Below are 144,179 nucleotides of genomic sequence, written 5' to 3' on the forward strand. Positions count from 1 at the left end.
AAGGGTTGGCTCTAGACTAGAGTAACTGGCAGGGCATGTAAGGGTTGGCTCTAGACTAGAGTAAACTGGCAGGGCATGTAAGGTTTGGCTCTAGACTAGAGTAAACTGGCAGGGCATGTAAGGGTTGGCTCTAGACTAGAGTAACTGGCAGGGCATGTAAGGGTTGGCTCTAGACTAGAGTAACTGGCAGGGCATGTAAGGTTTGGCTCTAGACTAGAGTAAACTGGCAGGGCATGTAAGGTTTGGCTCTAGACTAGAGTAACTGGCAGGGCATGTAAGGGTTGGCTCTAGACTAGAGTAAACTGGCAGGGCATGTAAGGGTTGGCTCTAGAGTAAACTGGCAGGGCATGTAAGGGTTGGCTCTAGACTAGAGTAACTGGCAGGGCATGTAAGGGTTGGCTCTAGACTAGAGTAAACTGGCAGGGCATGTAAGGTTTGGCTCTAGACTAGAGTAACCTGGCAGGGCATGTAAGGGTTGGCTCTAGACTAGAGTAAACTGGCAGGGCATGTAAGGTTTGGCTCTAGACTAGAGTAAACTGGCAGGGCATGTAAGGTTTGGCTCTAGACTAGAGTAAACTGGCAGGGCATGTAAGGGTTGGCTCTAGACTAGAGTAACTGGCAGGGCATGTAACGTTTGGCTCTAGACTAGAGTAAACTGGCAGGGCATGTAAGGTTTGGCTCTAGACTAGAGCAGGGCATGTAAGGGTTGGCTCTAGACTAGAGTAAACTGGCAGGGCATGTAAGGGTTGGCTCTAGAGTAAACTGGCAGGGCATGTAAGGGTTGGCTCTAGAGTAAACTGGCAGGGCATGTAAGGGTTGGCTCTAGAGTAACCTGGCAGGGCATGTAAGGGTTGGCTCTAGACTAGAGTAAACTGGCAGGGCATGTAAGGTTTGGCTCTAGACTAGAGTAACCTGGCAGGGCATGTAAGGGTTGGCTCTAGACTAGAGTAAACTGGCAGGGCATGTAAGGTTTGGCTCTAGACTAGAGTAAACTGGCAGGGCATGTAAGGTTTGGCTCTAGACTAGAGTAAACTGGCAGGGCATGTAAGGGTTGGCTCTAGACTAGAGTAACTGGCAGGGCATGTAACGTTTGGCTCTAGACTAGAGTAAACTGGCAGGGCATGTAAGGTTTGGCTCTAGACTAGAGCAGGGCATGTAAGGGTTGGCTCTAGACTAGAGTAAACTGGCAGGGCATGTAAGGGTTGGCTCTAGAGTAAACTGGCAGGGCATGTAAGGGTTGGCTCTAGACTAGAGTAACTGGCAGGGCATGTAAGGGTTGGCTCTAGACTAGAGTAACCTGGCAGGGCATGTAAGGGTTGGCTCTAGACTAGAGTAAACTGGCAGGGCATGTAAGGGTTGGCTCTAGACTAGAGTAACTGGCAGGGCATGTAAGGTTTGGCTCTAGACTAGAGTAACTGGCAGGGCATGTAAGGTTTGGCTCTAGACTAGAGTAAACTGGCAGGGCATGTAAGGTTTGGCTCTAGACTAGAGTAACTGGCAGGGCATGTAAGGGTTGGCTCTAGACTAGAGTAAACTGGCAGGGCATGTAAGGGTTGGCTCTAGACTAGAGTAAACTGGCAGGGCATGTAAGGTTTGGCTCTAGACTAGAGTAAACTGGCAGGGCATGTAAGGGTTGGCTCTAGACTAGAGTAACTGGCAGGGCATGTAAGGGTTGGCTCTAGACTAGAGTAACTGGCAGGGCATGTAAGGTTTGGCTCTAGACTAGAGTAAACTGGCAGGGCATGTAAGGTTTGGCTCTAGACTAGAGTAAACTGGCAGGGCATGTAAGGGTTGGCTCTAGAGTAAACTGGCAGGGCATGTAAGGGTTGGCTCTAGAGTAAACTGGCAGGGCATGTAAGGTTTGGCTCTAGACTAGAGTAACTGGCAGGGCATGTAAGGTTTGGCTCTAGACTAGAGTAAACTGGCAGGGCATGTAAGGGTTGGCTCTAGACTAGAGTAACTGGCAGGGCATGTAAGGTTTGGCTCTAGACTAGAGTAACTGGCAGGGCATGTAAGGTTTGGCTCTAGACTAGAGTAACTGGCAGGGCATGTAAGGGTTGGCTCTAGACTAGAGTAACTGGCAGGGCATGTAAGGGTTGGCTCTAGACTAGAGCAGGGCATGTAAGGTTTGGCTCTAGACTAGAGTAAACTGGCAGGGCATGTAAGGTTTGGCTCTAGACTAGAGTAAACTGGCAGGGCATGTAAGGGTTGGCTCTAGACTAGAGTAACTGGCAGGGCATGTAAGGGTTGGCTCTAGACTAGAGAAACCTGGCAGGGCATGTAAGGGTTGGCTCTAGACTAGAGCAGGGCATGTAAGGGTTGGCTCTAGACTAGAGTAACTGGCAGGGCATGTAAGGTTTGGCTCTAGACTAGAGTAAACTGGCAGGGCATGTAAGGTTTGGCTCTAGACTAGAGTAAACTGGCAGGGCATGTAAGGTTTGGCTCTAGACTAGAGTAACTGGCAGGGCATGTAAGGTTTGGCTCTAGACTAGAGTAAACTGGCAGGGCATGTAAGGGTTGGCTCTAGACTAGAGTAAACTGGCAGGGCATGTAAGGTTTGGCTCTAGACTAGAGTAAACTGGCAGGGCATGTAAGGTTTGGCTCTAGACTAGAGTAAACTGGCAGGGCATGTAAGGTTTGGCTCTAGACTAGAGTAAACTGGCAGGGCATGTAAGGTTTGGCTCTAGACTAGAGTAAACTGGCAGGGCATGTAAGGTTTGGCTCTAGACTAGAGTAAACTGGCAGGGCATGTAAGGGTTGGCTCTAGACTAGAGTAAACTGGCAGGGCATGTAAGGTTTGGCTCTAGACTAGAGTAACTGGCAGGGCATGTAAGGTTTGGCTCTAGACTAGAGTAACTGGCAGGGCATGTAAGGGTTGGCTCTAGACTAGAGTAAACTGGCAGGGCATGTAAGGGTTGGCTCTAGACTAGAGTAAACTGGCAGGGCATGTAAGGGTTGGCTCTAGACTAGAGTAACTGGCAGGGCATGTAAGGGTTGGCTCTAGACTAGAGTAACTGGCAGGGCATGTAAGGGTTGGCTCTAGACTAGAGTAAACTGGCAGGGCATGTAAGGGTTGGCTCTAGACTAGAGTAAACTGGCAGGGCATGTAAGGGTTGGCTCTAGACTAGAGTAAACTGGCAGGGCATGTAAGGGTTGGCTCTAGACTAGAGTAACTGGCAGGGCATGTAAGGGTTGGCTCTAGACTAGAGTAACTGGCAGGGCATGTAAGGGTTGGCTCTAGACTAGAGCAGGGCATGTAAGGGTTGGCTCTAGACTAGAGTAAACTGGCAGGGCATGTAAGGGTTGGCTCTAGACTAGAGTAAACTGGCAGGGCATGTAAGGTTTGGCTCTAGACTAGAGTAAACTGGCAGGGCATGTAAGGTTTGGCTCTAGACTAGAGTAACTGGCAGGGCATGTAAGGTTTGGCTCTAGACTAGAGTAACTGGCAGGGCATGTAAGGTTTGGCTCTAGACTAGAGTAAACTGGCAGGGCATGTAAGGGTTGGCTCTAGACTAGAGTAACTGGCAGGGCATGTAAGGGTTGGCTCTAGACTAGAGTAAACTGGCAGGGCATGTAAGGGTTGGCTCTAGACTAGAGTAAACTGGCAGGGCATGTAAGGGTTGGCTCTAGACTAGAGTAACTGGCAGGGCATGTAAGGGTTGGCTCTAGACTAGAGCAGGGCATGTAAGGGTTGGCTCTAGACTAGAGTAAACTGGCAGGGCATGTAAGGGTTGGCTCTAGACTAGAGTAAACTGGCAGGGCATGTAAGGGTTGGCTCTAGACTAGAGTAAACTGGCAGGGCATGTAAGGGTTGGCTCTAGACTAGAGTAACTGGCAGGGCATGTAAGGGTTGGCTCTAGACTAGAGTAACTGGCAGGGCATGTAAGGGTTGGCTCTAGACTAGAGTAAACTGGCAGGGCATGTAAGGGTTGGCTCTAGACTAGAGTAACTGGCAGGGCATGTAAGGTTTGGCTCTAGACTAGAGTAACTGGCAGGGCATGTAAGGGTTGGCTCTAGACTAGAGTAAACTGGCAGGGCATGTAAGGGTTGGCTCTAGACTAGAGTAACTGGCAGGGCATGTAAGGTTTGGCTCTAGACTAGAGTAACTGGCAGGGCATGTAAGGGTTGGCTCTAGACTAGAGTAAACTGGCAGGGCATGTAAGGGTTGGCTCTAGACTAGAGTAAAACTGGCAGGGCATGTAAGGGTTGGCTCTAGACTAGAGTAACTGGCAGGGCATGTAAGGGTTGGCTCTAGACTAGAGTAAACTGGCAGGGCATGTAAGGGTTGGCTCTAGACTAGAGTAAACTGGCAGGGCATGTAAGGGTTGGCTCTAGACTAGAGTAAAACAAAATCAACCATACTTCTGAAGTCTGAATTCTTGTCTTGCCTCAGGGTTCCTACACATTTGGAATTACAAAATTCCATACTTTTTCCAGACTCTAATTTCAGGCCTGTGTCGCTCCTCACTGTCCCCATGAGGCAAGTTGCGAAAAACCGAGGTGTCAGAGTTCAGTGTCAGAGGGACCTCTCGTGGCCGCCAGGTGGCGCTCTTCCCAGGGCAGGGGACTCAGGGGCAGGCCCCTGGTCCCTGCCCTGCCGGTGATTCCGGCCTCGTTTTAGGTGATAAGTGACCACCGAAAACTACAACATGACGCAGAGACGTGCTGGCCATTGGGAAATTCGGGACAACTCCCAAAAAAACCCAAAACATATTTAATTAAAAAAAAAAAATCCCTTTTGTGTAAAACAATGCACCGTCTTCTGTGGCAGGTATAAACATGACATCCATGGACAATGATTTTAGGTCACTGTACGACCTAAAGTGACCTTAAATGTGCTCGCACGCCCTTGATTCGTCAAGGGCCTTTGGCCGCGCGCCATCAGTTCACCGGCATGCAGCCTTTGGCCTCGCGCCTAGAGTGCCTCCGCAACTCCACTTCCCGGGCTGAATTAGGGGCCCACCACGTCCCTGGTCAAGCGAGCGATAAGCGACTCACCTCTCACCAAAAAACATCTCTACTAACCACCGTTTCGGTGGTCACATGAATAGGCCTTAAGGCTCATACATAGTCTGGATTTTCGGTGGTGAGGTGACCACCGAACTACAACATGACGTCATGAGCCGCGGTGAAGAGCAAACCACCGCTCCAGCCCTTCTGTTTTTACTCACCACCGCTCAACGTTATTTCAGCTCCAGTGGTAACCTCACCACCGAAAATCCAGACTATGAATAGGCCTTTAAAGGCGACAGCACAAGCTGTTATCACCGACCGGGCAGGTTTTATGATGTTTCAAGCATCCACAACAGATTCTGCATTCACAACGAACCTGTCAGCGGGGAGTGTTGGGCAGGAGGAGTAGGATGAAGGCCCTATGTCCTCCCGGTGGGGGCTCCTTCTGGCAGGTAAATCAGCAGGATATGACAGCAGTGACAACACAGAAATGTGTGGGGGGGGGAGCAGGCCCGGATTGCACAGTCTGGCAATTCTGGCAGATGTCAGAAGGGCTTGGGCAGTCATGGAGCCAAAACAATAAGAAAAAGTAATACAAAAAAAGACATAGTAGCGTCTTGAAGCCCACAGATGCCGGGCCGGTTTTCTGTGCCAGTCCGTGTCTGGGGGGGGGGGGGGGGGGGGGGGGGGGGGGGGGGAGGAATTAATTGGCATAACGACGACTAAATTGGGGAGAAAATGGGGGGTTAAAAAAAAAATCAGTGTGAAGTGAGGGGCTCTAGACACTGCCGGGAGGGAGACATTACTCAACTGACCAAGTAGAGTTTAGTTTTATAGAAAGGTGAGACGTTTCTTCACTTCTTTCAGGGTCGAGAGGACTTCATGACCACCTGTGATTGTGTAATTACTACTTAAACGGATTAATAATCCGTCTGTCAAGTCTGTCGTTTACATGATTTCAAGGCTTCAAGGGGTGTGTAATTATTGTACTCACCCCATGAAGCCTGGAAATCATGGATTATTTTATTTATAATTATTTATTTGTGAACCATAAATGACATTTGGTCATCAGTCAACAGGAGACTCGGTACTAGCCTGGCATGGCCAGCCTAATAACACTGCGTAGATATTAGTATGGAACTTCGGTGTTGAAACGGTATTTCCAAGGGGGAGGTTATACAGATTGTTGTGACGAAAAGAGAGTTGAGCCAGAAGGCAATGCTCTGTCTACCGAGCACTCTGGTGGAGCTGTTGCCCCCGCGACCCGACTACGGATAAGCGGTTGAAGATGGATGGAGGTTCCAACGTCACAGCAAAAGTGTCTCACTTTCAACACTGGTCACCCACAACTCTGGGGTGAGTGAAAGGTAATTCAAACTGATCAGTGCCAGAGCAATCTCCCCAGGGACATTTTATTTTCCTGTGGCAGATTACAAAAAAACAAAAAACAGGACTAACATTCCAAGAACTGGGAGCAGCGATGGCCGACAGGACCCGATGGAAAGACCTGGCATCTAGGATCTCGACGAGTCGAACGATGATGATAGAAAATGAGTCACCGTTTGGGTGAACTACTCCTTAAAAGGTAGAATAATGATTTCATAACACAAATCCAATCAAATATTGTCACTGGTCATGGTCGAAATAGAGAACCAGTGTCAATTCAAACTAATCCGTGTGTGTACCCTACAGTATATCCATACTGCGAGCGCACACCACACCACACCGCACCACACCACATCAAACCACACCACACCACACCACACCACACCACACCACACCGCACCGCACCACACCACATCAAACCACACCACGCCACATCAAACCACACCACACCACATCAAACCACACCACGCCACATCAAACCACACCACGCCACATCAAACCACACCACACCACATCAAACCACACCACACCACACCACACCACACCACACCACACATCAAACCACACCACACCACATCAAACCACACCACACCACATCAAACCACACCACATCAAACCACACCACACCACACCACATCAAACCACACCACACCACATCAAACCACACCACACCACACCACACCACATCAAATCAAATCAAACCACACCACACCACACAATAAAGCAACACTAAAATGAGAACAATTACAAAAAGTCAATTTATTTTTTACATATTAAAATCTTTACACATTATCAAACAGGCTACGGAGCAGGAGTCTGAGGAGAGATTCAGCTCTAATATACAAAACAAACATGTTCTCAAAACTATAAAACAAACAAAACACACTCATAAATAAAGGAAGTACATTTCAAACTAAATAAATAACCAAAAGACAAATGGGGGGGGACAAAAAGAAAAATAATATAAGAAACATTGGTTTCCAGTGTAGTGTTGCACTGGACAGAAACATGAGTTGTTGTGCATGTTCTATTTGGTGTCAGATCTCACAGCCCTCAGAAACTAAAGAAGTCTGCTGTTTGATTTCCGCGGAGAGGGGAAGACGCCATATTAGTGCCGAAACTCGAGCACGTGAAAATATGAAATATACACAGAATTAAACCAACGTTTTACCCACTAAAACCTGCAACGCAGCAGCAAACGGAACAGAACTGAAACATGGAGGCTGGAACAGCCGTTTCTAGCAGTAGTACTTTGGATCGTAGTAGTCAGACAATGCACCGCCATCACTTTTCTTTTAAATAATAATCAAATTATAATTTTAGCTCCCTGAGCGAAACGCAGCGGACAGTTTGGATTAAATGTTTCAGTGCAAAAGTTAGTGGTCATTCGTTTCCGAGTGGTTAATAATGGAATGATTCGACGGCCATTTTGTTATCCCAGGAATGTTTTGAAAAATATCCATCCAGATAGTTTCAGATCGGCTCTGTATATTAGAAAGAAAAGAAAAAAGCCTTTTGGACGATGCTGATTCTAGCTGTCGTGTTCCTGCTGTGGTTCAAACGGAATCACCCCAAAAGCTCTCTCGCCTGAATGGCACAAACAACGCCAGGACACTGTAGAAAGGAGGACTTCAACCCACACGCTTTGTATATTTAATATTTGAGAAATGCGACTGTTAGGATGTTCATCATATATAAGTTCCAGACCCAACGTAGCTACCTTAATATCAACATAGTTATTACTTCTATATGAATATCAACATGACTAACAGCTGTATATGACTTGGTCAGTGTGCAATGTGCTACATACTAGACCCATGTTGCCATGACGACATTACCTTCAGCATCAGCTAGGTTTGGGAGACGACGCGCAGCTGCCTAAAACAACAACAACTTCATCAGAGTAAAGGTCCTTTGAGACGCGGAGCGGGTGACGCAGGCGTCGTCGCCTGGATCAACGACAGCTCTGCTCATGAGGGAGCGTAAAAAACCCACTCGCCACAATCCAGGTCTAGTCAGCCGCGGGCGTGTGCACGAAACAATCAAAATGTCTCGGGGCCGCGCCCGTGAACGTACTTTTGCGTGATCGCCACCTCAATTTCTCCCTGCGTCCGAAAATAACGAAAATTTATGAATAGGCGCGTTAGTCGCTGCCCGTCTGAAAAGGCCTTAAACTGACCAATGATGACCGAGTACCACTTTCTAAACGGACGCTATCAGAAGCCGGTGCGATTTCCGCAGGTGAACAGCTGCACCCGTTGTCTACGAATATACGCGTAGATAGCACCAGTAGGTACCATTAGCCTAGCTACGTTTATAAACGTAGATGGCACAGAAAAGGTTAAAGGACCACTTTACCACTTTTCAACATCTCTTCATATAATTGGTCCTCACTAATGTTCATGATAAAACACCACCATTCTTTTCTGCTAGGTCTGTGTCTCATAGAAGGGCTGTGGGCAGTTCAGACATCCGTCCACCAGTGACATCGTTAGGCAGATTTTTTTTTAAACAAGATTTGTTTTAAAATATATTTAGATTTTTATTATCGTGAGAACGATGGCTTCCATTTTTGCATTGCAATTTTTCAGGAAAAGAAAGCCTGAAGTTTCTATTGGCTTGAAATCCCCATCGATGATGTCACTGGTGGACGGTTTCTGAACTGCCCACAGCCCTCCTATGAGACACAGATTGAGTAGGAAAAAAATTGCGGTATTTTATCATGATCATTAGTGAGGACCAATTATAGGAAGAGAAGTTGAAAAGTGGTCATTTAAGATGAACATAACATTATGAAAGTTATGAAATCAGAACATTTGATCAAAGACAGAAGTCGCAGGTGTTGAGGTTCACAGAGACAGCAGTGATTACCATCACCACCAGACATCGGTCACCATCACACAGGGTCTCTTATCTGTAGCATTTAGGTCTCTCTGTAGGGCTGGGGGTCTATCAGTAGCTTCTGGGTCCATCTCCGGCTTTGACAGCCCTTTGACCACCATTCTTCTAGTCCGCTGGCAGTTTGTCTGCGCTGCGAGGCCTTTGGTTGTCCAGGAGTCTAGTACAGAATGTCCTACTCTCTTCTAGTCCGCTGGCAGTTTGTCTGCGCTGCGAGGCCTTTGGTTGTCTAGTACAGAATGTCCTACTCTCTACTAGCAGTTTGTCTGCGCTGCGAGGCCTTTGGTTGTCTAGTACAGAATGTCCTACTCTCTACTGGCAGTTTGTCTGCGCTGCGAGGCCTTTGGTTGTCTAGTACAGAATGTCCTACTCTTTACTAGCGTGAAAACCTAGTTTACTATAATTGGTGACACAGTCAGAGCTCAAGGAGGGAAATATGGTTGACCAACCCAAAAAAAATAACAAACAAACAAACAGAAGAAGCCCAAACAGTAGCAGGAACATATTCTTCTCTAAACGAGGAGGACGTTGTCAAGATCTACAGACCAAAAGGTTTAATGGCAGTGGTCACCAAGCCTGGTCTCTTCTCTAAACGAGGAGGACGTTGTCCAGATCTACAGACCAAAAGGTTGAATGGCAGTGGTCACCAAGCCTGGTCTTTTGGGACCCCTTAAACTAGTGGTTCCCAAACCTTTCCATGTCAAGGACCCCCAAATTGACACTCATCAGCCCCCCTGACCCCCATTTGAAGAGATACGGCAGGGACCCCCATAAGAGAAGATCTTTACGGCTCTAGCAGTGATTCTCAACCCATTTCATTTCAAGGACCCCCGGTTTGACATGCATATTAGTCTACAGACCCCCATTTAATGGCGTTTCTATCTCTGGGACCCCCAATTTATATTGTAAAATCAATGTAAAGTTAACTCTGAGAGTGTACAAATGGAACCAAATGGACCCACTAGGGTCCATTTGGTTCCATTTGTACACTCTCAGAGTTACAGGCCCATAAGGGTCCATTTGGTTCCAAACTATCATTTAGCTGCTGGAACTCCCTAAAGGACCCCTGGGGGTTCCCACTTTGGGAACCACTACCTTAAACGGTATATTATATCATATCAGAAGTCATATGATATAAAACAAGCAGTACCAGAGGTCCTGGTAGGTAAAAAATAATAATAACAGTACTAGCGGTCCTGGAAGGATAGAAAACCAGCACTAGAGGTCCTGAGAAATGCCAGTTAACTTTTTTAGTTTTATGTTGCTTTATGGTGGACAGCCCATTGGTAATTCAACATGATGATCCAAGGTGAGAACACGTCAATGATTTTCCATGTTTCGACAAAGTATAATTTACTAGAGCAATGTTGGGTGTCACTAGACCACTAATTTAGATATAGACCACCGTGCTCCATCGCGAAGAGCTACTTGCTTAAGAGCAGTTTTAGAGCAGAGATTCTCAACCTTTTGAATTTCAAGGACCACCAGTTCGATATGGACTAGGCATCCGACACCATTTCTTACCTCTGGGACCCCCAATATACACTGCAATATCCTCAGTTAATTTAACTCAAGAGTTACAGATCGGTTAACGGGTCCATTTGTACCTCTTTGGTGGTCCCCGGTTCTGACGTTGAGAACCAGTGTTTGTCCTTTTTTTAAGAGGACCAGGGTTGGTGACCACGGAGGGGGATGCATGTGTGCGTTATATTCTGGAGCGCTTGGAAGGGGGGGTGTTATCCTCCTGGGAGAGGAGGCCCAGCTTGGTGAGCTCGGACTGGAAGAAGGACTGGAGACGCTGGCCGGCCTTGGCCTCGTTGGTGTGGCGAGGATTGTACTGGAAACAGTTTGCGAACATGAGAGCCATGTCCTCTATGTACCTCGCTAGAGAGAGACAGAGAGAAGTGGTGATGGTTACGTTAAAGTATGTGAAATGTGTTGTTCATTTGTGTTGTTCACATTACAGAAAGACACCGCCGCTACTGTTGAGATGGTAGGTTATTTTGTATAGTATGTTTTACCCGAGACCTTTTATTCAATGCTTTGTAAAGTTCAGTCAGATTACTCACAAATAGATTGAACTAAATATTGAATAAATAAGTGTGCATGATATAATATTTTATCTTGGCGTTCGGCTTTGCTACATTTTTCTCCCTTCTCGGCGAAATTAGATAGACATCATTAAACATTAGAAGAATAAACCCCTCAAGTATATCTGACTGAACTAACTCCGCAAGTTTCATGTTCAGTTGGTGTTGTAGGGTGTTATGTATAGGTGTTACCTGGGGTTCTGTGTTCTGTAGTGTTGTAGGGTGTTATGTGTATAGTTGTTACCTGGAGTTCTGTGTTCTGTAGTGTTGTAGGGTGTTATGTGTATAGTTGTTACCTGGGGTTCTGTGTTCTGTAGTGTTGTAGGGTGTTAAGCCCCATCCACACCAAAGGGTCACCATGCAACTCCTTGGGTCCAAACGGTGGCAAGGAGTTAACGCTAAAACCGTCTTGACCCTTTGGTATGGTTTGAGCCATTGAATTCCATGCGTTGAATCACTTGGGTCAATGTGGGTCAACGTGCAACAAGACATATCACACCGCAGGGACAACGCTAAAACCATCTTGACCCTTTGGTGTGGTTAGGGCTTTACGTGTATAGTTGTTACCTGGGGTTCTGTGTTCAGTAGTGTTGTAGGGTGTTACACGTATAGTTGTTACCTGGGGTTCTGTGTTCAGTAGTGTTGTAGGGTGTTATGTGTATAGTTGTTACCTGGGGTTCTGTGTTCTGTAGTGTTGTAGGGTGTTACACGTATAGTTGTTACCTGGGGTTCTGTGTTCAGTAGTGTTGTAGGGTGTTATGTGTATAGTTGTTACCTGGGGTTCTGTGTTCTGTAGTGTTGTAGGGTGTTATGTGTATAGTTGTTACCTGGGGTTCTGTGTTCTGTAGTGTTGTAGGGTGTTATGTGTATAGGTGTTACCTGGGGTTCTGTGTTCTGTAGTGTTGGAGGGTGTTATGTGTATAGGTGTTACCTGGGGTTCTGTGTTCAGTAGTGTTGTAGGGTGTTATGTGTATAGGTGTTACCTGGGGTTCTGTGTTCTGTAGTGTTGTAGGGTGTTATGTGTATAGTTGTTACCTGGGGTTCTGTGTTCTGTAGTGTTGTAGGGTGTTACACGTATAGTTGTTACCTGGGGTTCTGTGTTCTGTAGTGTTGTAGGGTGTTATGTGTATAGTTGTTACCTGGGGTTCTGTGTTCTGTAGTGTTGTAGGGTGTTATGTGTATAGTTGTTACCTGGGGTTCTGTGTTCAGTAGTGTTGTAGGGTGTTATGTGTATAGGTGTTACCTGGGGTTCTGTGTTCTGTAGTGTTGTAGGGTGTTATGTGTATAGGTGTTACCTGGGGTTCTGTGTTCTGTAGTGTTGTAGGGTGTTACACGTATAGTTGTTACCTGAGGTTTTGTATTCACAGTTGTTGAGTCTCTCTCTGATGGTGCTCAAAGCGATGGGTGCCTTGATGATGTCATAGTAGTCAGGAACCTGAACACAAGACATTTACATGTATCTATCCATGGACCACCATGTCTCTCAATGACCCGCTTAGAGCAAATTTTGTCTATTCTCAGCAAAGAGAGTTGATTGGTGTACAGGGGGAAAAAAGAGCAGACAAAGTACAGAGCCTTACGTGTCTGTGGAGTCTTCAGCCTGGCACATTTTTTTGTTAGTGGATGTGCATGCTTTATTATTCTTTTCTGAAACTGCACTATTTTCTTTTCATGTATTTCTTGGGCTTTTTTTCCCTTCATTGATAGGTTGAAAGTAGACCGACAGGAAATGGGGAGAGAGATGGGGGGGGGGGGGGAGACACGCGGCAAAGGCCGCCTGGATCGGGAGTCGAAACCGCGGCATGCCGTCAGGCTGGCTCAGCAGCCTAGGTGCCCGGACGGTTGAGCTAAACGTCCGGGCCTGAAACCGCACTTTTAAAATTAATCCAATTAGTCCAGTAATTAAATGGCAGAGGTTGGACAAAATTGCTTTATTTTATTTCTCAACTGATTCTGACAGGTCACTAGCCAGGATAAAAAAAAATCTCCCCTGATCTGCTCACTACAAATACCCCAAATTCGCCCTGATCCAAGATGGCCGCCACTGTCCTGGCTAGTAGACCTAATTTCCAGTGGTGTGCACAGACATTTAGAGGGGCAGGTGCTCAAGTGAAAAAAAGGGCACCTTGTGCAGCACGTGGAACCGGCCGGTTGCCTTAATAGTGTGACATTTATAGATTGTGGGGCCTAAATAATATATTAGAAGCTTTTTTATCAAGAATTGATCAATGTCACCATGGTCCACATACGGTAAAAAAAAAGAAAAACCTTTTTTTTCTTCTTTTTTTCAAAAGGGCATGGTGCTCTAGCACCCCCTAGTGTCTATCTGTGCACACCACTGCTAATCTGTCAGAATCAGTTGAGAAACAAAATAAAGCAATTTGGTCCAAACTGAGTGGATTTTTTTATTTACTTTATTTACTGGACTAAATTTGTAGTGGCGGTCCCTGCTTCAAATCTCTCTCAGGCCTCTCTCTCTCTTGGCCTGAATCTTCCTTCATGTACCTGTGGTTGTCCACGGCAGGTATACGGTACATGCTATACCCTTCATGTACCTGTGGTTGTCCACGGCAGGTATACGGTACATGCTATACCCTTCATGTGTGCACCTGTGTCTTCCAGGCTGGTATACAGTACATGTTAAATCCTTCATGGGTGTACCTGTGGTTGTCCACGGCAGGTATACGGTACATGCTATACCCTTCATGTGTGTACCTGTGTCTTCCAGGCTGGTATACAGTACATGTTAAATCCTTCATGGGTGTACCTGTGTTTTGGACACCAGCTTAATGAAGGGCCAGCTGTCGGGATGTCGGACCAGTTCTACCGTCAGCTGCTCGCACGCCGACAGCTCGTGGACGCCATGGTTACGACCCGAACTCCGACGAGAGGAGGACGACGTGCCGGACAGGAGCACCGGTTTGGGTGGCTTAGAAGACGGAGAGACATCTGGAGACGGAGAGAGAGACAGAGACAGAGACAGAGACAGAGACAGAGACAGAGACAGAGACAGAGACAGAGACAGAGAGAGAGAGAGAGAGAGAGACTTCCTGTCAGACATCCATTTCAGTAGTTGTTTTGGCACTGCAATTCCCAGAATTCAGTTTGAAACTAAATGTACAACTACAAAACAAATGCTGTCCTAACACAGAAACAATATTAACCCATTTTGGGGCGGGAACCCCTTTTGGTGTTAGCATTATGTTATGCTTTAGCTATTGAAAAATAGCAGATCTAAAAGCTCATAGCTTGTAGGTCTGCTATTTTTTTTAAAATCGAAGAACATAGAAACATAGCTTTTTCAGAAAACTGTCAGGATGGAGAAGACATTTTTAGAATCTGATCTCAGGTCAAAATGGGTTAAGCCAAGGCCATTGTGTACACTACAGCCAGTTTAAAGATGGGGTTTCACACATTATAATAAATAATACATGATAATTTTGGAAAATAAGATATTCTACATTTTGCCAGTATAACAGAAAAGCAGAAACCACAGACACTGAATAACTAAAAGTGAAGTACAGAGATATGCCATTTACTGGCAGTAGGGCGCCCTCTCCTGGCCATAGTGATGAATTAAAATAAGAACAGTGGAAATGTTCATGAACAGATCATCTGGGCACTGCTGTGTGCAGGCAGAGGCATAGAAATCACACCTGTGTGAAGTGAGGGGCGCTCTTATCATCATACATCACCTCATTCTGGCCAATCTCAATTTACGTCCTCACTTTTGTCATCAATGTTTGTGTTTACACAAACGCTCAAAAGTAGTCATACAAAACGGTACCAAAACAATGTTTGTGTTTACACAAACCTAGTCTCTGGAGACAGACGAACCCTTGTTGCAGAGTGCCAAGTAAGGAGGCACGGGGTCCCATATTTTTCTCTAGTCTTTGGTATGACCTGGCGCGACCTCCCAATCTCATGGCGGACACCGAGTAGCTGGTGCCCCCATATTTGGAGGGGACCAAGTACAGAACCGACCCCGGTCATCAAAGCATTTGTTCGGTTTAAGTGGTGAAGGAATTACCAGTAGCTGTTCTCTTGTGTGCGGAGGACGGGTTGCTGGTGGGAGCGGCCAGGATCTCTGTGCTCAGACGGCTGCTGGTTCGAACCCCGGGGCGGGGAGGAGCTCTGCCATTGGACACCGGGGTCCCCTTGGAGGACGAGGAGGGCGTGGCCTTTTTGGCTGAAGACCTGCCATGTATGGATGAGAAGTCCATTAGAAATTGTTGAATTAAATGCTATACAACCAATGCTTTTAACACTAATCATGCTAATAATGATGTTTCTTTAGAATAAAAAAAACATTAAAGCCTTGGATGTGTATAGAGCGTCGCAGTCCCGCCCCCTACCAGGGCCCAGGAAATTATTCTCCGTTCATTTTCCTCAGACATTTCAAAAAGTATTTATTTAAAGACCTTTTAAGTGTCGTACAAAGCCAACTCTTATCGTGACAAATCATGACAACAAACACAATGTTTTGGGCCGAACAAATAATTAGAAAGACGAAAAAAACGGCAGGTTACAACACTTTCTTTGTTGTTCTTCTTCTTTGTAATTATTTGTTTGGTCCAAAATATTGTGTTTATTGTCATGATTTATCACGACTCGAGTTGGCTTTGTCCGCGGCGTAACCGTCTTTAAATAAATACTTTTTGAAATGTCTATGGGAAAAATGCATTGGGAATCATTTCCTGGGCGGGACTGCGACGCTCTATAGACGTCTTTGGGTCCTTTTTTGGCCTTTCCTTCTTCAGCGATCCTAGACCGGTTTCGCCGATACGCACTGCCGTTCACTTCCTTGTTTACGGGCCGACAGAAGTTGCTCAGAACTCTAAATCTATGGCGTTCTCCATGGTTTTGATCATAATGCTGATGTTCTGTTGGTCATTTCTGACTTCAGCAACCAGCTCGTTTGGAATATTAACGCTTCTAGAGGGGGGGTAATGGACGGCAGGGCTTTTCAGAGTAAAATCTGCCTCATCCGCGTGGCACTCTAGCGCCTTTATTATGAAAAAATCCCTGGGCAAAAAATAACTGTTAAATAGTAATATCAATTGCGATTGAAGGGAGACCATGGGAGATTTCGAGCGTGTCAATTAGCCAGATGAGAAGCGGCCAACACTTGAGGCCATGTGTGCGGCGCTCCAACAGAATACATGGAGCTCTTAGTCAGAGGAAATGCATGCTTTATTAACAGTAACACAATTGATGCCCATGGAATTCTTTCAGAATAGAGACGTAGAGTGCCCGCGTTTTTGGACGATTCTTTTTAACACAAAATATACCAACTCTCCATCATTTAGCTGGGGACCACCTGGAACCCCCTCAAGGACCACTGGTTGAAAACCACTGCCCTACTCGCTTTCCCCCAGAGAGTCAAAGTACAATTATAATTTATGTTTTTAGGTCCATTTCAAAGTGGATGGGGAATCGAGAAGATTCAAGGCTGCTGCTACAGCTAGGGCATTCCACATTTTGCCCCCCCCCCCCCCCCCCCCCCCTATGTTTGAGCCGAATCTAGGGGGAACAAGGTCAGACCCGCCTCTGGAGTTGTGCCCATGGGCGTCTGTCACTCTATAGAAGAGAATCCTCCAAGTATTTTAAAGAGCAGACCCATTGCAAGTTGCTCTACTGTGTCTGGCAGCTCGAGCCTTCCCAGCCCCAGACAAGTGAGCTGAGGTTAGGCCAGTCCCTGGGTGGAGGTCTTATCAGTTTGTTATGTGTGTAAAGACAGATACTAACTGTTATGTCTGTAAAGATATAGAAATACTAACTTGGAAGCTGAGGAGTTCTTTCCAGCAGAGTTGCTGTTTCTGGACGACACCTGTTGACCTTTGGGCGTGCTCTGGTTGGAGCCTCCCTGTTTGGACACCTGTTGACCTTTGGGCGTGCTCTGGTTGGAGCCTCCCTGTTTGGACACCTGTTGACCTTTGGGCGTGCTCTGGTTGGAGCCTCCCTGTTTGGACACCTGTTGACCTTTGGGCGTGCTCTGGTTGGAGCCTCCCTGTTTGGCAGACTTGGAGCCCTTCGTGGAAGGAGGCAACTTCACCGACACCTTCTTGCTGCTGAGACAAGAGAGAGAGAGAGAGAGAGAGAGAGAAGGGTGGGGTGGGGTAGAGAGAGAGAGAGAGAGAGAGAGAGAGAGAGAGAGAGAGAGAGAGAGAGAGAGAGAGAGAGAGAGAGAGAGAGAGAGAGAGAGAGAAGGGTGGGGTAGGGTTTAGAACCAACAGAGGTCTACCTGCTTCAGTTAGTAGTTTAACTGAAGCAGGTAGGCTATATTTATAATAGAAAAGGAAAAATGTAAAGCAATGACACTGCTAACCCGTAGCACTTGCCCTAGCCTCGACGACCTTACAGGCGTATGGAAAGGCTCAACTTATGTAACTTGGATAGCATTTTATGTAAACATATCACTCTATAGTGGAATATCTATATAATGAAGCTACCTATGCGTATACACTGTTAGGTTCTTAGCTTACGTACAGTCATGATAACTATATTTATGAAATTTATGTATTACCATGTTTTTGTTCTTGCTTACTGTAAATCGCCCTGGATTAACCACCTTATGGCTATTGACGTAATTGACGTAATGAATGAAAAAAGCCATCATAACGTTTTATTCCCTATAATCGGGGGCATAATGTAGCAAAATGTAGCAACTGTTGGCTGGTTTGGCTAACGGCCGATGTAATCTACCTAAAACCGGCCAAAATCCTCGCGTGGACGCTCTCGCAGGCACACGTGGTCTTTATGTGCATAGCTGCGTAATATGCGATATTTGGGGCTTGATTAGAGCTTAATTTGACTTAGTTATTAAAATAAACGATGATAGCTTAGCATCCTTAGCATCCCGGACATCTGACTTTGTAACACAGTGAAGAAAACTAGCGGATGTTGTGATCCGTAGAACCGGAAATGACATCGCCAGATTCGCTCTATTTGGTCAAAATCGGCATAATGGTGAAGTTACCGCCACCATCAGGACTGGGTATAATACTATAGGATTACCGTGTTAAAATGAGATATAGTGTGTATGTCACGGATTTTTCTATTGGCATTAAAATGATGAATTAAACATATGAATAGTGCAGGTAGAAGGCACAATCCACTGTTAATTAAACATATGAATAGTGCAGGTAGAAGGCACAATCCACTGTTAATTAAACATGAATAGTGCCGGTAGAAGGACCAATCCACTGTTAATTAAACATATGAATAGTGCAGGTAGAAGGCTCAATCCACTGTTAATTAAACATATGAATAGTGCAGGTAGAAGGCACAATACACTGTTCATTAAACATATGAATAGTGCAGGTAGAAGGCTCAATCCACTGTTAACTAAACATATGAATAGTGCAGGTAGAAGGACCAATCCACTGTTAATTAAACATATGAATAGTGCCGGTAGAAGGCACAATCCACTGTTAATTAAACATATGAATAGTGCAGGTAGAAGGACCAATCCACTGTTAATTAAACATATGAATAGTGCAGGTAGAAGGACCAATCCACTGTTAATTAAACATATGAATAGTGCAGGTAGAAGGACCAATCCACTGTTAATTAAACATATGAATAGTGCCGGTAGAAGGCACAATCCACTGTTAATTAAACATATGAATAGTGCAGGTAGAAGGCACAATCCACTGTTAATTAAACATATGAATAGTGCAGGTAGAAGGACCAATCCACTGTTAATTAAACATATGAATAGTGCAGGTAGAAGGACCAATCCACTGTTAATTAAACATATGAATAGTGCAGGTAGAAGGACCAATCCACTGTTAATTAAACATATGAATAGTGCCGGTAGAAGGACCAATCCACTGTTCATTAAACATATGAATAGTGCCGGTAGAAGGACCAATCCACTGTTAATTAAACATATGAATAGTGCCGGTAGAAGGCTCAATCCACTGTTAATTAAACATATGAATAGTGCAGGTAGAAGGACCAATCCACTGTTAATTAAACATATGAATAGTGCAGGTAGAAGGACCAATCCACTGTTAATTAAACATATGAATAGTGCAGGTAGAAGGACCAATCCACTGTTAATTAAACATATGAATAGTGCAGGTAGAAGGACCAATCCACTGTTAATTAAACATATGAATAGTGCAGGTAGAAGGACCAATCCTCTGTTAATTAAACATATGAATAGTGCAGGTAGAAGGACCAATCCACTGTTAATTAAACATATGAATAGTGCAGGTAGAAGGACCAATCCACTGTTAATTAAACATATGAATAGTGCAGGTAGAAGGACCAATCCACTGTTAATTAAACATATGAATAGTGCCGGTAGAAGGACCAATCCACTGTTAATTAAACATATGAATAGTGCAGGTAGAAGGACCAATCCACTGTTAATTAAACATATGAATAGTGCCGGTAGAAGGCTCAATCCACTGTTAATTAGGGTGGCCATAAGAGGGTTAAGAGAGTCTGCTAAATGCCTAATTTGTATATTGTTAGGGATGGGCAATTCATATCGGTAGATGTTGGCCTAAAAAATGCAATATCGGTATCGAACCGATATCAAAAGAATACATTGGTTTCAAGGTGGTTGCACATTCGTTCACGTGTCATGGACCCAATAACATGAACGTGCGCAAAGATAGTCAACGGACCAGCGCTGGCTCGAGCTGCAATGACAAATTCGGCCACTATGTCCATTTTGCCTCAGGGTTTCCTCCGGGTGCCGTCTCTATTAATATATACTCTAAGGTACACACACACGGAAATTACATCGCCAGATTCGCTCTATTTGGTCAAAATCGGCATAATGGTGAAGTTGCCGCCACCATCAGGACTGGGTATAATACTATAGGATTACCGTGTTAAAATGAGATATAGTGTGTATGTCACGGATTTTTCTATTGGCATTAAAATGATGAATTAAACATATGAATAGTGCAGGTAGAAGGCACAATCCACTGTTAATTAAACATATGAATAGTGCCGGTAGAAGGACCAATCCACTGTTAATTAAACATATGAATAGTGCAGGTAGAAGGACCAATCCACTGTTAATTAAACATATGAATAGTGCAGGTAGAAGGACCAATCCACTGTTAATTAAACATATGAATAGTGCCGGTAGAAGGCACAATCCACTGTTAATTAAACATATGAATAGTGCCGGTAGAAGGCTCAATCCACTGTTAATTAAACATATGAATAGTGCCGGTAGAAGGCACAATCCACTGTTAATTAAACATATGAATAGTGCCGGTAGAAGGCACAATCCACTGTTAATTAAACATATGAATAGTGCCGGTAGAAGGCACAATACACTGTTAATTAAACATATGAATAGTGCAGGTAGAAGGCACAATACACTGTTAATGAAACATATGAATAGTGCAGGTAGAAGGCTCAATCCACTGTTAATTAAACATATGAATAGTGCAGGTAGAAGGACCAATCCACTGTTAATTAAACATATGAATAGTGCCGGTAGAAGGACCAATCCACTGTTAATTAAACATATGAATAGTGCCGGTAGAAGGACCAATCCACTGTTAATTAAACATATGAATAGTGCCGGTAGAAGGCACAATCCACTGTTAATTAAACATATGAATAGTGCAGGTAGAAGGACCAATCCACTGTTAATTAAACATATGAATAGTGCAGGTAGAAGGCTCAATCCACTGTTAATTAAACATATGAATAGTGCAGGTAGAAGGCTCAATCCACTGTTAATTAAACATATGAATAGTGCAGGTAGAAGGACCAATCCACTGTTAATTAAACATATGAATAGTGCCGGTAGAAGGCTCAATCCACTGTTAATTAAACATATGAATAGTGCAGGTAGAAGGCACAATCCACTGTTAATTAAACACATGAATAGTGCCGGTAGAAGGCACAATCCACTGTTAATTAAACATATGAATAGTGCCGGTAGAAGGACCAATCCACTGTTAATTAAACGTATGAATAGTGCAGGTAGAAGGACCAATCCACTGTTAATTAAACGTATGAATAGTGCAGGTAGAAGGACCAATCCACTGTTAATTAAACATATGAATAGTGCAGGTAGAAGGACCAATCCACTGTTAATTAAACATATGAATAGTGCAGGTAGAAGGCTCAATCCACTGTTAATTAAACATATGAATAGTGCAGGTAGAAGGCTCAATCCACTGTTAATTAAACACATGAATAGTGCAGGCAGAAGGCTCAATCCACTGTTAATTAAACATATGAATAGTGCCGGTAGAAGGACCAATCCACTGTTAATTAAACATATGAATAGTGCAGGTAGAAGGACCAATCCACTGTTAATTAAACATATGAATAGTGCAGGTAGAAGGACCAATCCACTGTTAATTAAACATATGAATAGTGCAGGTAGAAGGACCAATCCACTGTTAATTAAACATATGAATAGTGCAGGTAGAAGACTCAATCCACTGTTAATTAAACATATGAATAGTGCAGGTAGAAGGACCAATCCACTGTTAATTAAACATATGAATAGTGCAGGTAGAAGGACCAATCCACTGTTAATTAAACATATGAATAGTGCAGGTAGAAGGCACAATCCACTGTTAATTAAACATATGAATAGTGCAGGTAGAAGGACCAATCCACTGTTAATTAAACATATGAATAGTGCAGGTAGAAGGCACAATCCACTGTTAATTAAACATATGAATAGTGCAGGTAGAAGGACCAATCCACTGTTAATTAAACATATGAATAGTGCAGGTAGAAGGACCAATCCACTGTTAATTAAACATATGAATAGTGCAGGTAGAAGGACCAATCCACTGTTAATTAAACATATGAATAGTGCAGGTAGAAGACTCAATCCACTGTTAATTAAACATATGAATAGTGCAGGTAGAAGGACCAATCCACTGTTAATTAAACATATGAATAGTGCAGGTAGAAGGACCAATCCACTGTTAATTAAACATATGAATAGTGCAGGTAGAAGGCACAATCCACTGTTAATTAAACATATGAATAGTGCAGGTAGAAGGCACAATCCACTGTTAATTAAACATATGAATAGTGCCGGTAGAAGGACCAATCCACTGTTAATTAAACATATGAATAGTGCCGGTAGAAGGCACAATCCACTGTTAATTAAACATATGAATAGTGCAGGTAGAAGGACCAATCCACTGTTAATTAAACATATGAATAGTGCAGGTAGAAGGCTCAATCCACTGTTAATTAAACATATGAATAGTGCAGGTAGAAGGACCAATCCACTGTTAATTAAACATATGAATAGTGCAGGTAGAAGGCACAATCCACTGTTAATTAAACATATGAATAGTGCAGGTAGAAGGACCAATCCACTGTTAATTAAACATATGAATAGTGCAGGTAGAAGGACCAATCCACTGTTAATTAAACATATGAATAGTGCAGGTAGAAGGACCAATCCACTGTTAATTAAACATATGAATAGTGCCGGTAGAAGGACCAATCCACTGTTAATTAAACATATGAATAGTGCAGGTAGAAGGACCAATCCACTGTTAATTAAACATATGAATAGTGCAGGTAGAAGGACCAATCCACTGTTAATTAAACATATGAATAGTGCAGGTAGAAGGACCAATCCACTGTTAATTAAACATATGAATAGTGCCGGTAGAAGGCTCAATCCACTGTTAATTAAACATATGAATAGTGCAGGTAGAAGGACCAATCCACTGTTAATTAAACATATGAATAGTGCAGGTAGAAGGACCAATCCACTGTTAATTAAACATATGAATAGTGCAGGTAGAAGGACCAATCCACTGTTAATTAAACATATGAATAGTGCAGGTAGAAGGACCAATCCACTGTTAATTAAACATATGAATAGTGCAGGTAGAAGGCACAATACACTGTTAATGAAACATATGAATAGTGCAGGTAGAAGGACCAATCCACTGTTAATTAAACATATGAATAGTGCAGGTAGAAGGACCAATCCACTGTTAATTAAACATATGAATAGTGCAGGTAGAAGGACCAATCCACTGTTAATTAAACATATGAATAGTGCAGGTAGAAGGACCAATCCACTGTTAATTAAACATATGAATAGTGCAGGTAGAAGGACCAATCCACTGTTAATTAAACATATGAATAGTGCAGGTAGAAGGACCAATCCACTGTTAATTAAACATATGAATAGTGCCGGTAGAAGGCTCAATCCACTGTTAATTAAACATATGAATAGTGCAGGTAGAAGGACCAATCCACTGTTAATTAGGGTGGCCATAAGAGGGTTAAGAGAGTCTGCTAAATGCCTAATTTGTATATTGTTAGGGATGGGCAATTCATATCGGTATTGGTGGATGTTGGCCTAAAAAATGCAATATCGGTATCGAACCGATATCAAAAGAATACATTGGTTTCAAGGTGGTTGCACATTCGTTCACGTGTCATGGACCCAATAACATGAACGTGCGCAAAGATAGTCAACGGACCAGCGCTGGCTCGAGCTGCAATGACAAATTCGGCCACTATGTCCATTTCGCCTCAGGGTTTCCTCCGGGTGCCGTCTCTATTAATATATACTCTAAGGTACACACACACACAGACACACAACGCTGGGCATAGGAGGGGCTGGCGCCCCTCAAAAATACGTTGGTCTAGGACAGTGGTTCCCAAAGTGGGGTCCGGGGACCCCCAGGGGTCCTTGAGGGAGTTCCAGGGGGTTCCCAATAATAGTTTGGAACCAAATGGACCCCAACAGGTCCATTTGGTTCCATTTGTACACTCTCAGAGATCAGAGTTAAATTAACATTGATTTTAAAATATAAATTGGGGTCCCAGAGATAGAAATGCCATTAAGTGGGGGTCTGTGTAGACTAATATGCATGTCAAACAAATTAAACGGGTTGAGAATTACTGCTAGAGCTGTACAAATCTTCTCTTATGGGGGTCTCTGGCAAATCTCTTCAAATGGGGGCCCGTGGGCTAATTAGGGTTAATTTGGGGGTCCTTGACATGGAAAAGGTTTGAGAACCACTGGTCTAGGATCACACCTCACTGGCTCCTCCTCCTCCTCAGCCGACGATTGATCATCCTCGGACTCCTCCTCCTCTTCCTCCTCGGACTCCTCCTCCTCCTCAGACTCCTCCTCATCCTCGTCCTCCTCCTCCTCATCGATGGAGGAGCGCTGGCGCGACGGCAGGCGGACGGAACGCTGCTTGGGACGACAGTCTGGACAGAACCAGTCTCCTCCTGGGACAGACTGCAGAGAGAGAGACAAAACCAGTCAAAACCAGTCTCCTCCTGGGACAGACTGCAGAGAGAGAGACAAAACCAGTCAAAACCAGTCTCCTCCTGGGACAGACTGCAGAGAGAGAGACAAAACCAGTCAAAACCAGTCTCCTCCTGGGACAGACTGCAGAGAGAGAGAGAAAACCAATCAAAACCAGTCAAAACCAGTCTCCTCCTGGGACAGACTGCAGAGAGAGAGACAAAACCAATCAAAACCAGTCTCCTCCTGGGACAGACTGCAGAGAGAGAGACAAAACCAGTCAAAACCGATCTCCTCCTGGGACAGACTGCAGAGAGAGAGACAAAACCAGTCAAAACCAGTCTCCTCCTGGGACAGACTGCAGAGAGAGAGACAAAACCAATCAAAACCAGTCTCCTCCTGGGACAGACTGCAGAGAGAGAGAGAGAGAGACAAAACCAATCAAAACCAGTCTCCTCCTGGGACAGACTGCAGAGAGAGAGACAAAACCAGTCAAAACCAGTCTCCTCCTGGGACAGACTGCAGAGAGAGAGAGAGAGACAAAACCAGTCTCCTCCTGGGACAGACTGCAGAGAGAGAGACAAAACCAGTCAAAACCAGTCTCCTCCTGGGACAGACTGCAGAGAGACAAAACCAATCAAAACCAGTCTCCTCCTGGGACAGACTGCAGAGAGAGAGACAAAACCAGTCAAAACCAGTCTCCTCCTGGGACAGACTGCAGAGAGAGAGACAAAACCAGTCAAAACCAGTCTCCTCCTGGGACAGACTGCAGAGAGAGAGACAAAACCAGTCAAAACCAGTCTCCTCCTGGGACAGACTGCAGAGAGAGAGACAAAACCAGTCAAAACCAGTCTCCTCCTGGGACAGACTGCAGAGAGACAAAACCAATCAAAACCAGTCTCCTCCTGGGACAGACTGCAGAGAGAGAGACAAAACCAGTCAAAACCAGTCTCCTCCTGGGACAGACTGCAGAGAGAGACAAAACCAGTCAAAACCAGTCTCCTCCTGGGACAGACTGCAGAGAGAGAGACAAAACCAGTCAAAACCAGTCTCCTCCTGGGACAGACTGCAGAGAGAGAGACAAAACCAGTCAAAACCAGTCTCCTCCTGGGACAGACTGCAGAGAGAGAGACAAAACCAGTCAAAACCGATCTCCTCCTGGGACAGACTGCAGAGAGAGAGACAAAACCAGTCAAAACCAGTCTCCTCCTGGGACAGACTGCAGAGAGAGAGACAAAACCAGTCAAAACCAGTCTCCTCCTGGGACAGACTGCAGAGAGAGAGACAAAACCAGTCAAAACCAGTCTCCTCCTGGGACAGACTGCAGAGAGAGAGACAAAACCAGTCAAAACCAGTCTCCTCCTGGGACAGACTGCAGAGAGAGAGACAAAACCAGTCAAAACCAGTCTCCTCCTGGGACAGACTGCAGAGAGAGAGACAAAACCAGTCAAAACCGATCTCCTCCTGGGACAGACTGCAGAGAGAGAGACAAAACCAGTCAAAACCAGTCTCCTCCTGGGACAGACTGCAGAGAGAGAGACAAAACCAGTCAAAACCAGTCTCCTCCTGGGACAGACTGCAGAGAGAGAGAGAGAGAGACAAAACCAGTCAAAACCAGTCTCCTCCTGGGACAGACTGCAGAGAGAGAGACAAACCAGTCTCCTCCAGACAGACTGCACACACAGAGACAAACCAGTCTCCTCCAGACAGACTGCACACACAGAGACAAACCAGTCTCCTCCAGACAGACTGCACACACAGAGACAAAACCAGTCTCCTCCTGACAGACTGCACACACAGAGACAAACCAGTCTCCTCCAGACAGACTGCACACACAGAGACAAACCAGTCTCCTCCAGACAGACTGCACACACAGAGACAAACCAGTCTCCTCCAGACAGACTGCACACACAGAGACAAAACCAGTCTCCTCCAGACAGACTGCACACACAGAGACAAAACCAGTCTCCTCCTGACAGACTGCACACACAGAGACAAAACCAGTCTCCTCCAGACAGACTGCACACACAGAGACAAAACCAGTCTCCTCCTGACAGACTGCAGAGAGAGAGAGACAAAACCAGTCTCCTCCTGACAGACTGCACACACAGAGACAAAACCAGTCTCCTCCAGACAGACTGCACACACAGAGACAAAACCAGTCTCCTCCTGACAGACTGCAGAGAGAGAGAGACAAAACCAGTCTCCTCCAGACAGACTGCACACACAGAGACAAAACCAGTCTCCTCCAGACAGACTGCACACACAGAGACAAAACCAGTCTCCTCCAGACAGACTGCACACACAGAGACAAAACCAGTCTCCTCCAGACAGACTGCACACACAGAGACAAAACCAGTCTCCTCCTGACAGACACAGAGACAAAACCAGTCTCCTCCAGACAGACTGCACACACAGAGACAAAACCAGTCTCCTCCTGACAGACACAGAGACAAAACCAGTCTCCTCCTGACAGACACACACAGACAAAACCAGTCTCCTCCTGACAGACACAGAGACAAAACCAGTCTCCTCCAGACAGACTGCACACACAGAGACAAAACCAGTCTCCTCCAGACAGACTGCACACACAGAGACAAAACCAGTCTCCTCCAGACAGACTGCACACACAGAGACAAAACCAGTCTCCTCCAGACAGACTGCACACACAGAGACAAAACCAGTCTCCTCCAGACAGACTGCACACACAGAGACAAAACCAGTCTCCTCCAGACAGACTGCACACACAGAGACAAAACCAGTCTCCTCCTGACAGACTGCACACACAGAGACAAAACCAGTCTCCTCCTGACAGACTGCACACACAGAGACAAAACCAGTCTCCTCCAGACAGACTGCACACACAGAGACAAAACCAGTCTCCTCCTGACAGACTGCACACACAGAGACAAAACCAGTCTCCTCCAGACAGACTGCACACACAGAGACAAAACCAGTCTCCTCCAGACAGACTGCACACACAGAGACAAAACCAGTCTCCTCCTGACAGACTGCACACACAGAGACAAAACCAGTCTCCTCCAGACAGACTGCACACACAGACAAAACCAGTCTCCTCCTGACAGACTGCACACACAGAGACAAAACCAGTCTCCTCCTGACAGACTGCACACACAGAGACAAAACCAGTCTCCTCCAGACAGACTGCACACACAGAGACAAAACCAGTCTCCTCCTGACAGACTGCACACACAGAGACAAAACCAGTCTCCTCCTGACAGACTGCACACACAGAGACAAAACCAGTCTCCTCCAGACAGACTGCACACACAGAGACAAAACCAGTCTCCTCCAGACAGACTGCACACACAGAGACAAAACCAGTCTCCTCCAGACAGACTGCACACACAGAGACAAAACCAGTCTCCTCCTGACAGACTGCACACACAGAGACAAAACCAGTCTCCTCCTGACAGACTGCACACACAGAGACAAAACCAGTCTCCTCCAGACAGACTGCACACACAGAGACAAAACCAGTCTCCTCCAGACAGACTGCACACACAGAGACAAAACCAGTCTCCTCCTGACAGACTGCACACACAGAGACAAAACCAGTCTCCTCCAGACAGACTGCACACACAGAGACAAAACCAGTCTCCTCCAGACAGACTGCACACACAGAGACAAAACCAGTCTCCTCCTGACAGACTGCACACAGAGACAAAACCAGTCTCCTCCTGACAGACTGCAGAGAGAGAGAGACAAAACCAGTCTCCTCCTGACAGACTGCAGAGAGAGAGAGACAAAACCAGTCTCCTCCAGACAGACTGCACACACAGAGACAAAACCAGTCTCCTCCAGACAGACTGCACACACAGAGACAAAACCAGTCTCCTCCTGACAGACTGCACACAGAGACAAAACCAGTCTCCTCCTGACAGACTGCAGAGAGAGAGAGACAAAACCAGTCTCCTCCTGACAGACTGCAGAGAGAGAGAGACAAAACCAGTCTCCTCCAGACAGACTGCACACACAGAGACAAAACCAGTCTCCTCCAGACAGACTGCACACACAGAGACAAAACCAGTCTCCTCCTGACAGACTGCACACACAGAGACAAAACCAGTCTCCTCCAGACAGACTGCACACACAGAGACAAAACCAGTCTCCTCCAGACAGACTGCACACACAGAGACAAAACCAGTCTCCTCCTGACAGACTGCACACAGAGACAAAACCAGTCTCCTCCTGACAGACTGCAGAGAGAGAGAGACAAAACCAGTCTCCTCCTGACAGACTGCAGAGAGAGAGAGACAAAACCAGTCTCCTCCAGACAGACTGCACACACAGAGACAAAACCAGTCTCCTCCAGACAGACTGCACACACAGAGACAAAACCAGTCTCCTCCTGACAGACTGCACACAGAGACAAAACCAGTCTCCTCCTGACAGACTGCAGAGAGAGAGAGACAAAACCAGTCTCCTCCTGACAGACTGCAGAGAGAGAGAGACAAAACCAGTCTCCTCCAGACAGACTGCACACACAGAGACAAAACCAGTCTCCTCCAGACAGACTGCACACACAGAGACAAAACCAGTCCAGAACTAGCCTCGCTCCCAGCCATCACAACTTAAGGCAGAGAGTGTATTGGCGGAAGTGTCGGGCCGGAACATCCGTCAGATGCATTTCCTCCGGATTCTATATATTTTCGACCAATCACAAATCTTGTTTCATTCACGGAGAATGTAAACTGATTTGTAAAGCGTCAACGTCATTATCTTGAGCTGTACTTTCGCCCAAAATCCTGCTACTTCCGCCCCCAGCGTGGTTAAAACCAGTCTCTGTATGTGTGTGTGTGTGTGTGCCTACCTTCAGTTTAGGCCTGAGACAGTGCAGGTGGTGTCCTGTGAGTGTGTGTGTGTGTGTGTGTGTGTGTGTGCGTGCCTACCTTCATTTTGGGCCTGAGACAGTGCAGGTGGTGTCCTGTGTGTGTGTGCCCCTACCTTCAGTTTGGGCCTGAGACAGTGCAGGTGGTGTCCTGTGTGTGTGTGTGTGTGTGTGTGTGTGTGTGTGCCCCTACCTTCAGTTTGGGCCTGAGACAGTGCAGGTGGTGTCCTCGGTCACAGCCGTCACACAGCAACATGTTCTCTGCGTCTCCTTTCCTTCGGCACAGTTTACAGCGAGTGTTGAGGAGAGACTTGGCCCAAATAACACTCCTGTCCAACGTGGACAGATGGACAAACACCTGGACACAATAACAATTTGTTAAAGTCGTCGTACATTTGCATATACCTGGATTTAATCCGCGTCATGTAGTCATCCCGACCATTAGGAGCAGTGGCTGAACGTATCCTGACTAATAAATGGTAAATGGTGCATTTATATAGCGCCTTTATCCAAGGCGCTTTACATAGATTGTGCATTACATTCACCCATTCACACACACATTCATACACCGATGGCGGCGGAAGCCATGCAAGGTACCAACCAGCACATCGGGAGCAATTTGGGGTTCAGTGTCTTGCCCAAGGACACTTCGACATGTAGACAGGAGGAGCCGGGATTCGAACCGCCGACCCATGGATCATTGGACAACCTGCTCTACCTCCTGAGCCACAGCCACCCAATGGGAGCAGAGAATTCAAGGCCTATTCATAGTCCAGTTTTCGGTGAAGAGGTAGGTGACCACCGTCCGAAACGGTGGTCAGTAAAAACAGAGAAATGTGTTGTGTGAGCGGTGACCACCGCGGAAGTGACGTCTGGTCTGGCACTGCACTGGCACAGGTGGTGCACTGGCCGTGATCACCGGAGCTTTGCGCTGCAACTCAAAGCGTGGGAGCTGACATTTTAGCACATTTTTCTGTTTAACACTTTGACTTCTATTCACGAGTTGCCCGAGTTATGTTTTCATTGTTTAATCCACGTTTTAATCAGTTTTAAGTCATACGGGTAATCCACCGGACAGAATGGGATATGAGACGCGTTTTGATGACGTCATCGCAAAAAGGTCCGTCGCTCCGGCATGCAAAGGGTTCTGGGAAATTGAGTCCCCGTTGTTTACAATGGAGAATCTGCTGGAGGAAGAAGCCGTGCGCTGCCCGGTCTGTTGTTGTGATCGCCGCTATGGAATACTTTTCTACACTACAACAAGCGATTACACCATTTTAAAGTGGATTTTCATGACAAGCAACTCAGCGGTCGGTGCAGTGGCTGTTCAAAGGTAACTTTAACCAACTCAGCGGGCGGTGCAGTGGCTGTTCAAAGGTAACTTTAACCAACTCAGCGGTCGGTGCACTGGCTGTTCAAAGGTAACTTTAACCAACTCAGCGGTCGGTGCACTGGCTGTTCAAAGGTAACTTTAACCAACTCAGCGGGCGGTGCAGTGGCTGTTCAAAGGTAACTTTAACCAACTCAGCGGGCGGTGCAGTGGCTGTTCAAAGGTAACTTTAACCAACTCAGCGGGCGGTGCAGTGGCTGTTCAAAGGTAACTTTAAAAATAGGCAGTCGGCGTCTAGCCTGAAAGACGGCCGTAAATGGTCGGCATTAAACCTGTTAAATCCTCAACATCCACGTGAGTATGATAGTTAGTCTTGTGAATGATTCCAACTGGTTCTAACCGGTATTGAACTGGTTCTAACCGGTACTGACCTGAGAAAGACTGGAGCAGAATTGCAGCGAGTCTCTCCAACGTTCCAAAATCGTCTTACACACCCGGCCACTGTCACTGCCATCTGACACACAGAAAGAGAGAGAGAGAGAGAGAGACACACAGGTCAGACTCATTACCATCCGACTAGAGCTCTTCATGGGTAAAAAAAATAAAAAAGGTCCCGAACCCGAAACGGATCTGTGATATTTGATCCGTTACCGACCCGTTCTGAAAACATTTTCAAATAAGTAAACCAAACCTGAACGGACCCGTGACAATTTGGCCTGATGCCGACCTGTTCCGAGGCACCGAGCCCGAGTGGACCCGCGGCAATTTGGCCTGATGCCGACCTGTTCAGAGGCACCGAGCCCGAGTGGACCCGCGGCAATTTGTTTCCGAGATCCGAATTATTTCCAATATTTTAAAGACCCGACGACGAGGAATCAATGATTGTACGGCGGTGTTTTCAGACAGTGGCAGCTGGGTTGCCTTGAGGTATGGTAGCCTACGCTACGCATTCATTGCGTAGCTCAACTTTATTTTGTTGCGCTGCAGTAATCTTATCCTAAACGAGCCTAAACATTGCACAAGTTAAACAGCACGGTCGTGCCTGCACACGTGGTCACTGTACACAGTAGGGCTGGGGTGTTATTTAGTCCGGTGGAACACCGTGTATGGAGATGTTAGAGCAGGTCTGCAAAATCCGGTAAAACACCGTATACGGAGATGTATAGAGCAGCTGTGTGTCTTTAGTGCAGTTCCAGTGTCATTCCTCCATGCGCGGCCTCCCCTCACAGCTCACACACACACACACACACACACACAGTGGCACCGTTACAGAGACAACAGACAAGACGACTCATATAGCTTTTCCACGTGTTTCTGTTGTTATCCAGTTTACCAAAATTAAATCCACAACAGCGCTAATGTGAAGACCCTTGCGCAGCGCGAGGCAATTAACCCCAGCTGCAAACGATCCGGACTTTGATTGTGTGATTATAATATATATAAATCCTTTTGGGCCAAATAACCATTCAACCATGCAAGATTGGCATGTCAATGCCGCAACACGTGTTCGGGTGTCAATCAAATCAACTGCGTCAGACATCTCCCGCAGCCCGCTGTTAAAAAAAGAAATAAAAAAGCGAACGGATTTCACATCATTTCAGATCAAGACAAGTTGTGTTGAGCGTCTTTTTCCTGCGATCCCATTGATGTCACAACAGACAACATTTATAGGTGGGTCTGGTTTGGAGTAGCCTAATTTAAAACATTGTCCGACTTTGTTTTGAGATAATATTAATACCTCGCGCTATTGTAACAGCCAGGTGCATCGTGCATTGCTCAGACCGTCAGAGAGAGAGAGAGAAAGATTAGGCTAAACGTGTAGCCTATGGATAAGGGCGCATCGTAGGTAACAGGTTTCAACTTTGTATTGATGTCTGTCAGCGAGAGACGAGAAGAGAAAGGGAGAGAGAGAGAGAGAGAGAGAGAGACATTAGGCTGTAGCCTATGGATAAGGGCGCATCGTAACGGTTTCAACTTTGTATTGATGTCTGTCAGCGAGAGAAGAGAAAGGGGGAGAGGGAGGGAGAGAGAGAGAGAGAGAGAGAGAGGGGGAGCTGTACAGACAGGACGGACAGAACTGTTTTTATCTTTTGACTGACTATAAGAAAAAGTCCTTCTGCACACCTACAATGGACAGGTGCGTCGGATAACTGGAACTGAGAAGTAGAGAAAAAAAGAATCCCGCACACTGTCTCACTTGGAATCGCAATGGCAACCATTCTCACTCCAATGAAATGCCCGCTCAGCAGCGCATCGCATGAAACAAACACCACCATTCAAAAACGTCCCCTCATCATGGAACCTAAAATCTTAAACATATTAAACAAATTCCAAGTTAACTGATAGATTTAATATATGATGAATTGAAAGGTTCAACTTCCATCCGCTCCACACCACGCAGCAACTGCGCGCCTCCCCAGTCCCCAAGCCATGAGTTAACATTATTGCTTGATTGATTGATTTAAGTTTGTATTAACAGTTTACAGTACATTTGCACAACTCAATACAAAAACTGTTAACTGTTACTCTGTGAGTGGACGACACCATAAAGCATTACACTTGTTTACAAGAGGGTCCACCTTGTTCAATTCATCATAACATTTTGTACACTATACACTTCTATAAAGCCAAAAACAGGAAATCATCATAAAGGAGGTAAAAAGGGGGAAAAACATATACAGTGAGGGGGAAAAGGGGTGGGTGGGGGTGGGTGGAGTCAAGGGATTTACATGTCTTAATGACAGTTGGTAGGGCGTTCCACATTTTTGTGGCATAGGAGTGAAATTAATTTAGGTGGACCCTCTTGTAAACAAGTGTAATGCTTTATTGGGTCGTCCACTCGCAGTTAACAGTCTTTGTATTGAGTTGTGCTTGAAATGTAGGCTACTGTAATTCTGCAAACTGTTAATAAATAGTTCAATCAATCAATCAATACTTGTTTGTGCCGAATCTGGGTTGCACATGGTTTGTTGAACTCCCTCTGGTGTTGCTGGCATATGATTAGACTGACTGAGCCTCACTGTTTATTATGATACACTTTATTTCATATCAACCATATGCACTTAGGCCTAGAACCTAGGGTTAGAACTAGGGTTAGGGTTAGGGTTAGAACCTAGGGCGCCAGAACAGCACGGACAAAAAAAAAAAAAAAATCTTGAAGAGGTAGGTGACCTTTTTTTTTTTTTACCGCGGTAACGAACCCGATACCGCGGTATGCGTTGTATACCGGCGGTATGGCGATATTGCGGTTATTGCACCCAGCCCTAGTACACAGTAGTACAGATCTTCTCCGATCCACACAGGTATTACACATGATGAGAAACGGAACCCAGTTCTGCTGGATATACGGCCATCAGATGGCAAGGTGACAGACAGACAGAGTGTAGCTTGCCTTCACTGGATTGGTCGTCATCTTTCTTCCTGTTCTTCTTGTTCTTCTGGTCCTTCTTTGACTCCTCATCGCCTGGAGAGAGAGAGAGAGAGAGAGAGAGAGAGACAGACACAGACAGACACAGTTTACATCGTCACATGAGTTTCTTTTTCACCATGTTTTCGCTTTTTCAGAGTATCTTCAAAGGGCATGGGATAGGAGGCGAAGGATGACGTATTATAGACTGTTTATTTATTTAAACGCTGGCAGTGGCTGCAGACTGGTTCTAGAGAAACTCTGGGCAGTAAAGACACCATAGCAGTCCTTCATGTGGACCTGTACTGTAGCTAGTTCTCCTGTACTGAACCATCCATGTGGACCTGTACTGTAGCTAGTCCTCCATGTGGACCTGTACTGTAGCTAGTTCTCCATGTGGACCTGTACTGTAGCTAGTTCTCCATGTGGACCTGTACTGTAGCTAGTCCTCCATGTGGACCTGTACTGTAGCTAGTCCTCCATGTAGACCTGTACTGTAGCTAGTTCTCCATGTGGACCTGTACTGTAGCTAGTCCTCCATGTGGACCTGTACTGTAGCTAGTCCTCCATGTGGACCTGTACTGTAGCTAGTCCTCCATGTGGACCTGTACTGTAGCTAGTCCTCCATGTGGACCTGTACTGTAGCTAGTCCTCCATGTGGACCTGTACTGTAGCTAGTTCTCCATGTAGACCTGTACTGTAGCTAGTCCTCCATGTAGACCTGTACTGTAGCTAGTTCTCCATGTAGACCTGTACTGTAGCTAGTTCTCCATGTGGACCTGTACTGTAGCTAGTCCTCCATGTAGACCTGTACTGTAGCTAGTTCTCCATGTAGACCTGTACTGTAGCTAGTTCTCCATGTAGACCTGTACTGTAGCTAGTTCTCCATGTGGACCTGTACTGTAGCTAGTCCTCCATGTGGACCTGTACTGTAGCTAGTCCTCCATGTGGACCTGTACTGTAGCTAGTCCTCCATGTGGACCTGTACTGTAGCTAGTTCTCCAGGTGTTGTAGTTGTTCCTTACCCAGAGGAGCTTGGAGGAACTTGCGTTCGATTCCCTGTTCTATCTGGGCCATGGCGTGCGCAAGGCAGCGCACGGAGCTGTTCACGGGCTGGGGCGTCCCCGGGCCTCCGCTGCCCGTACCGTTGGAGCCGCTCACAGTGGACCCGGCAACCTCCCCTCGCAGCTCCTGCAGTCTGAACAGCTGCACGGAACAGCCGCCACTCAACACACTTCTATGTGAGAGAGAGAGACAGAGACAGAGACAGAGACAGAGACAGAGACAGAGACAGAGACAGAGACAGAGACAGAGAGAGAGAGAGAGAGAGAGAGAGAGAGAGAGAGAGAGACAGAGACAGAGACAGAGACAGAGACAGAGAGAGAGAGAGAGAGAGAGACAGAGAGAGACAGAGAGAGAGAGAGAGAGACAGAGAGAGAGAGAGAGAGAGAGAGAGAGAGAGAGAGAGAGAGAGAGAGAACATTAGGTGCACTGCTTTCCCACATCACACTTTCAAATAGGGGAAAGTTAATCAAACTAATCATTATAAAACAAACAATTAGCAAATAGAGAAAGACAAGCAGATCTAAGAGCTTGTAGATCTGCATGCCGAGAGAGAGAGAGCGAGCGAGGATGCTCGATCATATTAGCAAACAAAACACATTAAATAAAAGCTCACTTCCCCCATTTAGGCAACCAGAACACAAATGCCACTCCCCGTGTTTTGTAACGTTTTTAACCTGCCTCGGGCAAACGTTACAGTCAACACCTCTCCCTCCAGCCGTACAACACTCCCTCCTACCTCAACGTTACAGTCAACCCCTCTCCCTCCAGCCGTACAACACTCCCTCCTACCTCAACGTTACAGTCAACCCCTCTCCCTCCAGCCGTACAACACTCCCTCCTACCTCAACGTTACAGTCAACCCCTCTCCCTCCAGCCGTACAACACTCCCTCCTACCTCAACGTTACAGTCAACCCCTCTCCCTCCAGCCGTACAACACTCCCTCCTACCTCAACGTTACAGTCAACCCCTCTCCCTCCAGCCGTACAACACTCCCTCCTACCTCAACGTTACAGTCAACCCCTCTCCCTCCAGCCGTACAACACTCCCTCCTACCTCAACGTTACAGTCAACCCCTCTCCCTCCAGCCGTACAACACTCCCTCCTACCTCAACGTTACAGTCAACCCCTCTCCCTCCAGCCGTACAACACTCCCTCCTACCTCAACGTTACAGTCAACCCCTCTCCCTCCAGCCGTACAACACTCCCTCCTACCTCAACGTTACAGTCAACCCCTCTCCCTCCAGCCGTACAACACTCCCTCCTACCTCAACGTTACAGTCAACCCCTCTCCCTCCAGCCGTACAACACTCCCTCCTACCTCAACGTTACAGTCAACCCCTCTCCCTCCAGCCGTACAACACTCCCTCCTACCTCAACGTTACAGTCAACCCCTCTCCCTCCAGCCGTACAACACTCCCTCCTACCTCAACGTTACAGTCAACCCCTCTCCCTCCAGCCGTACAACACTCCCTCCTACCTCAACGTTACAGTCAACCCCTCTCCCTCCAGCCGTACAACACTTCATCCTATCTCAAAGAACTATTCTCCCCACAAACCACTGTGTAATGCCATCCCTGACCACCGGAGAGCACTGCAGTCTGTTGATTCCTTGTCCTGTTGAAGAGAGGACCAAAGACCTATCTTTTTAACAAAGGCTTCTAGGCATTATGCTTAATGCCCGCCCAAAACAAAAATCACACCCGTGTGAACTGAGTGGTTGCACCACTCAAAAACCATATTGCATACATATTATTGTAGGGGGTTCTCAAAGTCAGGTAACAAGGATTCTCTTGATTCTACTTGAGTAGGCTCCGAATGGATCCTTAACAGGTCTGTCACTCCGAGTTATGGTGGTCCTTGAAATTAAAAGGTCTGAGAACCAGTGACAGTGTGATGGAACAGATTCCAAAGGATCCCAACCCCAATTATAAATCAAATGGATCATCCACCCACCTGTCCTTGGAGCTGATGTGTAGCTGTGAGGCGTCCATCTCCATGTCCTCTCCTCCGTTCATGTGTCCATTGTGTCTGCCGTCAGACACCAGCAGCTCATACTGGCCTTTCTCCAGAGCGGCTCTCCATGTGTCTCTCTGCATGATCTACGCACACAGAAGGTATAGAGATTAACCTCCATGTGTCTCTCTGCATGATCTACGCACACAGAAGGTATAGAGATTAACCTCCATGTGTCTCTCTGCATGATCTACGCACACAGAAGGTATAGAGATTAACCTCCATGTGTCTCTCTGCATGATCTACACACACAGAAGGTATAGAGATTAACCTCCATGTGTCTCTCTGCATGATCTACGCACACAGAAGGTATAGAGATTAACCTCCATGTGTCTCTCTGCATGATCTACGCACACAGAAGGTATAGAGATTAACCTCCATGTGTCTCTGCATGATCTACACACACAGCACACAGAACATATATAACCTCCATGTGTCTCTGCATGATCTACACACACAGCACACAGAACATATATAACCTCCATGTGTCTCTGCATGATCTACACACACAGCACACAGAACATATATAACCTCCATGTGTCTCTGCATGATCTACACACACAGCACACAGAACATATATAACCTCCATGTGTCTCTGCATGATCTACACACACAGAACACAGAACATATATAACCTCCATGTGTCTCTGCATGATCTACACACACAGAACACAGAACATATATAACCTCCATGTGTCTCTGCATGATCTACACACACAGAACACAGAACATATATAACCTCCATGTGTCTCTGCATGATCTACACACACAGAACATATATAACCTCCATGTGTCTCTGCATGATCTACACACACAGAACATATATAACCTCCATGTGTCTCTGCATGATCTACACACACACAGCACACAGAACATATATAACCTCCATGTGTCTCTGCATGATCTACACACACACAGAACACAGAACATATATAACCTCCATGTGTCTCTGCATGATCTACACACACACAGAACACAGAACATATATAACCTCCATGTGTCTCTGCATGATCTACACACACAGAACAGAGTAGAAGAACACTATTCAGATTACACTTGAGGAGCTGTGAGTGGCAGGATATGACCATTTCAGACAAGACAGCCACGTGACTGTGTGTGTGTGTGTGTGTGTGTGTGTGTGTGTGTGTGTGTGTGTGTGCGTGTGCGTGTGCGTGCACACACCTTCAGCATCCCCAGACTTCCTTGGTAGATTCTGTCCTCGATGTCCAACAGCATATCTCTGAGTCGGTTCTCCATGTACGTCTCAGCTGGAGCAGAGGATTCTGGGACAGAGCGCCACGACGCCTCCGGCTTGTCTACGAGGAATTGTTTGATCAAATTGATTGACATTTCTATTGTAGAATCACTAGAATGGCTACAGTGTGTTGAAAATAGTCGCTCTACAACGCGTTGCAGCCTCTTTTCAAAGGTTTTTGAAAGTAGTTAGTTAATTTCTTGGTGTTCTGGATAAAATCAGCATCCCGACCTGAAAATGCATTTCCGTTTACTAAAGAGCGGGTCTTATAGCCACTTAACACTAAATAAAGAGCTATTTGACACTCATTTGTATAGCAATGATTACTGTGGGCTTATAGAGCTATTTAACACACATTTTAACAACAACAAAAATGTTAAAATCACTTACACAACCTTTACGTCTATAAATATATATAACCAATGAAAAGTATCAACAAGAGTCTCTGACTAAACAATAACTACATTAGATCTATTCTTTTTTTTTTTTTTCCTGAAAAGTAACAGTTTTGGACACAGGTTTTCACCCGACAGCGACAATAAGTCTTACCCATTTAGACCTGAGGACGATTCTACAAATGCCTTCGAAATCCTTACAGTTTTCTGATAAACCCATGTTTCTATATCAGTGGTTCTCAAACATTTTCATGTCAAGGACCCCCAAGATTATATGTAATTTGGCTGCCAGCCCTCATCTGAAAATATGTTGTTCCAGGGACCTTCCAGAAGCAAATATTTGAGTTAAAAACTTTCGCTCTGAAAGAATATATATTCAAAGGTTTGCGCCACATTTTCACTATTTTTCAAAAATAGCAGATCTACAAGCTCATAGCGCGGCACCGAGTGCCGCGCTATGAGCTTGTAGATCTGCTATTTTTCAATAGCTAAAGTATAATGCTTAAAACACCAAATGGGGTTCCCGCCCAGAATGCGTTAATGTATTACCTGTATAGTTGTATTTGTTGTATTACCTGTATAGTTGTATTTGTTGTATATATCCTCAGTGCTGGTGAGGATGTGTGTGATTCTGTCTTTCTCCAGCAACAGCGCCTCCTTCAGGCCGCTCTCTCGGTGACCTCGAGGGTTCAACGCCTCCATCAGTTGCTCCACCTCCTCCACCGAGCTGTAGAAAGCCCATTGGTTGGGACGGATGACTGGCGGGCCGCTGGCAACCACGGGGGCGGCGGGGCTGAACGCAACCGGAAAGGAGGTTAGCGTTTCAGAGCTCATCGTTACAATCATCAATGCTGTAAAGCAGTGGTTCTCAACGTTTTTGGCCGGGGACCCCCGAAAATGCTTTGGCAACGTCTCGGGACCCCCGCCCCGCCCCCTCCCGACCCCCAATATAAATTGACTGCTACAATAACCTTAAACCATTTTGGGCGGGAACCCCTTTTGGTGTTTTAAGCATTATGTTATAATTTAGCTATTGAAAAATAGCAGATCTACAAGCTCGTAGCGCGCCACCGAGTGGCGCGCTACGAGCGGCACGCTACGAGCTTGTAGGTCTGCTATTTTAGAAAAATCGTGAAAATAAAATTTAAAAAAAAATCTTTTCTTTTTTTTTTTTTTTTAAATAATTTGGGGACCCCCTAAAATAATTTGGCGACCCCCCGAGGGGTCGCGACCCACGGGTTGAGAACCCCTGCTGTAAAGCAGTGGTTGTCAAACAGTGGTCCTTGAGGGGGTTCCAGGTGGTCCCCATGCAGCTACATGATGGAGAGTTGGTAACCAAATGGACCTTTATAGCTCTTTAACTCTTGAGAGCGTAAATTATGGGCTTAGGAATGCAACAAAAACAAAAAGAATCTGCACCAATTCATGGCGTGTGTTAATCGATAGAAAATACGTCATTTTTACCAGCTGCTTGCTAAAGCGGCTGGTTAGTGTTTCCCTGGGAAACTTGCGACACCGCTAGTATTTCTGCTCTGGTAGACTGACACCGCTAGTGCCTTTCTGCTGAGTGTTGCCAAGTCTGCATATTTCCAGCCTAACGTGGATTCATTCACAGTTGCTTGCCTGGTTTGATTTTTGGAGGCTGCTTAGCTTATTTCTGTCACGACAGTTGCCACCACTGGCAACAACCCATAACATCCTATCGTCTGCACGGCATGGCTAGTCGAGCAGTTCTGATTGGCTGCCTTGTCTCCAGCCATGTTGCCTCAGAATTCTTTAGGGTCACTAATTTGAGCATAATAGCGGAGCGCAGCTAAAGAGTGGCATAACGTCAGCAGCAGACCCACAGATAATAAAAATGCAGCTGGTAATTAATTGATTTAATCAATTTGGGCTTGTTTTTAGGGTGAACCACTCCTCTTAAGGCGTGACAAAACGCCACGATGGGAGAGGCCGACGCGAGGATGAATGTTTTGGGGGACATTTGTCTTCAGTCTAAGGTTCTAGTTAACTCCAGTGATAACGCTGCTACCTGCTGTGAGTGTCCATGGGCGTGTCCTGCTGCGCCCCGTCCTGTGTCTGTCCGTCCCGCGAGGGCGGGACAGGGCGGGGCTCCAGCATGTCCTCAGTCTGTCCGTCCCGCGTGGGCGGGGCAGGGCGGGGCTCCAGCATGTCCTCAGTCTGTCCGTCCCGCGTGGGCGGGGCAGGGCGGGGCTCCAGCATGTCCTCAGTCTGTCCGTCGTGCGACGGCGGGGCAGGGCGGGGCTCCAGCATGTCCTCAGTCTGTCCGTCGTGCGACGGCGGGGCAGGGCGGGGCTCCAGCATGTCCTCAGTCTGTCCGTCGTGCGACGGCGGGGCAGGGCGGGGCTCCAGCACGTCCTCAGTCTGTCCGCCCCGCGTGGGCGGGACAGGGCGGGGCTCCAGCATGTCCTCAGTCTGTCCGTCGTGCGACGGCGGGGCAGGGCGGGGCTCCAGCATGTCCTCAGTCTGTCCGCCCCGCGACAGCGGGGCAGGGCGGGGCTCCAGCATGTCCTCCGTCAGGCCGAAGGCGTCGTCCTCCACGAACAGAGCCGAGGTGGACGGGAAGATCCAGTAGCGGCGGTACAGTCTGTCTCTGCCCAGAGGGAAGATGGCCGTACGACACGACGCCGTCAGGATGCGATCCTGCAGCTCCTGGACCTGACAAAGCACACACACGCATGGATGAACACTTCCTCTCCCATTCACGAGTTAATTGATGTAGAACAGCTTCCATCCCGTTCACGAGTTAGGTTTTCATTGTTTAATTCGCTTTTTTTTATACGTTTTAAGACTTGCATGGTTTCCATCGGACAGAGTGGGATAGGTGACGCGTTCGGATGACGTCACCGGAAATGTTTCAGTCGCACTGGCATGCAAAGGCTTCTGGGAAATTGAGGCCCAATGCATTCCAATGGCAATGGTGGCACGCTATGGGTGGCTCTGTCCTACGCTCTGTTATTGACCGGCAGTTGGGACTATTTTTCGACACAACGACAAAGGATCACACCATTTTATGGCGGATTTTCATGAAACGGAACGGTTCTTCAAAGGTTAGCGAAAATCTGAGGGAGGGCGAGCTCCAAAAGTGGTCTTTGGCATGCCACTCTACACAAAGCGGTATATACCACTTTTAAAAGCGGCATACCGCTTTGAAAAGCGTCATAAAGTGTTATGCCGCTTTTCAAAGCGGGGGAAGAAAAATAAAAGCTTACAGTAACGTGCTACGTTGTGGCGTGTTTGTTTCCACAACTAATGAGGAGACTCCATCTTACCTTCTCCAGTTCCTCCTCCTGCTCCTCAGCTGTGAGGCTGACGGGAGCAGCCTTCTGTTTCTCCTTCTGGTGGAAGCCCACTGCAGGAGAGAGGAGGAGGTGCTGGTTAGTGTGTGTGTGTGTGTGTGTGTGTGTGTGTGTGTGTGTGAATGAGTGAGAGATCTCCTGGGTGAAAACTGCAGGATAGAGAAGGAGGTGCTGGTTACTAAGGGCCCATTTACACTGGCAGCCAAATCCAGCCTGAATCAGATCTGAGCCACATCCAGATTGGAATCTGATTTGTCTAAATGAGTCATGTGACCATTTAAACCAATCGGATTTCAATCTTGATGTGGCACAGATCTGATTCAGGCTAGATTTCTCTGCCAGTGTAAATGGGGCCTAAGAGAGAGAGAGAGAGAGAGAGAGAGAGAGAGACAGACACACAGACAGACAGACAGACAGACAGACAGACACACAGACACACAGACACACACACAGATTAAGGATATAGGAACCTGTCTTCTTGGTAGAGGTGTCGTCCTCCTCGTCTTCAGTATTCTGTCCCGTCAGACTCTCTCGGTGCACAGTGCTACAAAATACACAGTCAAATACTTAATATACGCGCAATACAACACAATAGTAAATACACAAGTAATATACATGGTCACCGCAATAGATCTATGTCAGTGTGCACGGTACCCGTTTCTGTCTTGTCTCAGTTTGTCTTCCAGCTCTCTCATTCTGAGCTCTTGTTCCTTCAGCTTCTCCTCTTTACGAACACGGACTCTGGAAGAAAGAAAACAACGACAACACTGAATTATGATGAAAGAATAAATCCCTCAATCAGAGTCATCTCCTTATGTCTCTTTACTGTGTTAACACACTGCAATGAGCTCGTAGATCTGCAATTTTCGTATGTCACAAAACTTTTGTATTTTTGTTTTAATCCCACGATTTTGTAACCCATTTTTTCAGCCAGTGTCAATTATCTAATGTAATCCCGGGCGCTACTCTTCCTCTGCCAACCTGGGGAGGGCAGCGGACTGACCTTATGCTTCCTTCTATGCATGAGGAGTCCAAGCTGCTTCTTTTCACCTGACAGGGGGGAGTTTCCCCGGCCGGACGTAGCGCGTGGAAGGAACACGTTATTCCGACCAGTTCCTTTCCTCTCCATCAGGCGCCCCGGCTGGCCAGGAGGAGGTAGTTTAGAGACCAGGATTTATTTTATTTGTTTTTTTCGGGCCTTTGTCGGGCTTCGGGCTTAACATTATGGTAATTTTTAGGGTCGTACCTGTATGCAGCCTCCTCTCGGTCTCTGCGGTGCTGTTCCGTGCGCCTCTCTCTCAGCTCCTGTTTGCCAATCTTCTGTTCGTCCGCGTTGTCTTCGATGAAGTCCCTGGTTGAGACCAGCGACAGCAGCTTCCCACACAACACCTGAAGGATGGCCAGCTTCTCTCCTAGTGAATACGCACGCGCACACACACACACACACACACACACACACACACACACACACACACACACACACACACACACACACACACACACACACACACACACACACACACACACACACACACACACACACACACACACACACACACACACACACACACACACACACACACACACGATTCGATTTAAACCGATGCATCAAGATTCCAATAGATGATTTATTCCCCCCCCTCACTGTGTGACTAATAAACAAAGTGCTTTCTAATGATCCATACATGAACAGATTAGTTACTTCCATTTTTATTACACTAAAAACAAACAAAAACGTTAAGCAGTAAACAGTAATGAATTCTGTACCAACATATAAACAAATATATATAAATAAGAACAATATTTTTGAATATTTGTGAATCGTCATGTCCACATCGTGATCCCCTAATATTTACAGTAGATACTATACCTGGTGTCAGGTTAAAGATTACAGTAGATTTACTATAGGTGTGGGCGATATGGAACAATATAATATCACAAGTTGTTTTTTATCATATTTAAGTTACTTAACGGTACAACCACCTACAAGTTAACAAAAACTAAAAGATAATTAGTAACTGACCATTTTAGACGGTCAAAATAGTTATTTTCGGGGAACAAAACCACCGTAAATGAACGTATAGAACTGCAAATCATAGAACAGGTGCATTCACTGCATCATGATTTAGAGGATATCTCTGAAAAGATCATGACGGGGAGACATCGTATTGTCTCGATGGATTCTATCATATCGGCCACCCCCGATTTATATATACTAGACCTGTGCCCGTCGGCCTACTTGGGAACCTAGTATGCAATACCCGTTGTCGCCTGTATCTCGTCTGTCTGCAACTCTGTATGTGTCTGAAGAGTGCAAACTAACTGTGAAAAATGGACTGCTTAAGTAATGAAATGTTGGGGGGTTGCCATGGTGGCAATCGATTGGCTGAGGCAGAGGCTAGGAATTGTACAGGTGAGGGAACTTAGGTCCACTGGCAGAGCCTGACCAGAGCCTGTTGTGGTGGTTCTGGACAACCGTGTATCTTACCGACTCGACACCGGGCACTGCACTCCCTGTGGTGGTGTGGAACGTACGTGTGTGTGTGTGTGTGTGTGTGTGTGTGTGTGTGTGTGTGTGTGTGTGTGTGTGTCAAATTAGAAGTCGGTGGGGCCAACGGTTCTCGGGTTACAGACGCGCACGCGCACACGCGCACACACACACAAGCACACACACACAGAGACGTGATGCGTTTATTGTAAAATACCTGGTGTGAGGTCGTACACCGGGGTGCGGGCCAGGCGTTTCAGGATGCCGGGATTGGCCAATCGCAGTTCGACACACGGGTCATCGGTGGACATGAAGCCGCCCTGCTTCTGGTAGCGGAACTTGGCGTTGCCGTGGTTACAGTCGGCCCCCGACGACAGGATGTGGAGACGGAGGATCTCCGACAGGGTGCAGCTGTCCAGGTCCAGCTTCTTGATGTGGCAACCTGAGACACACACACACACACACACACACACACACACACACACACACACACACACACACACACACACACACACACACACACACACACACACACACACACACACACACACACACACACACACACACACACACACACACACACACACACACACACACACACACACACACACACACACACACACACACACACACACACACACACAGTTTGACATATTTAAACTGGAGAATGTTTAACCCATTAAAAAAATCTGTGTCACTTTATATTTTGTTTTTGCGTGGTTATTGAATATTAAAAAATAGCAGATTTGAAAAGTGTTGAATAACTTTGAATTACGAAATGATTAGAAAAAGAGAACTACTTAGATGGCATTTGGAGACTCGGCCTCAGGTCTTAATGGGCTAAATGTATAAATCATTATGAATTATGACCCGATAGTAGATACCCTGCTGTAGAGTGTGTGTGAGAGCGTGTGTGTGTGCGTTACCCTGGTGTAGCTGAGACCAGGCAGCGGTCAGCGAGGCGACAGCGCTGATGGCAGAGTGATCGCGGTCGGTCTCATCTTCACGAGCCTCTGACAGCTCTGGATGCAGGAGAGGAAAATAAAGAACATGAATAAACGCAACCTACTGGGGGGGGGGGGGGGGGGGGGGGACCAGATCAGTGGCCTTGTGGTTAGAGTGTCTGCCCTGATACTGGGAGGTCGGGGTTCGATCCCCGGCCGGGTCATACCAAAGACTCTGAAAATGGGACCCAGTGCCTCCCTGCTTGACACTCAGCATCAAGGGTTGGATTGGGGGTAAGTCCCTGCGACATACTAGCGTCATGTCCAGGGGGTGTACTTGTACATCAAGCTGCCTCACGCTACAGAAATAGGAGATAGGCTCCTGCCCCTATGGGCCTCATGGCTCGGCAAGACTACTTACTGGGGGGTGGGGGAATAGGGGTCCCTGGCTAAGCAATTTGGGGGTCATTCACAACAAGACATGACAGGCCCAGCCGCAGCGCCCATCCCTACGGACGGCGATACGACAAACAACTCTACGCAGCCAGCCGAGGAAACACTATCGGTAGTTAATCTATCTGGTGTTAGCCTAAGCAGTGATCAATTGAGTGTGCTAGCGAAAGGTATGTCTTTTTCCCCCACGTATAATACAACTTTGTTTGATACCAGGATAGATCTATTCCGTTTTTATCTGAACTTACATCTAAAGACATGGCATCACCATCAATCTGAACATACCCACCGTTTCCCGAACCCGACCCCTGTTACAAGTCCGGTTTCGAGTTCTGATTCTGGCACAACCCAGACAGACACTGAATTGCCACCTGTCCCCTTGTCTATATTTAAACCTAAATCCCGGTTCACTCCCTTGGTTTCTAATCCCTCTCTCATTGCATTCACCAGGAAAGTTGATCATGACATTGACAATCTGTTTGGTGACACATATGACTCGGGTATTAAACCCAAAAACAATTTGACACACAAGGAGCGCTTAGCTCTTAATGAACTATCTAAGAATGAGTATATCATTGTTCGACCTGCGGACAAGGGTGGCGCTGTTGTTGTTCTGTCCAAAGAGCAATATATTATTGAGGCGAAACGACAGTTGAATTCTAAACATTATATTAAACTTCCTAACAACCCCCTAGGCAACATGATGTCAGAATTCCGGGCTCTCTTAACTAATGCCAGGGAGTCCAATTGGATCTCTGAACAAGAATGTAAATACCACTCGGTTGAGTGTCCTATGACCGCTTCTTTTTATTTACTTCCTAAAATTCACAAACAACCGTTTGATAATCCTCCTGGCCGCCCGATTATATCAGGCAACGGTACTTTGAGTGAACCTGCTTCTAAATTTATTGACTTTTATATTAAGCCTTTTAATAAGAAGCTTCCTTCATTTATTGAGGACACAACCGATGTGTTGAATAAAATTGCTAGCCTGGGTAATTGTAAGTCACAACTTCTAGTCACCATGGATGTGGAGTCACTGTACACTAACATCGATCACAAGGAAGGTTTACATGCTTTGAAACATTTTCTCTCCGACAGAGAGACTTCACCTCCTACTGAGTTTATCCTTATGTTAACTGAATGGATTATTCATAATAATGTTTTCTTGTTTACTGATGAAGTGTACAAACAAATTATCGGTGTACCGATGGGTTCCTGCTTCTCTCCTAACTATGCTTGTCTTTACCTGGGCCATTGGGAGGAGATGTTTGTGCTAAATCCTATAAATCCTTGGTTTCAATATATTACTTGGTACGGTCGTTACATTGATGATTTGCTGCTGGTGTTTAGTGGGTCTGAGACACAACTCCTACAATTCCATACTTATTTAAATTATTTGAATGAAAACATCAGACTCACTATTGAATACTCGCAGCAGACCATTAATTTCCTTGATTTGACCATTTACAAAGATGACTTTGGGAACCTTCACACAACGATTTATAGGAAGGAGATTTCAAGGAACACACTGTTAAGAGCGGATTCATTCCACCCGCCACACCTAATTAAAAATATCCCTTTTGGCCAATTTCAAAGATTGCGCCGTATTTGTGACAGCGATTTTGATACTAAGGCAGCAGATATGGGCAACCGCTTTAGGGAGAGGGGCTATAAACCCACCAATATTTCGTGTGCACGTAATAAGGCACTTGAAATAAACCGTCCTGAGCTTCTGGTAAAAAGGAAGCGCACTAACCATAGTCAACCCCGCCCCTTTTTTGTCTCCCAATACAGCACTGCGGCCTCACGTATACAAAATATCATCAGATCTAACTGGTCTATTATAGAAAGTGACCCATCCCTCCGCAGTGTGTTTCCTGAACCTCCCATCTTTTCTTTTAGGAGAGCTCCCACAATAAGGGACAAATTGGTTCACAGTTACCTTCCTCCTGACAATAAGACATCTTGGCTTCACAAACCCATAGGGACCTATAAATGTATGAATTGTCCTCATTGTTCTAATGTACTTCAGGCAAAAACCTTTTCAGACCTCAAAACACAGAAGATATATAAAATCAATGATTTCATTAATTGTAGTACCACACATGTGGTCTATCGTCTCACATGTCCTTGTCCTGATGTATTTTATATAGGCAGAACCAAGCGCCGCCTAAGAGACCGCCTGGCTGAGCATAAATATGCCATTCGTATTAATAATGCTAATTACCCTATAGCCAGACATTTTAGTCACTGTCATGACAATAATGACACTTTGTTGAGAATCACTGGTATTGAATACATAAAACCTCTCACCAGGGGGGGTGATCGCATCAGGAGACTGAACCAGAGAGAAACTTTCTGGATTCACACCCTGGATGCAATTACCCCGTCTGGCCTGAATGAGGACATAGACTTCATGTGTTTCTTATAGGTTAATTTGGGCTCTATATTGACCTGTGCTTAATTTACTATTGTCTGTGTCCTCCGGTATACTTTTTATATCCTATAGATTATTTTTGCATCTATATCTGTTTTTAATGGTGTAGCCTTCTAATGTATGTATATAGCTTTAAGTGTACTTTTTCATGTGTTGGGTCCTTTTTTTCCACTTGTTTCTTTTTCCTTTTTTTCTACTTAATGATTGCCTGATTGTTCCTATTGTAATAACGATGTAATGAGTTGAACCACGTGATCATTTTCTAAGTGGTTAATTGTAATTACTGGACTGGTCCCCACCTGGTTCCAGCCCTATTTAATGAGTTTGTTGCTCTGTGTGTTGTTAGCCCTGATGAAGACCGTATAGGTCGAAACATGTCGGTTCAATAAAATATTTCCTCCTTTTGACACCAAGTGTGCCCGGATCTCCTCTTTTCTCTATATCGTGTTGTTATCCCGATTGATCCCAGGAGCACCTTTTTACCATTTTTTTATACCTACACACCTCCTGAGCACCTGGTTGCCTCCTTGCCTAAGACATGACAATGTTTGGTTCCACCTGTGGCCTCCTAAACTGCGTTCATAGTACTCTGACCTTCAGCCACATGCGTTCATAGTACTCTGACCTTCAGCCACATGCGTTCATAGTACTCTGACCTTCAGCCACATGCGTTCATAGTACGCTGACCTTCAGCCACTGAGTTCATAGTACTCTAACCTTCAGCCACATGCGTTCATAGTACTCTAACCTTCAGCCACATGCGTTCATAGTACTCTAACCTTCAGCCACATGTGTTCATAGTACTCTGACCTTCAGCCACATGTGTTCATAGTACTCTAACCTTCAGCCACATGCGTTCATAGTACTCTGACCTTCAGCCACATGAGTTCATAGTACTCTAACCTTCAGCCACATGCGTTCATAGTACTCTCCGACCTTCAGCCACATGCGTTCATAGTACTCTGACCTTCAGCCACATGAGTTCATAGCACTCTAACCTTCAGCCACATGCGTTCATAGTACTCTCTGACCTTCAGCCACATGCGTTCATAGTACTCTGACCTTCAGCCACATGAGTTCATAGCACTCTAACCTTCAGCCACATGCGTTCATAGTACTCTCTGACCTTCAGCCACATGCGTTCATAGTACTCTGACCTTCAGCCACATGAGTTCATAGTACTCTAACCTTCAGCCACATGCGTTCATAGTACTCTCTGACCTTCAGCCAGGGCCTCCTCCTGTTCCTCCGTCTGAGCCTGGAAGATGGCCGACAGGAAGAAGAACAGCAGCTCACACAGAGGGCCTTCCGGATGGGAACCGACCAACGCCTCCTCCACGACCTCTGGAAAACACAACAGAACACATGAATAAACCTCCTCCACAACCTCTGGAAAACCCAACAGAACACATGAATAAACCTCCTCCACAACCTCTGGAAAACACAACAGAACACATGAATAAACCTCCTCCACAACCTCTGGAAAACACAACAGAACACATGAATAAACCTCCTCCACGACCTCTAGAAAACACAACAGAACACATGAATAAACCTCCTCCACGACCTCTGGAAAACACAACAGAACACATGAATAAACCTCCTCCACAACCTCTGGAAAACACAACAGAACACATGAATAAACCTCCTCCTCGACCTCTGGAAGACACAACAGAACACATGAATAAACCTCCTCCACAACCTCTGGAAGACACAACAGAACACATGAATAAACCTCCTCCACAACCTCTGGAAAACACAACAGAACACATGAATAAACCTCCTCCACGACCTCTGGAAAACACAACAGAACACATGAATAAACCTCCTCCACAACCTCTGGAAAACACAACAGAACACATGAATAAACCTCCTCCACAACCTCTGGAAAACACAACAGAACACGTGAATAACCCTCCTCCACAACCTCTGGAAAACACAACAGAACACATGAATAAACCTCCTCCACAACCTCTGGAAAACACAACAGAACACATGAATAAACCTCCTCCACAACCTCTGGAAAACACAACAGAACACATGAATAAACCTCCTCCACAACCTCTGGAAGACACAACAGAACACATGAATAAACCTCCTCCACAACCTCTGGAAAACACAACAGAACACATGAATAAACCTCCTCCACAACCTCTGGAAAACACAACAGAACACATGAATAAACCTCCTCCACAACCTCTGGAAAACACAACAGAACACATGAATAAACCTCCTCCACAACCTCTGGAAAACACAACAGAACACATGAATAAACCTCCTCCTCGACCTCTGGAAGACACAACAGAACACATGAATAAACCTCCTCCACAACCTCTGGAAGACACAACAGAACACATGAATAAACCTCCTCCACAACCTCTGGAAAACACAACAGAACACATGAATAAACCTCCTCCACGACCACTGGAAAACACAACAGAACACATGAATAAACCTCCTCCACAACCTCTGGAAAACACAACAGAACACATGAATAAACCTCCTCCACAACCTCTGGAAAACACAACAGAACACGTGAATAACCCTCCTCCACAACCTCTGGAAAACACAACAGAACACATGAATAAACCTCCTCCACAACCTCTGGAAAACACAACAGAACACATGAATAAACCTCCTCCACAACCTCTGGAAAACACAACAGAACACATGAATAAACCTCCTCCACAACCTCTGGAAGACACAACAGAACACATGAATAAACCTCCTCCACAACCTCTGGAAAACACAACAGAACACATGAATAAACCTCCTCCACAACCTCTGGAAAACACAACAGAACACATGAATAAACCTCCTCCACAACCTCTGGAAGACACAACAGAACACATGAAGGAAGGGGAAACAGAACCTGGGGAACTTCCATTAACCCTATATACTTTGTTGACCAGTGTCCCAGACTCCCAACTAGGCCCCCTTCCATTTCCCCCTCTTTACGACAAATCAATCTGCGAGCTCACAACACGTCTTAGGGTTGGGATCCGGTATGAACCGGAAATCGGTTCCGTCACATTTGGAACCGTTTTTAATAACACCATCAGAGCTGGTATGTGGACTTCACGTCTGCTATACAATTACAATACTGGTGGTTCTCAACCCTATTTTGTTTCAAGGACCACCATAACTGTGACAGTGTACAAATGGTTCCATTTGTACACTGTCACAGTTACAGACCTGTAAGGGTCCATTTGGAACGGAATGGTAAAAGGGAACCGTTAACACTCCCATCGCCCAGGAGGACGAAGTTCTTTGTCCTTTCTATTAGTAACGCCCGACGCTCAGGACGAAGTATTGTCCTAAAGACGAAGTTTATTGATACGAGAACGGATCGCCTGGCTGTATAGCCCAGGCGCGCCTGCTGGGCTCTCCTCGGTGACGCGCAAGAGTGAGACGTCATCAAAAAACTCCCTCCTCTGTTTAGCTGATGAAAACGAAAATCTTAAAACGTTCATAAATTGCGATCTAAATCATCCCGTCTTTTTCTGAAAAAAGATCCTGTGTTAGACGGCGCTCCGCGGTCCAGTCGCTAGTCTCGATAGATTTATTCTTGTCTCCCATTGTTGTCGATCAACTCTAAAGTGCTGTGGCTATTGTTAGCTGCTACACAACATCATGAACTTCCGGCCGGTCCGTCCGGAAAAGGCGCCTGTGTTTATAAATCGACTGAGCGCATGAATGTAATGGATTAAATAGTTCCGGGCAATTAAAGTGTTAAAAGGGAATCGTTACAGAACTGGAATCGTTAAAATCCTAAGGGTCCCAACCCTAAACATGACGCACCGCAATTGGTTAATTGACTTGACATTAACAATGCACTGTATGTATTGTAATCTTGCCAGCAGAATTTTAACTACGAGTTCAGTTGTTCTGACCCAGTGAGACACCATCGGGGAACTCGTCCTTGAGGTCGAAGAATTCTCCAAATGCTCCGAGGAACTCCAGAACCATCAGGACGTCTCCGAACAGCTCCGGTGGAACGCGGGTGTGAACAGGAACTGGACTGGGCAACTCCTGGAAATGGTTAGACGTTTTACAAATCAGTCAAGACGGCAACTTCTGGACACAGGTAGATATTAACCCATTTTGGGTGGGAACCCCTTTTGGTGTTTTTTAAGCATTGTTATGCTTTAGCTGTTGAAAAATAGCAGATCTACAAGTTCTGCTATTTTTGAAAAATCGTGAAAATGTGGCACAAATCTTTGAATATATATTATTTCAGTGAGAACGTTTTTAACTCAAATCTTTGCTTCTGGGAGGTCCCTGGAACTACTGTACATATTTTCAGATGGGGGTCGGCGGCCAATTACATATAATTCTGGGGCTCCTTAACATGAAATAGTTTGAGCACCACTGACATAGAAACATCAGAAAACTGCCAGGATTTAGAAGACATTTGTAGAATCGTCCTCAGGTCTAAATGGGTTAAAATAAATTAGTGTGACATCAATGTGCTGTGAATGTTTGGGGTTTCCATTACCTTGAGGTCTTCCAGCTCCATGTCCTCTCTGGGTTTGTTCCACAGCTTCATTCGTTCTGCATATCTTTTCTTCTCCTCCTTCAGCTTCTCTCGCTCCTGAAGGAGAAGAGAGCACGTTGCCATGTTTTACTCAGACAATTAATTCAACAGCGTGTTTAATAGAGCAGCATAGGTGCACGCATTGATTGGAACCTAAGCTAACCCAATGCAACATTAATGAACATTCAATAATGTACATGATCGTAAATACGCCAGATTTAGCTAGAAGCCAAGAAAAACAACACAAAAAGTATCTGTTCGGCCCCCAAAAATGTGTTTATTGTCCCGAGTTGGCTTTGTCCGAGGCTTTAAAAGGAACTTTTTGGAAACGTCTATGTTGAAAATGAATGGGGAATTATTTCCTGGTGCCCTCACAGGGTTATAGAGCGTCGCAGTGACGCTCTATAAATGATTGCAATATAATGAATCCTGGCACCTAGGATGCTAAAAGCCTGACAGTGTATTGTGGGTTCAACATCCCCCCGACCTTTGCTGCATGTCACTGCCCATCTCTCTCCCCATTTCCTGTCAACTTACTGTACGCCATCCAATAAAGGCAGAAAAAGAACACCCCCCCCAAAAAAAGACCCGTGTGAAGTGAGTGGTGCAACTCCGTGTGGGGGTCCCCGGGCACCCAATTCCGGTGTGCCGCCCCGCCCCGAGAAATGACAGAGTTGCTGTGTGGAGGTCCCTCTACTGTACTGTACTGTACTGGCACACCCGAAATCACCATATATACAGTTAATATGTCTGTGTTTGTTACGTTGCGCACAGGGGGTGAAAAACAACCATGCTGTTTCCGTGCTCAGATGCACCCACCCAGCCAGCCACCCAGCCAGCCACCCAGCCACCCACCCACCCAGCCAGCCAGCCACCCACCCACATAGCTTCGTAAGGGATTGGTTGCACCACTCAAAAAGAAACCGTACTGATGGTACAATAAAATAAACCGTACTGATGGTACAATAAAAGAAACAGTACTGATGGTACAATAAAATAAACCGTACTGATGGTACAATAAAATAAACCATACTGATGGTACAATAAAAGAAACCGTACTGATGGTACAATAAAAGAAACCGTACTGATGGTACAATAAAAGAAACAGTACTGATGGTACAATAAAAGAAACCGTACTGATGGTACAATAAAATAAACCGTACTGATGGTACAATAAAAGAAACAGTACTGATGGTACAATAAAATAAACCGGACTGATGGTACAATAAAAGAAACAGTACTGATGGTACAATAAAAGAAACAGTACTGATGGTACAATAAAAGAAACCGTACTGATGGTACAATAAAAGAAACAGTACTGATGGTACAATAAAATAAACCGTACTGATGGTACAATAAAATAAACAGTACTGATGGTACAATAAAAGAAACCGTACTGATGGTACAATAAAAGAAACCGTACTGATGGTACAATAAAATAAACCGGACTGATGGTACAATAAAAGAAACCGGACTGATGGTACAATAAAAGAAACCGTACTGATGGTACAATAAAAGAAACCGTACTGATGGTACAATAAAATAAACCGTACTGATGGTACAATAAAATAAACCGTACTGATGGTACAATAAAAGAAACCGGACTGATGGTACAATAAAAGAAACCGTACTGATGGTACAATAAAATAAACCGTACTGATGGTACAATAAAAGAAACCGTACTGATGGTACAATAAAAGAAACCGTACTGATGGTACAATAAAAGAAACCGGACTGATGGTACAATAAAAGAAACAGTACTGATGGTACAATAAAATAAACCGTACTGATGGTACAATAAAATAAACAGTACTGATGGTACAATAAAAGAAACCGTACTGATGGTACAATAAAATAAACCGTACTGATGGTACAATAAAATAAACCGTACTGATGGTACAATAAAAGAGAGATCTCACCATCTCCTTCTCCAGCTTCATCTTCTCCTTCTCCTCCTTCCTCCTCTCCTTCTCCTCCTCACACCTCCTCCTGAACTCCTCCCTCAGACGCTCCTTGTCCTCGCGCTCCTTCCGCCTGGCCTCCTGCAGGTCCTCCTTCTCCCTCCTCATCTTGTCTCGTTCCTGGGCGGAGAGCACCGCGTCGTCCACCTTCTCCTACAACGAGACAACAACACCGCCGCTTCAGAGGTGGAAAGGAGCTGGACTACAGTACAGTGTACTAAGTAAGAGAGAGAGGCTTCTTGTCGGTTATCAGCCAGGGTGCGGGAGTCCATCCCCGTTTTAATGTGCTATAGACCTCTGGGAGATGGAGTCTATCCCCGTTTTAATGTGCTATAGACCTCTGGGAGATGGAGTCTATCCCCGTTTCAATGTGCTATAGACCTCTGGGAGATGGAGTCTATCCCCGTTTCAATGTGCTATAGACCTCTGGGAGATGGAGTCTATCCCCGTTTTAATGCGCTATAGACCTCTGGGAGATGGAGTCTATCCCCGTTTTAATGTGCTATAGACCTCTGGGAGATGGAGTCTATCCCCGTTTTAATGTGCTATAGACCTCTGGGAGATGGAGTCTATCCCCGTTTTAATGTGCTATAGACCTCTGGGAGATGGAGTCTATCCCCTGAAGCGTTGTTGCATGTGACGTCTTTACTGATGGCATTGCTGGAAATATTATGATTAACGTTGAATAAAATAAAATAAAAGAAGTGTATCGATAACCCACGGCGTGAGAACTACTATTCAAACATCAAAATAATGATATAAACACATGACCCAAAGGAAAGCTGACCTGTACAGGTGAGGCGAGAGCGAGGGGGCGCCCCCGCTGCTTGCCCGGGGAACTGCTGGGGAAGTGAGGCGGCTCGTCAGGAAAGAACTGAGAGAAGGTCTGCTCCGATAGGCCGAACTTAGACACTGTGGACGGCTACACACACACACACACAGTCACAGTCACAGTCACAGTCACAGTCACAGTCACAGTCACAGTCACAGTCACAGTCACACACACACACACACACACACACACACACACACACACACACACACACACACACACACACACACACACACACACACACACACACACACACACACACACACACACACACACACACACACACACACACACACACACACACACACACACACACACACACACACACACACACACCCCGTATTGTCATAGATATGTTATTACAGGCGACAGTTCACCCATTGTTAATCAACGGGTATGGAAGAGGCGGGACTCGACAAAAGGGTGAACTGTCAGAAATCTAAAAAACGTCCTTTTATGTACTAAAGCAGTGACTTTTAGAGCAGCTTCAGTGTGCAATGTAAGTCCAACGAGTACTTCTATAATCAACGGAACAACAGAGCACAATATCACAAAAGGTAGCTTGCTAATAGGTTAAGGGCAAGCTAGAGCGTTTGTTCAGGAACAAACACACTATAGCAATGATTTATATGGGAATGTTCGAATGCTCATGTCTGCTATTTTTCAATAGCTAAATTACAACATAATGTTTAAAACACCAAAAGGGGTTCCCGCCCAAAATGGGTTAAACAACTAGTCGACTAGTAAACTAGGCAACTAGTAAAAATGACTAGAAGTGAATGCCCTAGTGTACAGTACAGTGTACAGTACAGTGTACAGTACAGTACATACCTTAAGTCGTATGAATCCATTGTGCGGCTCACAGTATTGTTTTAACAACAGCTTCAGTCTCTCCCTCGACAGGCCGTTCTTCTTACGACTGCAATGAATAAAATAAAAAAACAATGAGCACAATCACAACCGTAGAAGAAGTAGAATAACAACAATACAAAGCTCTACAGAGCGACAAAAATGTGTAATTTGTTATCAAAAATGTTATTTAAATGAGTATGTAATTGTGAGAACTGTCGAGTTTGCTTATTGGTGTGAAACCAGCCAAGAGTCAATGTTCGACAAATAAGTACTGTTGCATTATGGGAGATGTAGTTAAATGTTACTAGTATTTTGGTGCACACCCAATAGAAGACCATGCTTTAAGGTGGTGTTTGGTATGTTTTTGGAGTGAGAGGGGAAAAAAGAGGTCTAATTAAAAAAATTAAAGCTCTATATTCTGATAGTATTCATTGCTATAAAGTGTTTTTTCGGTAACTAGGGTCTCGCCGTCTCTCCAGTAAACAGAAAATACCTTTCCGGTCTTAATAGCAATTTTCATCCAAAAGGAGAGAGTGAACTCCACACACGGCTTCAATTTCATAGTGTTCCAGTTCCTTGTTTCTCATCCAGTCAGGAGTTCTCTCTCCTGACTGGACAAAATTGGTATCCTGACTAGGGATGGCGCTTGAAACCAGATACCCGGAAAAACCCGATAACAAGCTTATCGAGTACCCGGTATCAATAAATAAGCTTTGGTCTTATCAAGCCTGTTATCGAGCATAGCGGCCCATGACGTCATGTTTAAACAATCAAGACAAGAGGCGATCATGAAATAAATATAAATCACCCACGCTGGCACAAACATGTCGGTCTAAAAGTGTATTGATACCTGCCAATTAACCAGCGCTGCCCTGGTAAACAAAATTATGCTTTTAAACAGGTTTGAGTTAACAGTTTCTTCAATATTATTTTCCAAAAGATACTGGTTCTATTCAGAATTTGTCGTCTCCCGTCTTTCCACAAAATAATAGAAAATGCTCGATAAGAACCCAACTCGATAAGCCTGATCGATGAGGTTTTGAGGGAAGAGCCCTGTTACTGAACACTCTATACCAATGATTACTATCAGACTATAGAGCCATTGAACACTTATTTGAACAAAGAAATAAAGGCCTTTAACACATTTTGTGCATTACCGCACGTGCAGTGCCCAAGACGTCTGTGGACGTCTTTGAAAAATAAAAAATAAAAACAATCATTTTTTTTTAATACGTGGTACCAAAGTTAGTGTTTTCGCCATTGAGAATGCATTTGGCGTTAAAATTAAATAACTCAGAAACTATAAAACATTTATAAAAAATTCTAGGTGAAAGTGATTTTTGGGCAGTTTTGCGTGGGCTCTCAAAGTGTTAAGAACTCTTACTTGATCTGGTTGGCCTTGGTGATAAACGGAGGGCTGTCCTCGGCCTTGACGAGCTTCACCTTGTACTTGAACACACCAGGGGTCAGGGGCTTCCTCTTCACCCTGTCACACAAACACCAAACCAACATCTACCATTAGCCCTTGTACTTGAACACACCAGGGGTCAGGGGCTTCCTCTTCACCCTGTCACACAAACACCAAACCAACATCTACCATTAGCCCGAGTGGGAAGTTAGGAACCTCAATGTTAAAGTGGCTTTACAAAGAAAAAACAATAAAATGTATGCTTAGGGCAATTATCTGAAGCAAGTATACATTATTTGAATATTTGACATTTATGGACAAATATTTCTACAAATGCCAAAAAACCTGTGGATAGCCAGCCAGTCATTTTGGGCATAAACAAGAAGCGTACATTTTGGTCTGAAAATGAAAATAATGCTGTATATATTTTATCTTATTTTATTTTATCTATTTATTTCTCATTTTCTCCAATAGAAGTGTTCTCTTATTTTAATTCACAATCAGCGCCGGCGTGCCGAACGGGAAAGTGCGCGGGCAGTCCCAGTTGGGGAAAAATAAAAATAAAAACAAAACACTGTGCAGCGCAGTGCCCGATGACGCGTTTGGTCCCGGCGGCCGAGGGCCAGGGGGGGCATTTTGTACTGTACTTCTCCCTTGTACCGTAACATGTACATTAAGTGGTGGTGCTACTGACCCGTTGACCTGTGGTTTGGGTGCAGCATCTTCATCGTCGCTGTCGCTGATGACGATGGTGTCTCCATCGGCTGGTTTTTTACTGTTGCCGTTGGAAACGGGTGTCGATTTGGGCTGGCCGTTACAGCACGACGACGGAGACTGAACCTCCAGGATCTCACAGAGACATCTGGAAACAAACACACACACACACACACACACACACACACACACCTTTAACACCTTAATTGCCTGGGGTTATTTTATCCATTAAATAAATGTGCCCAGCGATTTATAGCAGCGGAGCACTTTTACTGACGGACCGGATGTTATCCCAGATGTGGGTGTAGCAGCTAAAAGTAGCGACTAGCGACTGGACAGCGGTGGGCCGTCTAACGCATATTTTTTTCTTAGAATTAGACGGGATGATTTAGATTGCGAGTTATTAACGTTTTAAGATTTTCGGTCTCGTCGGCTAAACAGGGGGGGGGGGGGGGGAACTTTTTCGATGACGTCCCACTGTTGTGCAACATCGAGGATTGCGCAACAGGCGCTCCTAGGCTGTGGAGCGATGCGACCGGTTTTGATATCATTAATCTCTGTCTTGTTAATCAATCTCCGTCTTGGGCATCAGGGCATACTAATTAACAGGACGGAGATCTATGTCTGGGTCCCTTAAACTGTTAACTAAACACACACACATCCATCTGTAAAAAAACAAGACAACTTGCAGCCAATCCCGCGTTTTAACATTGAAGCATACGCTTAGAATGCCAACTAGAAAGGTCGCAATTTTAAAAAATTGCAAAGTGTGGTTGCCGCAGTCGCTTACATAGGCCCCTCCCACTAACGTTGCTAGCCAATTACAATTTCAAGTCACACCTGTGATCATGTGTAAGTAATTCGGAGGGTATTTAAGAGATCTATTGTAGTCGATAGGGCTCGCGCGAGTACATGAACCACGTGACCGGGCTGTTTTCTGCCCCCTCAATGTCGCAACTCTGTCTATACTCTATGGCTCTGTTGTAATCCAAACGTACACGCGTGTGGGTATAGGGATAGGGTGGCCTGGCTGGGTGTATGACTTGACTACCGCGGCCTGAATGATTCAGCCCTGCAGCCCTGGTGTGAGATATGATCTGGACAACAGATGTCAATATGAAGTTGAGGATAACATTGACCACTTCTGTGTCTTAGTCATACTTCTCTCTCCTTTCTTTCGTAATCTTTTTTGTCATCAGACGGACAGCTTGGTCATATACTTCTCTCTTTGTTGACGTTTTGTTAACTCATCCTCCTGCCGTTAACCCAGTGGTGGAAAGTAACTAAGTACATTTACTCAAATAATGTACTTAAGTACAATTTTGAGGTATTTGTACTTTACTTGACTGTATTCCAATTTCCAATACATTTACATCTACTCCACTACATCTCAGAGCCAACATTTGTACTTTTACTCCACTACAATTATTTGAAAACTTTAGTTACTAGTTACTTTGGAGATTTACATTTTGATTAGAAAAACATACATTACTGTAACCACTTCAACCCTATATACATTTCGACCATTTGAAAATAGCTGATCTACAAGCTCACAATGCGTCGCGATGCGATGCATTGTGTGCGACCTCTCTTTTCTGTTCAAATATGAATATAAACTAGAAAGGTTGCAATTTTGAAAAAGTGCAAAGTGTGGTTGCCGCAGTCGCTTACATAGGCCCCTCCCACTAATGTTGCTAGCCAATTACAATGTCGCGTCAACCTTGTGATCATGCGTAAGTAATTCGGAGGGGATTTATCCCCCCAAAATCATGTTTTTGCAACAATCGGTTACACTTTTCGCATTTGCGGCGCCCCCTATGGATGAAAATGGAATTCCTTTTGGAACTTGGTTGATTGAACCACCCGGGACATGTGATTCAAATTTGGGATGGTTTGGACATTCCGTTCGTGATTTGTGGCATTTTTTGTAAAATAGGCCCCTCCTACTAACTTCGGACGACGATTACGGCCGAAGTATACGCACTACCAAAATTCTGCAGTTGGTCTTTTAATCGGATAGGTCCGGAGATCATGTGTGCCGATTCTTGTGAGATTTGGACAAAATCTGTAGGAGGAGGAGCCAAAAGTGTGTTTTGGAGAAAATTCAAATTTGCAGGATTTTTTTCCCGGACGAAAATGGGCGTGGCCTATATGTGGAAATGCATCATGACCCAAGGAATCCATGGAAAAAGAAATTTAGATTTGACGACTTACTGTTCAAGAGTTATAGGGAAAAACGCAAAGTGGGCTGTAATAGCGCCACCATGAGGCCGACTGATGTAATTCCCTTTCAATTAATTTTCATAATTATTATGAACCTCCCCCCCTCCCCCCCCAAGTCTTGTAAATATGGCGCTTACGGTCTCCAAGGGAAAGAAATACTTACATTTTGTCTTCGATTTCCCCATTATAAGTCTATGGAGAACTAATTAATTAATATCAATTAAACTATACAACGGATCTCTTAGCAAAATACAAGCACACGATTCCCGATGAAGCCGGTCGATTTGACATATGGCTCGAGTGTGTGCGGCAAGAACTGTGGGAGGAGTAGTGCGGCAAAGTATCCAAATGTACAATAACAATAGTCTGGTTGCCCTGTTAGGGCAACCACACTAATTAAGCGATGGCCGCATTTATGGTCGGACAGTAGCTTACATTCGTCCCATTAAATACAAATTACATCCATTAACTAATGACTATAGTTATCCATTTTTGTTTCCAAACTTCAGTGTCTTGCAGATTCCCTGTGATTTCACCTTTAGGAGCGTGTCACCTAATCAAAACAAAGAATTCAGCTGCTCTTTTCTCCCAGAGCGCTAGCAAACTCGGTGGCTAGGCTAGCTAGTTTCTTGGGACATTTGTGGTCGTAGTGACTACATCTGCCATTAAAAATATATATTCTTTCAGCGATTTTCTTAGTTTTAAGGGTAACTGTTGAATAATTGCAATATTACTTCAGTGATGCTTGCGGAACTCGACTTCGTCTCGTTCCTCACCGCATCCCTGTCGTGGCAATAATCACGTTAACCCACACCCTCGAGTGTAATATTGCTTAATTCACTCACACACACACACACACACACACACACACACACACACACACACACACACACACACACACACACACACACACACACACACACACACACACACACACACACACACACACACACACACACACACACACACACACACACACACACACACACACACACACACACACACACACACACACACACACACACACACACACACACACACACACACACACTCTAGTCGCTGTACCTGGCTCCATTGCGTCCTGCCACATCCACCGTCTCCCCGGGGAAGAACCTCTGGCGAGCGAAGTCGTACACATCCTCGCAGAGCTCGCTGAGGCGGCAGCGCTGCGTCAGCGACGCCAGGTGGAGCAGGGGGAGCACCAGCGCCGGGGGGAAGCTCTGGAGGTTCTGCCGGGCTCGCTTCTCGCTGTCGACGGCCTCCAGGTAGGTCAGGCCGGGCCGCCCGGTCAGGGAACAGCTCCACACCAGACTGTTGCACAGGATGGTCCTCTCGAAGAACTCACTGCAGGGAGACATTAGAGAACACACGACATCCAACTAGTCTTTAAGAGTCCTGAAGTTTAGACGTTGCTGCAACCATGATGACAATATAATAGAGGGTATGCGCATGCATAAAGTGTGGTAAAGTGAGTTTAATGTTGTTTAATGCAATCAGATAGGACTTTTCTGTTTGGATGTATGGTCTGTCCAGAAAGGCCAGAAACTATTTTTTTTGCCACTCAATAGGTGTTCCAGCATAACTTCCGGGAATGATGATGACGTCATGCGCATACCCTATATTGGTCCCATATGAGTAACAGGGGCTGGATTGAGGAAACTACCCTCCAACACAACCAAGCAGGCGTTAACCTGGAACCCTCGGGGGGAAACGAAAAGCAGGAAGATCCAGAAACAGCTGGAAAAGGTCTGCAAAGCAGAACTCAGGGGGGGGTGGGGGAACAAGCACCCAGTAGGGCGATCCAACGTTGAAGATGCCACTACCTACTGGCGAAATGTGGAATTGCAGCACTTTAATGGATGTGGACGGACGTTCATGGCGTCACGCGAGTAAGCCCGGACCTCAAAATTGAGGTCCGGGGCTAGGCTAGGATAAACTTCCGCTCGTTCAAGCCATAATTATACTTCCGGCAGTCTTCCGGGTGCTTCAAAACGCCACTGAGCAACTTCCACTGAAATTAATATCGGGGAGGAGGGGCTAACGCTCCGGTTCGGTCTCTATCCTTTATAGCTCTATGGGGAAAAAGCACATCGGCGGTGGCTCAGCGGTAGAGTGGCCACTAGGGGGCGGCGGTGGCTCAGGGGTAGAGTGGCTGGATGGTAACCACAAGGTTGCCAGTTCGAACCCTGTGGGCTCCCCCAGAGTTAGTGTCAAAGTGTCCTTGAGCAAGACACTGAACCCCTAATTGCTCCCGATGTGCTGGTTGGTGCCTTGCATGGTTTCCACCGCCATCGGTGTATGAATGTGTGTGTGAATGGGTGAATGTAATGCACAATCTATGTAAAGCACCACATCTTGGAAGGAAGCAGAGAAGATCGCCCAACATCGAACCAGCTGGAAGAAGTTCATGAAAAATTACCCATGCTACCCAAAGAGCAGAAAATCAAGTAAGTCCTATTACCAGGGGTGCACACAAGCGGTACGCCAGTGCGCATGCGTCGTCAAAATTCATTCTGCGCTGTCAATCAAGCGCCGGGAAGCGCTTCTGCGTACCTGGGGGCTGGGGCCGCCCAGAATGATTATTATGGCCAGAATACTAGTACATTCTGTGGCGAGAGCATTTCCCACCGACTGCCACTCAAAGTGGCTACTGGCCAATCACAGCACGTCTTGCACTAGTGCACTGGCCATTGTGGCCAATCACAGCAGGTCCTTACTCAAACGAGGGAGGATTCCATGCTGCTCTGCTCGCTGCTGGGAGGAGAAGGACGACAGGAGTTTACTACGGAGAAAACCCTGACACAAATGGTTGGGCTTCTCCGTTTCAGATAGCAAACTACTGTAGTCCCCGGTGTAAAATGGCATGCTGGTGGATGCTTTGCACTCTTCCCATTCGCCGCTGTGCTTGCGTTTGTTTTCCGGGTGCTGGAGCAGCATGGTTGCTCGTGTGCGATGCCGTCTCTCACAGCCTAGGCACCGGCCACCTACTTTTTACGGGTACAGGTTTTAGTTCCGACGTAGTGGAATGGGAAGAGTTTAAAGCATTGCGGACTGGCACTGCTCCTGCACAACATGAAGCTTATCAACACCGTGTCCCGACATACTGTCCCTTATTATCGTAAAGTCGGGTAGTGTACACCGTTTATTTTTGCACTGAGGATCCATGTGTGTCTGACTGTACGTCACCTCGGCTAAAAACGAAAGGGACGTATGCTTCGCCGTACGATGTGTCGCATGTTAAAACAAATAGCTGATCTGCAAGCTCACAACGTGTCGCCTCCGCAACACGCTGTGAGCTAGTAGATCGGTTATTTAAATAAAAAATATAAAATGTATCTAAATATTAGTATTAAGTAGTTTTTATTAGAATATGCATTCCATAGGGCTGCACCACACATGGACCTAGAGGCAATTTGCAACTCTAGATTTTTTTTAATAATGGGATGAATCTAGAGTTGCACTACGGAGGGTATTGCAACTCTAGATTCATCCCATTATTAAAAAAAATCTATTGACTCCCCACTCATCCAATAAATATTGTTTTGCTATAAGTTATTCATGCATCCCTCTTTTATCCATCCGGCGAGACGGGTCGCCGCATTTTAGGAGGACCAAGTAACTCCTCCAGGTACTAGACCAAAAAAAGTTGTGTGCACCCCTGCCTATTACATCCATCCCCCCAGAAAAACTTGAATACCCGTCCTCAAAGTTGCAAAAAACGAGAACTGTCAATCACAGCGACTACTGGCCAATCACAGCGGGGCTTTCTCAGAACTGAGGTGGGATCCATAATAACATTAACAGTCAATGCGTTGTGCAGTGCCGCCTGTAGATGGGCCGTTTCCGCTGCGCGACACCGACACGCAACTGAAGTATACAGATCGGACTTTACCGCTTCGCTGAAGCTAACCGGCATGTTACACCCAAACTGGTGACCTACCGAAATGCAGGGGACAGATTTCTACAACATCCACCACGTCGCATCATGAAACATTTATCCAAAACCTAATCAAACGACGTTATCACATCTGATCTGCCGTTAAGTTAACGGTTGTTTTGTTCATTTCAAAGCGCGCGTGTGTGAGCCGCCGCGCGGCTAAGTCACAGAATTCAACGGGTCACCCGCCTCGGCGTAACAGCTGATTCAGTAGTAGTAGCGGCTAACCCTATACCTCGAACAACAACAAACGGCTTAACTTTAGCTCCTCGGGCTAACCCAAAACTGACCTCGTTCGTCACATTATGCTCGTTTCTTCACGACATGTGTGGCCGTTAACTTAAGTTTAGTTAACTTAAAACACAAACACACAACTAGGCTAACTCGAACAGCCAGCTGATAACTTACTAAAGACAGTAGAACACACACTGTGTACATTATAATAACGTTAGCCGTGACTGCTAACTTGGGTTAGCTCTTTGAGCTAAAACTCTTAAACTACTATAGTATGTCGTATGTTCGTATAGTCCCACGAACAAAAATAACGTTTTTTCAATCGAAATGTGTCGACTTTTGGGTTGAAATTACGTATTTTTTTTATGTTAAGTGTGTATTAATATTAGAGTTTAGACAAAAGTTCATGGTGTGGTTCATTCAGTCCACAATACGTACATTTCAATAATTACCATCATCAACTACTATAGATTATACATTATTTACCTTTCATATCATTTTTAGTTTGTCTGTCAGTTACACCCCCAGTAATATCTTCAAATCTGTAGTTGTCAGTCATGTTTTAACAATATTTGTATTAACATATTCATCACTTCTACATCATTCTAAAGTCAGTTTATTGTGTTGCTTAAATGGAAATATTAAATAAATCAACTATCAAATAAACACAGTGAAATCCAGCCTACATTTCTTCTAACTCTGAAAGGGTGCACTAATATAATGTAACAAAATGTATCCAGCCAGGCAGGGTCCATTTGGCTCCATGTGTAACAGACCCTCAGAGAGAGCTATAGTTTTAGATTAGTCAGTTGGTTAATTGAGTCATTAATTGAACTGCATTAAAATCAAATTAAATGAAAACTCACTCGTATGTTCTGAAGATCTCGTGGGTTATCTTGCAGAGGAAGACCTCTTCCTCTGGTCGGAGGTCAGCTGGAGGTTTCTGTCGGACGAAGGGTTTTCTGTGTAGAAGAGGCATCTCTCTCTCTGTGTATTCCTTTATTTATTTATGTTTATTTATTATTTCTCGTCCGGGTTCAAGTCTTCTCTCTAGAAAACAAGTCCTTCAAGAACAGGAGGGGGTGGTGGGTGGGGGACAAAGTCATACAACCTTCATTATCAAAAACTGCTTCGATCAAAAGCTGATATAGTTGACGAGAGATCAATAATCATAATCATAATACCAATGCATCGCCCTTGTTTGTAACTAAATTAAAACCCAACAAAATGTTATTCACAAATTGGAGTGTCGTCTGAAATGAAAAGCCAATTAAACAACAGATCCAAAGTTATATAAAAGACAAAAAAAAGGTCTGTTTGGTTTGTTCTTTTGTCTGTTGGACTGAACAACTACTCTTCTAATCTGATCCACGCATGGAAACGTGCTCCTCTCTCTCTCCTACTCTCAAGTCCCGTTTTGACATGAGTCAGAAAAATAAATAAATAGGTCCGTTTCGTTTCGGAGACTTTAATTGAAATGAAACTCCGTGGATTGTTAAATCGACTGGTTGAACAAACGGAGAAGCTGGTCGACTAGTTAGAGACGCTCTTTACCCAGTTATGTGGCGAAGAAGTAGCGATATAATCCGCGTTTTGTTACAATAGTAAAGTGTAGCCCGCCGGGGTCGACTCTTCTTCTTCTCTTTCTCTGTTGGATCACTTCCACTGTGTCAGTCACGTCGTGGAAAGACAAATCAACACTTCCGCCCGTGCGCTTCAAAATAAAGCTCACGTTGACTTATGTCAACAATTAGGCCTATTTATAATCATCAAACCTGTTCATATTTTCATATTATTAGCCAATATATAAAGGCATTGAGTTGAATAGATTGATTGATTGATTGATTGATTGATTGATTGATTGATTGATTGATAGGACAGCTCAACGAAAGTAGGCTAGAGGTCAATACAAAAACGAATTGCAGCCGCCCGTAAGTGCTCTTGGAGAGCGGTTTTAAAGGAGTCCAGGGATTCACATTTCTTAATGGCTGTTGGTAGGGCGTTCCACATTCTAGTGGATCTTTAGGCTTGCACTGGGGAAGCACTGGGGGGGCACTGTCTGGGTAGGCACTGGAGGGGCACTGTCTGGGGAGGCACTGGAGGGGGAGGCACTGGAGGGGCACTGGAGGGGCAGGCACTGGAGGGGCACTGTCTGGGCAGGCACTGGAGGGGCACTGTCTGGGGAGGCACTGGGGGGGCACTGTCTGGGGAGGCACTGGGAAGGCACTGGGGAGGCACTGTCTGGGGCGGCATTGTCTGGGGAGGCACTGTCTGGGGAGGCACTGTCTGGGGAGACACTGTCTGGTGAGGCACTGGGGGGCACTGTCTGGGGTGGCATTGTCTGGGGAGGCACTGGGGGGCACTGTCTGGGGAGGCACTGTCTGGGGAGACACTGTCTGGGGAGGCACTGAGGGGGCACTGTCTGGGGAGGCACTGTCTGGGGAGACACTGTCTGAGGCACTGAGGGGGCACTGTCTGGGAAGGCATTGTCTGGGGAGACACTGTCTGGGGAGGCACTGAGGGGGCACTGTCTGGGGAGGCACTGAGGGGGCACTGTCTGGGGAGGCACTGGGGAGACACTGGGGGGGCGTTGTCTGGAGAGGCACTGGGTAGACACTCACTCACTATATTATTTTAGGCAAGTTGAAAGCACTTAAAGTGTAAACAGTCCGTTGACACTTTAACAAGGGGACTATAAAAACGGAACCATTCTTTTTAACAAGGCATTTACCTAGATGGACTTTTGCGTTTTTAAAACTTTTTTTCCTTCTTTTTTGTATAGCTTATTCAGATTCACAGCGCCGGGGCCCCTGGGCCAATAGGCTAATCTTTAGGGCCCTGCTACCCAGGAATACAAGAACGCTCACCCCCAAATCACGCTCGCCCTGAGTCAAATCGGACGACCTCTGAATGGTCGACACCTCACACCAGGTATAAACAAACCGCTGGGGCCGAGCGGTACGCGCAAAAAATGTGGGCGAGTGTGTTTTGGGGCGAGTCTTCCAGTACCCTACTACCCAGAATGGGAGGATGGGCGGTCTAGTGGGCACGGCTTGCAAACACTGTATTCTGACCGAGTCATTTGTAGGTCAAGAAAGCACTCGTAGAGATCTGTTTATTTAAAGTCTAAAAGGTCCCAATAGGTCGCCGGATCGAGGGGTGTTCTGTACTCTACTGTATAGCCTATAGATTATTGGCATTTCATTTATAATACATTTTATTTGTCATTACAGCCAGGCAGGCTACTGGTAGGCTACTATAGTCAGGGAACTATAAACCGCCCATGGTTGTAATCAGACATATTTTGAAGGCTAAATGAGCTCATTTCCGGCCATAGTGTGTGTGTGTGTGTGTGTGGTGTTGATGGGACGGGCTGATTGGCGCGGTGTTGACAAGTTAGATCCGCTCTACTTCACTGAGGTGGCGTTCACGCACATCTCGTAAACTGGGAAATGTCATAAATGAAAAAATACAAATAAATATTCACTTTCACAGCGTTTCGAGTCATAACAAATGGAACAATGGAAGCTGTGGTAAATAGAGATTATATTATATTACATTGGCTTTTACAAATGGGTTTTCACCATTTTGAGGGAGGGAAAACCATAGAGGGGAAAACATACATTTGCAAAGCAGACCATGCAGTCACCAGACCTCCAAAGTTACCTTTGTGATTGATTCCTAAAATGAAATCATATGAATGAAATATACATGTAAATAATAGTAAATTGTTACTGACTTGGGGACGCCATTAAACCTTGGACTGGTTATTCATATCCTATAAAATCGTAATTACGCTCTGTTGAGCAGTGAGGATTCAGACATACTCCAGAATCCCGTTTGAAAAGGATTTACTGGAACTCAGCACGTCACTGGGACGGGAAGTTTGTAATTGGGCGGGTCTTAACTCTGGTTTGCTGTCATCATTGGCCTGTGAACCTGTCATTAACACACACATCGTGTGTGTGTGTGTGTGTGTGTGTGTGTGTGTGTGTGTGTGTGTGTGTGTGTGTGTGTGAGTGTGAATGCGTGAGTGCGTGCGTGCGTGCGTGTGTGTGTGGGCTGCCTTATGAGCAGTAATTGACTCAGATAAATATGGACTACTCTACTTGCATGTCATCCAATCAGCTAATTTGAATTCCATCAATATTAAACAGATCTTAATGTAAAAGCCTTAACTAATAAGCCAAACAACTGTATGGGATATTTTGGGGGGTAGATAGATGGTACAGCCTACAGGTGTTGGCCTATTTTGTGTAAATTAATGTCAAATAAAACAAAGTTGGAGATATGGGTATCCTCACGATATAGGCGATATTAGGCCCTTGATAACGATAATATCACCATATTCGATATATTGCGATAATCTATATATTGCAAGAGATTTCATCAACGATATCTGTAAATGTATTTATTCCAACATTTTACAAGATTTCTTGTGTCACAAACTGGCCAATAAGTATAGCTACAGTATGAATCCTACTCCTCCAAACAGTAAAACACTGACAACTTGTCCACAAATTGGGCAGCGGTGGCCGAACGGTTTGCGGAGCGGTCTTGTTATCGGAAGGTCGCCAGTTCGAATCCCCGGACCGGCACGTTAAAATTACCACCGCTGAAGTGCCCTTGAGCAAGGCATTGAACCCCTACCATGAAATGTTCTATGAGCAGGGTCTGGCTGTAAACAAGCATCTCGAGCTTAGTCCATTCACCCTGGGTAATACGAGCTTATGTGGGGGCCAATAAGGGCTTGTGGGGGGGCAATAAGGGCTTGTGGGGGCCAATAAGGGCTTGTGTGGGGAAAACAAGGGCTTATGTGGGGGGCAAATAAAGGCTTGTGTGGGGGACCAATAAGGGCTTATGTGGGGGGCAAATAAGGGCTTGTGTGGGGGGCCAATAAGGGCTTGTGTGGGGGGGCAATAAGGGCTTGTGTGGGGGGCAATAAGGGCTTGTGTGGGGCCAATAAGGGCTTATGTGGGGGCCAAAAAGGGCTTATGTGGGGGGCAAATAAGGGCTTGTGTGGGGGGCCAATAAGGGCTTGTGTGGGGGGGCAATAAGGGCTTGTGTGGGGGACCAATAAGGGCTTGTGTCGGGGGCAAATAAGGGCTTGTGTGGGGGTGCAATAAGGGCTTATGTGGGGGGCCAATAAGGGCTTGTGATGGGGGCAAATAAGGGCTTGTGTGGGGGGCCAATAAGTGCCATTGCCCCTTCAAGACGAACATTTGACAAGTAATGATAAATGCCACTATCATAATGAATTATCTTTTAATCTGCCATCAGTCAGTTTTAGTTTCAGACTAATGAGAACATATTGCTTATTTTACTGACCAATGACATGGAATGGCACAAGGGAAGGACTCCACAAAAAGACCACCCCCAAAAATCGGCGCGCGCGCCCACACATGTGCCCTTTTTTGGAGTTTGAACCCTTGCCCCCCTAGTGCTCTCTGCACGGCCCTGCTTGGTAGACGGAGAGCTTTGCCTTCTGGCTCAACTCTTTTTTCGTCACAACAGTGCGGTACGGCGACTGCAATACCGCCCCTGCCACTCCGATTCTCCGGCTTATCTCCTTCTCCGTCCTCCCCTCACTCGTGAACAAGACCCCGAGATACTTGAACTCCTTCACCTGGGGTAATGCCTCATTCCCTACCCGGACTGCACAATCCACCGGTTTCCTGCTGAGAACCATGGCTTCAGATTTGGAGACGCTTGTAGTTGTGAACTGAAAACAGGTGCTCGTTGGTGAGGGTTCAAACATGAAAAGATAAAAAAGGTACTCTGTTCCAGTCAAGTGAAAAAAAAGCCTTTATTTGTATGGCAAGTCTATGTCTAAATGTTTTGATGAATTGAACAAGGTGGACCCTCTTGTAAACAAGTGTACTGCTTTATTGGGTCGTCCACTCACAGTTAACAGTCTTTGTATTGAGTTGTGCTTGAATACTGTAATTCTACTGTTAATAAACATTTCAATCAATCAATCAATCATACACAATTAGAGAATGTATATAGAAGCCTGCATGTTCTCTCTCCTAATATGGTACCACATACAGCATGGAACTGTGGACAAAGTCAACCGATAAAAAAAATAGTTTTGTGTCTGTGTCTAAATGTCATTGGTGATCCGTGGCTCAAATGCCGATTATTAAATAATGGACCTTGACCTGAAAAAGGTTGAAACGACTGCTCTAGTCATCTAGGACCATCACACCTGCCTGGCACCCATCATCATTTGGAGCACACATGGGCAACTGGTGGCCCAAGGGCCACATGTGGCCCCCACATTCACTAAATGTGGCCCTCAGGTTCATATTGGAATACTGATATATTATTGATTTCAGGTGCTATAATTACAAACGTGCAAACATGCCCGGTTTAATTACTTCAGTCTAAATTAGTAGCGTAATGAGTAGTATTAAAATGTTATTGTCTTTTTTATGTCCAATGTATTTGGAATTTGTTCATAAAGTTGACATAACTATAATTAAAGGCATAATTTGAAATTCAAAAGAATGTTATTTTTCAGGATTCCAATTCAAAAATAGCAAAGAAAAAAAGGATTTAAATTCAAATGTAGCAAACATAGCTGATCTACAAGCTCAAAACGCGTCACGCTTGAGCTTGTATAGATCGGCTATTTTTGCTACTACAGTAATATGCAATGTGGCCCCTCTGGAGTGAGTGTGGAAATAGAGTGGCCCTCTGGAGTGAGTGTGGAAATAGAGTGGCCCTCTGGAGTGTGTGTGGAAATAGAGTGGCCCCCTGGAGTGAGTGTGGAAATAGAGTGGCCCTCTGGAGTGAGTGTGGAAATAGAGTGGCCCTCTGGAGTGTGTGTGGAAATAGAGTGGCCCTCTGGAGTGAGTGTGGAAATAGAGTGGCCCTCTGGAGTGAGTGTGGAAATAGAGTGGCCCTCTGGAGTGTGTGTGGAAATAGAGTGGCCCTCTGGAGTGTGTGTGGAAATAGAGTGGCCCTCTGGAGTGAGTGTGGAAATAGAGTGGCCCTCTGGAGTGTGTGTGGAAATAGAGTGGCCCTCTGGAGGGTGTGTGGAAATAGAGTGGCCCTCTCCATCGTCAAAGTTGCCCACCCCTGATTTTGAGTATAAAATGATCAGTCTTACTGACTCCCAGTCTGTGCAGTCTGCTGTCTCTGCCTGCAGCCTTCCTATGACTCCCAGTCTGTGCAGTCTGCTGTCTCTGCCTGCAGCATTCCTATGACTCCCAGTCTGTGCAGTCTGCTGTTTCTGCCTGCAGCATTCCTATGACTCCCAGTCTGTGCAGTCTGCTGTCTCTGCCTGCAGCATTCCTATGACTCCCAGTCTGTGCAGTCTGCTGTCTCTGCCTGCAGCATTCCTATGACTCTACCCAGTCTGTGCAGTCTGCTGTCTCTGCCTGCAGCTATCCTATGACTCCCAGTCTGTGGAGTCTGCTGTCTCTGCCTGCAGCTATCCTATGACTCCCAGTCTGTGCAGTCTGCTGTCTCTGCCTGCAGCTATCCTATGACTCCCAGTCTGTGCAGTCTGCTGTCTCTGCCTGCAGCATTCCTATGACTCTACCTTACAACATTCTGTACCCGCTCCAACTGAATTGAATTACTTTCGCCATTTTCTCCTTTGAATTGAATTGAATTGACTGTACCAAGACAGCAGAGGGCAGCAGTACACAGAGCACACACACACACACACACACACACACACACACACACACACACACACACACACACACACACACACACACACACACACACACACACACACACACACACACACACACACACACACACACCCACACACACACGTTGGGGTCTGTGCATGGGCTGGGCTGCTCCTGCACATCGAATATTAAAAAATCACACCCGTGTGAACTGAGTGGTGTAAGGTATTATATAGCCTGATCAGCTGTGGTCTGACGTAATGTCTGACGTAATGAAATCACACCCGTGTGAACTGGGTGACCATAGCAACCATGCTCATTTTTTGGTACGAACAGACACGTAAACTAACAAAGCCAGTTGTAGGAGTGGTTTACACCACTCAAAAAGGGAGAGAAACACTTAATTCAAATGAGACTCACAGATTGTATCTTTACAAGCAAGCTGCTTATCTCTGCTTGTATAGTATAGAGAAACTGTCCTGTCATTAAATCACTACAGTCATACTATAATGACGGAGCATTCCTCTGGACTGTCCTCCAAGAGAGAACACTTTGTACAGAGATGACAGTCATGACACGCACGCACGCACGCACGCACGCACGCACGCCAGCTATCACACAGACACATGGGACCGAAGCTCAAAACAGGAAGTTGGGATCAAAGTACATCCTGTCCTCAAAGACACACGTGGTGGCGGATTTGTCATCGATGATGATGTTGATGACCGAGCGATGACCTCATCTGGCCGCGCTCGTGAAGCGCTGGAGGTGACCCGGCCGGCTAACACGGTCAAAGGTCAAGTTCACGGACTTCTAAGAAGAAGAGGTGATGCTAGGAAATAACTAGGGTGCCCGGAACCTCTCTCTCTCTCTCACACACACACACACACACACACACACACACACACACACACACACACACACACACACACACACACACACACACACACACACACACACACACACACACACACACACACACACACACACACACACACACACACACACACACTGTGATTGGATTGGTGAAAGGTTCTGAGATGATGGTGATGGTGATGGACATTTACAATAGCCCAGAGTGGTCATTGTATAAAGTGTTGTTGTTTTGAACCTACAGTATAGATAAATTAATGCAGAAAATGAACTCTTTTAAGTTGAATACGTCTGTCCTAATATGTTGGACCATCCATTCAGAGTCAGACTGGGACGGGTGCATATCTTTGGTTCAACGTCCTAACAGTCTGACACTACTTTGGTCCGACATCCAAACCCTAACCCTAAACGCACATGGAAGCCACGGGTGAGTCTTAAAGGACCACTTCCCCACTTTTCAACTTATCTTCATATAATTGGTCCTCACTAATGATCATGATAAAATAGCACAATTATTTCTGTGTCTCATAGGAAGGCTGTGGGCAGTTCAGAAACCCGTCCACCAGTGACATCATCAATGGGGAATCCAAGCTAATAGAAACTGCATGCTTTCTATTCCTGAAAAGTTGCAATGCGAAAATGGAAGCCATCGTTCTCACGATAATAAAAATCTAAATATTTTTCCAAAAAATCTTGGTTTAAGAAAAGATCTGCCTAACGATGATGTCACTGGTGGACATCATCTGAACTGCCCACAGCCTTCCTATGAGACACAGACTGAGTAGAAAAAAATGGTGGTATTTTATCATGAACATCAGTGAGGACCAATTATATGAAGGTAGGTTGAAAAATGGTGAAGTGGTCCTTTAACCGGCCACGTATGTCGGGAGCCACAGGTGAGTCTTAACCGGCCACACATGTCAAGGTTGAAGGTTATACTATTGTTACATCTTACAGGTACAGGTACATAAGAGTAGAACTTATTTTTGTTTGGCTTCCTTACAGACAATGCAGCAGCATAGATAGCATAACATTCAAACAACAAAACACAGCAAGCACAGCAAACAAAGGGATAGAATAAGAGTGCAAGAAAGAGCATTCAAAGAGTAAAAAGTAACATATGGCTACATGTGCATGTTTTCCCTGTAGTAGCAAAAGTTAGGTGAACTTTATAAACAGCTTCACAGTAGGTTGTGTTCCTTATATACAACACAATTTAGCCACGGGTGAGTCTTAACCGTATATTGGACTATTAGTACGTCGGACTAATCACTAATGTAGGCCTCTCGTCTGAGACAGGTCTGCCTTCTATCCCCCAAAAAATCACAAGTAAACATGGAGAAGCAGTGTTCGGTTTGTGATTGATTGATTGAAGTATTTATTAACAGTATGCAGAATAGGTAGCCTACATTTCAAGCGCAACTCAATACAAAAACTTGAACTTGAAACTGTGGACGACACCATAAAGCATTACACTTGTTTACAATAGGGTCCACTATTTTCAATTCATCAGAACATTTAGAGACGTACAAATATACACTTCTATATAACAAAAAAACAGGAAATCATCATAAAAGGAGGTAAACAGGGAAAAGATAATATACAGTGAGGGGTAAAAGGGGTGTTTGTCTGCACCAGAGCGGCATATTGTCGGTATGAGCCGCTAACATGTGGCAGTCTGTCCCTGTAACAATGCACTAGAGACATGCATGGGAGATGGATTGCTGAGGTGGAGCGCCACACCTACCATCAGCCCCCAGTATACTTCCCGCACGACTTGCCGCACGCAAGCTGTGCTACTCATACGCTGAGGGGGCGGTGCCCGCCGGGATGGAACCCATGACCTTGAGGTCCAAAGAGGTGAGAGCTCTACCGACTGAGCTACCCGGACACATGTCTGCACCACCATGTCATGACTATACAGTTATCTGGAACAAACTCCCAGAGAGGTCGGCCGCCACTCTCAGTTCTGTAAAATCAAAGCAAAAGAAAAAAACGCTGCCTTTTGTTTTAATCACTCTTCTGTGCCATGTTTTCTTTCCCCTCCTGCATTTATCTTTACACATTTGTATTTCTATTGTACGCAGATGTCCTTTTGTAATGGGTTTATTTTGCTCTGTTTCTCGTACATCAGAATGAATTGCCTTGTTGTTGAAATGTGCTACTGTATATACAATAAACACTGGTAAACGCAATCATTCATCTGTTTCTGCGTTCATTTTCTTACAGATTTTTATTTCTATTGTACTCAAAATGTCCTTTCATAATGTGTTTATGCTCCGTGCCTTGATGTCCTAATGTCTTAACGATGTACGTGTAGAACAGAATGCATTGCATTGTACAAACACCGGCAAACTTGCCCTGCCACGCCTTCAGTGGGGTATCACGAGATGGCAACCTGAACTGAACCGTACAATAACAATACAGTCAGTCAGTGTAACAGACTAACAGTCGTGTTAGAGTGGTCCAACAACTGGTGTGAGTCGAGAAAGACAAGCTCATAGCGCTCAAGATAATATTATTTTTTTTAGGGCATAGAGGGGCGGAACCAGCGGTGGAAAAAGTACTCAAAGTTATTGACAAAGATATTGACAGTATCAATACTGCAGAAAGTCAAATCATACAGACAGACTATTGACTCAAATTCAAGGAAACGAGGGCACTGTTTTTTCTTTATTTTTTGAAGATGAGTTCTCAGATTTCACACACACACACACACACACACACACACACACACACACACACACACACACACACACACACACACACACACACACACACACACACACACACACACACACACACACACACACACACACACACACACACACACACACACACACACACACACACTGCATGTGCTGTCCTTCTTTGCCCACCACCAATACAGGTTGCACTTGACGCAATGTTGCTTCTACAGTTACATTCTACTCTTTGCTGTAGAAAGTGATACAGAAAATCAAGCAAGGTGAAATTAACTTGGCATTACTTTCACCTATCAACAATGAATCAAGATGAAAAAACATGTACGGAAGTGTGTGTGTGCGAGAGAGAGAGAGAGAGAGAGAGAGTGCGGGAGGGAGAATGAGTTCCCCTGAAACATCATTTATACAAATCCCACAAAAGCCAAAAGATCAACAAAGAACAGCACCGCATACGGACTCGTTGAAAACAGGCCTGACAACTCTTTTATTTCAGAAGGCCTTTTTGTGTTGAACTGTTGTGTGAGTGTCAGCAATGTCCTCCTTGTGCCAGTTGCACCACCTTACACTAACTTCAAACTAAGCCTAGTTATAGCTTAAAGATGGAGTGCCACAATTTTTGTATTTTTCCAGTTTTTATGTCTATGAGGTGACAGTATACTTCATTAGACACCCTGGGGTTGTTTTTATGTGCAATGGTGTATTAACTTTGTATTTAGGGTTTCTTCCTGGAGGCTGAACCCTTGACAGTCAAACAGGCCAATGAAATAAACAGTAATATAGTGACATCACACTATCAGCCCCTCCCCTAACCCCTCCCCCTTTATCATACAACTACAGCAGTGGGTGCGGCTTCAGTTCAGGTGAATCACCACCCACCAGGCAAACCAGGCATACTTAATGAACTGGTGGGCGTGCCCACATAAAAACAACATTTTAACAAATACTGTACACTTTTTTGAAAAAGACTATACCTCCTTATAATAACAATAAGACCTGATGATCATGTTTTAGGGTGGAAAAAAAATCACGGCACTCCATCTTTAAAGGGCTTTTAAGCCAATAAGACTTATGCATTAGGACTTTAGCCTATACTCCCGAACTTAATTAGGACTGAACTCAGGTTCTGGTGGTGCAACCCCCCCCACTGGGGACCCGCCCAGTTTGGGAACCACTGCTGGACTAACGAACAATGGCGGGTGAATCAGCGGCTATGAGAGAGGCTGTTTACAAATGTGTGAGAATCGGTCAGACGTCTGAGAGGATGAACAATCAACTCGTTCCTCTGCCGCGTACGTTGCCATGCCGACGGTCCACTCGCCCAAAGCCCCGCCTCCTCCACCTCTTCTACTTCCTGTCATTCATCAGTCACTTCCTGCTGGACACAGGAAGCATCTGAGTCTCCCTGACAACAATGAGCTTTTACTGAATCTGAGTGAACGCAATCACAGGACAGTGTGAAACTGGCAGCGTGTGCGTGTGTGTGTGTGTGGGAGAGAGAGTGTGCGTGTATGTGTGTGTGTGTGTGTGTGTGTGGGAGAGAGAGTGTGTGTGTATGTGTGTATGTGTGTGTGTGTGTGTGTGTGTGTGTGTGGGAGAGAGAGTGTGCGTGTATGCGTGTGCGTGTGTTTGTTTCTGAAAGGGTCATCCTGGTGTTAGTTATCGGACATAACCACACATTTCCTCTACTTTCTGTTTAGAGAGAGAGAGAGAGAGAGAGAGAGAGAGAGAGACACACACACACACACACACACACACACACACACACACACACACACACACACACACACACACACACACACACACACACACACACACACACACACACACACACACACACACACACACACACACACACACACACACACACACACACACACTCAGAGAGAGAGAGAGAGAGAGAGGAGACATGAGTACTCTCTGACAGCTGTTCCTGGAGCCTTGCCCAAACACACACACACGCACGCACGCACGCACGCACGCACGCACGCACGCACGCACGCGCGCGCAAATTGCATGCATTCGATCAATGGAATGTGATCACTACAATATGGCTTTCAAGTAGAGATGGATCACTGTTGGGTTTTTTTCTTTGAAATGTCTTCAAAGTGTGTCCTTATGGCACGTTAACGTTCTGTCACTCTGCAGTCCACTTCATTTCCCCTCCTCATACAACACATGACAAAGGCTACATTCCAACGTATAAATGACAGCCTCTTCAACCCAAACCTCATGAACCCAAGCATCCCTATACTCTGGGGGGAATATGCAGCGAGAACAGATTAGGTGTAGAGAGGAAGAGGAGGGGGCCTAGTTTGGACCCCTGGGGGACCCCGGACAGCAAAGTACTGTAAGTGGTTAAGGAAGTGTCTTGTAAGATAGGTGTTATCAGCATGGCTATAGGACCAATGATGACCCTGCATGAACTAATGACTTACACCCAGATTTTGGATTGCTGACATTGTCTTCCAAATATCACCTGATGGTTTGAAAAAGTCTTATGTATGATGCCCTCATAGTCAGAGCAATGGTTCTCAAACTCTTTTGGCTTAGTGTTGTTAAACATTGCTAACTTATAGCACCTTACTTTTATGTCATATTACGGCACATAAATAGAATACAAGAATACTTGCTGCAAAACACACTCCCCCCGAGGCAAATCCGGTGACCTGGGATTGGTCTCCAACCAGACCTGAAATTTCTAAACGTAATGTCAGTAAAACTAGTGTGCCTACACCTAACCTTATTCCTAAATGTAACCTCAGAAAACTATGCCTAAACCTAACCTTATTCCTAAATGTAACCTCAGAAAACTATGCCTAAACCTAACCTTATTCCTAAACGTAATCTCAGTAAAACTATGCCTAAACCTAACCTTATTCCTAAATTTAACCTCAGAAAACTATGCCTAAACCTAACCTTATTCCTAAACGTAATCTCAGTAAAACTATAATTAAATCTAACCTTATTCCTAAACGTAACCTCAGTAAAACTATGCCTAAACCTAACCTTATTCCTAAACGTAATCTCAGTAAAACTATAATTAAATCTAACCTTATTCCTAAACGTAACCTCAGTAAAACTATGCCTAAACCTAACCTTATTCCTAAACGTAATCTCAGTAAAACCTATAATTAAATCTAACCTTATTCCTAAACGTAACCTCAGTAAAACTATGCCTAAACCTAACCTTATTCCTAAACGTAATCTCAGTAAAACTATAATTAAATCTAACCTTATTCCTAAACGTAATCTCAGTAAAACTATTATTAAATCTAACCTTATTCCTAAACCTTAACTGTGAAGTTGGCCGACCGGCCAAGGCTTCAAAAAGACAGAAGAGTCCAAGAATGCCCTTTTAAGGTTTTTATTGGCCTTTCCAGTCCAGCCTCGGCAAAGACGAAAAACAAGACTTGGCCAAAATAACAGATGTACAAACACAAACACACTTGAAGACACTCAACACTACTGAACAACACCTAAAACAACGAGAAGCTGTAACAGGACATAGCCTTACTTTCCAAAGGGCCCTGGCAGCTCTCACTTAGGCTGTTACCTGTGTGTCAACCAAGGTCTAACTCACACACCTCAGCTGCAGGCTCCCTTTTATAGGAGACATACCAAACCACATCACAGCAATTGGCAATTCAATTAACTCTTTTTTATCAAAAGGCCGATGCACACCTCAGAAGGCTAGTAACAGGTGCGTAGGGCAATAGAGCATACATAAAAAAGGGTATCTTTGAAAAAACCAAGAAAAGGTCCCACACACTGTCAGACACTTTTTTGGGCCACCACAATGCTTTTCCAATGGGAGTCACATGGTTTGATCAAACATTTGTGTTTGATTGCTGATTCCTCCCCCCTCATCAAACAAAAATGTTTGGTCAAACCATGTGACTCCCATTGAAAATGAATTGGAGCAGCAATCAAACAGCAATCAGACATCACACACGGACCGACCATTTGTTGTGTAGGTGTGTACGAAGCCTTAGACCTTCATCAGGACAGACAATCATTGCCGCCTGACCTTTTTTGTTTTTTCAAAGATACCCTTTTTTTAAATTCAATTAACTCACCATAAGCGAACAAAAGGCCAATGCGTTAACACACCATTACTGAAGGTTACCATTAACTTAAACATGAAATTCCAGACATCCATTCATACACAAACTATAGTTTTGTTTTAAATAAGATTGCTCTCGAATCAAACACCCCTCCTCCTCTGCAGCACTTGGCACCTTCCCAATCAACCGGAATGCCTCTGCAGAGGGGAGAGGTCTTAGGAGAGGTCTTAGGGAGAGGTGGGTGACTCACAATCACTTCAACTTCAAATCAATAAATACATTAAAAAACATTAGTAGTATACTGTACTTCTGCAATGCATTTCAGTTACAGCATCAATAAATAGAACATACAATTTACAACTTGACCCGCCACTTCCAAGCCGGCTGATTGATAACGCTCCACACGTCCTAAACTCTTCTCCCTTCTGGCTCCAAAACTATGGAATGCACTTCCCATCACAGTCAGAACTGCAGCCTCACTCCCAATCTTCCGCCGTAGTCTGAAAACCCACCTCTTCAGACTCCACCATGGCCCGTAGCACTTGCCCTAGCCTAGCCCCTTAGATAGATGTATGTAGACTTAGGTCACATTCCCACCTAATACTTCGGTAGACTCGATGCGAATGGGAGGAGAATTGGGACTTCTTGCATATTTAATTTACTGCGGTTTGCCTTCACACTGTCATCCGCAGCTATGGAAACGCAGCAGGGGGACCTTTATCAATGTGTTCCATTCATAAACTATAGCCTACACAGTGAAATATATGGTGATCAAAATTGATTCAAATTATACTCATAACGTGCATGTGTCGTGCCGTCTGGGACTGGACCCACCCCTCTCTCTCTCTCTATACGCACGCAGCCACGCACTGTTCTTTTGGGCATGGAAGGAACAGCGCTGAGCGCACTGATATAACAGACAGCAGCGCAAAATGTTTACAAGTTTATCGAGATGAAAGTCCCTACTCCCCACACAGTGACAGCACTCCATGTTTACGGCACGCACAGACAGACAGACAGAATATTCTCTAGGCTATAATACACTGCAGTGTTTTTATGTGTTTCCTTAAGCAATTGATTAATGTACTCGTCCTCATTTCGATCAGGGCTTCAGTCTGCTCATTCGACCACGTCTATCCACGGTAACGGGACATCTTTGCGCTGCGTAAAATATGCCTTCTCCGTCTCCAACTGTGTTCAGCTCCCCACCCGCCACATCGTTTGCTTCATTTCCTTTATTTACTGCGGATTGTATTCACACCTGCACTGAATCGTAATCTAGTGCGATTGGATGCGAAGTGAACCCCCGTTTTTGCTCGGAGTAGAATGCGGTTCTTTGATACGCATTTGATTTCGAATGAGCTTTCACACCTGCCAAACGAAGTGCACTTTCTGACAATGCGCAGCAGGATTCGTTTTAATCGCAGCAAAGCTCTCTGGTGTGAATGTCACCTTAGAATTTAGATAGTATTTTAAACAGACTTATAGCTTGTTAGGTAGACAGCACTAGAATTGCATTTTATGCACTTTATAGTACACATGTATAATATATAATATAGTATAGTATGTATAGTTTACATAGATACTCCACTGTTACGTTCTTAGCTTACGCATGTTTCATGATAACTACTTTTTATATATGTGATGTATGCCATGCTTTTTTGTTATTGCTTAATGTAAATCTCTCTGGATTAAGAGCGTCTGCTAAATGCCTAAATTGTAAATTGAGTCTGCTGCACTCGAAAGCCGTTTCAACCAATCAGATTGCTTCCTCGAAATGACCTGTTGTATAATATACAATATTTCACAAGGAAAACTTGAGAGAATATCCGTTTACATTAGGACAGATTGAACATAACTTTATAATTGACACACACTTGAACCCCAGCATCTCTATTCTAGAGCAGGGGTTCTCAACCCGTGGGTCGCGACCCCTCGGGGGGGTCGCCAAATTATTTTGGGGGGTTCCCAAATAATAATATTTTATTTTTTGCAACTGAATGGCTAGAAAATGGAAATGAAGAGTTTACATAGTACACATAGTACATGCACCTTCCCCAATGATTATATCTGGTTTCAGTATTTATTTATGGTGTATTGTCTCTATTATTAAGGTTATTGTAGCAGTCAATTTATATTGGGGGTCGGGAGGGGGTCCCGAGACATTGCCAAAGCATTTCCGGGGGTCCCCGTCTAAAAACGTTGAGAACCCCTGTTCTAGAGGGAACATCCCTCCTAGTGCAGTACAAGTATAAGAGGGTTAAATTGGTACATAGATATAATAAGAATTCTGCAGCACCCAGAATGTGCGGCACGGCACCCACTTTAAGAAGCCCTGCATGAGAGAGACTGCATCTGTACTAACAGAGAGAGATAACATTAATGTTATGAATTGTATTGTTGATTCATTTCAGGTTTAGGCTGACTCCTATAACGTGACATTTTGTTATCCTGGGAATAATAAATAGGCTACAGTGCTACACCATCTACTGATGACCTTTTCAGCAGTAGTGGTTCTCAAACAGTTTCATGTCAAGGACCCTCAAATTGATACATGTTCTGGCTGTGGACCCCCAAATAGCAGAGAACCAAAAGATTGGTCAAGGTTTGTCAAGGTTTCCTTCAAACAATGTATACCTTATAGGCTATGTATTTGCTGAGTGGAAGCGTCTTATGTCCAAAACGTACTTTTACTGACTTTTCAGGATTCAGAATTCAAAAATAGCCATTTGCCACGACACGTTTATTATTTTCTTTTCCCCTTTCTTGAACATTTCAAACGATCTTGTTCTTGTACGAGGAGGGTACAAACCTGCAGACCTGTGATTTAACAATAAAGTTGAAGTTGATCGGAGGCTGGGAAACCCCTCAGTTAAACAATGATACTAATGTTGAAATGTGTCTTTGACACTTTGATCAGTGGCCAACATTAGAAGACCGTGCTTGTTCTGGGCAGGTCACCCAGTAGCCACCGCCAGTAGAGGACTGTGATTTTACCGTTTAAATAAAGGTTAAAAGTCGGTATATATGTCTTCAGAAGTCGACAGCACACATAATGACTTTTTTCCCTTCTTTTTTCCCCCGCTTTAAGTTCTTAATTCCTCCACCGCGAGGAGGAAGTGGAAGCTTCCTATCAAGTCCCAACACACTTCCTGCGCTTGTTGTCTTGGAGGGGAGGGGACTGAGAAAGCAATCGGCATGGGCTGGGGGCATCCAGCCTGTTAGGGCGTGTGTGTGTACGTGCGTGCGCGTACGTGTGCGTGCGTGTGTGCGTGCTGGGGGCTACTGTGCGGCTCCCAGCAGAGTGCCAGCTCCCATGCAGCCCAGAGCTCAGAGTGAAGCAGGAGCGAGCGCTGCATGCAGGAGGATCATGTTGTGTTAACGTCCTCTGTATAGGTGACAGGAGGACCGTTCAGCCTGAGTGTTAACGTCCTTCCTATAGGTGACAGGAGGACCGTTCAGCCTGAGTGTTCGACCGACTGGGAGATCCAAAGGCCGTCGGGGGGGACAGACAGACAGGGTGGATCTTCTCTAAAGCACCATGACGGAGGCGTCTCTGTGGGGTCTGGTCCTCTGCTGCGCTCTCCTCGGGGTCTCCGACTCCGCTGGCGAGACGCGCCACCACTACGTGGTGCACCACGACGCCGTGACTTTCGACGACGCCCTGAGGCAGTGCTCCCACTCCTCCCGGGAGGGAGGAGGAGGGGGGTCCCTCACCACGCTGGCCACCCAGCGGGAGGTCCAGGACGTGCTGGCCGCCGTGTCTCCCTCGCTCCCGGACGGGCCCGGCGGGCCTCCCGGCCACAACTTCTGGCTGGGTCTGCGGAAAGCCAAGACGGACTGCGTGGTGCCGCACCTCCCCCTGAAGGGCTTCAAGTGGACGGCGGACGGCAGCGAGACAACGCAGGTAAACAACCCCCTCCTCCCATGCACTTTATGGAGGCTCGCGGGACAGCGGGAGCACCTTTTTTGCGGCTTTTTCTTCCTTTATTGATAGTAGACCGACAGGAAATGGGGAGAAAGATGGGGGGGGGGGGGAGTCGGGAGTCGAACCCGTGGCACGCCGTCAGGCTGGCTCAGCAGCCTATAGGTGTCCGGACGGTTGAGTTAACCGTCAGGGCCAGAGGGAGCACCTTAAAGGCCTATTCATAGTCCAGTATTCGGTGAAGAGGTGACCTGACCACCACCTCTTCACCAAAACCTGGACTATGAATCTGCATTTATAGTCGTAGACTCACCTTCCCTCCGAAGGTGAGTCTACGAGCCACAGAGCAGTATAGAGTCTCCTTCCTGCCAACATCAGACTAAACAACACATAAGAACTTTCTCCCCCCAATGCTTATGGTCCTGTGTCTGTGGTACTCCTTGGTCTTGTTGTGATTACGTCCATTTGTTTTCTGTTTGGTTTATTCGTATACATTATGCTGCTGTAACGTATCAATTTCCCTGCGGGGATAACAAAGTGTATACATCTCATCTCATCTCAGGTGCACGGCGGCTACCGCTGGAGGAAGGAACCGCCGGAGACGTGCACGGCCCTGCGCTGCCTCATGCTCTCCATGGAGTCCCGGGAGGACTGGGCACTGACGGACAGCAGCTGCAAGGCCAGACACCCCTTCATATGCAAATACGTGGTCGCGGTGGACGCGGAGGCAGCGCCTGCAGAGACGGACGGACGTCAAGAGACGCGCGACGTAGACGTAGAGACGTCGGACCCTGTGACGCGATTACCCGCTATGCCGCCTCACCCCGACGCTAGACCAACGACCACGCCGGCAGCGACACCGACATCTTCACCGCCGGAACAACCGACACAACCACCCCGCGCGCCACCAACACCAACACAACCACCACCACCTCCACCTCCTCCTCCTCCATCATCATCGCCGTCGTCGTCACAACCGCAACCACAACCACAACCCCACCCCGGGCTGGAGGTTATGGGCGACTGCAGAGACGCGCCGATCGTCAACGGCTCGCGCTCCCTGCGGCAGCACCCCGACCAGCCCGGCAGGATGACGCTGGAGTGCTGGTCCGGCGAGGAGGTGGAGCTCAACTGCTCCGAGGCCACGACAGGGGGCCGCTGGGAGGTGGCGAGCGGCGTGCTCCTCGACCGGCTGGACGACGTGTGCGCCCGCTGCGATGCCGGTTTCGAGAAGGACGACGCGTGGACGTGCCGGGACGTGGACGAGTGCCAGAGCGCCCCCTGTGGTGGCGGGCCGGGCGTGTGCGTCAACACGCCGGGCTCGTACCGCTGCGTGTGCTACGACGCGCAGGGGGCCGCGCACGACGAGGGCTCCGCCGCCTGCTTGGCGGTGACTCCCGGCGGGGGAAGGGGTGGGGCCGAGGTGGAGACGGCAGACCACGGCGCCCAGTCTGGGATCCTGGTCCCCGCGCTGATCGCCGCCGCGGTGCTGCTGCTGCTGCTGGCGGTGGGCGGCGTGGTCGCGGTCAGGTGCTGTCTGGCCAGACGAGCCAAGAAACGAGCCGCGGAGAAGGAGGACGACAAGATGGCCATGGACGCCGCTGGCCGCCACAAGGACGCCATGGAAACCACCAATGACAAAGAGGCGATTTGAAAAGACTATATAAAGGTCCTTTCAGATGAGCAGCGATTAACGCGCGTAGTAATTCATTTTCAATGAAACCTCCGGGGGGTTTTTTGTACGCGTGGAGAAGTCGAGGGGCGACAACGCAAGCGTATTTACGTGCTGGGCAAGGCCCCGTGAAATTGTTCGCACACGTGCTCGTTTTGTGCACACGTGCTGGTTTCGTGCACACGCCCCTGACTAACTTCATCTCTTAAGAACAGATTCTGAACTGGGAGGCCAATTCAAAGGAAACAAACAGCAGAGGGTGCTGTTTCTTTTGTTTTGTTTTTCTGCCAATGGGTTCCCAGATCGCGACTAACTAGACCTGGATTTGTTTTATGCTTGCGTTGTGGCGCCCCTCATGAGCACACCTGGAGCAGAGCTGTCGTTGATCCAGGCGACAACGTCTGCGTTAATCAATACCCATCTGAAAGGGGCTATTGGTGGATGATGTTTGAAAAAAGAGACAATTTGGTTATATGTTTCTGAAAATTATCTATATTATCTAATTATCAATTTTTCTGTCTGTCTGTCTGTCTAAATTAAAGGTAGGGCAAGTGACTATCTTTGGTTAAAATAAGTGTTAAACAGCTCTATGTTAAACAGCTCTATTTTGTGATAGTACTCATTGCTATAGTGTTTGTTCAGTAACAGCTATAGGGCAGTATTATGCGTGTCTTAAGTACCAGGTCTTATTACTTAACTTAAGACCTGGAGGCGTGGTTAATTCTGTTTGGACACTCAGAATAGCCAAATGGCATTGATCACGCCTCCAGGTCTTAAGTTAAGTAATAAGACCTGGTACTTAAGACACGCATAATACTGACCATAGTCTCCATGTCTCTCCAGCTCTTTATGAAGCATTTTCAGGTCAGGATACCAATTCTATCCAATCAGGACAGAGAACTCACTCAGGATAGGCTACAGATCAAACAAGTGGAATTCTGAGTGATGACACAAAGAAATGAGCAGACAACATTGGAACTGGAACACTAAACTAAGCTGATAAATGGCTACCTTCTCCTGATGGTCTGGAAGATTGTCACCTACTGTCCGGAGAGACAGGGAGACCCCTGTTACTGAATCTTTAAAAAAAACAACATTTTGTTTTAACCAAATATATATATCACTTACGCTATCATTCCATATACTGTAGAGATAGCTGTTAATATCAGTCCCATTCATTTGAATATAAGAGCATAATTTTGTAATCAACAGACACACTGTTACATTTACAACTGTATACTGCCGTTGTACATTTTCTTTTGATAGAGTGACTGTTGTATATAATTGTTTGTGTTTGGTGTATTTTGTATATAAATTGCATTTGATACAGAACTTGATCAGAGTCGGAATGATTTTACTTTACAGCCAGTCAGCCAGTCAGCCAGCCAGCCAGCCAGCCAGCCAGCCAACCAGACAGACAGTCAGCCAGACAGACAGCCAGCCAGCCAGACAGACAGACAGCCAGCCAGACGGTTGTGCATTAAACAGAATACCAACAATAACAAAAAGACAAATAAAAATATATAATAGCGCAGTGTGACGGATGTGTACAGTATGTCCCACCTCTTTTATGAATGTGCAAAATAGTGTTTATTTCTGTCTGAAGTGTTAGTAGTAGTAGTAAGTAGTAGTAGTAGTAGTAGTTTATTTATTTTATTTATTTATTTATTTGACAGGGACAAAGCTCATTAATCAACATGTCAGTTTTCACTTCAATGTAAATGGGCCAGAGTTAGCCAAAGCTAATTTCCATCTGTAGTCCCTGGGCAGGCTCTTAAAAATGTATGATAAAAGAAAGACAGTGTATAGTAGTTAGTAGTAGTAGTAGTAGTAGTAGTAGTAGTTTCTGTCTGAAGTGTTAGTAGTTGCAATGTTTTTTTTCAAACTGATAATTAAGTTTCAAACTGTTACTATCATTACCTATAATGAAAGCCTAGAAACATGTCTGTCTGTCTGTCTGTCTGTCTGCCTGCCTGCCTGCCTGTCTGTCTGTCTGCCTGTGCAGGACAGGAAGTGTGTGCCTTGTTGCAGGATGCAGTCATTTGTTTATAAACAACGCTTCCTGCTTCAGCTGCTGTGGGCATCTAGAACAAAAAAGACCTGATTTGATTTGATCTGTCTGTCTGTCTGTCTGTCTGTCTGTCTGTCTGTCTGTCTAACACAATTTTCAATGCAATTCAAAGGAGCTTTATTGGCCTGAGAAAACGTACATTTACACTGCCAAAGCAAGTGTCAAAAACAACTATTTAAGATGAAAATGGGTAAAGTAGTATGTAATGTACAGTTGGAGGGAGTACAGCATTGTGTAAAACAGAGCTGTCACATTGCAAAACTAGATAAAGTGCCCCTCGGGGCACAGGTCTCCACCAGGGCAGGTCAGGTTGTGACCTCCTGGTGGCGCTATAATAGGCCAATGTGAAAGGGTGCCATTTCTTCTTATGCCTTGGGTGGCAATTGGATGATTGAGGCATTTTGTTCCAAAACAAATACATATGGGATATATTCCTCAGCCTAGTAGGAAAGTCTGTGAAAGATTTCATGTAAATTGCACGCTGCGTTCATGATTTCAGGCATTTTGTTCCAAAAATGTGTTTTGCAAAAATCCACCTGTTGGTGGCGCTATAACAGGCCAATGTGAAAAGGGTGAGATATATTCCTCAGCCTAGTAGGAAAGTCTGTGAAATATTTCATGTAAATTGCACGCTGCGTTCATGATTTGAGGTTTTTGTTCAAAATGGGCCAATTCTGCAAACTTTGAAAGCCAATGTTAGCCAATTAGGATTAAATATGAAATATTGGACAGATCCGGCTTGAACACATGACTATAGAGATAGTGTGAAACAATTTGCAGGATTTTTGGACAGAATCTGGAGGAGTAATATAAAAAAATGGGCTAGGGTTAGGGTTATTCAAAAGTCGGCCTCCTTCATGTTGGCATCCAGGGAGTGTGTGTGCATCGACCGGGTTTTAATGGTGCCGGAGATTAGCTGGTAACAGACGGACAAACGGATGGACGGACGGACACACACACACAAACAAACAAACGGACGGAGTGCAAAACATACTCTCTCCCCATGCCTTCGGCCTGGTGGAGACAATATAGGCCTACATGTTGGCAAGGGGTTAGTGTTATAAAGCTTTTAGAAATGAATAGCAGCAATCTTTTGCAGTACATTGTGGGCAATTTAACCCCAAAACTATTTGAATAGTAAGAATCCTCAGATTTCAAATGTGTTTAAAGGTAGCCGCTCTGTTTATAGGTCTATGTCAGAGGCCTACTCTGTACAGAATGTGCGGGAAACACAAGTTCTTCCTAAATCAGACTCTTGAGTGGCTTCAACAAACAAGACTAGACTGGACTTAACAGTCTGACAACCTCATATATTATACAGGCAGTCCATTACAATACTTCAGAGTCAAAATACTCTTACAACTGGGTTGCCCTGCAGGTGGAATCAGTCTCTCACTCAAAGCTGCACAGGATGAGGAGTACGTGCCTATAGTGGGGAAGCAGCTAGGGACACAGCACAGCAGGATGAGGAGTACGTGCCTATAGTGGGGAAGCAGCTAGGGACACAGCACAGCAGGCAGGACAGGGCTTACATGACGAGGGCAGGGCAGACCGGACAGGGCTTACATGACGAGGCCAGGCCAGGGCAGGGCAGGCCAGGCCAGGCCAGGGCAGGGCAGGCCAGGCCAGGCCAGGGCAGGCCAGGGCAGGGCAGGCCGGACGGGACAGGCCAGGCCAGGGCAGGGCAGAGGCAGCCTGCTGTCCGGGTTATTCAGTATTTTAGCTGTGACGTGAGCGCCCCCTCCTGAGATACTTCCGGGTCCTACTTTTGTGTCACTTTTGTGTCCCCATAGAGTTATACTGTGAAGCTCCGTCGGACTAAATCTGAGATGAAAACAACCACGAAAGTCTAATTTTACCGCTTTCCTCGCAACAACAAAGCTGCGCTGCTCTCCCAAATCTGTCTGACAGGCTGTCTGCCCCACACGGAATACTATCGCCATTTTATTTCATTGTGTCAACTAAATCCTCATTAATGCAAACTAGATTCAACATACTCAAGCCTGCAAACATTCTAAATATGCCCCCGAAATATTTTACTGAGCAAATGGACCACCTTCAATAATAATGATAATAAGTCTTTGTCTCCACATCATTTATGTTTTTTGTCATGGAAACTTGTACAAAACATTAATAATTCTACTCGAGTTGGAAGCATTAAGACCCATTTTAACCCTCAATGGCTTCCTTTCTGAAAAATAACGTCATTGTAAAAAGATTCACGCGTTTAGATATTCTATTTACAATGAGATGCGGACGGGAGCTGGTGCCACTTGGACCCGGACGTAACGTAGCACTACAAAATGACGTCGGACTTAAATACTGAATTATTATTATTATTATTAGGCCCCATCGAAGGTTTTTGGGCTTCCTCCTCACGGAGGACACAGGCTGGGGCGCTAACCCATACTGCTCACCTCCTCACGGAGGACACAGGCTGGGGCGCTAACCCATACTGCTCACCTCCTCACGGAGGACACAGGCTGGGGCGCTAACCCATACTGCTCACCTCCTCACGGAGGACACAGGCTGGGGCGCTAACCCATACTGCTCCCCTCCTCACGGAGGACACAGGCTGGGGCGCTAACCCATACTGCTCCCCTCCTCACGGAGGACACAGGCTGGGGCGCTAACCCATACTGCTCCCCTCCTCACGGAGGACACAGGCTGGGGCGCTAACCCATACTGCTCCCCTCCTCACGGAGGACACAGGCTGGGGCGCTAACCCATACTGCTCCCCTCCTCACGGAGGACACAGGCTGGGGCGCTAACCCATACTGCTCACCTCCTCACGGAGGACACAGGCTGGGGCGCTAACCCATACTGCCCCCCTCCTCACGGAGGATGCAGGCTGGGGCGCTACAACATACTGCTCCCCTCCTCACGGAGGATGCAGGCTGGGGCGCTAACCCATACTGCTCCCAGGGTGTCTATGGAGTTAACATTACTATAGTCAAATAGACCCCAGGTGTGGTTATAATATTCAAATGTCTTCCCTGTGAATGTTTGGTTTTATTGATGAAAGCTGAACGCCTTTGTGTCAAAAGGCCCAATCGAAATGCACCACGTTAGTGACATCACAATACCCTCCCCCTTTATCAGGCAGTGAGTGGCTCAGGGGTAGAGTTACTGGATGGGAACCGCAAGGTTGCCAGTTCGAACCCTGTGGGCTCCCCCAGAGCTAGTGTCGAAGTGTCCTTGAGCAAGACACTGAACCCCTAATTGCTCCTGATGTGCTGGTTGGTGCCTGGCATGGTTTCTATGCACTCTATGTAAAGTACCTTGGATAAAGGCGCTATATAAATGCACCAGTTACCATTTTATCATACAACAACAGCTGTGGCTTCAGTTCAGGTGGATCACCACCCATCAGGCAAACCAGGCATACTTAATAAACTGGTGGATGGTTGGCCACATAAAAACATAATTTTAACACATTCTGTACACGTCATGTGATTGGTCATCATGCCCTTGATGACTGTTTTATTGAACCAATGAAAAAACAACAACAGCTGCACCATTTGCTTTGTGTGTCACAGTTTGAATGAAACCTCAGGTTGACTGAACACACACACACACACACACACACACACACACACACACACACACACACACACACACACACACACACACACACACACACACACACACACACACACACACACACACACACACACACACACACACACACACACACACACACACACACACACACACTTTGTGAAGGATGTATTGATTAAGCACATGGTCCGGGTCACCATGGCAACAATAAACATATTTTTCAACCAACAAAAGAAACAAATAAAACAAACAAACATAATGAAAATAAAATTTCATTTGAAAACCTCTCTAATTCTCTGCAGGTCCCACACGGTCACAGAGGGCAGAGCATAATGTATCCAATAGGCAGCAGCGGAAGCTAAATACTGTAGTGTCGTATCGTCACCATATTAGAGCAGAAACAGAAACCACTGTCCAGCCATTACAGCTGTGTGAAGCCTGGAGAAATAGCAGCTCTACAAGCTCACCTAGGAATTGCATCGCCGACGCATACCGACCATGTAGATCTGCTCATTCTCGGCACGCGACGCCAACATATATAATGGTCTCGGTCGAGTTACTTTTCAGGATTCAAATTTAGGTAAACGTAGCAGATCTACAAGCTCAAAGTCAAAATGCATAAAATTACCGAAAAACACAAAAAGTTAAAATATGGAGATCAGAGGTTTCTGCCCCGACAGACAGCGATATATTAAGAGTCCTACTGTGTAACATTATGGGATGTCCAGCCCTGGTAGCTCCGATGTCATTACAGCATCTGTCTGTGGTCCCTTAGAACTACAATACCCAGAATCCAGTTCAAAACCCCAAACCACAGAAGTACCGCTCCTAAACGAATGCCGCAGGGGTCCTCCTCCTAACGCAGATGAAGTTATTTTCGGAAAGCACCGTCAAAAGTTGTCCGAAACAAAACGGTATGTAAATTCATTTCTGGTGCGAGTGTCATTTATTTTGTCTCAAGTGACACGTGGATTAAAAAAAAACGTGGAATGGTTATTATGAGGAAATATACCATTGAAAATGTCTATAACAAATAACTTGTTTAATCGATTGACAATGTTACACAGTACAACGTTATGCATTAAGCATCACTCTTTGCTTAACATATAGCTCCATATTTAAAGTCTGCAGCGCGTACGTCCTAAGCCATTCAAATGCTTAGTCAAGCTTAAAGGACCACTTCACCACTTTTCAACATCTCTTCCTATAATTGGTCCTCACTAATGTTCATGATAAAACACCACCATTTTTTCCTACTCAGTCTGTGTCTCATAGGAGGGCTTTGGGCAGTTCGGACACCCGTCCAGTGACATCATCATTAGGCAGATCTTTTTTAAACAAGATTTGTTTTAAAATATATTTAGATTTGTATTATCGTGAGAACGATGGCTTCAACTTTTGCATTGCAACTTTTCAGGAAAAGAAAGCCGGCCGTTTCTATTAGCTTGGATTCACCATCGATGATGTCACTGGTGGACGGGTTTCTGAACTGCCCACAGCCTTCCTATGAGACACAGACTGAGTAGGAAACAATGGTGGTATTTTATCATGAACATTAGTTAGGACCAATTATAGGAAGAGAAGTTGAAAAGTGGTGAAGTGGTCCTTTAAAGCAAAAACCTTTACTACGAGTAGGACATACAATAATATACAATCATCCTTTGCACATTTCCTGACGATACGATCAACCACGTCAACAGACCAGCGTGGAACGGCGCTGAGGGGGGGGGGGGGGGGGGGGGGGAACACGGTACAAAACGCATAGCGTAACAAACAAACAAACAAACAAACAAACGTTGCTGTCGGACACAAACCTCTTATGTCCGTATGCTAGCTTTATGCGTTTTGTAAATCAAAGCCCTACACAGTGACACTAGCAGATCTACAAGCTCAAAGCCCTACACAGTGACACTAGCAGATCTACAAGCTCGAAATGTGGCGCGAATCGACGCGTCTTGAGCTTGTAGATCTGCTGCTTTTGAATTGGAATCCTGAAAAGTGACAGTAGTTTTGGACATATGAGGTTTCCACCCGACAAAGACGAGAAACAAAATGGCCCTGGTTTTATCGCCATGTTGAAATGTATAAACTAACTATATATAATTTATATAAAATGTCAAATATGAACATTTAACATAAATATAATGAAAAATATTAATATTATTATTATTGACAAATATGGATATCTAACAATATAATGTCAAAAATGTATAACAGATATGTCAAGTATTGACATTTTAACATATGACATTTAACGCAAATGATCAACATCTAAAAGATGTTAACGTCAAATATTAATATTTAACAGATATGCATGTTAAATATTCATGAGCGAACAGATCTGATTTCAAATGGAGGTGCCGTTTGTTCTTTTCACTCAGGCAGCGCTGGAGACGGCTAACTTCTTCAGGTGGTCCATGAACACCTGGAGACTGACGTCATCAGTCAGGATGGGAGCGCCCGACTCCTATGGGGGGAGGGAGGGAGGGAGGGAGGGGGGAGAGAGAGAGAGAGAGAGAGAGAGAGAGAGAGACAGAGAGAGAGAGAGAGAGAGAGAAAGACACAGACAGACAGACAGACAGACAGACACAGACAGAGACAGAGACAGACAGAGAGACAGAGAGAGAGGCAGAAAGAGAGAGGCAGAGAGTGAGGGAGAGACAATGGGGTCAATATAAATGGGGTGTGTTCAACTCTGAAGGTATGAATGAAGGTATGAATGAATGAATGAATGAATGAAGGTATGAATGAATGAATGAATGAAGGTATGAAGGTATGAATGAATGTGTGGTCAGGGTGAGATGGAGGTTAAAGGTCGTACCTGGGCCCAGGCGTACATATTGTTGTGGGTCTGCGATGGATTCACCTTGGAGAGCAGGAAGCGAGCCTGGAACAGACATCATCATCATCATCATCAATCTGAGATACACATCCTACCCAGGTGTTCAACCCGAGATACACATCCTACCCAGGTGTTCAACCTGAGATACACATCCTACCCAGGTGTTCAACCAGAGATACACATCCTACCCAGGTGTTCAACCTGAGATACACATCCTACCCAGGTGTTCAACCCGAGATACACATCCTACCCAGGTGTTCAACCCGAGATACACATCCTACCCAGGTGTTCAACCCGAGATACACATCCTACCCAGGTGTTCAACCCGAGATACACATCCTACCCAGGTGTTCAACCCGAGACACACGTCCTACCCAGGTGTTCAACCTGAGACACACGTCCTACCCAGGTGTTCAACCCGAGACACACGTCCTACCCAGGTGTTCAACCCGAGATACACATCCTACCCAGGTGTTCAACCCGAGATACACATCCTACCCAGGTGTTCAACCCGAGATACACATCCTACCCAGGTGTTCAACCCGAGATACACATCCTACCCAGGTGTTCAACCCGAGATACACATCCTACCCAGGTGTTCAACCCGAGATACACATCCTACCCAGGTGTTCAACCTGAGACACACATCCTACCCAGGTGTTCAACCCGAGATACACATCCTACCCAGGTGTTCAACCTGAGACACACGTCCTACCCAGGTGTTCAACCTGAGACACACGTCCTACCCAGGTGTTCAACCTGAGACACACATCCTACCCAGGTGTTCAACCTGAGACACACATCCTACCCAGGTGTTCAACCTGAGACACACATCCTACCCAGGTGTTCAACCTGAGACACACATCCTACCCAGGTGTTCAACCTGAGACACACATCCTACCCAGGTGTTCAACCCGAGATACACATCCTACCCAGGTGTTCAACCTGAGATACACATCCTACCCAGGTGTTCAACCTGAGATACACATCCTACCCAGGTGTTCAACCTGAGATACACATCCTACCCAGGTGTTCAACCCGAGATACACATCCTACCCAGGTGTTCAACCCGAGATACACATCCTACCCAGGTGTTCAACCTGAGATACACATCCTACCCAGGTGTTCAACCTGAGACACACATCCTACCCAGGTGTTCAACCTGAGATACACATCCTACCCAGGTGTTCAACCTGAGACACACATCCTACCCAGGTGTTCAACCTGAGACACACATCCTACCCAGGTGTTCAACCTGAGATACACATCCTACCCAGGTGTTCAACCCGAGATACACATCCTACCCAGGTGTTCAACCTGAGACACACATCCTACCCAGGTGTTCAACCTGAGATACACATCCTACCCAGGTGTTCAACCTGAGACACACGTCCTACCCAGGTGTTCAACCTGAGACACACATCCTACCCAGGTGTTCAACCTGAGACACACATCCTACCCAGGTGTTCAACCTGAGATACACATCCTACCCAGGTAGGCCTGACGTCGAAATAAATAAAAAGTCTTCTGAAAGAATATATTATATTAAAATATTTGTGCCACATTTTCACGATTTTTTCAAAAATAGCAGAACTACAAGCTCGTAGTGCACCACTCGGTGGCTCGCTATGAGCTTGTAGATCTGTTATTTTTCAATAGCTAAAGTATAACATAATGCTTAGTTAAAACACCAAAACGGGTTCATTTCGTTGATGCCGAAACATCGTCGACTACCTAAATATATTGACACTCTGATTTCACAACAACCTTTCTGTTTGCAGCTGCCTTTGATCGTAATTTTTCCTTGTTCTCCCTCTTCTGCACTGCAACTATATGTCATTTTTATTTTATGCATCCTAATGTCATTGTGTTTCCTTTGCTCGGTGTTCTGTGTAAAGCACATTGAATTGCCTCGTTGTTTGATATACAAATAAAACGGCCTTGCCCAATGCTGAGCTAATACAGAAAGCCCATTTGCAATACCTCTCGTCAGCCAGTAGATGTCCTATCAGACCACAGAATCTAAAACCTTCACAGTGCTCAGGGACACCTCAGAGTCTCAGACACAGACTGGCCTGTTCAGTCTACAAAGGTCTAGACGCAACACACACACACACACACGTGTCTCAAGACTCAAGGTTACTTTATTTTGTCTTCCAGGGGAGACATTCCAGGCACAAAGACCTGCACTGCAGCATACATAAATACAGTACAATACAATGCACAGTGACACAGGACAAAATAATCACACCTGTATGAAGTGAGGGGCGCTCTATATGAAGTAATGACAACACGGTATAACTAACTTTAACTGATCTTATCATGATCATGTAAGATGACAACTGAACTCATGTGATATATATATATAAGCCCCGAGCTGAATTAAAACAGTGGCACTGTGTTTAAAAAGCCGATTTGCTCAGACACAATATGACGTAAAGTATTCTTTCATTGTCAATGGCAAATGTGACACGAGTTGTGATGAAAAGCTAAAAACACCCAAGCCAACATACCTAGTGCAAAAAGGACTAGGTATCTCAGATATAACTGTCAGTGTTGATGTCGTCGTTACCTGAACAGACCACCTTCAGTTGGAAAGTGGTTAGCTGTGATAAAGTTCTTCAGTAAAGACTGAGGACAAACACTCTTGAAACAGCAGAGCCACAGTCCAGCTCTTTACACAGTAGGGAGGAGGCCTACCCCAGAGCCATAGAGTAAGACAGAGTTGCGACATCTCCATTTACTTCATGGGGCTTCAGTCCAATGGCGGCTCTTCTACATAGACTTCTATTGGGCGCTCTGATTTAATGGATTAAATAACCCCGGGCAATCAAGGTGTTGACAAGCGACTTTGCAGAAAAACCTCATCAAACCCTGTACACTCAAGACACACTCCATATATGGGCAGTACAGAATTCATTCCATGTTGGTCTGCTGTCACCCAGAGCAGTCTGCTGTCACACAGGGCAGTCTGCTGTCACCCAGGTCACCCAGGGCAGTCTGCTGTCACCCAGGGTAGTCTGCTGTCACCCAGGGCAGTCTGCCGTCACCCAGGGCAGTCTGCCGTCACCCAGGGCAGTCTGCCGTCACCCAGGGCAGTCTGCCGTCACCCAGGGCAGTCTGCCGTCACACAGGGCAGTCTGCCGTCACCCAGGGCAGTCTGCCGTCACCCAGGGCAGTCTGCCGTCACCCAGGGCAGTCTGCCGTCACCCAGGGCAGTCTGCCGTCACCCAGGGCAGTCTGCCGTCACACAGGGCAGTCTGCCGTCACCCAGGGCAGTCTGCCGTCACCCAGGGCAGTCTGCCGTCACCCAGGGCAGTCTGCCGTCACCCAGGGCAGTCTACCGTCACCCAGGGCAGTCTACCGTCACCCAGGGCAGTCTACCGTCACCCAGGGCAGTCTACCGTCACCCAGGGCAGTCTACCGTCACCCAGGGCAGTCTGCTGTCACCCAGGGCAGTCTGCCGTCACCCAGGGCAGTCTACCGTCACCCAGGGCAGTCTGCTGTCACCCAGGGCAGTCTGCCGTCACCCAGGGCAGTCTGCCGTCACCCAGGGCAGTCTGCCGTCACCCAGGGCAGTCTGCTGTCACCCAGGGCAGTCTGCTGTCACCCAGAGCAGTCTGCTGTCACCCAGGGCAGTCTGCTGTCACCCAGGGCAGTCTGCCGTCACCCAGGCGGATGCGTGCACGCCACCCTTAGGCGTCTTACTGGTATATATATATATATATATATATATATATATATATATATATATATATATATATATATATATATATATATATTATATGTTGTATTATATATATTGTATTATACCTGGCTTCCTCCGTGCTGTGTGTCGATGTATCTGGGCATGGGTTAGTGTACATATTGTATATATATATATTATATGTTGTATTATACCTGGCTTCCTCCGTGCTGCGTGTCGATGTATCTGGGCATGGGTTAGTGTACATATTGTATATATATATATATATTATATGTTGTATTATACCTGGCTTCCTCCGTGCTGCGTGTCGATGTATCTGGGCATGGGGAAACGAGTCTGCAGCAGCTCCTGGGCGTCGTCAACTGGAGCTTGAAGGAGATGTTTGAAGTTTTCGTATTCTGGCATTTCCTGATAGCCTGCCGTACGCCACTGAGATACAGTCTGAGAGAGAGAGAGAGAGAGAGAGAGAGAGAGAGAGAGAGAGAGAGAGAGAGAGAGAGAGAGAGAGATGGAGAGAGAGAGACAAAACAAAACATTATATATCATTTGAAAGTAAACGAAAAATAATGTACCTCATTTACTTCACTGATGCATGTGTCTTTGAGTGGTGTAAACCACTCCTACAACTGGCTTTTGTGTGCAGAAAAAATGAGCATGGTTGCTATGTTCAAAATAATTTCTGACGTAATTAAATCACACCCGGGTGAACTGGGTTTTTTCTGCACAAAAAAAGCCAGTTGTGAAATCACATCCGGGTGTGATTTCATTACGTCAGACATTACGTCAGACCACAGCTGATCATGCTATATAAAACCTTACACCACTCAGTTCACACGGGTGTGATTTTTACAATTACACACTGTATGTGTGTAAAAAATCACACCCGTGTGAACTGAGTGGTGTAAGGTTTTATATAGCATGATCAGCTGTGGTCTGACGTAATGTCTGACGTAATGAAATAAGGTAAGGTATTATGTAGCCTGATCAGCTCTGATCTGACGTAATGAAATCATACCCGGATGTGATTTCACAACTGGCTTTTTCTGTGCAGAGAAAATTACCATGGTTGCTACGGTCATCCAGTTCACCCGGGTGTGATTTAATTACGTCAGAAATTATTTTGAACATAGCAACCATGCTCATTTTTTTCTGCACACAAAAGCCAGTTGTAGGAGTGGTTTACACCACTCAAAAATACAATTACACACTGTGTGTAAAAAATTTAATTACACACTGTATGTATGTAAAAATGGTCATCTCAACTGGATTCAAGCACTATATAAATGAACAATTTACCATCAATCCGTAGTAAATTTTACAAGAGCAAACCCCGAAACATTTAAACATGCTAAGACCTCAACATCAAACACAGCAAGCACAGCAAATGTGTGCATGCGTGCGGCCGTGTGTGCATGCATACATACCTCTCCATGGTAGATGAGTATCTGGAAGAAGGTGTCCATCAGTAGGATTCTGTCTGGTAGGATACTGCTGCTGTCCAATAGAACAGGCTGAAACACACCATAGACACAGCTTAATGTTACTGCTGCTGTCCAACAGCACAGGCTGAAACACACCATAGACACAGCTTAATGTTACTGCTGCTGTCCTACAGAACAGGCTGAAACACACCAAAGACACAGCTTAATGTTACTGCTGCTGTCCTACAGAACAGGCTGAAACACACCATAGAAACAGCTTAATGTTACTGCTGCTGTCTAACAGAACAGGCTGAAACACACCATAGAAACAGCTTAATGTTACTGCTGCTGTCTAACAGCACAGGCTGAAACACACCATAGAAACAGACACAAACTTAAAGGCATTGTGTTGAAGCTATTCTCATCCACTCTCACTGCAGGGAGTTCCACTTCCAACTACTTCCCTCTGGTAGACTGTACAAAGTACCAAAAGCTAACCGTAACATATTTAAAGATTCCTTCATTCCTAATGCCATTAAGGCACCAAATGATACCATGTCTCGCTAGATTTGTTTTTAATGTATTTGCCACTGTTCTGTTGTTCTGCATTTTTGCCATGAAAATAATTGTGTTGTTGCCGTTTGTTTTTACTGTTGTTTGAGACCGAAGACAAATTTCCACACGTGGACAATAAATTAAACTAACTAACTTAATGTTACTGCTGCTGTCTAACAACACAGGCTGAAACACACCATAGACACAGCTTAATGTTACTGCTGCTGTCTAACAGAACAGGCTGAAACACACCATAGACACAGCTTAATGTTACTGCTGCTGTCTAACAGCACAGGCTGAAACACACCATAGACACTTAATGTTACTGCTGCTGTCTAACAGAACAGGCTGAAACACACCATAGACACAGCTTAATGTTACTGCTGTTGTCTAACAGCACAGGCTGAAACTCACCATAGACACAGACAACTAAAAGGCATTGTGTTGAAGCTATTCTCATCCACTCTCAGTCTCTCACTGCAGTGAGTTCCACTTCCAACTACTTCCCTCTGGTACACGGTACAAAGTACCAAAAGCTAACCGTAACATATTTAAAAAGATAATTCCTAATGTCATTAAAGGCACTAAATGATACCATGTCTCGCTAAATTTGTTTTTAATGTATTTGCCACTGTTTGTTGTCCTGCATTTTTGCCATGAAAATAATTGTGTAAGTGTTGTTGCCGTTTGTTTTTACTGTTGTTTGAGACCGAAGACAAATTTCCACACGTGGACAATAAATGAAACTAACTAACTTAATGTTAATGATGCTGTCTAACAGCACAGGCTGAAACACACCATAGAAACAGCTTAATGTTACTGCTGCTGTCTAACAGCACAGGCTGAAACACACCATAGAAACAGACACAAACTTAAAGGCATTGTGTTGAAGCTATTCTCATCCACTCTCACTGCAGGGAGTTCCACTTCCAAATACTTCCCTCTGGTAGACGGTACAAAGTACCAAAAGCTAACCGTAACATATTTAAGAATTCCTTCATTCCTAATGCCATTAAGGCACCAAATGATACCATGTCTCGCTAGATTTGTTTTTAATGTATTTGCCACTGTTTGTTGTCCTGCATTTTTGCCATGAAAATAATTGTGTAAGTGTTGTTGCCGTTTGTTTTTACTGTTGTTTGAGACCGAAGACAAATTTCCACACGTGGACAATAAATGAAACTAACTAACTTAATGTTACTGCTGCTGTCTAACAGAACAGGCTGAAACACACCATAGAAACAGCTTAATGTTACTGCTGCTGTCTAACAGCACAGGCTGAAACACACCATAGACACAGCTTAATGTTACTGCTGCTGTCTAACAGAACAGGCTGAAACACACCATAGACACAGACACAAACTTAAAGGCATTGTGTTGAAGCTATTCTCATACACTCTCACTGCAGGGAGTTCCACTTCCAACTACTTCCCTCTGGTAGACGGTACAAAGTACCAAAAGCTAACCGTAACATATTTAAGAATTCCTTCATTCCTAATGCCATTAAGGCACCAAATGATATCATGTCTCGCTAGATTTGTTTTTAATGTATTTGTCACTGTTCTGTTGTTCTGCATTTTTGCCATGAAAATAATTGTGTAAGTGTTGTTGCCGTTTGTTTTTACTGTTGTTTGAGACCGAAGACAAATTTCCACACATGGACAATAAATTAAACTAACTAACTTAATGTTACTGCTGCTGTCTAACAGAACAGGCTGAAACACACCATAGAAACAGCTTAATGTTACTGCTGCTGTCTAACAGCACAGGCTGAAACACACCATAGAAACAGCTTAATGTTAATGCTGCTGTCTAACAGGCTGAAACACACCATAGACACAGCTTAATGTTACTGCTGCTGTCTAACAGCACAGGCTGAAACACACCATAGACACAGCTTAATGTTACTGCTGCTGTCTAACAGGCTGAAACACACCATAGAAACAGCTTAATGTTACTGCTGCTGTCTAACAGCACAGGCTGAAACACACCATAGAAACAGCTTAATGTTAATGCTGCTGTCTAACAGGCTGAAACACACCATAGACACAGCTTAATGTTACTGCTGCTGTCTAACAGCACAGGCTGAAACACACCATAGACACAGCTTAATGTTACTGCTGCTGTCTAACAACACAGGCTGAAACACACCATAGACAGCTTAATGTTACTGCTGCTGTCCTACAGCACAGGCTGAAACACACCATAGACACAGCTTAATGTTACTGCTGCTGTCCAACAGCACAGGCTGAAACACACCATAGACACAGCTTAATGTTAATGCTGCTGTCTAACAACACAGGCTGAAACACACCATAGACACAGCTTAATGTTACTGCTGCTGTCTAACAGAACAGGCTGAAACACACCATAGACACAGCTTAATGTTACTGCTGCTGTCTAACAGCACAGGCTGAAACACACCATAGAAACAGCTTAATGTTACTGCTGCTGTCTAACAACACAGGCTGAAACACACCATAGACACAGCTTAATGTTACTGCTGCTGTCCAATAGAACAGGCTGAAACACACCATAGAAACAGCTTAATGTTACTGCTGCTGTCTAACAGCACAGGCTGAAACACACCATAGACACAGCTTAATGTTACTGCTGCTGTCCAATAGAACAGGCTGAAACACACCATAGACACAGCTTAATGTTACTGCTGCTGTCCAATAGAACAGGCTGAAACACACCATAGAAACAGACACAAACTTAAAGGCATTGTGTTGAAGCTATTCTCATCCACTCTCACTGCAGGGAGTTCCACTTCCAACTACTTCCCTCTGGTAGACTGTACAAAGTACCAAAAGCTAACCGTAACATATTTAAGAATTCCTTCATTCCTAATGCCATTAAGGCACCAAATGATACCATGTCTCGCTAGATTTGTTTTTAATGTATTTGCCACTGTTCTGTTGTTCTGCATTTTTGCCATGAAAATAATTGTCTAAGTGTTGTTGCCGTTTGTTTTTACTGTTGTTTGAGACCGAAGACAAATTTCCACACGTGGACAATAAATTAAACTAACTAACTTAAGGTTACTGCTGTTGTCTAACAACACAGGCTGAAACACACCATAGACACAGCTTAATGTTACTGCTGCTGTCTAACAGCACAGACTGAAACACACCATAGACACAGCTTAATGTTACTGCTGCTGTCCAACAGCACAGGCTGAAACACACCATAGACACAGCTTAATGTTACTGCTGCTGTCCAACAGCACAGGCTGAAACACACCATAGACACAGCTTAATGTTACTGCTGCTGTCCAACAGCACAGGCTGAAACACACCATAGACACAGCTTAATGTTACTGCTGCTGTCCTACAGAACAGGCTGAAACACACCATAGACACAGCTTAATGTTACTGCTGCTGTCCAATAGAACAGGCTGAAACACACCATAGAAACAGCTTAATGTTACTGCTGCTGTCCAATAGAACAGGCTGAAACACACCATAGAAACAGCTTAATGTTACTGCTGCTGTCTAACAACACAGGCTGAAACACACCATAGAAACAGCTTAATGTTACTGCTGCTGTCCAACAGCACAGGCTGAAACACACCATAGACACAGCTTAATGTTACTGCTGCTGTCCTACAGAACAGGCTGAAACACACCATAGACACAGCTTAATGTTACTGCTGCTGTCCAATAGAACAGGCTGAAACACACCATAGAAACAGCTTAATGTTACTGCTGCTGTCCAATAGAACAGGCTGAAACACACCATAGAAACAGCTTAATGTTACTGCTGCTGTCCAATAGAACAGGCTGAAACACACCATAGAAACAGCTTAATGTTACTGCTGCTGTCCAATAGAACAGGCTGAAACACACCATAGAAACAGCTTAATGTTACTGCTGCTGTCCAACAGAACAGGCTGAAACACACCATAGACACAGCTTAATGTTACTGCTGCTGTCTAACAGGCTGAAACACACCATAGAAACAGCTTAATGTTACTGCTGCTGTCCAATAGAACAGGCTGAAACACACCATAGAAACAGCTTAATGTTACTGCTGCTGTCTAACAGAACAGGCTGAAACACACCATAGACACAGCTTAATGTTACTGCTGCTGTCCAATAGAACAGGCTGAAACACACCATAGAAACAGCTTAATGTTACTGCTGCTGTCCAATAGAACAGGCTGAAACACACCATAGACACAGCTTAATGTTACTGCTGCTGTCCTACAGCAGAGGCTGAAACACACCATAGACACAGCTTAATGTTACTGCTGCTGTCTAACAGAACAGGCTGAAACACACCATAGAAACAGCTTAATGTTACTGCTGCTGTCTAACAGCACAGGCTGAAACACACCATAGACACAGCTTAATGTTACTGCTGCTGTCTAACAGCACAGGCTGAAACACACCATAGACACAGCTTATTGTTACTGCTGCTGTCTAACAGGCTGAAACACACCATAGAAACAGCTTAATGTTAATGCTGCTGTCTAACAGAACAGGCTGAAACACACCATAGAAACAGCTTAATGTTACTGCTGCTGTCTAACAGGCTGAAACACACCATAGACACAGCTTAATGTTACTGCTGCTGTCCACAAATTATATATAGTATACTATATATGTAAAGTAATTATAAACAATCTTAAAATGTTGACTTGATTAACGTTTTGATATATTAGTCTTTTCTTTAACCTATAAATTGAACTTTTGTTTATGTAAGCTCGATTCAAAAAGAGGCAATCTAGAACCTCACAACTTATCACATCATGACGTGTTGCTAGGTAGTAGGTGTGTGTGTGTGTGTGTGTGTCTGCCTGTGTGTGTGTGTGTGCGTGCGTACCTCTGGGGGTCCACTGAAGGAGTATGCGTACAGGATGGGTTGGATCATGATGAGAGACTGAGTGAGGTCTTGTCTCATGAACTGATGTCTGTAATATGAACTCTCATCAGGACTGTTGTTGAACACCTGAAGGAACGGAGACCTGCGCAGGTGGAACATAAACTACACACACGCACACGCACGCACACACGCACACACACACACACACACACACACACGCACACACATGCGCACACGCGCACACACACACACACACACACACAGTTCAGTACAAGAGTAGAAAGTATTTGGTCTCTGTCGGGTGGAAACCTTATGTGTCCAAAAATTTTACTTTTCAGGAACTCCAAAAGTAGCAACAGTAGCAGATCTACAAGCTCAGTAACGCACCACTTCAAGCCACGTTTACACCTTGTACGTCCGGTACTTTTGACAGTTCCGCCTGGCGGCTACAGTGGAGTTCAATTCATTTCGATCCTACGCCACTAAAATGTAGAACACCCTATCGAACGCTGTTAAGAAATGTGAATCCCTAGACTCCTTCAAAAGGGCCCTCTTACGGGAGCACGTACAGGCGGCTGCAATTCGAAACTGTCCCCCCACCCCCATTTTCCCATACTGTACATGATTCTCCCCTTTTTTACTTTCTTTAACTGTATGATGATTTCCTTTGTATATTTGTACGTCTTTAAAATGTAATGTTCTGATGAATTGAAAATGGAGGACCCTGAACCCGGTCTTAGTGGTTTTTTCTGGTTTTATCGTCGTAGGAGTTTTTGTATTGACCAGTGCATTCGTTTGAACAGTACCCATTCTACAAACTGTGAATACAATTTACAATCAATCAATCAATCAAGTAGGGCGTTCAATTACGAAAAAGTTGGAGATAAAAGGTTTCTACCCGTCTATTAAATTAAGGGTGCTCTACAGACACATTAGTAGAACTATTAATTACATTTTTAAACGCTACAATCTGTACATTTTAGGTCTATTGTCTCGCTCCTAATGGAGAGGAGAAAATCACATCCATGTTCAACGAAGGTCTGCTGTTTTTGAAAAATCGTGAAAATGTGCCTCAAGTCTTTGAATATATATTGTTACAGAGTGAACATTTTAAATCAAATCTTTGCTTCTGGGGGGAGGTCCCTGGAACAACATATTTTCAGATGGGGGGGGGGGGGGGGGGGGGGGGCGGAGGCATATTACATATAATTTTTGGGGTCCGGGATATGAAATATTGAGCACCACTGATACAGAAACATAAGGTTTTTCAAACCTAAAACGGTCAGGATTTTGAAGACATTTTAAAAATGTCGACGTCAGGCCTAAATGGGTTAACATACTGTACCATACATTACAGATTGGTTAGAATAACGTTTCATCCTATGAAATAAGATCCCGATTGCAGCTTTGTAGGAACAAGTGAGAACGTTAAAATGAAAAGTAGAAAACTGTGGTGTTTGACTGGGATTATTTGTAAAACGATCTGCTGTGTATGTATACAGTATATATACTGTATATATACACGTGTAGGATATTCTAATGGGATTATTTCTACAGATGCAGTGGCAGGTAGAGATTACAATTAACATATATTTTGCAATACAAAATATATGTTAATGACTTTTAGAAGATTTAGAACACTTTCCTGGGGTCTTTATGTGTGTAGTATGTGGTTCTAGATATTTTAGATTTGATGGACACTCATTCACTCATTCATGGACGCTGGGCTCACTTCCTTCCTGGACTACAATTCCCATAATGCTTTGGTGCACTGCTCCTCCTTGTGGATAGGGGGAGGGCTGTCTTACTGAGACAACATGTAGTCCAGGAAGTACTGTAAGTGAGCCTTTGAGGTGAAGTGGTTACCTGTGGATAGAGAGAGAAGGTCTCAGAGAACCTGAAGGAGTTTGGATCGTCTTTATGGTAGTCTCCAAACTTCTGACACTGAAAAGAAACAACAATAACAATAAATTAATATGTATTATTCATATAGCATTTTCATGACATGATTGCAGCGCAGTGAGCTGTGCTTTGAAGCTCTCCGACTACAGAGGCTGCAGCGTGTCTAAGGTGTAGTGGGAGTTTATTCCAAGCTGTCAGGCTGTAGAAGCAGAAAGCTGCTGTGTTTTCGATATGCCATTATAGACACTTGGACCTGAGGGGGAGATTTGGAGCATATCTAGACAGTCATACATCTGGTGTGTGTGTATGTGTGTGTGTGTGTGTGTGTGTGTGTGTGTGTGTGTGTGTGTGAATGTGTGTGTTTGGATCAATTGGATGTCATTGTAAACTGATTGAATCATCAGATAATGTGTGTGTGTGTGTGTGTGTGTGTGTGTGTGTGTGTGCGCGCCAGTCTGATGAGCTGTCGGTCCAGCCATCTCAGTGTGTGTGTGTGTGTGTGTGTGTGTGTGTGTGTGTGCGCACCAGTCTGATTAGCTGTCGGTCCAGCCATCTCAGTACGTCGGGTCCCTCCTCCGTCTCGGCGCGGTACACCGCCAGGCGGGCCATCAAGATGGCCGCCGCCTCCTGGTCGAACGACGCAGCGATGTTCTGGATCTGAGTCTGTGCATCTGCCCAGCTAGAGACAGACAGACAGACAGACAGACAGACAGACAGACAGACAGACAGACAGACAGACAGACAGACAGGAAGAGAGAGAGGGGGGGAGAGAGAGAGAGCAACTAACTTTAATTCAATTACATTTGAATAAATTGCTGCTACTTGTCGCAAATGTTTTTTTCCACAAGATAGTATTACCCAAAGTGTTAATATAACACAGCTCTATTTACACCTTTATTTCACCTATTTATATCCAATAATTATTTGTAAATACATTGTTTTATTTTGATCGTCTTGTTCCACTTCTGCTTTGGCAATGTAAACGTACGTTTTCTCATGCCAATAAAGCTCCTTTGAATTGAAATTGAATTGAGAGAGACAGACAAGAGTCATTATGACTGAAAACCAAAAACTGAAAAGATTTCCGGCTATTTTTGCTATTCGTCTTACAATAACGATATATATGGCTTAAGTGGTTAAAAAAAACAGTAGTTTCAATGTTGGTGTGCTTTTAAAAGTTGAGAATAGTTCAAACCCGTTGAGAAATGCACTTGTGACGTGTACCGCTTCATAGGCCCCATTTACACTGGCAGCCAAATCCAGCCTGAATCAGATCTGAGCCACATCCAGATTGGAATCTGATTTGTTTAAATGAGTCATGAGACATGTTGGACTCATTTAAACAAATCAGATTTCAATCTGGATGTGGCACAGATCTGATTCAGGCTGGATTTGTCTGCCAGTGTAAATGGGGCCTTATTAGCTGACCAATCATGACCGTATAGAGAAATGCACAGCTGGTGTGTTTGCTCTCTGTCTGCCTGCTACGAGGCACCCTGGGAGGTCCCACACCCGACTACCAGCGACCGCTGTCTCTCTCCTCTTCTTCTGCCCCCCCATTTTTTTTTGTTGCAACCTTTCTCCTCGTCATTCGACATGGTGATATAGGATATTAGACAAAATAGAAGGCTACAACAATACTGAAGAATGCAGACCTGCTATTCTAAACAGAATGCGTGTCGCACGATCACCACTTCATTTTTTTTTTTTTTTTTTGGAACATGCCTTAACGGTACCCCTTTTGGTGTTTTAAACATTAGGTTATAATTTAGCTATTGAAAAATAGCAGATCTACAAGCTCATAGCGCGCCACCGAGTGGCGCGCTACGAGCTTGTAGGTCTGCTATTTTTGAAAAATCGCGAAAATATTTATTTCAGAAAACTGGAGGATTTAGAAGGTTTTTTTTTAATTTCGAGGTCAGGCCTAAATGGGTTAAATTGTCTTTTCTGTTAGTTAATCGGGGTTGGCTCAGTATTGTTTTCCTCTCCAAACCATATCTCTTTGCTGAAAATAGAAGATATAGATCTGGGATTATCGTCAAATGATCCTAGGGTTTAAGTGTCTCATGTTAGCAGAGTGTCAGCAGACTCTACACGGCGTCAAATAAACCAGTTTACGGCTTCCCTCCTCCCTCCCCCCTCCATCTCTCTTATCTAGATGGACATTTCCTGTCCAAACGCAGCCCGTCGTCCACCCCAGCCTCCCGTGTGTTATATCAGCTGCACTCTTTACAACCAGCCACACACACACCTCGGTGAAGATAGGACACTTATTACCGTCAGCTCTGTTTCTGCGGCAGACACTAAAAAACCTGATGTTGACGGAAGATCTTGTGATGTGAATCCTCAAATAATGATCGGAGGCAAAGAGACATTTACTGGTACCGACACAACATTACTGTCCCACCAGCAACACAACATTACTGTCCCACAGCAACACTGCCTAGATGTACTGTAGCAGTCAGGGATTAAAGTAAAGAAATATATCTCATGACTGAACTCTCTGTTTACCAACTAACGGCTGGACAAAGCTTTTAGGTCTATTCATTAATCAAGATAATTTAGGATGTCTTACGCCGAAACAGAAGGCACATTTCTCGAATGGGGAGGCAACATGCTGGAGACAGTGTGGGTCTCGGGAAGCTAACCATTGGCATATTTTCTGGGGGTGCCCAGTGATTAGAACCTTCTGGACAGAATTTCAGAGATCAATAAATACAATATTTGGTGCAAATTTGCCCTTAGAGTTTACTACATTATTTTTGGGACATGCAAATTTCCAGATGGGAAGACCTGATGAATACCTATTCGGTATTCTGATATCTGCATGTAGAAAAGTATTTAGACGACACTGGTTGCTTCCTGAGGCCCCCCACCATAAAAGAATGAATAGATATAGTAAATGATATTTATAATATGGAACGGATCACTTTCTCTCTCAGACTGCAGAAGGAGAAATTTACATCATCCATCTCTCCCATATGCTTTATTTTATTTGTATTCTTTTTTGTTCCAGTCTAAAAATGAAAAAAAAAGAAACCTGTGGACAAAGAAACACTATTTGAAAAATTGTTGTATAATATGATTGTGGATGTCAGGGATGTCACAACGCGGGCAGTGGAGCCACCCTTCATTGATTAAAAAGGGAACATTCCCTGACGGTGACGGGGACGCGACGCTGACGTGCCCGGTGGAGCCCCGGTGTAAGGCTGTGAGCGAGGCTACCTCAGATGAGTAAGGCTGTGATCGAGGCTACCTCAGATGAGTAAGGCTGTGAGTGAGGCTACCTCAGATGAGTAAGGCTGTGATCGAGGCTACCTCAGATGAGTAAGGCTGTGAGTGAGGCTACCTCAGATGAGTAAGGCTGTGATCGAGGCTACCTCAGATGAGTAAGGCTGTGAGTGAGGCTACCTCAGATGAGTAAGGCTGTGAGCGAGGCTACCTCAGATGAGTAAGGCTGTGATCGAGGCTACCTCAGATGAGTAAGGCTGTGAGCGAGGCTACCTCAGATGAGTAAGGCTGTGAGTGAGGCTACCTCAGATGAGTAAGGCTGTGAGCGAGGCTACCTCAGATGAGTAAGGCTGTGAGTGAGGCTACCTCAGATGAGTAAGGCTGTGATCGAGGCTACCTCAGATGAGTAAGGCTGTGATCGAGGCTACCTCAGATGAGTAAGGCTGTTAGCTAGGCTACCTCAGATGAGTAAGGCTGTGATCGAGGCTACCTCAGATGAGTAAGGCTGTGACCCTCACAGCAGCAGTAGAATAGTAGTACTTACTTCCTGGCAATAGTGGATACTCTGATTCGTCTCTGTCCAGAGGAGTGTTGGTACTGGGTGACAAACTGGATGGCTCCCCGACCTCCCTGAGGGATAGGCGCGTTGTGCTGCACACACACACACACACAGGCACGCAGACACACACAGGCACGCAGACAGACACACACACGACAGTTAGTAGAGTTGCATGATCTCAGAGCATTTTATAAACATAATAGTGATATTGACTTTAATGCAGATGAATAAAACAAACACAATAATACATCCATAACAGAGGTGGAACACACACACACACACACTCTTCCTGAACCGACGTCTCAGACAGACAGACAGAGATGTTGGAGGAATGGAGTGGTTGAGGTAACTCAGGCTTTAAGTAGTGGTTAAACACAATGACATGATAGTGTGTGTGTGTGCGCGCGTGCGCATCTATCCTTCCATTGTCACAGCAGGTGACTGACAGAAGCACCATGACAACAGCACCTCCAGAGAATGACTTTATCACTCACAGTGTGCACACACACACACACGTGCACACACACACACGTGCACACACACACACACACACACAGTGTGTGTGTGTCTCACACACACACAGTGTGTGTGTGTCTCACACACACACACACACACACACACACACACACACACACACACACACACACACACACACACACACACACACACACACACACACACACACACACACACACACACACACACACACACACACACACACACACACACACACACACACACACACACACACACACACACACACACACACACACAGAGAGAGAGAGAGAGTGCTGGCAGAGGGAACAAACGGGAGTTTGCCTGACGCGGAGAAGAGTATTTTGAGGATTACGAAGATGTTTCAGGGATCTACTCAAAGAGATGCTACCAAAACGACAATAAATTATTCAGCTGTTAGGACAGACACTTTGCTACTGCTCTTCTCCTTCAGGTTGTACTTAACTTGGTTCTTTCCAGATATACTGTAGCATTAGGTCAGGCAATAGTCAATACCCCTTTCACCATCTGGCATCTGCTGTACAATAGACACTACTTTGGTTGGGAGAGATGCCTGTATGTTTAACATACGTGAAAATATTTACTTAAAGGACAACTTTGGTTTTTTTCAACCAAGGTTCATGTTTGGGGTTGTTGGAGAAGGTGAAAGATGAGTGTTCATTTGTTTTCATTTGCTGCTTTCTTTCGTTTTGGGGATTTTGGCTGTTTTTTTTGGGGGGGGGGGGGGGGGGGGGGGGGGGGACATTCGAGCATGGTGCTAAATATGTATTTTTTTTGCAGGATTACTGCAAAACTACTGTTTTTATTAGCACTAGTAGTAATACTTTTATTATCTTCATTATTATTACCATTAGCTTTAATTGTTTTCACTTAATATTATCATTATTACTAATACTACTCTTTTTACTACTACTTTTGTTATTATCATCATCATTAAAGTGACTTCAGGTGTCAAAAAGCACAAAAGTAATTATAATTGGTTGGTGATGATATTGCTATATCATTTTACAACAATAAACAATTTGAACGGATTGTTTTAGTCGTGTGGTAGAAACTGAATGTTCAGTTAGCCTCTGTGTTGCTTTGATGTTGCCAATGTGCTCGGGGTCAGTTATAAAACAGATTGTTTTTTTTTTCTTTTCTAAATTTCTATCCCACGATTTTAGTAACACATTTTTTCACTCAGTGTCAATCGTCTAATGTAATCCTGGGCGCTACACTGGAAACTCCCTTTGCCAACCTGGGGAGAGCAACGGACTGACCTCATGCTTCCTTCAGTGCATGAGGAGTCCAAGCCGCTTCTTTTCACCTGACGGGAGGGGATGTTTCCCCCGGTAGGGCATAGCGTGTAGAAGGAACACGTTATTCCAACCAGTTCCTTTCCCCTCCATCAGGCGCCCCGGCTGGCCAGGGGGAGGCAGTTTAGAGACCAGGATTACTGCATGTTTTTTGTGAGTGTACCTATCCTAAACAGATGTTAACAGTACTGGTGTCAGTTATAGAGCAGATGTTTACACATGTTGTGTTGTGTCCATACAGCTGTTCTGGGGTCAGTTATAAAGCTGATGTTTACACATGTTGTGTTGTGTCCATACAGCTGTTCTGGGGTCAGTTATAAAGCTGATGTTTACACATGTGTTGGGTTGTGTCCATAGAGCTGTTCTGGGGTCAGTTATAAAGCTGATGTTTACACATGTGTTGGGTTGTGTCCATAGAGCTGTTCTGGGGTCAGTTATAAAGCAGATGTTTACACATGTTGTGTTGTGTCGTGTCCATACAGCTGTTCTGGGATCAGTGAGCTCCAGGTAGTCCAGTATGGAGTCAGTGGTTCCACTGGTCTATGCAGGTAGGACTGCTCAGACACTATTCAATGCAATACTTTTTCCAATAAATCAAATGAACAATAACTTATTGTTGGTAATCCAGCCAGCCAAGGTGCAGCGTGCCGCGGGGGTGCGACTCCCGCTCCTGACGGACTTTGCTGCGTGTCAGATTTAACTTTAATACCTTTATATTTAATATTGTGAGCTTGTAGATCTGTTTTAAGCCATTACTTTGGGCTTGTTTATCAGTAAAGGCAGACCGATTCGGTCTGATTGATTAATCGAACCGATGCCGATGGATCTTATCTAAAAACAACTCAAATCGGCCGATACCGATGTGTTTGCCGATTAATCTCCCGTCACTACATTCGAGTGATAAGAAACCTACTGGTTTCCAATGAGTCCAATTAGTCGGTCGGTGCTAGCTCGCCACCATTGGTGTGTGAATGTGGGGTCACGACTGTTCGCCGCTTCACCTCCCAATGTATGAATGTAATGAACCATTGTAAAACGCTTTGAGCACTTGGAAAAGCGCTATAAAAATGCAATTCATATTACTGGTGATTATGGGTTGATTTTCATTCGAATCCGCCACTTCTGTGCAGGCCTGATGCTGCTGTCCAGCGTGTGTTCCGTGTGTGGGAACCTGGCTCTGCTGCTGGTGCTGCTGCTCAACCGGGAGCTTCACAGCGACGTGGCGCTGCCCCTGACCCTCAGCTTCGCCGCGTGCGACCTGGCCCTGGGCCTGTCGGCGCTGCCCTTCGGCGCGCACAACGCCCTGTTCCGCCGGGCGCCGTCGCAGGGCCACGTCAGCGAGGGCGCCCTGTGCCAGGGCAGCGGCTTCCTCTACCTGCTGCTGCAGACGGCGTCCGTGCAGTCCGTGGCGTGGTGTACCGTGCACAAGTTCACCGAGATCTGCTTGTCGCTGCGCTTCGCGTCGCTGTGCACCGCGGGGCGGACGCACGCCGTGCTGGCCGCCACGTGGGCCCTGTGCCTGGTGGGCGCCGCGCTGCCCCTGGCGGGCGTGGGCGGACGCTACGTCTACAGCCCCGCCCGCTTCCTGTGCACGCCCAGCTTCCAGCCGCCCTACAGGTAAGAGTCGTTTACGATAGCGATCGGTAGCGATAGACCGGTATCGGAGAGTGATACCGGTATGCCGATAACTACATAAAATGTTGGTATGAACGAGTACCGGTTATTTAAATGCTGGTATGAACGAGTACCGGTTATTTAAATGCTGGTATGAACGAGTACCGGTTATTTAATGCTGGTATGAACGAGTACCGGTTATTTAAATGCTGGTATGAACGAGTACCGGTTATTTAAATGCTGGTATGAACGAGTACCGGTTATTTAAATGCTGGTATGAACGAGTACCGGTTATTTAAATGCTGGTATGAACGAGTACCGGTTATTTAAATGCTGGTATGGACGAGTACCGGTTATTTCATTTGCAGTAATATTTTTTAACGCTTCAGTTGACTGGATTATTTAAAAAAAAATTAAAAACTTGTAGCTGCACTTTCACAATTATTAATAGATTTAAGCTATTATTAAAGCTGTTACTAAAGCTAAGGCGACACAGTTAAATATCCGTGATTCCGTGTCTCTACCCACAGGGCCTTCAACGTGAGTGTCATGGCCCTGGGGATCATGGCTCCCATCCTGCTCATGTGCGCCCTCTACGGGTACATGGTCTACGTGGCCAGGAAGCAGGTGAGGCGAGGGACGTTCATGTGCAACGACCAGCACTGCTTCTACGTTCCCGCCAACAACTACTTCAGGAGCTCCGTGGTGATGGCGGCCACCTCAGGTCCGTTTCGCTTCCATTCAAAAGACCCAATCCCGTCGTGGGGCACGGTGGTCGCCTCACAGCTACTGTAGAAGGGTCCTGGGGTTTGATCACCGCCGGGGACGCTGTGGGCGTGTTCTCTCCTCCGCGTCATCAGCGCCCATACCCTATTAGGTGGGGTTGGCGAAAGGGCCTTTCTGTGTGGAGTTTGCATGTTCTCCCCGTGTCCCCTAGGGTAGGTACCCTCAGAAATAAACATGCAGTAATCCTGGTCTCTAAACTGCCTCAGCCAGGGCGCACGTGGAAGAAAGTGTTCCTTCCACGTGCTACGAAAACAATCGTCCAAAGTCATCTTTGGCAGAGAATGCGTAAAAAACAAATCCCCACTATGGTCATAACAGAACCCAGAGTCTAATGTCAGCCTGTATGCCATCTAACCCAGAGAGATGTAGCCTGGGCAGCATTCCATTTTGGGTTTATGATCCGGTCGGGAGCGGATGGTAACTTTCCTCATGTTGTAGTCAATGATTTGTAGTCATCTGGCAGGAAACCACAAGGCGGAATCAGAAGTACCCAAAATTAGTCCCGCGATCATCATTTTAGGGTCTATACCCAATATAATCATTGATGCAGCTTTAATAGCTTAGCTGATTTTTAAAATATAAATGTGAGTGTACTTTCCAGAGTCTATTTAGCATCTGTATGCCTTTGTTGTTCCACAGGGAAATTCTATTTTATTGGGTTAGGCCCTAAAATTACGATGGCGGGGGATTATGTTTTGGTAGTTCTTATTCCGCCTTGTGGTTGGTTACCTGCATGGCGACAATACAAATCAGTGACTACAACATGACGTATGTTACCATCCGCTCCAGACCGCTTCACACGGCGTATGTTACCATCCGCTCCAGACCGCTTCAACATGATGTATGTTACCATCCACTCCAGACCGTATGTTACCATCCGCTCCAGACCGTATGTTACCATCCGCTCCAGACCGTATGTTACCATCCGCTCCAGACCGCTTCACACGGCGTATGTTACCATCCGCTCCAGACCGCTTCACAAGGCGTATGTTACCATCCGCTCCAGACCGGTTCAACATGACGTATGTTACCATCCGCTCCAGACCGCTTCACACAGCGTATGTTACCATCCACTCCAGACCGGTTCAACATGACGTATGTTACCATCCGCTCCAGACCGGTTCACACAGCGTATGTTACCATCCACTCCAGACCGGTTCAACATGACGTATGTTACCATCCGCTCCAGACCGGTTCACACAGCATATGTTACCATCCGCTCCAGACCGGATGTTACCATCCGCTCCAGACCGGTTCACATGACGTATGTTACCATCCGTTCCAGACCGGTTCACACGACGTATGTTACCATCCGCTCCAGACCGGTTCAACATGACGTATGTTACCATCCGCTCCAGACCGCTTCACACAGCGTATGTTACCATCCACTCCAGACCGGTTCAACATGACGTATGTTACCATCCGCTCCAGACCGGTTCACACAGCGTATGTTACCATCCACTCCAGACCGTATGTTACCATCCGCTCCAGACCGTATGTTACCATCCGCTCCAGACCGCTTCACACGGCGTATGTTACCATCCGCTCCAGACCGCTTCACAAGGCGTATGTTACCATCCGCTCCAGACCGGTTCAACATGACGTATGTTACCATCCGCTCCAGACCGCTTCACACAGCGTATGTTACCATCCACTCCAGACCGGTTCAACATGACGTATGTTACCATCCGCTCCAGACCGGTTCACACAGCGTATGTTACCATCCACTCCAGACCGGTTCAACATGACGTATGTTACCATCCGCTCCAGACCGGTTCACACAGCATATGTTACCATCCGCTCCAGACCGGATGTTACCATCCGCTCCAGACCGGTTCACATGACGTATGTTACCATCCGTTCCAGACCGGTTCACACGACGTATGTTACCATCCGCTCCAGACCGGTTCAACATGACGTATGTTACCATCCGCTCCAGACCGGTTCACACAGCATATGTTACCATCCGCTCCAGACCGGATGTTACCATCCGCTCCAGACCGGTTCACATGACGTATGTTACCATCCGTTCCAGACCGGTTCACACGACGTATGTTACCATCCGCTCCAGACCGGTTCACATGACGTATGTTACCATCCGCTCCAGACCGGTTCAACATGACATATGTTACCATCCGCTCCAGACCGGTTCACATGACGTATGTTACCATCCGCTCCAGACCGCTTCACACGGCGTATGTTACCATCCGCTCCAGACTGGTTCACACGGCGTATGTTACCATCCGCTCCAGACTGGTTCACACGGCGTATGTTACCATCCGCTCCAGACCGCTTCACACGGCGTATGTTACCATCCGCTCCAGACCGGTTCACATGGCGTATGTTACCATCCGCTCCAGACTGGTTCACACGGCGTATGTTACCATCCGCTCCAGACTGGTTCACACGGCGTATGTTACCATCCGCTCCAGACCGGTTCAACATGACGTATGTTACCATCCGCTCCAGACCGGTTCAACATGACGTATGTTACCATCCGCTCCAGACCGGTTCAACATGACGTATGTTACCATCCGCTCCAGACCGGTTCACACGGCGTATGTTACCATCCGCTCCAGACCGGTTCACACGGCGTATGTTACCATCCGCTCCAGACCGGTTCACACGGCGGTTTTGGAACACAGACCAGGCTTTCCTCCGAGGTGGAAAGCCTGGTGGCGTGAGGTTAAGAGAGATGTAGCATAATGTCAGCCTGTGTGCTGTAGTCATTTCTAAAACAAACAAGGTTCCATGGTTGCTGTGGTTTAGTGTGCATGTGTGTGTGTGTGTGTGCGCACGTGCGTGTGTGCGACCGTGCGTGCGTGCGTGCTCTAACTGGGCATTACACAGTACAGCAGCCTTCACGCTGCTTCCCGCTATAATCTCAGCTCGTAAAAATGTCAAACGGCTGCCATGCCGTCTTCATCATAACGTCATGGAAAAGAAAACATAGTTTCTTGTATGGGGGAACGAAACACAGATGAACCACTGTGATAAGTGGAAGATGCATAAAATAACAATAAAAACGTTAAAATATGGAGATAAGACGAATGCGAGGTATATAAGAGCAACTAGGAGGGTGTTCATTACAGAGATTAGAGGCACTGTGGTCAGAAGAAGACGCCATAAACACCATGTACTGACAACACATCTAACATTAGCTCTCATAGACATTAGACGTCTGTCTGATGACACCTGGAGGTTCAAAACCATTTGTCCATCAAGAACAAACTATTAAAAATAAACGCAAACTTCACAAGTGTCTAATTGTGATCAAACCTGGCCCAACACACCCCCCCCCCCCCCCCCCTCCCCCAAACAGGTTGTTTCGAGGAAGCAATCTGCTTGGTTGAAGTAGCTACCTAATCAAAACATAAAAAAATCAGCTGTGCTGATCGGAACTCGCCTATCGGCTTCCTGAATCATAGCCACGTTGCTAACGTTTGTAATAAACCAACCAACCCGTTTTAGTTTGAGCTCCCATAGAACAGAGTGTACTGTAAGCCCTCAGCAAGATGGCCGCCGGGTGAACTACGTCAGAGACTCCACCTTGAGCCATCTAGCCTTTATATATGTCTATGGCCCTACACCTCAGTGAGTTGTGTTGTGTTGTGTTGTGTTACAGTGTGTTTGTTGGTCTGCTGGCTGCCCTACATCGCGGTGTGTTTCTATGAGACTCTGGGAGGAGAAGAGGTTCCAGCCCTGCTCTCTGCTCTGTCCACCTGGCTGTCCCTGTCCACGGCTGCCCTCAACCCCTGGATCAACGCCTTGGCACAGACGTAAGACCACACACTCACGCCACGCCACCACACACACACACACACACACCCCCGGCTGCACTCAACCCTGGATCAACGCCTTGGCACAGACGTAAGACCACACACTCACGCCACGCCACCACACACACACACACCCCCGGCTGCCCTCAACCCCTGGATCAACGCCTTGGCACAGACGTAAGACCACACACTCACGCCACGCCACCACACACACACACACACACACCCCCGGCTGCACTCAACCCTGGATCAACGCCTTGGCACAGACGTAAGACCACACACGCACGCCACACCACACACACCCCCGGCTGCACTCAACCCTGGATCAACGCCTTGGCACAGACGTAAGACCACACACGCACGCCACGCCACCACACACACACACCCCCGGCTGCACTCAACCCTGGATCAATGCTATGGCAGAGGTACCACACACACACACACACACACACACACACACACACACACACACACACACACACACACACACACACACACACACACACACACACACACACACACACACACACACACACACACACACACACACACACACACACACACACACACACACACACACACACACACACACACACACACACACGTCCCGTCTACGGCTGCCCTCAACCGTTTTTTGATTCAAGCGTTTTTTTAATGAATCTTAATTTAATGGATTAGTTGTATTAATGGTACTATAACCTCCATCGTCAGTCGGTACAGGTGTGCTCTCAGGCGGAGTCTATCCAAGCTCTGCCGGGTGTTTCGTCCGGAGGGGGCCCGCCCCTGTAGCCCCGCCCTCCACCTGGACTCGGCCAATCAGAGCGCGAAGACGTCGACGGCATCACTATCGCCGCCGGCGCTGCCGCCGCAGACCGCCGGACCGGACACGCCTCCAACTCCGCCCGTCATCAAAATAACACCAGCGTCCTTACAGGCGTCGCCATCCTCTCCCATCAGACCGACACCAACCCCGACACCACAGTTAGGGTCACAATAACACCCTAAACCTAACCTTATTCCTAAACCTAACCTCAGTAAAACTATGTCTAAACCTAACCTTATTCCTAAACCTAACCTCAGTAAAACTATGTCTAAACCTAACCTTATTCCTAAACCTAACCTCAGTAAAACTATGTCTAAACCTAACCTTATTCCTAAACGTGACCTCAGTGAAATTATGCCTAAACCTAACCATATCCTCAGTAAAACAAATAACTAAAATGTGGTGTTCAGACTTGGATGGTTAGAGCATACAAATGCAATGCAAAGAGGAGAATTGCGCGACCTGGCGCAGTACAAACGGGACAAACCGAGATGAATATATATATTCAGGTCTGAACGCAGCTTAAGAATACAAAAACTGCTGGGGACGAGCGGTCCACAAAAAAAAGAAAAAAGGGGTCCGAGTGGGCTTTGGGGCGTGCGTTCTTGTGTTGGGATTACTCCCGTTGGACATGGACTACTAAAAAGATAAGTTTTAAAAAGACAAAAGAGTGGCCGCACACACTGATAGCCAAAGTGCCGATTATATATTAGGATGCAGAGTAGGAACCAACGTTTATATATTAGGATGCAGAGTAGGAACCAACGTTTATATATTAGGATGCAGAGTAGGAACCAACGTTTATATATTAGGATGCAGAGTAGGAACCAACGTTTATATATTAGGATGCAGAGTAGGAACCAACGTTTATATATTAGGATGCAGAGTAGGAACCAACGTTTATATATTAGGATGCAGAGTAGGAACCAACGTTTATATATTAGGATGCAGAGTAGGAACCAACGTTTATATATTAGGATGCAGAGTAGGAACCAACGTTTATATATTAGGATGCAGAGTAGGAACCAACGTTTATATATTAGGATGCAGAGTAGGAACCAACGTTTATATATTAGGATGCAGAGTAGGAACCAACGTTTATATATTAGGATGCAGAGTAGGAACCAACGTTTATATATTAGGATGCAGAGTAGGAACCAACGTTTATATATTAGGATGCAGAGTAGGAACCAACGTTTATATATTAGGATGCAGAGTAGGAACCAACGTTTATATATTAGGATGCAGAGTAGGAACCAACGTTTATATATTAGGATGCAGAGTAGGAACCAACGTTTGGGCAGATGCAGCTGCCTTCTTCAGGGTATCACATGGACTACATGCCTACTGGCATGCACACTATAAAGCCATTCATAGACTGTATAAATACTTAATATTCATATTCACCGTTGATAGACTGTACATAGCAGAATGCTGATGAATGCTGTTTTTGCATAACATGTCCTTGTTGTTATTCATGTCCTCACTGTATTGCATTATTGCTATTATTTTAATGTCGTTTTATGCCTTTTCTTTTCTTTTATTCACTATGCTCTTTAAAGCAATTTGAGCTGCATTTCATGCCATGAAAGGTGCGTTTTATTAGCATTTTATTATGTCAGTATGACAGTCAGAGTTAGTACATAATATCCAATCATATATTCATCGACGATAAATGTATATTTATGCATATATTCACTGTTGATACTTTTTAAATGCATTACTATTTATTTATGTCAGTCAGTCACGGTGCAGACGTCTAACGCTTAGAACACAAATTATATTTCGGTTTGACGGTTTGATCTAAAGGAGAATTCCATGCTAGAAGGCTTTCATACCTTTATTTGTAGTTGTTACGTCCCCACCAAAGAGGTCCAGGTGTTATTCTGTGCAAAAGTGCATTATTGGCTATTTCCCCTAATATAAGCCCTCAATGGGGGTTGGGTTTTTGTGCTAATTCTTTTATTTCCATCGAAATAAGTAGTAAAGTGTGCCGCTTGGGATACTATTTACATTATGAAGAGTGGATATATACCAGGGTTCCCCAATAGGCGGCCCGCGGGCCGCGCCCCCTTGCGGGCCTGATATATACAAACAAATTAGATTTTTGAGCGATGGAAATAAGCGAATTAGCACAACACCCCATAGCCCCATTCAATTCAATGCAATGCAATTCAATTAATTGAGGCCTTATGGTAGGGGAAATAGCCAATAATGAGCTTTTGCACAAAATAACACCTGGACCTCTTTGGTGGGGACGTAACAACTACAAATAAGGTAAGAAAGCCTTCTAGCATGGAATTCTCCTTTAAAGCTGCACTTTCCTTTTCCACCCCGGATTTGAACTCTGTTTCCTGTGCAAGTAGTGACATTTTTACCATTGAGACAATAGAGCCGGCCTGCTAGCTCAGTACGGGGTTGAACTTGACTCTTGACCATCAGGTCAACATTCGTGGCAGATCCTGTGTCTAGGTGAGACACGACCTTTCAGATCCTGTGTCTAGGTGAGACATGACCTTTCAGATCCTGTGTCTAGGTGAGACATGACCTTTCAGATCCTGACCTTTCAGATCCTGTGTCTAGGTGAGACATGACCTTTCAGATCCTGTGTCTAGGTGAGACACGACCTTTCAGATCCTGTGTCTAGGTGAGACATGACCTTTCAGATCATGACCTTTCAGATCCTGTGTCTAGGTGAGACATGACCTTTCAGATCCTGTGTCTAGGTGAGACATGACCTTTCAGATCCTGTGTCTAGGTGAGACATGGCCTTTCAGATCCTGTGTCTAGGTGAGACATGACCTTTCAGATCCTGTGTCTAGGTGAGACATGGCCTTTCAGATCCTGTGTCTAGGTGAGACATGGCCTTTCAGATCCTGTGTCTAGGTGAGACATGGCCTTTCAGATCCTGACCTTTCAGATCCTGTGTCTAGGTGAGACATGACCTCTCAGATCCTGTGTCTAGGTGAGACATGGCCTTTCAGATCCTGTGTCTAGGTGAGACATGACCTTTCAGATCCTGACCTTTCAGATCCTGTGTCTAGGTGAGACATGACCTTTCAGATCCTGACCTTTCAGATCCTGTGTCTAGGTGAGACATGACCTCTCAGATCCTGTGTCTAGGTGAGACATGACCTTTCAGATCATGACCTTTCAGATCCTGTGTCTAGGTGAGACATGACCTTTCAGATCATGACCTTTCAGATCCTGTGTCTAGGTGAGACATGACCTCTCAGATCCTGTGTCTAGGTGAGACATGACCTTTCAGATCCTGTGTCTAGGTGAGACATGACCTTTCAGATCCTGTGTCTAGGTGAGACATGACCTTTCAGATCCTGTGTCTAGGTGAGACATGACCTTTCAGATCCTGTGTCTAGGTGAGACATGACCTTTCAGATCCTGTGTCTAGGTGAGACACGACCTTTCAGATCCTGACCTTTCAGATCCTGTGTCTAGGTGAGACATGACCTTTCAGATCCTGTGTCTAGGTGAGACATGACCTTTCAGATCCTGTGTCTAGGTGAGACATGGCCTTTCAGATCCTGTGTCTAGGTGAGACATGGCCTTTCAGATCCTGTGTCTAGGTGAGACATGACCTCTCAGATCCTGTGTCTAGGTGAGACATGGCCTTTCAGATCCTGTGTCTAGGTGAGACATGACCTTTCAGATCCTGACCTTTCAGATCCTGTGTCTAGGTGAGACATGACCTTTCAGATCCTGACCTTTCAGATCCTGTGTCTAGGTGAGACATGACCTCTCAGATCCTGTGTCTAGGTGAGACATGACCTTTCAGATCATGACCTTTCAGATCCTGTGTCTAGGTGAGACATGACCTTTCAGATCATGACCTTTCAGATCCTGTGTCTAGGTGAGACATGACCTCTCAGATCCTGTGTCTAGGTGAGACATGACCTTTCAGATCCTGTGTCTAGGTGAGACATGACCTTTCAGATCCTGTGTCTAGGTGAGACATGACCTTTCAGATCCTGTGTCTAGGTGAGACACGACCTTTCAGATCATGACCTTTCAGATCCTGTGTCTAGGTGAGACATGACCTTTCAGATCCTGACCTTTCAGATCCTGTGTCTAGGTGAGACATGACCTTTCAGATCCTGACCTTTCAGATCCTGTGTCTAGGTGAGACATGACCTTTCAGATCCTGTGTCTAGGTGAGACATGACCTTTCAAAATACAACCATCCCAATTGTATAATTTAGGTTTTTCAGGAAAACTTCTAAAATGGGTAAAAAAAAGAAATAAGTTACATAGTTTTTTTTTTAATTGGTCAAAAATATCTGTGGTGGTTTAGGACTCTGCTTCGAACCCAAAAATCTGGTATCAGTGTGCTATCATGTTAGACTGTAAATCTTTTTATAGATTTTTTTTATAGATTTTTATTTTTATTTTATCATATCATATCCATCTATTCTTTATCTTGTGTTTCATGCTTCTGTTGCTGCTAAAACGCCCTAGATTTCCCCACCGCGATCAATAAAGGTTTATCTTATGTAAAACATCTGGTTAACCCATTTAGGTCTGGCGTCAAAATAAAAAAAACGTTCGCTCTGAAAGAATATATATTCAAAGATTTGTGCCGCATTTTTACGATTTAAAAAAAATAGCAGACCTACAAGCTCGTAGCGCGCCACTCGGTGGCGCGCTATGAGCTTGTAGATCTGCTATTATTCAATAGCTAAAGTACAACAAAATGCTTAGTTAAAACACTAAAAAGGTGTTCCCGCCCAAAATGGGTTAATAGAGTAAAGTTGATGGGTCCAGGCGTCCAGCTCTTCAAGTAGGTACATGTGTCTCCTGTCACAGGCCTATTGGTGCATTTTATTTTATGGTATTTTATTTCATGTTGTATATTATGTAATCTGCCTTGTAAGGATCTGGAGTGTCAGTTTGGTATTCATTTGATCATTGTTTGCAAACCGCCATGTCGGTTTATTGAAATTGTTTATGTAAACTGTAAAAAGTGTCCTGTAAGTCCATATATGGGCTGGGCTTCAAATCAATCAATCATCATGATGCTATGATTAAAGCTATTAAACCAAATGGGGTTGATTTATTCCATTCTGCTGCCGTTGCAATGATTATACACCTCATAACATGTCAAATAGGCATACAGAATAACTCTTCCTACACTCTCAGAGTTACACACCCGTGTAGCAGAGTGTTTCCAGTGAGCCAACACGCACAATAGCAGCACCCTGACTCTGTCTGACCAGAATGGAACAGAGCCTTCATTAGTATCATTAACACTGACTCTGTCTGACCAGAATGGAACAGAGCCTTCATTAGTATCATTAACACTGACTCTGTTTGACCAGAATGGAACAGAGCCTTCATTAGTATCATTAACACTGACTCTGTCTGACCAGAATGGAACAGAGCCTGCATTAGTATCATTAACACTGACTCTGTCTGACCAGAATGGAACAGAGCCTTCATTAGTATCATTAACACTGACTCTGTCTGACCAGAATGGAACAGAGCCTTCATTAGTATCATTAACACTGACTCTGTCTGACCAGAATGGAACAGAGCCTTCATTAGCATCATTAACACTGACTCTGTCTGACCAGAATGGAACAGAGCCTTCATTAGCATCATTAACACTGACTCTGTCTGACCAGAATGGAACAGAGCCTTCATTAGCATCATTAACACTGACTCTGTCTGACCAGAATGGAACAGAGCCTTCATTAGTATCATTAACACTGACTCTGTCTGACCAGAATGGAACAGAGCCTTCATTAGCATCATCAACACTGACTCTGTCTGACCAGAATGGAACAGAGCCTTCATTAGTATCATTAACACTGACTCTGTCTGACCAGAATGGAACAGAGCCTTCATTAGCATCATTAACACTGACTCTGTCTGACCAGAATGGAACAGAGCCTTCATTAGTATCATTAACACTGGCTCTGTTTGACCAGAATGGAACAGAGCCTTCATTAGTATCATTAACACTGACTCTGTCTGACCAGAATGGAACGGAGCCTTCATTAGTATCATTAACACTGACTCTGTCTGACCAGAATGGAACAGAGCCTTCATTAGTATCATTAACACTGGCTCTGTTTGACCAGAATGGAACAGAGCCTTCATTAGTATCATTAACACTGACTCTGTCTGACCAGAATGGAACAGAGCCTTCATTAGTATCATTAACACTGACTCTGTTTGACCAGAATGGAACAGAGCCTTCATTAGTATCATTAACACCGACTCTGTTTGACCAGAATGGAACAGAGCCTTCATTAGTATCATTAACACTGACTCTATTTGACCAGAATGGAACAGAGCCTTCATTAGCATCATTAATACTGACTCTGTTTGACCAGAATGGAACAGAGCCTTCATTAGTATCATTAACACTGACTCTGTCTGACCAGAATGGAACAGAGCCTTCATTAGTATCATTAACACTGACTCTGTCTGACCAGAATGGAACAGAGCCTTCATTAGTATCATTAACACTGACTCTGTCTGACCAGAATGGAACAGAGCCTTCACTAGTATCATTAACACTGACTCTGTCTGACCAGAATGGAACAGAGCCTTCATTAGTATCATTAACACTGACTCTGTCTGACCAGAATGGAACAGAGCCTTCACTAGTATCATTAACACTGACTCTGTCTGACCAGAATGGAACAGAGCCTTCATTAGTATCATTAACACTGACTCTGTCTGACCAGAAGGGAACAGAGCCTTCATTAGTATCATTAACACTGACTCTGTCTGACCAGAATGGAACAGAGCCTTCACTAGTATCATTAACACTGACTCTGTCTGACCAGAATGGAACAGAGCCTTCATTAGTATCATTAACACTGACTCTGTCTGACCAGAATGGAACAGAGCCTTCACTAGTATCATTAACACTGACTCTGTCTGACCAGAATGGAACAGAGCCTTCACTAGTATCATTAACACTGACTCTGTCTGACCAGAATGGAACAGAGCCTTCACTAGTATCATTAACACTGACTCTGTCTGACCAGAATGGAACAGAGCCTTCACTAGTATCATTAACACTGACTCTGTCTGACCAGAATGGAACAGAGCCTTCATTAGTATCATCGGTAACACATGTGAAGGAAGTCAGAAGGTATTCTGTATGCATATAAAGCCTATTCATTCTCACTAGTAAGTAGTAGTAGCCTTGGAAACGAATTGTTCCTGAGCCAAGTGGCCCATAGGTCAGGCCTAGAGTCTATTTACTGTTTACGGAGCGTGAGGCAGCTTCATGAACACCCCATGGATTAAAACAAATGACATCTCGCCACACTGACAAAATGTGGTCTGGCCACGCGATTTGTGAAACAGCGTGAAAAGGAGGGTTAACCGTTGGAACATGATTGAACGTGAATTCTAGTTTGCTAGTTTGACCACTTCAAGTATACGCTTTCATCTTAAAATAACGAATAACCGACAATAGGCGATCTACAATGTCACACCACGTGGCAGCGCGGCGTGTTGTAAAGCTTGGTACTGTACATAGCCTATTCGCGGGGCATGGCATGCTTCCATAGATGACATGCTGACTTCTATGGAATCCAAAATGACTGAAATCAGCCGTGGCGACTGAGCTTTAATCCATCCATGACACCCGCTGGACATGACACTATGTCTCAGAGGGATTTAGCCCACAATCCAACCCTTGATGCCGACTGCCAAGCAGGGCACCGTTTTTATGACTAGCGTGTGCGGGGTGCACACGCCAACGCCACGATGTCAGATTATGGCTGTGATAAGGTGAGGTTACGTCCATACAACGCACCCCGTTAGCTCCCCGTTTCGATTAGAAAGGAGAGGATGGGCCGTGGCTCAGCGGTCCAGGCACCTTGACTGGTAATCCAATCTGGCAGTGTGCCGCGGGTTCGTCTCCCGATCCCGACGGCCTTTACTGCATGCCACCCCCACATCTCTCTCCCCATTTCCTGTCAGCCTACTGTCTATACCTCCATTCAAAAAATATATAAATTAAAAGGCGAAAGCCACAAAAAACAATTAAAAAAAAAAGAGGATGGCACAGCACAACCATCTACTGTCCATCTAACTACTCTAATAGAACCTTGCGCTCTATAATGCTGTCCCAACACGCCTCCTGCTGGTGCAAAGATGACACTGCACCAGCAGTAAGGTTGACACGAACACACACATAAAAACACCTGGTATAGAATGCAAATTAAACAGATCTTAAAGCTCAAAACGTGTCGCAACGAGTCTGCTATTTTTTGCAGAATTACAGTACATTTCAAGCACAAACTCAATACAAAGGCTGTTAACTGTGAGTGGACGACCCAATTAAGCATTACACTTGTTTACACGAGGGTCCACCATGTTCAATTCATCAAAACATTTAGAGACGTACAAATAGACACTTCTATATAGACAAAGAAAAGAACAGGAATTCATCATAGGTTCTGAACCAATTAATTTTCAGTGGAATGACTGCCAGAGTGAGATCGTACATGGACTGTTTCCAGCAAAGAGATTTGGTGTGGAGGAAAAAGCAGTGGGCCAAGTATAGGTCAATGAACTGTGTATACTAGGGCTTAAGAAGTGCTTAACCCATTCTGGGCGGGAACCCCTTTTGGTGTTAGCATTAGGTTATGCTATAGCTATTGAAAAATAGCAGATCTACAAGCTCGTAGCGCGCCACCGAGTGGCGCGCTATGATCTTGTAGATCTGCTATTTTTGAAAAATCGAACCACTGACAGAGAAACATAGCTTTTTCAGAAAACTGTCAGGATGTAGAAGACATTTTTAGAATCTGATCTCAGCTCAAAATGGGTTAAATGTGTGTTAAAGGCTATAGTGTAATACCTGGATGAATACTTCAAAGTACAGCATGTTTTGTCTCGTAGTGTAATGTGCTTCACTGCCAGCCTGTTTGGTTTTTATGTTGTGTGTGGGAACTGCGGATGAAATCTTTGAATCTTTGGTGCATTTACATTGCATGCATTTGCAATGTCCATTATTATGCATTGTCCCGTCGAAATAAATAAAGAAAGTAAAAAGTACAGTAAAAGCTATATAGTGCAATACCTGGTTGACGACTTCAAAGTACAGTGCCAGCGTGGTGGTTGGGTCCAGTCCACAGATCTTCCACTGGCAGGTTCCTCCAGTTCCGATCTCCTGCAAAAACCAAAACCAAACGTTTCACAACCACGTCTCCACACTTCAATCTGTCAGGGAAATACATGAAAGCAATGAGGCACAATGAATCAGGCCTCACAACCGCTCCACAGCTGCTCTAAAATACACTGTAAAGCTCTTGGGAATCGGTGCTTTTTTTTTATATATATTTTTTTTTATCCCACGATTTTGTAACCCATTTTTCACCCATGTGTCAATTCGGTGCTTTTTTAAAACCAAATATGGTAACATGAATCATAGATGGTTTTTGATTATTATTACCATGACAATAATAATGTCTAACTGCCTGTGCATTGTGCACAGCCAAGGAGTAGTAAGTAGCCTTGACGAGCCATGGGGCCCATAGGGCAGGAGCCTATCTCCTGTTTCTGTAGCGTGAGGCAGCTTGATGTACAAGTACACCCCCTGGACATGACGCTAGTATGTCGCAGCCAAGGAAGTTCCTGTGAAAACGCATGGAAGATACCGAACGGTATGTGTTGCGTTACTTGCTTTAACCCATTTAGGCCTGACGTCGAAGTTTTCTGAAAAACCTTGTGTTTCTGTATCAGTGGTGCTCACTATTTCATGTCAAGGACCCCAAAGATTATGTGTAATATGCCTCCGAGGGACACACATTTATTACTGTACAGTAACTTACGTTCTCTGACACACAGGGGCCTTTAGCGTTGAGGGACACACATTTATTACTGTACAGTAACTTACGTTCTCTGACACACAGGGGCCTTTAGCGTTGAGGGACACACATTTATTACTGTACAGTAACTTACGTTCTCTGACACACAGGGGCCTTTAGCGTTGAGGGACACACATTTATTACTGTACAGTAACTTACGTTCTCTGACACACAGGGGCCTTTAGCGTTGAGGGACACACATTTATTACTGTACAGTAACTTACGTTCTCTGAGACACAGGGGCCTTTAGCGTTGAGGGACACACATTTATTACTGTACAGTAACTTACGTTCTCTGAGACACAGGGGCCTTTAGCGTTGAGGGACACACATTTATTACTGTACAGTAACTTACGTTCTCTGAGACACAGGGGCCTTTAGCGTTGAGGGACACACATTTATTACTGTACAGTAACTTACGTTCTCTGAGACACAGGGGCCTTTAGCGTTGAGGGACACACATGTATTACTGTACAGTAACTTACGTTCTCTGACACACAGGGGCCTTTAGCGTTGAGGGACACACATTTATTACTGTACAGTAACTTACGTTCTCTGACACACAGGGGCCTTTAGCGTTGAGGGACACACATTTATTACTGTACAGTAACGTACGTTCTCTGACACACAGGGGCCTTTAGCGTTGAGGGACACACATTTATTACTGTACAGTAACTTACGTTCTCTGACACACAGGGGCCTTTAGCGTTGAGGGACACACATTTATTACTGTACAGTAACTTACGTTCTCTGAGACACAGGGGCCTTTAGCGTTGAGGGACACACATTTATTACTGTACAGTAACTTACGTTCTCTGAGACACAGGGGCCTTTAGCGTTGAGGGACACACATTTATTACTGTACAGTAACTTACGTTCTCTGACACACAGGGGCCTTTAGCGTTGAGGGACACACATTTATTACTGTACAGCAACTTACGTTCTCTGACACACAGGGGCCTTTAGCGTTGAGGGACACACATTTATTACTGTAGAGTAACTTACGTTCTCTGACACACAGGGGCCTTTAGCGTTGAGGGACACACATTTATTACTGTACAGCAACTTACGTTCTCTGACACACAGGGGCCTTTAGCGTTGAGGGACACACATGGACCGATGGCTCCTGAGATCTTGATCTCTCTGGATGTCTGGACAGTGGACACAAACAAAGAGTCGGTCAGCATCAACAGAGGGAGGAGGAGGAAGAGTAAAGGTCTCCACATACCGGGCGCGAATCGGATGAAAATTCGGATTTTTAGCAGCGTTTCTCCATCGGTTTTCCGAAAAACACGGCCGGTGTGCAACCACCTTAAGAGTATGTCCGTCATTATCTAAAGCAGCGGTGATAAACTGGCGGCCTGCGGGTGATTTAGAGACCAAAAATAATCCACGATAGCGCTGCACGATTCGTGCTCAAATGTGAATCTGGATTTTCCTCCCCAAGAATTGCAGAGGAACACGAGATTCTCACGGAGGATTCTCACGTGATTCTCAGTTATTCCATGAAAATATATGTATTGTCTTCAGTCTGTAGTTGCTGAACATTAACTACATTCTAAATGTGGCGCCTGGAGCCACAACTACTGTGGCTTTAAACAGACAACATCAAAGTGCTTGACTTAAACCTCTCTTAACCCATTTTGACCTGAGATCAGATTCTAAAAATGTCTTCTACATCCTGACAGTTTTCTGAAAAAGCTATGTTTCTATGTCAGTCGTTCTTCGATTTTTCAAAAATAGCAGACCTACAAGTTCGTAGCGCGCCACTCGGTGGCGCGCTATGAGCTTGTAGATCTGCTATTTTTCAATAGCTAAAGCATAACATAATGCTAACACCAAAAGGGGGTTCCCGCCCAAAATGGGTTAAAGTATCTCTATGGTAGCAAAAACATAAAGAGTAAATAAAATGAATAGGACGCAACCTTTTGATTAATTGTGCAGCACTACCACGACCACTCTTGCTGTCGGGCAGAATCCTCACACCTCCATATTTCGACGTTTTATGTTTTTTGTCATAAGCCCAACTTGGTCATACTACAGCGTCACAGAAAAGTAGCCAAATAAATGTGCCACTTGCGTCTCACAGAAAAAAGGACGGACACGTAACATGGCACACGACTAGAGAGAGAGAAAGGACGGACACGTAACAAGGCACACGACTAGAGAGAGAGAAAGGACGGACACGTAACAAGGCACACGACTAGAGAGAGAGAAAGAGACCTTCACAAAGGACGGACACGTAACAAGGCACACGACTAGAGAGAGAGAAAGGACGGACACGTAACAAGGAACACGACTAGAGAGAGAGAAAGAGACCTTCACAAAGGACGGACACGTAACAAGGCACACGACTAGAGAGAGAGAAAGGACGGACACGTAACAAGGAACACGACTAGAGAGAGAGAAAGGACGGACACGTAACAAGGAACACGACTAGAGAGAGAGAAAGGACGGACACGTAACATGGCACACGACTAGAGAGAGAGAAAGGACGGACACGTAACAAGGCACACGACTAGAGAGAGAGAAAGGACGGACACGTAACATGGCACACGACTAGAGAGAGAGAAAGGACGGACACGTAACATGGCACACGACTAGAGAGAGAGAAAGGACGGACACGTAACATGGCACACGACTAGAGAGAGAGAAAGGACAGACACGTAACAAGGCACACGACTAGAGAGAGAGAAAGGACAGACACGTAACATGGCACACGACTAGAGAGAGAGAAAGGACGGACACGTAACATGGCACACGACTAGAGAGAGAGAAAGGACGGACACGTAACAAGGAACACGACTAGAGAGAGAGAAAGAGACCTTCACAAAGGACGGACACGTAACATGGGACACGACTAGAGAGAGAGAAAGGACGGACACGTAACATGGCACACGACTAGAGAGAGAGAAAGGACGGACACGTAACAAGGAACACGACTAGAGAGAGAGAAAGAGACCTTCACAAAGGACGGACACGTAACATGGGACACGACTAGAGAGAGAGAAAGGACGGACACGTAACAAGGCACACGACTAGAGAGAGAGAAAGGACGGACACGTAACATGGCACACGACTAGAGAGAGAGAAAGGACGGACACGTAACAAGGCACACGACTAGAGAGAGAGAAAGGACGGACACGTAACATGGCACACGACTAGAGAGAGAGAAAGGACGGACACGTAACAAGGCACACGACTAGAGAGAGAGAAAGGACGGACACGTAACATGGCACACGACTAGAGAGAGAGAAAGGACGGACACGTAACATGGCACACGACTAGAGAGAGAGAAAGGACGGACACGTAACAAGGCACACGACTAGAGAGAGAGAAAGGACGGACACGTAACATGGCACACGACTAGAGAGAGAGAAAGGACGGACACGTAACAAGGCACACGACTAGAGAGAGAGAAAGGACGGACACGTAACAAGGCACACGACTAGAGAGAGAGAAAGGACGGACACGTAACAAGGCACACGACTAGAGAGAGAGAAAGGACGGACACGTAACAAGGCACACGACTAGAGAGAGAGAAAGGACGGACACGTAACAAGGCACACGACTAGAGAGAGAGAAAGGACGGACACGTAACAAGGAACACGACTAGAGAGAGAGAAAGGACGGACACGTAACATGGCACACGACTAGAGAGAGAGAAAGGACGGACACGTAACAAGGCACACGACTAGAGAGAGAGAAAGGACGGACACGTAACATGGCACACGACTAGAGAGAGAGAAAGGACGGACACGTAACAAGGCACACGACTAGAGAGAGAGAAAGGACGGACACGTAACAAGGCACACGACTAGAGAGAGAGAAAGGACGGACACGTAACATGGCACACGACTAGAGAGAGAGAAAGGACGGACACATAACATGGCACACGACTAGAGAGAGAGAAAGGACGGACACGTAACAAGGCACACGACTAGAGAGAGAGAAAGGACGGACACGTAACAAGGCACACGACTAGAGAGAGAGAAAGGACGGACACGTAACATGGCACACGACTAGAGAGAGAGAAAGGACGGACACGTAACATGGCACACGACTAGAGAGAGAGAAAGGACGGACACGTAACATGGCACACGACTAGAGAGAGAGAAAGGACGGACACGTAACATGGCACACGACTAGAGAGAGAGAAAGGACGGACACATAACATGGCACACGACTAGAGAGAGAGAAAGGACGGACACGTAACATGGCACACGACTAGAGAGAGAGGAAGAGACCTTCACAAAGGACGGACACGTAACAAGGCACACGACTAGAGAGAGAGAAAGAGACCTTCACAAAGGACGGACACGTAACAAGGCACACGACTAGAGAGAGAGAAAGGACGGACACGTAACAAGGCACACGACTAGAGAGAGAGAAAGGACGGACACGTAACATGGCACACGACTAGAGAGAGAGAAAGGACGGACACGTAACAAGGCACACGACTAGAGAGAGAGAAAGGACGGACACGTAACAAGGCACACGACTAGAGAGAGAGAAAGGACGGACACGTAACAAGGAACACGACTAGAGAGAGAGAAAGGACGGACACGTAACAAGGCACACGACTAGAGAGAGAGAAAGGACGGACACGTAACATGGCACACGACTAGAGAGAGAGAAAGGACGGACACGTAACATGGCACACGACTAGAGAGAGAGAAAGGACGGACACGTAACATGGCACACGACTAGAGAGAGAGAAAGGACGGACACGTAACAAGGCACACGACTAGAGAGAGAGAAAGGACGGACACGTAACAAGGCACACGACTAGAGAGAGAGAAAGGACGGACACGTAACATGGCACACGACTAGAGAGAGAGAAAGGACGGACACGTAACAAGGCACACGACTAGAGAGAGAAAGGACGGACACGTAACAAGGCACACGACTAGAGAGAGAGAAAGGACGGACACGTAACAAGGCACACGACTAGAGAGAGAGAAAGGACGGACACGTAACAAGGCACACGACTAGAGAGAGAGGAAGGACGGACACGTAACATGGCACACGACTAGAGAGAGAGAAAGGACGGACACGTAACAAGGCACACGACTAGAGAGAGAGGAAGGACGGACACGTAACAAGGCACACGACTAGAGAGAGAGAAAGGACGGACACGTAACAAGGCACACGACTAGAGAGAGAGAAAGGACGGACACGTAACAAGGCACACGACTAGAGAGAGAGAAAGGATGGACACGTAACAAGGCACACGACTAGAGAGAGAAAGGACGGACACGTAACATGGCACACGACTAGAGAGAGAGGAAGGACGGACACGTAACATGGCACACGACTAGAGAGAGAAAGGACGGACACGTAACAAGGCACACGACTAGAGAGAGAGAAAGGATGGACACGTAACAAGGCACACGACTAGAGAGAGAAAGGACGGACACGTAACATGGCACACGACTAGAGAGAGAGAAAGGACGGACACGTAACAAGGCACACGACTAGAGAGAGAGAAAGGACGGACACGTAACATGGCACACGACTAGAGAGAGAGAAAGGACGGACACGTAACAAGGCACACGACTAGAGAGAGAGAGGACGGACACGTAACAAGGCACACGACTAGAGAGAGAGAAAGGACGGACACGTAACAAGGCACACGACTAGAGAGAGAGAGAGAGAAAGAGACCTTCACAAAGGACGGACACGTAACAAGGCACACGACTAGAGAGAGAGAAAGGACGGACACGTAACAAGGCACACGACTAGAGAGAGAGAAAGGACGGACACGTAACAAGGCACACGACTAGAGAGAGAGAGGACGGACACGTAACAAGGCACACGACTAGAGAGAGAGAAAGGACGGACACGTAACAAGGCACACGACTAGAGAGAGAAAGAAAGAGACCTTCACATTACAATCAGACCTTTATTTCCATTGTTCCAGCGAAGGCCATCTTAAAGGCTCCCTGAACGTCTTTGGTGAAAACTCTCTGGAAGGTTTGTTTAAAGAGCGACGTGTTGAAGGAGTCTGCCATGACCATGTACCCTCTGCACACAGAGAGAGAGAGAGAGAGAGAGAGAGAGAGCGAGACAAATCCAATTTTCAATACTGTAGCAAATGACAGGAAACCTTTTTATAACCGTTTTTTTTTTAAAACAATGCATCACGATCATATTATTGAATTGGTTTGATGTTATTTGGATGACCCTAAGTAAGGATCATAAAAAAAAGATTGAACGATTACCATTGCAATTTCTTTTGGGTCAAATCTTAGATTGACTGGCCTATATATCGATACATGTCTACAACTACCCAGTAGGATTATAGTCTAGATACCTACCCAGTGTGATTATAGATATCTACCCAGTGTGATTATAGTCTAGATACCTACCCAGTGTGATTATAGATATCTACCCAGTGTGATTATAGTCTAGATACCTACCCAGTATGATTATAGTCTAGATACCTACCCAGTATGATTATAGTCTAGATACCTACCCAGTATGATTATAGTCTAGATACCTACCCAGTGTGATTATAGTCTAGATACCTACCCAGTATGATTATAGTCTAGATACCTACCCAGTATGATTATAGTCTAGATACCTACCCAGTGTGATTATAGTCTAGATACCTACCCAGTATGATTATAGTCTAGATACCTACCCAGTGTGATTATAGATATCTACCCAGTATGATTATAGTCTAGATACCTACCCAGTGTGATTATAGATATCTACCCAGTATGATTATAGATATCTACCCAGTATGATTATAGATATCTACCCAGTATGATTATAGATATCTACCCAGTATGATTATAGATATCTACCCAGTATGATTATAGATATCTACCCAGTATGATTATAGATATCTACCCAGTATGATTATAGATATCTACCCAGTATGATTATAGATATCTACCCAGTATGATTATAGATATCTACCCAGTATGATTATAGATATCTACCCAGTATGATTATAGATATCTACCCAGTATGATTATAGATATCTACCCAGTATGATTATAGATATCTACCCAGTATGATTATAGATATCTACCCAGTTATAGATATCTACCCAGTAGGATTATAGATATCTACCCAGTATGAATATAGATATCTACCCAGTATGATTATAGATATCTACCCAGTATGATTATAGATATCTACCCAGTTATAGATATCTACCCAGTAGGATTATAGATATCTACCCAGTATGAATATAGATATCTACCCAGTATGAATATAGATATCTACCCAGTATGATTATAGATATCTACCCAGTTATAGATATCTACCCAGTAGGATTATAGATATCTACCCAGTAGGATTATAGATATCTACCCAGTAGGATTATAGATATCTACCCAGTATGATTATAGATATCTACCCAGTAGGATTATAGATATCTACCCAGTTATAGATATCTACCCAGTAGGATTATAGATATCTACCCAGTATGATTATAGATACCTACCCAGTATGATTATAGATATCTACCCAGTTATAGATATCTACCCAGTAGGATTATAGATATCTACCCAGTATGATTATAGATATCTACCCAGTTATAGATATCTACCCAGTAGGATTATAGATATCTACCCAGTATGATTATAGATATCTACCCAGTATGATTATAGATATCTACCCAGTAGGATTATAGATATCTACCCAGTATGATTATAGATATCTACCCAGTATGATTATAGATATCTACCCAGTATGATTATAGATATCTACCCAGTATGATTATAGATATCTACCCAGTAGGATTATAGATATCTACCCAGTGTGATTGGAGCAGCATTTCATCTCCAACAGGCCGGTCTGGTCCAGAGCACAGGCGTAGATGTCAATGATGTGGCCGTTGGTCGACGCTCTGTTGGCCAATGCCTCGTAGTGCTGGAGAACAAACACACACCCCCTTATTCGAACCTACCACTTATTTGAGTTTCACTTCTCATTTAGTGACATATGGTTTATCCTCTTTTGAGGTTGAAACACAAAGTGAAATAACATTAAAACTAAAAGCAGTTGAAAATAAATAGATAAAAATAAAAGAAAGTAATTAATACTCAGTTATTGTCCTCTTTGACACACACACACACCACACACACACCACACACACACACACACACACACACACACACACACACACACACACACACACACACCTCTCCAGTCCTCACCTTGGTGGCCTTTTTCATGAACTTGGCGCCGTCCTTCTCGATGTCGTGCCAGGAGCGGATGGGCGTCTTGAGCTCGTCTCCCACCACCATGCCGGGGCCCTGGGTGGCCGGGCCCCCGATGAACGTCATGATGCGAGAGCCCGTGTTGGGGAACGTACACTGAGGAAGAGCGTTACAGTACAGCGTTACAGTACAGTACAGCGTTACAGTACAGGAGCTTGAGCTCGTCTCCCACCACCATGCCGGGGCCCTGGGTGGCCGGGCCCCCGATGAACGTCATGATGCGAGAGCCCGTGTTGGGGAACGTACACTGAGGAAGAGCATAGAGCACCGAAGTCTGACGTCACTGTCAGTAGAGGGCACCAACACACAGGTTTGTGTATTTTTTTATTTGCATTGAAATCTCCATAGGGCGATTTGATGTCGCTTCATATAAGAACTGTGTTTGAAAAATAAACCGACCACCCCGGCCTTTCTGTCAGGGGAGTGGCTGTGCGTCGTTAATGATGTCCATTCATATTTGATACAGCCAGTTTCTAGAGAAAATGGAATTAATGTGACCGCAAAAGCCTTGAAACTACATATGAAGGCAATGTCGCTGAGCATATACGTCACGCCCAGCTGTCAACACATTGCGTTCCTGAGATTCCTCGTTGACGTAAGCTAAGCTGGTGGTGACTCGACTCGTACTAACCACGATACATTATATATCAATAAAATTTAAATTTAAATAAACGTAATTAACGTTCAGTTTCTGTTGTGCGACGGGCTGCGGGCAGAAGCAGCCTACCCGGAAATGTAGTCTCTGGGTTGTTTGGCTCGTTTCTAACGCTTATTTTGTTACTCTTTGGGTATATTTGTACATTTCCACCTTCAGTCGATGCTTCATATCCATATGAGTGAAAAGGCCGGGTGATCGGTTTATTTTTCAAACACAGTTCTTATATGAGGCGATCTAAAATCCCCCTATGGAGATTACAATGCTTATAAAAAAATACACGAACCATGGGACTGGCGCCCTCTACTGATAGTAGAGGGCAGTGACGTCAGGACTTTGGTGATCTATTACAGTGTGGGATTAGATCTGTGATGGCATCACAACAAACAAGTTCATCACCTCCTTGACTGATTCGAGTAACTGAGAAAATGAGCAACTTCCATTGAAAATTTCAACTTACTCACTTAATGAGTAAGTGAGGGTGTTCTGTGGCCTCTCCAGATGTCGTATAGCTTTATAGCTATACGATACCAGGGAGTTAGTTATGAGGTCTACAGCGATGGACAGAGCCACGCCCAGAGAGTTAGTTATGAGTTAACCTGCCTACAGCGATGGACAGGGCCACGACCAGATAGTTAGTTATGAGTTGACCTACCTCCAGTAGGTCTACAGCGATGGACAGAGCCACGCCCAGAGAGTTAGTTATGAGTTAACCTGCCTACAGCGATGGACAGGGCCACGCCCAGAGAGTTAGCTATGAGTTGACCTACCTCAAGTAGGTCTACAGCGATGGACAGAGCCACGCCCAGAGAGTTAGTTATGAGTTAACCTGCCTACAGCGATGGACAGAGCCACGCCCAGAGAGTTAGTTATGAGTTAACCTGCCTACAGTGATGGACAGAGCCACGCCCAGAGAGTTAGTTATGAGTTAACCTGCCTACAGAGATGGACAGGGCCACGCCCAGATAGTTATGAGTTAACCTACCTCCAGTAGGCCTACAGCGATGGACAGAGCCACGCCCAGAGAGCGCAGCGGTCTTTTGCCCTGGGTGACGGGCCAGGGGTCTCGCTGCAGCTCCCCCAACAGGTCAGTGAGGTTCATGTCCACTTTCTGGACCGGCTGCAGGAACCTGAGAACAGTCACGATAGAACATTACAGTAGGAGTGGAATGGCTTTATACAGCTTTTGTCCCCGCACGTCTCACATTTGCCAATGAAAGGAGAAATTAGGTCATATGTGCCTCAAATATGACGTAAATTTGTGGCAACACAAACATTAAATTCCATTGACAATGATAATTATGACAATGTGTCATAATTATGTAGACGAGCAAATCGGCTAACCAATCAGATAAATTAAGTTGTTCATGAGATGATGTATGATGATGTATAATGATAAGAACGCCCCTCATTTCACACGGGTGTGATTTTCTTTTGTCTGAAACGGAAGCCTGTGTGTTTCTGAACCAATTATGAGACGTAGCTCCGCTGCATCTGCCACACGTGGAGTGTGTTTGTTTACAACTGAGAGACAGATGGCCAGCAAAGCACGTTTGCTACTACGTGGCTTATTTCTAACCTATTATTATTATTATTATAATAACTCAGTTAACAGTTATTTTGACAGCCCTCTGTGAATACATCGCAGTGATACTGAAGTACTGGACAGTGACCTGCAGCACACATCTTATCTGTTCTGTCATATCAGGTGATCAATGTTGGAATCACAGCCCTTTTTATAGTTGCAACATGTTCCCCGATAGGCTTGCCAATTAATGTCCACACCCTGAACTTTGATCTCAAAGGTGTGGTTTCATTGTGAATCCAAAGCACTGAAGGGCAGAGGGAGGATTAGAGAGCCTATTTTACCAACACTATAGAGCGTCGCAGTCCCGCCTCCCTCGAGAGACCCGGAAAATAAATCCCTGTTAATTTTCCTCATAGACTTTTCAGAAAGTATTTATTTAAAGACGTTTACGCCGCGGACAAAGACAACTCTTGTCGTGACAAATCATGACAACAAACACAATTTTTCGGGCTGAACAAATAATTAGAAAGAAGAAGAAAACGGCAGGTTACAACACTTTTTTTTGTTTTGTTTTTCTTCTTTGTAATTATTTGTTTGGTCCAAAATATTGTGTTTGTTGTCATGATTTGTCACGACAAGAGTTAGCTTTGTATGACGCTTATAAGGTCTTTAAATAAATACGTTTTGAAATGTCTATGGGAAAAATGCATTGGGAACTATTTCCTGGGCCTGGCGTCGTCATGAAAGGGGGCAGGACTGCGACGCTCTATAATGCGGCCAATGCTGGCCCTGGGTAATAATTATACCCGAACTACCTGATCAATGTGACGAAATACGTCAGCAGGGATGTCCCGATCACGTTTTTTTGCTCCCGATCCGATCATTTGAATTTGAGTATCTGCCAATATCACAATAGTAATAGTAATATCATGATATGGATATCATTTTCATACTAGTAAGGATGTCACGATCACGTTTTTTTTGTTGTTGCTCCAGATCATTTGAAAATGACACGATCTGCCTGGACTTCCGATCACGTGATCGGATCATCCCTAGTCGTCACTTGTCAGTGCAAGTGGCTCAGAGCCTCTACCTGGTGACCAAAGCCTAATATCTCCCCCTGACCAAGGGGGGAATTCCCCTTTAGGCTATTGGGTAAGATGTTGTGTTTTACCTGTTAGAGATGGGCTGCTGGGGGGGCTGTGGTCCTCCCCTTCCCTGGGCTGGTGGTTTGGTTAGACCCAACATCTCCTACACACAAGACAATCAAACACACATTACAATAGGATCAACAGGTACAAGTAAACAGCATTTTCTCAAAGGTATTAGTCCAGGTATTCATGTGTTGGTCTACCTGAGGTGGCAGTAGGACTACTACACCTGGACTACAATATTGGAGCGTTTGCATTTAGGCTGTAAATTACTGACAGTGACCGGTACCAATAATCAAAATATTACAGAAGAAAATAGTGATCTACAAACTCTCTAACACATCATGAACCGACATGTTGTCAGCCGAGGTTTAGATTGTCATTGCAACAAGTACAACGAAATGAAAAGTGCCAACCGATCCATGTATCATAAACTAGAATATAAAAACTATAAAAGCTAATACAACAAAACACACTCAGTGGCAGCGGTGGCCGAACGGATAGCGGCGCGGTCTAGATACCGGAAGGTTCCCAGTTCGAATCAGCCGTCCGACACGTTAAAAATTACCACCGCTGAAATGCCCTTGAACAAGGCATCAACCACTACGATGAAATGTGTTCTATGAGCAGGGCCTGGCTGGAAACAAGTTCTTGAGCTTAGCCCAGATACCCTGGGTAAATATAGATTTCATTTCATTTCATTTCACACATAACCGTACTTCATGTTATTGCACAAATCCCTATTGCACATGACATATATTGCACAGTACACACTTAATTGCAGCTGTTATTGCACAAACCTCAATTGTACTTAACTGTACTTAACAAACATTTTTGTTTGTGTGGGTTTGTCTCCCAGCAGTGCTTGTAATATACACTGTATAGGCTCCAGTAAGGCCTGCCACTAACCCAACATCCGGGGAATCCCGCCCCGGAGTCTCTTTTCGTCTTCCACTTCGCAGTTCCGTGGACCTCTAACATTAACCCCCAACTGACTGCCGAGTGTGACCGTGGACCAGGCCTCTTCACGGAGCCCATCAGAAGTGTGACCGTGGACCCGGCCTCTTCACGGAGCCCATCAGAAGTGTGACCGTGGACCCGGCCTCTTCACGGAGCCCATCAGAAGTGTGACCGTGGACCCGGCCTCTTCACGGAGCCCACCTGAAGTGTGACCGTGGACCAGGCCTCTTCACGGAGCCCATCAGAAGTGTGACCGTGGACCAGGCCTCTTCACGGAGCCCATCAGAAGTGTGACCGTGGACCAGGCCTCTTCACGGAGCCCATCAGAAGTGTGACCGTGGACCAGGCCTCTTCACGGAGCCCATCAGAAGTGTGACCGTGGACCAGGCCTCTTCACGGAGCCCATCAGAAGTGTGACCGTGGACCAGGCCTCTTCACGGAGCCCATCAGAAGTGTGACCGTGGACCAGGCCTCTTCACGGAGCCCATCAGAAGTGTGACCGTGGACCAGGCCTCTTCACGGAGCCCATCAGAAGTGTGACCGTGGACCAGGCCTCTTCACGGAGCCCATCAGAAGTGTGACCGTGGACCAGGCCTCTTCACGGAGCCCATCAGAAGTGTGACCGTGGACCAGGCCTCTTCACGGAGCCCATCAGAAGTGTGACCGTGGACCAGGCCTCTTCACGGAGCCCATCAGAAGTGTGACCGTGGACCAGGCCTCTTCACGGAGCCCATCAGAAGTGTGACCGTGGACCAGGCCTCTTCACGGAGCCCATCAGAAGTGTGACCGTGGACCAGGCCTCTTCACGGAGCCCATCAGAAGTGTGACCGTGGACCAGGCCTCTTCACGGAGCCCATCAGAAGTGTGACCGTGGACCAGGCCTCTTCACGGAGCCCATCAGAAGTGTGACCGTGGACCAGGCCTCTTCACGGAGCCCATCAGAAGTGTGACCGTGGACCAGGCCTCTTCACGGAGCCCATCAGAAGTGTGACCGTGGACCAGGCCTCTTCACGGAGCCCATCAGAAGTGTGACCGTGGACCAGGCCTCTTCACGGAGCCCATCAGAAGTGTGACCGTGGACCAGGCCTCTTCACGGAGCCCATCAGAAGTGTGACCGTGGACCAGGCCTCTTCACGGAGCCCATCAGAAGTGTGACCGTGGACCAGGCCTCTTCACGGAGCCCATCAGAAGTGTGACCGTGGACCAGGCCTCTTCACGGAGCCCATCAGAAGTGTGACCGTGGACCAGGCCTCTTCACGGAGCCCATCAGAAGTGTGACCGTGGACCAGGCCTCTTCACGGAGCCCATCAGAAGTGTGACCGTGGACCAGGCCTCTTCACGGAGCCCATCAGAAGTGTGACCGTGGACCAGGCCTCTTCACGGAGCCCATCAGAAGTGTGACCGTGGACCAGGCCTCTTCACGGAGCCCATCAGAAGTGTGACCGTGGACCAGGCCTCTTCACGGAGCCCATCAGAAGTGTGACCGTGGACCAGGCCTCTTCATGGAGCCCATCAGAAGTGTGACCGTGGACCAGGCCTCTTCACGGAGCCCATCAGAAGTGTGACCGTGGACCAGGCCTCTTCACGGAGCCCATCAGAAGTGTGACCGTGGACCAGGCCTCTTCACGGAGCCCATCAGAAGTGTGACCGTGGACCAGGCCTCTTCACGGAGCCCATCAGAAGTGTGACCGTGGACCAGGCCTCTTCACGGAGCCCATCAGCAGTGTGACCGTGGACCAGGCCTCTTCACGGAGCCCATCAGAAGTGTGACCGTGGACCAGGCCTCTTCACGGAGCCCATCAGCAGTGTGACCGTGGACCAGGCCTCTTCACGGAGCCCATCAGAAGTGTGACCGTGGACCAGGCCTCTTCACGGAGCCCATCAGAAGTGTGACCGTGGACCCGGCCTCACAGAGCACGGCCTGGACCAGACGTGGACCAGCCCCCTCCATGGAGACCACCCTGTCTATCTCTCTTCTATTCTTTCTTCCTATGATTTCTTCCTGGATTTGTTTGGCGTTGAGGTCCTCGGTTCCTCGTTTGACACCAACCTGTATCAGTTTGGCGTTGAGGTCCTTGGTTCCTCGTTAGACACCTACCTGGATCTGTTTGGCGTTGAGGTCCTTGGTTCCTCGTTAATCACCTACCTGGATCTGTTTGGCGTTGAGGTCCTTGGTTCCTCGTTAAGAC

At 45.5% G+C, this 144,179-nt stretch overlaps 4 protein-coding genes across 6 annotated transcripts in view; 2 read left to right on the forward strand and 2 right to left on the reverse strand.

Moving 5' to 3' along the window:
* Positions 1-10,234: 10,234 nt before the first annotated feature.
* Positions 10,235-66,927, reverse strand: baz1a (bromodomain adjacent to zinc finger domain, 1A). 3 transcript variants are annotated; one of them, XM_079528894.1, is made up of 31 exons: positions 66,782-66,927; positions 66,094-66,291; positions 62,122-62,400; positions 58,814-58,981; positions 58,096-58,197; positions 56,691-56,778; positions 55,815-55,949; positions 54,986-55,180; positions 53,028-53,123; positions 52,423-52,561; positions 49,751-49,873; positions 45,619-45,714; positions 44,910-45,134; positions 43,451-43,616; positions 42,859-42,945; positions 42,675-42,748; positions 42,178-42,257; positions 40,917-41,563; positions 39,460-39,677; positions 38,417-38,550; positions 37,175-37,320; positions 35,181-35,389; positions 34,141-34,212; positions 31,181-31,263; positions 29,613-29,777; positions 24,350-24,558; positions 17,108-17,395; positions 15,358-15,524; positions 14,095-14,276; positions 12,675-12,762; positions 10,235-11,121 (listed from the first exon to the last, which is right to left on the reverse strand). In XM_079528894.1, the coding sequence occupies exons 2-31, from the start codon at positions 66,204-66,206 to the stop codon at positions 10,943-10,945; spliced, it is 4,953 nt and encodes a 1,650-aa protein (XP_079385020.1). In that variant the 5' UTR covers positions 66,207-66,291; positions 66,782-66,927; the 3' UTR covers positions 10,235-10,942. The 3 variants fall into 3 exon arrangements, with proteins under 3 accessions (XP_079385020.1, XP_079385018.1, XP_079385019.1); XM_079528892.1 differs by having other exon boundaries at positions 35,181-35,392; XM_079528893.1 differs by lacking the exon at positions 66,782-66,927 and adding an exon at positions 66,412-66,770 and having other exon boundaries at positions 35,181-35,392.
* Positions 66,928-83,902: 16,975 nt separating this feature from the next.
* On the forward strand, positions 83,903-86,557 carry clec14a (C-type lectin domain containing 14A). Its single transcript, XM_079527649.1, has 2 exons — positions 83,903-84,422; positions 85,003-86,557. The coding sequence occupies exons 1-2, from the start codon at positions 84,057-84,059 to the stop codon at positions 86,092-86,094; spliced, it is 1,458 nt and encodes a 485-aa protein (XP_079383775.1). The 5' UTR covers positions 83,903-84,056; the 3' UTR covers positions 86,095-86,557.
* A 6,212-nt stretch (positions 86,558-92,769) lies between these two features.
* sec23a (Sec23 homolog A, coat complex II component) overlaps positions 92,770-144,179 on the reverse strand; it is a 56,753-nt gene continuing 5,343 nt past the window's right edge. Inside the window, exons 6-20 of the mRNA XM_079527157.1 lie at positions 141,054-141,130; positions 139,337-139,481; positions 137,634-137,792; positions 137,231-137,346; positions 135,363-135,486; positions 130,530-130,610; positions 128,674-128,763; positions 110,776-110,882; positions 107,526-107,679; positions 106,965-107,042; positions 105,099-105,260; positions 99,717-99,803; positions 98,578-98,733; positions 94,566-94,631; positions 92,770-94,211 (exon numbers count right to left, since the gene is read on the reverse strand). Of these exons, the coding sequence (XP_079383283.1) occupies positions 94,122-94,211; positions 94,566-94,631; positions 98,578-98,733; positions 99,717-99,803; positions 105,099-105,260; positions 106,965-107,042; positions 107,526-107,679; positions 110,776-110,882; positions 128,674-128,763; positions 130,530-130,610; positions 135,363-135,486; positions 137,231-137,346; positions 137,634-137,792; positions 139,337-139,481; positions 141,054-141,130 (1,692 nt within the window). The 3' untranslated portion in view covers positions 92,770-94,121. The remainder of the gene's footprint in view (positions 94,212-94,565; positions 94,632-98,577; positions 98,734-99,716; positions 99,804-105,098; positions 105,261-106,964; positions 107,043-107,525; positions 107,680-110,775; positions 110,883-128,673; positions 128,764-130,529; positions 130,611-135,362; positions 135,487-137,230; positions 137,347-137,633; positions 137,793-139,336; positions 139,482-141,053; positions 141,131-144,179) is intronic.
* LOC306942599 (adenosine receptor A3) lies at positions 113,740-119,780 on the forward strand (the record flags this gene model as incomplete). Its single annotated transcript, XM_079528606.1, has 4 exons — positions 113,740-114,221; positions 114,749-114,942; positions 118,630-118,783; positions 119,504-119,780. The coding sequence occupies 4 exons, from the start codon at positions 113,740-113,742 to the stop codon at positions 119,778-119,780; spliced, it is 1,107 nt and encodes a 368-aa protein (XP_079384732.1).

The sequence above is a fragment of the Electrona antarctica genome (genome assembly GCF_951216825.1).
Source record: "Electrona antarctica genome assembly, chromosome: 18".
Classification (NCBI taxonomy): domain Eukaryota; kingdom Metazoa; phylum Chordata; class Actinopteri; order Myctophiformes; family Myctophidae; genus Electrona; species Electrona antarctica.

Excerpts from the sequence above, each read along its gene's own strand:
- clec14a (XM_079527649.1), top strand. The coding sequence starts at position 84,057 with ATGACGGAGGCGTCTCTGTGGGGTCTGGTCCTCTGCTGCGCTCTCCTC. Across the intron at positions 84,423-85,002 it reads ACGGCAGCGAGACAACGCAG|GTGCACGGCGGCTACCGCTG; the intron begins GTAAACAACCCC and ends ATCTCATCTCAG.
- baz1a (XM_079528892.1), bottom strand. The coding sequence starts at position 66,206 with ATGCCTCTTCTACACAGAAAACCCTTCGTCCGACAGAAACCTCCAGCT. Across the intron at positions 52,562-53,027 it reads TGGAGCTGGAAGACCTCAAG|GAGTTGCCCAGTCCAGTTCC; the intron begins GTAATGGAAACC and ends AACCATTTCCAG. Across the intron at positions 45,715-49,750 it reads GGAGGAGGCCCTGGCTGAAG|AGCTGTCAGAGGCTCGTGAA; the intron begins GTCAGAGAGTAC and ends TCCTGCATCCAG.